The sequence below is a fragment of the Sander vitreus genome, chromosome 15 (assembly GCF_031162955.1).
Source record: "Sander vitreus isolate 19-12246 chromosome 15, sanVit1, whole genome shotgun sequence".
Lineage (NCBI taxonomy): Eukaryota > Metazoa > Chordata > Actinopteri > Perciformes > Percidae > Sander > Sander vitreus.
Genome location: NC_135869.1, coordinates 15,835,087 through 15,962,722, shown reverse-complemented (window position 1 = coordinate 15,962,722; position 127,636 = coordinate 15,835,087). Strand labels below are relative to the sequence as shown.

The 127,636-nt window shown below is 41.2% G+C and overlaps 7 protein-coding genes across 10 annotated transcripts; 3 read left to right on the top strand and 4 right to left on the bottom strand.

Annotated features, from left to right (window-relative positions):
* Positions 1-6,022: 6,022 nt before the first annotated feature.
* LOC144529784 (myosin heavy chain, fast skeletal muscle) lies at positions 6,023-17,640 on the bottom strand. Its single transcript, XM_078269077.1, has 39 exons — positions 17,422-17,640; positions 17,090-17,233; positions 16,843-16,999; positions 16,718-16,745; positions 16,525-16,630; positions 16,347-16,439; positions 16,201-16,264; positions 15,970-16,068; positions 15,790-15,893; positions 15,556-15,694; positions 15,063-15,181; positions 14,809-14,958; positions 14,565-14,735; positions 14,168-14,474; positions 13,988-14,061; positions 13,812-13,899; positions 13,572-13,689; positions 13,357-13,480; positions 13,121-13,257; positions 12,778-13,033; positions 12,395-12,637; positions 12,103-12,279; positions 11,856-12,001; positions 11,448-11,538; positions 10,964-11,353; positions 10,692-10,818; positions 10,226-10,344; positions 9,654-9,850; positions 9,364-9,547; positions 9,109-9,274; positions 8,886-9,010; positions 8,459-8,767; positions 8,177-8,380; positions 7,966-8,091; positions 7,681-7,851; positions 7,433-7,537; positions 6,446-6,541; positions 6,218-6,349; positions 6,023-6,043 (listed from the first exon to the last, which is right to left on the bottom strand). The coding sequence occupies exons 1-39, from the start codon at positions 17,638-17,640 to the stop codon at positions 6,023-6,025; spliced, it is 5,826 nt and encodes a 1,941-aa protein (XP_078125203.1).
* A 17,021-nt stretch (positions 17,641-34,661) lies between these two features.
* Positions 34,662-43,249, top strand: xab2 (XPA binding protein 2). Its single transcript, XM_078268945.1, has 19 exons — positions 34,662-34,821; positions 35,231-35,379; positions 35,711-35,834; positions 35,956-36,153; positions 36,495-36,629; positions 36,730-36,894; positions 37,112-37,256; positions 37,345-37,496; positions 37,651-37,770; positions 37,871-38,002; positions 39,385-39,516; positions 39,743-39,856; positions 39,978-40,140; positions 40,265-40,455; positions 40,639-40,761; positions 40,867-41,032; positions 41,701-41,827; positions 41,933-42,045; positions 42,184-43,249. The coding sequence occupies exons 1-19, from the start codon at positions 34,786-34,788 to the stop codon at positions 42,243-42,245; spliced, it is 2,547 nt and encodes an 848-aa protein (XP_078125071.1). The 5' UTR covers positions 34,662-34,785; the 3' UTR covers positions 42,246-43,249.
* Positions 43,250-44,792: 1,543 nt separating this feature from the next.
* Positions 44,793-67,253, top strand: camsap3 (calmodulin regulated spectrin-associated protein family, member 3). Of its 2 annotated transcripts, none has more exons than XM_078268944.1 (17): positions 44,793-45,304; positions 52,036-52,298; positions 59,509-59,649; positions 59,905-59,985; positions 61,152-61,290; positions 61,377-61,516; positions 61,618-61,702; positions 61,788-61,830; positions 61,915-61,970; positions 62,274-62,310; positions 62,382-64,515; positions 64,636-64,760; positions 65,042-65,334; positions 65,506-65,599; positions 66,102-66,220; positions 66,318-66,436; positions 66,561-67,253. In XM_078268944.1, exons 1-17 carry the CDS (start codon positions 45,172-45,174, stop codon positions 66,858-66,860), a joined length of 4,302 nt encoding a protein of 1,433 aa, XP_078125070.1. In that variant the 5' UTR covers positions 44,793-45,171; the 3' UTR covers positions 66,861-67,253. The 2 variants fall into 2 exon arrangements, with proteins under 2 accessions (XP_078125070.1, XP_078125069.1); XM_078268943.1 differs by having other exon boundaries at positions 62,238-62,310.
* A 1,659-nt stretch (positions 67,254-68,912) lies between these two features.
* On the bottom strand, positions 68,913-72,922 carry nr5a5 (nuclear receptor subfamily 5, group A, member 5). The gene is made up of 7 exons (XM_078268946.1): positions 72,823-72,922; positions 72,044-72,159; positions 71,670-71,811; positions 70,621-71,375; positions 70,329-70,448; positions 70,044-70,191; positions 68,913-69,857 (listed from the first exon to the last, which is right to left on the bottom strand). Exons 1-7 carry the CDS (start codon positions 72,920-72,922, stop codon positions 69,610-69,612), a joined length of 1,629 nt encoding a protein of 542 aa, XP_078125072.1. The 3' UTR covers positions 68,913-69,609.
* A 1,627-nt stretch (positions 72,923-74,549) lies between these two features.
* soul5 (heme-binding protein soul5) lies at positions 74,550-80,004 on the bottom strand. 3 transcript variants are annotated; one of them, XM_078268949.1, is made up of 9 exons: positions 79,989-80,004; positions 78,803-78,849; positions 76,679-76,787; positions 76,448-76,507; positions 76,064-76,145; positions 75,848-75,968; positions 75,270-75,409; positions 74,975-75,138; positions 74,550-74,885 (listed from the first exon to the last, which is right to left on the bottom strand). In XM_078268949.1, coding segments are annotated over exons 3-9 (660 nt in total). In that variant the 5' UTR covers positions 76,681-76,787; positions 78,803-78,849; positions 79,989-80,004; the 3' UTR covers positions 74,550-74,794. The 3 variants fall into 3 exon arrangements, with proteins under 3 accessions (XP_078125075.1, XP_078125074.1, XP_078125076.1); XM_078268948.1 differs by lacking the exon at positions 79,989-80,004 and adding an exon at positions 78,951-79,078; XM_078268950.1 differs by lacking the exons at positions 78,803-78,849; positions 79,989-80,004 and adding an exon at positions 78,915-79,078.
* A 7,555-nt stretch (positions 80,005-87,559) lies between these two features.
* LOC144530337 (retinol dehydrogenase 8) lies at positions 87,560-89,069 on the top strand. The gene is made up of 6 exons (XM_078269856.1): positions 87,560-87,656; positions 87,753-87,914; positions 88,016-88,195; positions 88,276-88,369; positions 88,523-88,706; positions 88,860-89,069. Exons 1-6 carry the CDS (start codon positions 87,560-87,562, stop codon positions 89,067-89,069), a joined length of 927 nt encoding a protein of 308 aa, XP_078125982.1.
* A 1,709-nt stretch (positions 89,070-90,778) lies between these two features.
* On the bottom strand, positions 90,779-120,248 carry notch3 (notch receptor 3). The gene is made up of 32 exons (XM_078270507.1): positions 119,968-120,248; positions 118,768-118,840; positions 107,570-107,712; positions 107,133-107,468; positions 106,344-106,466; positions 106,021-106,254; positions 105,557-105,712; positions 105,263-105,448; positions 104,093-104,206; positions 102,842-102,955; positions 101,643-101,876; positions 101,281-101,391; positions 100,982-101,174; positions 100,646-100,791; positions 100,109-100,342; positions 99,813-99,965; positions 99,463-99,691; positions 99,151-99,352; positions 98,876-99,032; positions 98,596-98,780; positions 98,348-98,480; positions 97,864-98,234; positions 97,212-97,735; positions 96,791-97,117; positions 96,551-96,699; positions 96,233-96,461; positions 95,991-96,081; positions 95,673-95,841; positions 95,227-95,531; positions 94,951-95,098; positions 94,738-94,835; positions 90,779-94,633 (listed from the first exon to the last, which is right to left on the bottom strand). The coding sequence occupies exons 1-32, from the start codon at positions 120,026-120,028 to the stop codon at positions 93,152-93,154; spliced, it is 7,410 nt and encodes a 2,469-aa protein (XP_078126633.1). The 5' UTR covers positions 120,029-120,248; the 3' UTR covers positions 90,779-93,151.
* Between the last annotated feature and the right edge of the window lie 7,388 nt (positions 120,249-127,636).

Genomic DNA, 127,636 nt, shown 5'->3' with positions numbered 1-127,636 from the left:
GATATTACATCTGTGTTTTACATTGGTCCCCAAAATGGGTTCCTGGACTTTTACTGTGATATGGAGTGAGAAAAGATTAGCTTTTAAGAATAATTGAATTTTATATTAGGATTTACATTGGGCAATAAAACAAAATGGTCTAGGACAAGGACCAAGGAGTACCACTATACTATATCTATATGTTTTAATAGTTCACACTATTTGCTTTTTCCTTTGGCTGATGTTCAACAGGAAACCCCAGAACAGGAGGAACAGATCCTCAACATAATGAGTTACTCACAGCGTGGACGAATGGACGATCAGTGTTGCTCCTTGAGTCCTGTTAAAACTGGACAAATCAAAACTACACCTGCAGGTTGGGACAGCAGACACAAAGATACCATCAGCAGTGTTTGTGTCCTTTTGTAGATTGATTGTTGATTGTTTCACCCCTGCTCCCCACAGGTTCAAACTATGGGGGACAACACCTTAATGAACTGAGAGTGTCATTGCCAGGGTTAAACTACCAGGTACTAGACTACAAGCTGTAAGGGCTTAGTGCATGCACCTGCATAGGTGGTGTTATGAATAATGAATGACATCTACCCCAAATGTGATTTGATTTCTTAGGAACCTAGGAGAAATAACCATCACAGCTCTGCACCTCAGATTTCTGTGACAGAGAGTACTCCAGATAGAAACAGGAAGCTTCTGTTGGTACCAGACAACCAATTAAAGGTCTGTTCTGTCCTACTGTTTCTTCTACTGACTCGTTTGACATTATTAGATGTTATTAATCCTCATTTGTTCAAATCTTAATCTCACTGTTTTTTTTCCAATAGGAAGAATTACCTGATGAACAACAGAAGTTCATGAATATGATCAGCCAAGGCCAGCCTGGACGCATAGACAACCAGAGCTGTTCCTTGGATTCAAGCAAGAGTGCTCCCTGCACACCCAAACACACAGACAGAAAGCCTGCTGCATGTACATCAAACATAGGTAAAAATAAAAAAACAGGTTGAGGCTGTGTTTATTAAAGTCTGTGTAAACATTTCCCAAAGTTGCAATTCTTGTAATTGCCTCTTACTTACCATGCCGTTTTAACAGATCCAGGTTTAGACAAGTTTATTTTCATTTTTAAAGTTCATTGTCTATACAGTTACTTAACTATTTCACCTGTTTTCACATTTTATCTTCCCAGATCGCGATTCTGAAATGTTGTTCAGCCTCTTGGCCAACACTCAGAGCCAACGGCTTGACGACCAGCGAGTGTCTCTTCCATCATTACCAGGATTACAAAAGGAGAATGCCACATCTACTGCAGTAGGGGATTCAAGCTACTTGTGTTACATGGTCTCTAAAGTCCAGGTTAGTACTTTCCTTTTGTCAAAGAACTAAATATTTTAAATTTTTTTGATGAAAGTACCAAAAATACCAAAATATGAAACTTGAATGCAGACAAAATATTACATGAATGAAATGTTTTTTGTAGGATGCTACAAAGCCATACATTTGCAGAAATGTTTTGGATGTACGGTGCTTCAAAGTCTGTTTTCATGGAAATGTCACGTCAAAGCATGCCATCATCTTAGGAACAGTTCACTTAGGACATTTTTTCACAGTTTTTGAATCCTGTAATATGTCATTTGTAAAATTCAAACCTGTTGACAGGGCTAAGAACCTTATAATTACATTCTTACATGAAGCCATCATTTGCTCAATACTGTGTGGAACTTTATGTATCACAGAAGTGTGCCTCCTGATCAAGAATGTTGAAAAATGCTGATCTAATGCACTTTCAGGAATCCAGAATGGATGACCAAAGGTGCTCACTACCTCAACTCCTAATCCCGGCAACCCAGTGTTCACTAAAAAAGAATACATCTGCATCTGCTTCAGGCCCTCCACGTTCAGCCTCATTCAGCCCTGGCTCAGACAAAGGTCGACCAAAGACTGAAGATAAAGCATCTCAAAAACAGGTATATGCCCAAATTACTGCACGTTTAAACCCAGGAGGTAGATAGATCTGTAATCTGCATGCAATATATATTCCAGATAATTTATTTACTGACCTAAATATGTACGGTACACTTTTTCCCATCTAGGCCTTGACTCCAGCTAAACAGGAAGATTTTTTGTACTTAATGAGTCATTCCCAGCGTGGGCGAATGGATGAACAGCGATGTGTCTTAAATGTTAGTCCCCAGTCCACACCCAAACACAAGCCCAGTCAGAGCACCTTGCCCAAAGGTTAGAATACAAACATAATTGCCTTGCTGTTTTTATTCTTGCATTTGATGTTTTTGCAATGATAATTTAATTGCTCTTTCATGTTGTGATAATTGTTTACATATTTAAACGTAAAATTAATATGGCCCTTTTTTCACCAACCCAGGTCCAGATTCTGAAAAGTTCTTTAGCCTGCTGGCCAACTCTCAGGGCCGACGACTTGATGACCAGCGAGTGTCTCTTCCTTTGTTGCCAGGGATACAGAATGGCGGTACCACATCAACATCAACAGCTGCAGAGATGGATGCAAGCTACTTGTGTTCCATGGTCTCCAAAGTCCAGGTTGGGCCTACTCTTGACAGTTTTTTTATTCCACAAAGTCTTCACACATTTATTTGCAGATGTAGGATATGTTTAACAGCACATCTAACTGCTTTTATCCAACATTACAACAATGAATCCTATTATCCTTCCACAGGGCTCAAGGATGGATGAACAGAGATGTTCTGCACCCCAAATCCTCCGAAATGTGGGTACCCCATTTACTCAACGCAAAGAGCATCCCAAATCAGATGCATCTGATAAACCTCCCCAAAGGTCTTCCTCCTATAACCGTGCCAAACCTGAACAACATCAGCAGGTGAGACGTCATGCTGCACAATAAACAGCTTATAGTTTTGCCAACACATCTACTCTCCTGTAATGTTATATTCCTTTAAGTAAGACATTAAAATGACATCAGTGATGGATAGGGAGGCTCATCCTCCACAGTCTTTTGAAGAAAAAATGTTGCTTATTTCATTTTATCCAGCCTCTATTGGCTAATGTGTTTTTATTTCTTTAAAACTGTATTAGGAGGCATCTCCAGCTGAAGAGGAGCAGTTCTTAAAAATGATAAGTCATGCACAAGGTGGACGTATGGAAGAGCAACGCTGCTCTTTACAACCCAGCAGAAGTACACCTGCCACACCCATGCACAATGGAATTGCTTTAAATAGTGTACCCACAGGTCAGAAAATTACACAACGGGCAAGGTCAAGTATGTGTTTACTCTCCCTGAGACATTACAGAAATTACTCTTGACTCTGTAACAGGTGCAGACGCTAATGAATTCTTCAAAATCATAGCCTCCAGTCAGGGACGACGGCTAGACGATCAGCGTGTTGCACTTCCTACCCTGCCAGGGATACGTGGGAATTCTGAAATAAAAGAAAATGGTAGAAATGCAATGGCTGGAATCCCAGTAAGTTACACAACATTTAAATGATTGATGGTACGAACATAAGGAATATTGCCAAATTGTTTATATATATATATATATATACATCATATATATTGCATTGCTAAATTTAGTTCCTTGTTATTTTTATGGCACACTCCCACAATGTGAATGGTATGCAGGACATGATGTATGTCTGTCAATGTGCATGCATATTATTGTGTCTACACTGCTGTAACTCATGAACTAGTCATGGCAAAAATAACATTCTTGGACCACAAGGTTCCCTTATAGAATAGCTGAGCAGAAAAGATTTTGGAGCACCTTATGGTTTCAAATTCAGATATGGTTCTCCATTCTAGATATGGAGCATATTTGTACCATTTGTATTGTACATAAAGAAGAAAATTATGTTGACATGGAAATATCTGCTTAATAAACATGTCATACACATGTTGCTCACCTGTTGATTAGGATTTTATAAAATCACAGCTGTTATAGCAGAATACTTGACTACTTTTCCTCTGCAAGGCTTCTCCACCACACATCAGTGTGGCTGAAAGTACACCAACAACATCAAGGAAGGACTGTTCCAGACCTGTCTCTCAATCCCAAATGGTTTATGCAGAGCCTGGCTCCCCCAGAGCCCTACCCAAATCTGCTTCATTTACCACTGCAACAGAATATCAGAAGAGTCTAAATTCCCCAGTACAGGTAAATTGTTCACCTCAAATATAACAGTGTTTTGATTTCATTAAGAGAGTGAATGCTGGGAGAAAAACATTGTAATTAGTATTTTTTTAATTTAAAAATGCAAAGGTCATATAAAGTGATGAATAGACTGCTGCATTTACCAGTTGTTTTGTATTGATTTACACTGAAAGAAATTGTCAACCAAACCTTTAAAAGTGAAAAGATCTTCTGAAAAGACTTGTATGAGTCCAGCTTTTAATTATTTAAATGATCTAACCCTGCCCCAGTTAGGGTTGCAGTTAGTGTGGAAGTGATGGTCCTTTCTCAGAGTCCCATGTGTGAGTTTCACTGATAAGGTGGACATCTTGCTGCTTTAAGTGATTAGTGTTCTAGAGCTGTTCTGCAGTTGGCCACTAATGAATGAACAAAACAACTAAACAAGAGTCACTCAACCACTTTGTATAGAACAGCATGTCATGCTATTTCTTCACAGGTTACAGTGAGGGTGTCCATGAGCTTCACACCAGAGCAGGTAAGCTGTGCCACAGCTTGGTAGAATGTGAGCTAATTGCCTATACTTGTCTTAATAAAAGATAGGTGCCTTCATTTATGCTTATTTGACTCTTATCTGTCAAAGGGACACAGGAATTTCAACCAACCATGTACATTCCCAGAAGTCTTCCTTACTCTAGGAGCCCCTGGAGATAGCCTTGTGATCCCTCTGAGCCCACGACCTGGCAGACCCCTGTCCTTCAACTTGAACCTTGTCCCAAAAGATGCCAAGTCCAGGCACAGCTCTCCAAGCCATGCAAGTCCCAGAAAAGCCCACTCAAGGCCATCATCTCCCAACCGACATGAACAGGGGAGCATGACCAGCCCCATCAGTCCAGATGAAGACTACTTCTCTCTGATTGAGAAGGTTCACGCATACCAGCTGCAGAAGGGAATGGCTCAAGGAGGACAAAAGTGGAAAGGGGATCCTGGAAAGGGGAGGGAAAAAGCTGAGCAAGGAAAGGGAAAGGGTGGTAGAAAGAAAGATAAGAAGGATGGTAATAAACAATAGTCAGGTATGCCACAAATTATCTATTGAGGAATGCAATAGAAATACAATGTGAGGTGTCTGTAATCGGCTTCGATGGAAAACAATTGATTGAACAATGTTTATAAAATTGTATCTGTATTTTTAATATACCCGCACTAATTATAAGCTCTTGCTGTAGTACAACTCAACTTTATTCTGTTTTTCTTTTCAGGACTGTAGGTTATGGTATTTAATTTATTTATTGTCATTGCCGGTTAATGTTCCATATACATATACACTGTCTATTTTGTTTCAAGCTTAGTTGTGTGGATGAGAACTAATTGCTTTGCTTTTTCAAATATAAATGCAGTGTGTTTAAGCTGGTTATCCAAAAAGAGAAATTGTAGAAAGGTTGGAATTAAACTCTGGCAAAAAATGTTTTGTCTGTGCCAATTCATGTTTGCTCTTGATAAGTTGAACCACATAATGATCCTAGAGAGAGCCTACTTGTAACATTTTACATTATTACAGAGCTATCAATTCACTACAACATCAGACAGTGTTTTCAATAAATCATTGGTGCGCCTCAACTACACATGATGAAAAAGAGATGTAACATTTGCTCTTAACTGAAATATGCAATATTTTGAGCAATAATTTGCTAGTTTGGTCTTCATATTGACACACAGGGTTCTAACACAGTCCTATGTATTTGTTATCTAAGCTAAGTAGGTTATCTAAGGTTGAATATGACAAACAAGAAGTAAAAAAAGAAAACAGAATACTTGAGACATGATTAACGTTTATTGACGATTTACAGAAGAAAAGTCTCAGTGGCTCATATTGTATGAACTCATGCCTCAGCCGGATCCTGTATCTCATTCAGCAGAGTCACTTCCCTGAAAGTAAGAGAGAGAATTAGTACTTGTAGTACTTGTATAGTAAGAATACTATAACATTCAGTATTGATGGAGAAAGCAATGCAACATTTTATAGAATGTAAAAACCATGGCTTGATGAAGTATATGCATATGGTCAATACATAACACTGTCAAAGAGATGGAAACCGTTACCTTTCCAGCATCACGGCTCTTGACTCTCAGCTTGTTGACCTGGGACTCAGCGATGTCAGCACGCTCCTGAGCTTCCTCCAGCTCATGCTGAACCTTTCTCAGCCTGGACATGTGAGTGTTGGCCTGCTCCTCCTGTGAAGGGTTTAGAGTTATATTAATTTAGTTGTTCATGGTGATATCATTATAACATCCACTGCATGATTAGTCACATTAACATAGCTGACTTACAGCCTCCTCAGCCTGTCTCTTGTAAGCCTTGACTTTGAGCTGCAGCTTGTCCACCAGATCCTGAAGTCTGGTCACATTCTTCTTGTCCTCCTCAGTCTGTACAGATAATCAATACTCACTTATGGAGTGTTTAAGCAGAATCAAGCAGTTGTGGAAGAAGTATTTAGATGTTTTACTTAAGTAAAAGTAGTAATACCACAGAGTAGAAGAAGAAGAAGCCCTGCATTCAAAATATTACTTAAGTAAAAGTACACAAATATGATCAGATAAATGTGCTTCAGGTAACAAAAGTAAAAGTACTCATTAAGCAGAATGTTCCTTGTCAATATTAATGCAATTTACCCAGTTATAATTGGGTTAGTATTTGTGTTTATTTCCCAGCGTAGCTCCACTCTACTTACAGTATACCTGACTATAGTGGTCTAATCAGGCAGGGTAAATGGAAACGTGCGGGTGCAGAGCCTATAATTTCCCCCAAAAATATAGTGGAGTAAAAAAGTATATATTAAAGTAAATAATATATAAGTAAAAATGTGCCTTGAAAATACTCCAGTAAAGTTCAATTACCTCAAACTGTACTTAGGTCAAAGCCAAACCATCAACTATCAGCCTATGGGAAAGCGCAACAGCACAATTATCAGACTTAATGACCTCAACGCCACAAGAACTAGAGGAGAGCGACTAGGCAAGGTGTGATTTCTGTTTGTTTGTTTCTTTTGTTTTCCTCAAGACCGCAGAGGGTGGGGGGTGGGAGAGGGTTTTTGTTCTTGTTCCATTTGTGTTCATCTGTTCTCTGCACCACCTGACATTGCCTGGCATGTATTGTGGAGTGTATTCTGTATGCATGTATGATGAATGGTGCTAAAAAATAATAAAAAATTGATCCCAAAAATAAAAACTTGTACTTAGGTAGTACTTAAGTAAAAGTACTTTGTTACTTTCCACCAAAGGACTAATTCTGGTAATTTTTAGTGAAATTAAATTTACCTGGTAGGTCAGCTCCTTCACTTTTCTCTCATATTTGCGGACACCTTTAATAGCGTCAGCTCCACGTCTCTGCTCACCCTCAACTTCAGCTTCCAGCTCACGCACCTGGAATGTGATGATATAAATAATAAATAAATTAAGTTTTGTACAAGGATTTGAGTGCAGAGGAAGAAAGGAAAAGTTTGATGCATTTAAAGCGTGATTCTCATTCTTCAATCGTTCTGTGAGCATTTATATACAGTACATACCCTGGACTCCAGTTTCTGGAGCTGCTTCTTGCCGCCCTTCATGGCAAGGTTCTCTGCCTCATCCAGACGGTGCTGCAGGTCTTTTACTGTGACCTCCAGGTTCTTCTTCATCCTCTCCAGGTGAGCACTGGTGTCCTGCTCCTTCTTCAGCTCCTCGGCCATCATGGCAGCCTGAAATAAAACAATGTTCTCTAATTCTTTCATAATCTATAATAAACTTAACATTATCAATGCATGGAAGTAGACCAAAAACATAACATAGGTGAGTTAGAGATGTAAACTCACATCAGTGATGGCCTTTTTGGCTTTCTCCTCAGCATTTCTTGATTCCTGAACTAAATCCTCCACTTCACCCTGAACCTGGACAAAGTCAGTCTCCAACTTCTTCTTGGTGTTCAGAAGACTGGTGTTCTGAATATTAAATAAAGAGCCACATTTAATTTCATATTTATAATGAATTTTTAAAGTAATAGTTTCTTGTGAATTGAGAACAAACCTGAGAATGAAGCAGTCCGACACGCTCACTAGCATCAACCAACTCTTGCTCAGCCACTTTGCGTCCTCTCTCTGTCTGCTCCAGAGCGGCTCTCAGCTCCTCAATCTCAGCCAGCATCAGGCCATTTCTACGCTCCACCATGGCAACCTGCTCCCTCATGTCTTCCTGTCCTCTGACAGCATCATCAAGGTGCAGTTGGGCATCCTGAAAAAAGAGTTAATATTAATTTCTCTTACTCTCAAACCTTTTTTTTCTTTCATTCAGTAATCAAATAAATCTCACCTTGAGCTGTCCCTGGACATTTCTCAGTTGTTTCTGGGCCTCAGCAGCCTGCCTGTTGGCATGGCTCAGCTGAATCTCCATCTCATTCAGGTCTCCCTCCATCTTCTTCTTGATTCTCAGGGCATCATTCCTGCTCCTGACCTCAGCATCCAGAGTGCTCTGCATGGAGTCTATCACCCTCTGGCTGTTCCTCTTGATCTGCTCCATCTCCTCATCCTTCTCTGACAGCTTTCTGTCAATCTCACTTTTGACCTGGTTGAGCTCAAGTTGAATACGGAGAATCTTGGACTCCTCATGCTCCAGTGTACCCTGCAAGACAATTCGTTTTCGTCGAAACATATTTGAAATTAGTTAAAAGAACTAATGGCATAGGACACCATTAAAGGAATTGTTGCAATAACAAACAAATTAAATATAAAAATGATACCTCTGCTTCCTCCAGGGCAGTCTGAATTTCAACCTTCTCACTTTCTATAGTCTTTTTTGCTTTTTCCAGCTCATGGATGCTTTTTCCAGTCTCACCAATCTGTTCAGTCAGATCTGAGATCTCCTCTACAGAGAAAATACAAAAAAGAGAAACATTCTTATACCCTCCACAACCTTAAAATATTATTATTATTTGCCTTTAAAGTAGATAGTAGTTGACATACGCTGCAGGTTCTTGTTCTCTCTTTTCATGGTCTCCAGCTGATCAAGAGCCTCCTCATAAGAGTTCTTCATTTTAAACAGTTCAGTGCTGAGAGAACGAGCCTCCTTTTGGGCTCCTTCCAGCTCTGCCTGGCTCTCCTCATATTTCTGTTTCCATTCTGCCAGGACCTAGAAGGGTTCATTAAATAATTACTTAATTATATTTGTATGTGTTTCTTGTGATTAAACTGGTTTTGATGACCAGTTTAACCATTTACCTTATCAAAGTTCCTCTGCTTCTTGTCAAGGTTGGCAGCCAGACCATTAGCTCTCTCCACATCAATCATGAGGTCCTCCACCTCCGACTGCAGCCTCTGCTTGGTCTTTTCCAGAGAGGCACACTTAGAGTTCACAGCCTCAATGGATTCCTCAGCATCCTGCAGGCGTTGGGCAAGCTTTTTCCTGAAGTGAAGTAGTGAATTTAATTCAGCAAAAATATCTGAATTGGTAAACTATTGAATTAAAATCATGTGCAGTATTTATGAAAAAGTAAAAAGGTTTCACTTACTTTGCCTCCTCCAGTTCTTCAGTGCGCTGAATAGCATCAGTCTCATATTTGCTTCTCCACTGAGCCACCTCACTGTTGGCCTTGGACATTCCACGCTGCAGCTCAGCCTTGGCCTCCTGCTCCTCCTCAAACTGCTCTCTGAGCAGATCACAGTCATGGCGGGCTGACTGAACAGCATGGGCCAGGGCGTTCTTGGCCTGTAAATTCATAATAAGAAGCACTGAAGTCTTAATTACCAGCCAAGACAGTAACGCTGGTATTGTTTTCACCTTGTGTGTGTTTGTGTGTGTGTGTGTGTGTGTGTGTGTGTGTGTGTGTGTGTTTGTGGTCTTGGCAAAATGTGTTCCTGGACACACTTACTGTAGCATTCTTTTTTTACTGTAACATACATTGAAATTCATGTTTTTTTAAACAGAGCTGTGCTGTCTGACATATTTAATTCGGTTTACAATAAGTAAATGCTCTGCATTCATTTGTCGTGCCTTAGCTATGACTGGAGATATCATACCTGATAGACAGCCCAAGCACACATTGCATTATAAAGTGGACAATGCAAATATAAGATATTTTACCTTCACTTCCTCCTCAATGTGTCTCTTAAGCTCTTCAATCTGCTGAGTGTAAGCCTGTTTGCCTCTGGTGAACTGGGAAATAAGAGCTTCCTTCTCCTCGACCTGGCGAGTGAACTCACCTGAACGAATAAGAGTAAGAAAACGTTTTGGATGGCTTCTTTCATACCTGAAATATTGCTGAAAGTGCTTTACATTAAAAAGAAAACAAACTATTTGAAATGATAGCACAACACATAGGTAAGAGAATAATGATTCATATGAAATTGTCAGTTTTCTCTAAATAGAATTACATACAATACATAGTATGTGACCTCAGTAACTATGCTGTAACCTATACAAATCACACAGTATCCATTTAAACACGTAACCCAATCCTCAATTTGGAACATCGGAATAAATCATATCTGAATTTAAAAGAGGCACTTATTAATATAGTATTACACATTTCACATCTTTGGATACACACCGTTCTCTGTTTGCAGTCTTGCCCTCTGTGCACCGAGGTCATTTAGCTGGCGAACGTTTTCATCATTTTTGCTCTTGATTTCACTTAATTGGTCTTCAAGACTTCGGCACATTTTCTCCAGATTGGTCTGTAATTGGCATGTAATTGACAAGACTCAAATGCTGTGAGCAAGGAACTTACTGGTCAGATATTCTCTATTTATTCTCCACTTTCATTATTTGAAAATGTGCTGAAATTCTATGTAATTGTGTTTTCCTGTAAACAGTGCATACCTTTGCTTTGGCAACAGACTCCATGTTGCTGGAAAGGTCATCAATCTCCATCTTGTACTCGCTCTTCTCCTTCTCCAGCTTCTGCTTGACACGTTGGAGGTTGTCGATCTGCTCTCCCAACTCTGCAACACTGTCGGCCTGCTTCTTGCGGAGAGCTGCTGCGGTAGCTTCATGCTGCAGGGTTGACTCTTCAAGATCACGACGCAGCTTCTGGAACTCAGCCTCACGCTTCTTGTTCATCTCAATCTGAGCGGCTGTTGCTCCTCCAGCTTCCTCAAGTCTCTCGCTGATCTCCTCCAGCTCCCTGGAGAGGTCCGCCCTCTGCTTCTCTACCTTCGCCCGAGCAGCCCTCTCAGCCTCAATCTCTTCCTCAAGCTCCTCAATACGAGCCTAGATTTGACGAAAGTAATATCAAGAAGGCTTTTTAACTTGAGAATGTTGTTTTTTATTAACTGACTTTTAAAATTCATATGCATTACATTACCTGGAGTTCCTTGATCTTCTTCTGAAGCTGAGCACCAAGAGACTGTTCATCTTCAATCTTGCTGAGGAGCTGGCTGGTCTCAAAGTCCTTCCTGGAAGAGCAGAACAAAAACATGTTTTGCTGTTATAGTTGACTCAGGATCATTATGTTGCATTGTGGCAATAGTAAAATATTTCGGTTACACTTTACTTGAAGGTATCTACATAAGAGTGACATGACACTCATGAACGTGTCATGAACATTATAAACAAGTCATAAACGTTCATGACATAACGCTTCTGTCATTAAGTGTCATTCGGTTGTTGTCATGACAAGTTATGGTTAGGGTTAGAGTTACGGTTAGGGTTCATGTGTCATGACAGTGTCATGTGCAAGTAAAGTGTCACCAAATATAATAATAACAAGTACTTCTTCAGTTTCTCATCAGATTGCTGCTTGTCATTCTCCAGATCCATTATGGATTCCTGGGCCAGTTTCAGATCTCCCTCAAGCTTCCTCTTGGCTCTCTCAAGGTCCATACGGAGCTTCTTCTCTTGCTCCAGTGATCCCTCAAGCTTTTGAAATAAAAAAAGTTTTGTATTTGCACAGTGGGACATCAATCCTAAGACCCAAACTGCTTTGTACTTTAATAACTCTGAAAGCAATGTTCTCTTACATCGTCCACTTGCTGTTCCAGCTTAGTCTTGGCCTTGGTCAGAGTGTTGACTTTGTCTTCCTCTGCCTGGAGATCATCAAGTGTTTGCTGGTGGGCCTCTTGGAGGGCTTTCTTCTCCTTGGTTAACTTGGCAATAGACTCATCTTGAGATGCCATCTCCTCTGTCAGGTTTTTCACCTAAAGAAAAAGGAAGGAAGGGTACATTTTGTATATAACTTAACATCTATACAAATTAGATTCTGTAGAAACACTTTAGCATTTTGAATCAGTCTATATTTCAAGTTGTGTGAACCTTGTTTTCTGTGGCATGTTTCTCCTTTTCCACTTTAGCCAAGGTGAGCTCCAAGTCATCAATGTCTTTCTTCAGCTCAGAGCATTCATCCTCCAGCTTCCTCTTCTTGGCGGTCAGCTCTGCATTCATTTCCTCTTCATCCTCCAGTCTTTCGGTTGTCTCTTTGAGTTTGGCCTCAAGTTGGATTTTGCTCTTAATGAGCCCCTCACACCTTTCCTCAGCATCAGACAGGTTCTCACTTTCCTATAGTTTAAACAATATATGTCAAACATATTTAAAAAATGATATAAAGTGGGTTGCTTTGGTACAGCAAAACATTTGATTGTTTGCCTGAAGAAGATCTGACAAATAGAACATGAAGTCTGCTTTTGCTTTCTACTCACAGATGCTACTTGCAGTTGCAGGTCATTCTTTTCCTGCAGCAGGGAAACCATCTTCTCCTCCAGTTCCTTCTTCTTGGCCAGGGCAGTAGCCAGGTCTGTTTTCATCTTTTCATAGTTATCTTTCATCTGAGCCAGCTCCTTCTCAGTCTCAGCACTCTTCAGAAGAGGCTTGATCTTGAAGTACAGATGCATCCATGGCCAGTTCTTCACATTCATGAATGATCGGATGTTGTACTGGATGGCGAAGATTGCATCTCTAATAAAAAACATTAACAATATTGCTTTTGTTTAACATCCCACTGGAATTTAAGAAGTAATTCAGTATGCTGTATGGCAATCTTACCTCCTCTCCATCATCTTAGCAAACTCTCTCCTCATAAGGAAACCTCTGCAAAGAGCCTGAGTCATTGTCACCAGTGAAGCCAGTTTGTCATCTCTCATCTCTTCCAGGGTACCCAGCAGACCAGCTTTGAAGAACACCTGTGTTGTCGAGTGAAGGCAATTAGTCATTAGCATACATGGATAAAACAGGACAACTGCACAAGTAGAAGTCTGTAAATATTGTCTATAAGAATTAACCTTTGTGTGTCCAAACTTGTACTGAGTGTGGTCCACATCAATGGAGCCCAGCAGCTTTTCTGAAGCTTTCTTGTTGTCAATGAACTGTCCCTCGGGGATGACACTAGCATTTAATACTTTGTATCTACAAGAGAAAATATATATATATATTTACCTCACTCCTCAGCCCCATGTTTCACATCATAATCACTTTAGTTATTTCCACTGACAATCACCTCTGCTTGAAGTCACCATAGAGGATTCTGCTGGGGAAGCCCTTTCTGCAGATTCTGATGCCTTCCAGCACACCGTTACACCTCAGCTGGTGGATAACCAAGTGGTTCTCCATAAGACCTGCACATTGTACAAAATAAGTCAGTGTAAAAAGCATTTAGGCTAGTCTTTGGTTTCAAAAAATACAAAACAACAACATCAACAATACCAACAACAGCAACAACAACACAAAAAGACCAAACCTGGTGTCTTTGATTCATTGGGAATCAGGCAGCGCACAAAATGAGGATGTGTGCTCCTCAAATTTGTCATCAGCTTGCCCAAGTTCTCCTGTGATGCGAAATATTATTATTTAAAACAAAAGTCAACTTCAAAACATGAACCAATCAGCTCAAATTGGATCAAACTGGAAACATACCCTGAAAAGAGCAGACACAGTCTGGAAGGAACCACCCTTCTTCTTTCCACCACCCTTTTTGCCACCACCAGATTCTGCATTTTAAAACATAGTGCCAGCAAATAATTAACTCTTTATTCATTGTGCCGTTTTATTTCCTATGGGAAACCATATGGAGGAGTTACAGTATTAGCTTCTTACCCTCGGTCGAAGCATGGGCTGCATACAGCATTGCCAGCAGTTTGTTTGCAGATTTTTGGTAGAGTTGAACAACTGAGTCATTCAGGGGGTCCTTGTTCTTGTCCAGCCAGCCAGTTATATTATAGTCCACTGTACCAGCATAGTGAATCAGGGAGAAGTGAGCCTCAGCCTTACCCTTTCCAGGCTTGGGCTTCTCAAAGGCCTTGGTCTTGCCAAGATGCTGATCATGCAGCTTGTTCTTAAATGAAGTGTCTGTAGCCTTGGGGAACATGCACTCCTCTTCAAGAATGGAGAAAATGCCCATTGGCTGAAAGGAAATGTCATATTAAAAATAATCAACAATTAACACCGCACTCAGAAAACAGGATTTTAGTTCTACCTGACAGATTTGTTTTACCTTCTCGATAAGCTCAATGCAGGCAGCCAAGTCCATACCAAAGTCAATGAACTCCCATTCAATGCCTTCTTTCTTGTACTCCTCTTGCTCCAGGACAAACATGTGGTGGTTGAAGAACTGCTGTAGTTTCTCATTGGTAAAGTTGATACATAGTTGCTCCAAGCTGTTGTACTGTAATTTTAGAAATATAATCAGTCCCAAGGAAAAACATTGATGACAAAATTCTGTTCTTTAAATTACTCACATCAAAGATCTCAAATCCAGCGATATCCAACACCCCAATGAAGAACTGTCTTGGCTGCTTTGTGTCTAGCATCTCATTGATACGGATGACCATCCACAAGAACATTTTCTCATAGACAGACTTGCACAGAGCACTGACAGCATTGTAGACCTAGAAATAAGGATTTTAGTGTGGTAACTTCTTAGAATAATGTTTTTATATCAAAATGCAAATATGTCCCAAAACTTTTAAACGTCACATTTTCTTTTTATTACCTGTGGTACAGTCTGACCTTTGGTCACCATCTCGTTTCCAACCTTGACTCTTGGGTAGCACAGGGCTTTTAGCATGTCAGCTGAATTCAGGCCCATGAGGTAGGCAATTTTATCAGCCTCTGATTTAGGAAAGAAAAATGCATTAATACACAGAAATGCACAGGATCTAATAAAGCAATGTTAACACCATAAAGTAAGATGATTGATTTTCCTCCTGCAATTTTGACACAGATGACACAACCTCTCTACCGCTCTATAGGTTATCTCATGTTGCTTTAAAAACCTACACATCAGAGTGCTCACTGCCGGTCCTTCTTTGTCTAATTGGCATTCAACCAATATAATCCGTATAAGTCTTAGCAGTGTAGTTGTGATGACATTCTTGCAGTATAAGTTTATGCAAAAAAGGTGAGGTGTTTGTATTTAAAGTGATGTGCTTTGATGTGACAAGATGTAATTTGATTATGTAATATCACAATATTAATACAATTACCCTCAGTGCCATCAGGTTCACCCTGCTCCTCACGCTGTTTCTGCTTAAATTTCATGTTACCATGATGCATCACAGCTCCAGTCAGCTTGTAGATGGCAACCTTCTCCTCAGCAGTGAAGCCCAAGATGTCAATAGCAGTCTGAAATTCATGCACAGCATATCCTTTTAGAAAATGTATATAAAGTTATTCTGACATTCGTCTGCTGTTATTCTACAAAAATACTATCAACTTACATCGGTTGCAATGAACTCCTCCACATCATTGATGCTTTTGACAGTGATTTCACCCTGACTGATCATATGGTAGTCATAAGGGTTGGTAGTAATTAGAAGGGCCTCTGGAAGAAATGAGAGGAAATGCATTAGTGAGCAAATTTTTTTGTTCTATTATTTGTGTATTGTGTTATAACATACCCAGGAGCTCAGGCTTGTGGCCAGTCATTAGCTGATAGAAGATGTGGTAGCTTCTCTCAGCAGACAACTGGAAAGTGACACGGGACTTCTCCAGCAGATCTGTGAGTATTTGTTAGATATAAAGAATTGATGATGAATGCAAAACAAAACAAAAATGCAACATAATACATTTTTTAACAATAGTAATTGTTGACAATGTTGTCCACTGCCTATAAAAGAAAAATAACTTACACGTTTCAATATCAGCTGAGGCCAGCTTGCCACTAGAGCCAAAGTGGATTCTGATGAATTTACCCTAAACATTTACCAGAAAATGTCAGCTTCACTCTAAGTAAGCATAAGAAAGTTATGTGAAGGTCCATAATATGAATACTTACAAAACGAGAGGAGTTGTCATTCCTCACAGTCTTGGCATTACCATAGGCCTCTAGTAGAGGGTTGGCTGCAATGATTTGATCTTCCAGCGAACCCTACATAGAGACATAATGAGGCTGTACAAGATTATTCAACAACAATCAACTGTGGCAAACATTTTTAGCTGACAACCAATTTTACCTGGATTTTTCCACTTTCTGGTTTCTTAGCTCCAGCCACTGCAATTGTTGCAAAGTACTGGATGACACGCTTGGTGTTGACAGTCTTTCCTGCACCAGATTCTCCACTGAGGAATTATGGATAATATTTATTTCTCAGCAAGATGGTCATAAAGTTCCAAAAGAATTATCTTGACAAGTTTTGTTACACTTACGTGATAAGGACAGACTGGTTCTCACGATCTGAAATATAAGCATATACATTCAAGTTAAACCTACAGTATAAGTGAGATTTTTCCTTGTTTCATCCCCTCAAATTCGGTGGTAACTTATATCTTACCAGTGAGCATGAACTGATAGGCATTATCAGAAATGGAGAAGATGTGGGGTGGAGCCTCAATCCTCTTCTTGCCTCTGTATGCATTAACAACCTGAGCATCGTACACAGGAAGCCACTTGTAGGGGTTCACGACGACACAGAACAAGCCAGAGTAGGTCTGTAGCACAATAGAGAGAAACATTATCACATGCACAGATGCACAAGACTTACAGATAAAAGCACACTACATTTTAAGATCAAAGCTTACGTAGATCATCCATGATGCAAAACGCTCTTTGAGGTTATACAGCACAGCAGGCTCATTGAGGTGGGTCATCATGGCCATGTCTTCAATTTTATCGTACTTGGGAGGGTTCATGGCATGGATGTCCTCTTCTTTTACAGTGAGAGTCTGAATAGGAAATACATTTAAAAAAAGATAGTCATACAGTCTCATATAGTTTATTAAAATGAATCTCATTATCCTTTGCTGAAAGTCTGTGAAGTAAAAAAGCTAATATTATTCAAATGTTTTCAAGAACTGTCATGTCAAACTCCACTGTCCTTCCGGTCGTTGTTTGATTGTACGATTAGACTTACCTTTGATTCCTTTCCTTCTAGTGCCAGTGTCTCAACTGTGGCTTTGCCACCCTCTTTTTTTATGAGTTTTCCTTTGGAATACATGTTATCAGGATCAGCCACAAAGAAGGCTGTTTTGGCATCAAATGGAGCAGTCTGAGCCTCAATCCGCTCCCTCTCTGGTTTTCGGAGGTAAACGGCCGCGGGGCCATAGGCCTCCATCTCTGCGTCTGTGCTCATGATGGCACCTTAAGCGCCTGGGGTTAAGAAAAGGTTATACATACTAAATTTCTCTAGTATTTGTTTTGTTTGGCCTATCAGGTAAGTTGTGTTTTGAAATTGTGGCTATCACTTGAAATAAACTAGAAATTACCTCCTTTGGTCCAAACGGAAGATGGAGTCAGGTCTGTTCTTTTTTTATCCTATTAATGAACAGTCAATCATGAGTACATACATCTTTAGAGAAATATATTAATCTCTAAAATATGCACATATTATTTTTTAAGTATTTACTGGCATCACATTTGTGCAGTAGCACACCCAGTGGAAATAAATACATGAAAATAAATGAATTTTTAATTATAATTATAATAATAAATTATGCTTCTAGGCACTGACTGACTAGAGACACATCAATTACTACTTACACAATACTAATAAATTAAAGCTGTTGTACTTACCTGAGTAGGAAGCCTACCAGTTATCGACAGAGTCCTCAACAGCCTCTTTTATAGAGGGAGGACTGTCTCCTCAGTAGGTGTGCCCTGCTTAGTTTGGTCATGCATTCTTCTCGTCTTGTGCTAATCCTGTGACATTGACATTGACATTGATTGAGAGTACCTTGTACTCATTTGTCACAGTACAGTAGGTATTTTTTCCCTCTGAATGGTCTGACCAACTGAATAGTCAAAAAGCATAGTAATAGCAAAACGATAAAAAAAAAATTGTTACATAAACAATGGCTATAGACTTTATGATATATGTATTTGTAATATTAGATTTTCTAACACATGACTTACAAGCTTTTGCATCACACATCTATTAATGCATATGCTTACAATACAGTTTATACATGCATTTTAATTATAAAAGTATAGGATTGATGTTTTTGAGGATTTTATATGTTTTGAATCCATATAGAAAAGTATATTATATTGAAACCAATGAATGTACTTAAAAGCAACACTGGTTTTAAAATCATGATACTTAAATTAGTTAAAATATGTATAAATATTGCAGAGGTTGAGAATATATATAATATTCTTTAAACAGTAAAGATGTTGACTTAATCTTTTGTGATTGTAATCATTATTACAGTTTGTTAATCAATGTAAAATAGAGAGTTGTGTTATTGCCTTTCATATTTACCGAACATTCTTTCTTCAGAAAAAGAGATGACCTTGAGAAATGACACCTCAATAGGTAGGTGGGCTACTGTACAGACGTGTTGCACACAAGCTATTGCAGTAGGGCCAGAGGTCTTCAGTCATTTTTCTTTTTGACAACTTGTGTGTTAACCAATGTAAAATAAAGAGTGTTCGCCATTTCTTCAGGTATTGACTTATGATTTATTATTTTAAGTTTTGGAGATCACCCAAATGCGACTAACATTTGAAGGACATTGACACATGTCAGATTTGGTAGTACAATAAAAACGGTGGCAACTATTCAATTAAACAGTGTCAGAGCCATTCCATTTAGTGTTACAGAAGTAAAAATATTTAAGTGTCGTTAGACGTATGGCTCTTATTGTTCCCAGTAATTTCACAGTATACGTGTATGTCATCTGCTAATATATATTGTAAGTGTTTGTACACTATATAATATATGCTTTTCATTAACAGACAGATATGTCACCTACTTTTTTCAATAATAAAATGTTATTTCCTTAATGATCTTCAATGCTAGTGATATTAATCTTATTGGAGTGTGCTATAGCAGGCACAGGCTGGGGTCTTGAAGAAGCATGTAAATGTCACTGGTATACAGTTGCAGGACAACAGCCCACTTCAGATGTCTGAAATAAAATTGAGGCTGAGCACCATTCCATAAAAGCTGCAGAGGGAATGTTTATCGCATTGGAATGGAGTTGATGAACAGTTGCCATCTAGGCAGAGAGAAGACCCAAAATAAGTCATATGCCAATAAACAAGATGTTGTAGATTCCAGACCTACATTAGTCCATTAATGAAAAGTGTATCCAGGATTAATGTAAAGTAAAAATTTGAAATAAGTGAGGGAAAATACATTTGTACTTTTACTTTTTCCTTGATGTGTGTATTTTAATATGTATTGTTGACTGAAGTTGTGTTATTGCCTTTCATATTTATCATATTCTTTCTTTCAAAAAAGAGATGACAAATGAAGAAATGAGAAATGAGAAATGACACCTCAATAGGTAGGTGGGCTACTGTACAGACGTGTTGCACACAAGCTATTCAAGTAGGGCCAGAGGTCTTCAGTAATTTAACTTGTTTGAGCCTTGGTGTGCTTGAATACATTATATGCTATTTTTGCACAACAAAAGGCGGGGATTTAGTTGTTTAGCTATGACTAAAAACTATTTCTCAGTCTGCATCATATAGAGATGAGCCATTACATTCATCTGGAAGCAAATTATTCATCTGCTAAGGCTGACAGTTTGTTACAGATGTTATGTATGGCTACATGTGTCACCTTTAATAAAGAGCATGTTGTGCACACAGGGCCACTTATACTGTCTCACTGTGAATGTGACATATTGTACATTACTTTATGGTTTACTTGCTGGGGATACTTTCAGCTTACCTCTATTTTATGACTGCACATTTTGTGTTGCAAATTACGTTATACACCACTCAAATTATATTCTTTTTAAAAATACATCTAAGATTCAAATGCAGCACGTGTGGAGTACATATTAGCAAGGTTGTTTTACTAATGAGAAAACGTTCAAACTTATTTAGCATTATTACTGCAAGTGTAAACTGTAAACTTAAATATGAGTCAGTTTCTATAGGCTATAATGCAAGGACCAAGCACCCTTTTTATAGAAGCTCCTTTGTATGTCCTTGAGTCTAGTAGATGAATACTGTATACTGTAGATGAGCCCTGGCACTCAGCCCACTCTTGACCTGAAATATGACATGCCAAACACATCTGACAAGGAGGAGCCTGAGAAGATTTAAAAGAGTTTTTAAAAAGTTACACTCCTCGATGACTGGGTAGTAACATTGAGAGACTAAAGGTTGTGTGGGTTAAGCTCTCTCTACTTTTCTTTGTTTGGTTTGTTTCAAGCTTTCAGAATAAAGGAAACAAAAACAAAACATTAAAAAAAAAAGAATAAAGGAAACAGACAGAAGAGGGAAGGATCTCTGTTGTGCTTACTTTATAAAGTTCATTTTTCAGGATACATGGAATTGACATCCTGACAGTCTAACATGAAATGCAATGATTTGTGAAGAGATAACAAATTAAAAGGAGAAAAAAGAAATTTGGAGGAGGTGCATCAACAGTAAAGCTTACTGTATGTGCTTCAGAATAATATATTATATATATTACTTTACATTCAAATAATCATGATTTTTTTTGTGTTGTGATTCTTTATTTTACGTATGTAAGCACAATGAATATTCCTGTAAACCATAAACAATTGTGTTCGCTAGTAGACACTTGGATCAGGAGAATGTCTGGCATAAATTGAAGCAGCTCTAACCAAAACTCCTTAACAACTTGTTATGAGTGAGACCTGAGACAATAATAAATAGTAGTTATTTTTGTGAAGTTAAGGCATATCATTGTAGCATGCCAAATCACTCATTTGTTCATCAAAGACAGTGTTGATAGGGCATACTGTTTTTGTCATTCTAAACAAAGGAAATTGTCTTTACACATGCCTTGGTGGCCACTCCCCTGCAGTTGTTAATAAGCACAACAAAGCCAATGTCAACTGCTAAAAATATCTTGGTACACAAATGGACAACCAGTCTGGACAACCAGTCTATAGTGTCCACATAAATAGCGTCTTCCCTACAGGTCTAACAACATGTGCTTCCCATGCATACAGGGTTTGGTGCCACAAAGGCAAGAGCACATTTGACTGCATAGACTGTATAATAATAATGGACAACAGGACAGAGGCTTATCATTGCATATCCATGGCACATGTGTACATTAAAATAGCTGTGCACTTGGGTGTTAGGGTTAGGGTTTTAATCTTGAACTTTGACCCTCTCACAATGTGTTTTCAATTCAATTTCAATTTTATTTATTTGTCAAATCATAACAGGATTTATCTCAGGACACTTTACAGAGTATAGAGTAGGTTTAGACCACACTCTATAATTAACAAAGACCCAACAATTCCCCCCCAAGAGCAAGCATTTGGTGGGACAGTGGCGAGGAAAACTTCCTTTAAACAATGCAGAAACCTCGGACAGACCCTGACTCTTGGTGGGCGGCTATCTGCTGCTGCCGGTTGGGACACAGAGACACTGATACAGATATACAGAATATGATTAATAATAATTACAGCAGTTGGTTGATGAACAGTGGCAGTTATAGTAACAATAAAGATAAAGAACTATGACTAGAAATAATAGTAGTAGCAGTGCAGGGCGTAGCAGGGTGTTGGGCAGGACCACAGCTGCGGTAGCAGCTGCCAAGACGTTTTAGATGCCACCCCAATCCAAGGAAATTTGTGAGGCAAGAAAACATAAGGACTCCAGGGAATAAGCTCCCCTGAGCTAAGTTAGTAACAAGCATTACTGGGACATGAATGCACAGATGGAAAGAGATAGGAGCTCAGTCTAAAACTATAGCAGTATAACTGGAGACGGTCCAAGGCAAACATGAGCCAGCTTACAAAGGTGTGGTATAGATGACTCTGACAACTATGAAGAGAAGCAGAGTTAAGTTTTAAGTTTTCTTTTAATCAAAGTTAATTGGGACATGTCTCATGTCTAGAAATGCCTTATTCAGGCTAGCTGGTAATTTAAGGGAATGTTTGCTGATTTGAGTGACCGAGGAAGAGATGGAGTGACCCTGCCCGGAGGAAGCCCGGGCCCCTGTCTGGAGCCAGGCCCAGATGGAGGGCTCGTCAGCGAGCGTCTGGTGGCCGGGTTTGCCACGGAGCCCGGCCGGGCACAGCCCGAAAAAGCTACGTGGGATCCATCTCTCCATCCCATGGGCCCACCACCTGTGGGAGGAACCGCTGGGGTTGGGTGCGCTGCCACACGGGTGGCAGTGAAGGTCAGTGGCCAGCAGACGCTGGCTCTGGGGACGTGGAATGTCATCTCTCTGTGGGGGAAGGAGCCGGAACTTGTGCGGGAGGTGGAGCGCTACCGGTTATATCTGGTGGGGCTTACCTCTACGCACAGTCTCGGTTCTGGAACCATACTCCTGGATAGGGGTTGGACTCTTTTCTTCTCCGGAGTTGCCCAGGGTGTGAGGCGCCAGGCGGGTATGGGGATACTCACAAGTCCCCGGCTGAGTGCCGCTACGTTGGAGTTTACCCCGGTGGAGTTTACCCCGGTGGACGAGAGGGTCGCCTCCCTACGCCTGCGGTTGTGGGGGGGAAAACTCTGACTGTTGTTTGTGCATATGCACCAAACAAGAGTTCGGAGTATTCAACCTTCTTGGAGACCTTGAGTGGAGTCCTGCATGGGGCTCCAGTGGGGGACTCCATAGTTCTGCTGGGGGACTTCAACGCGCACATGGGCAATGATGGAGACACATGGAGGGGCGTGATTGGGAGGAACAGCCTCCCTGATCTAAACCAGAGTGGTTGTTTGTTGTTGGACTTCTGTGCTAGTCATGGATTGTCTATAACGATCACCATGTTCGAACATAGGAATGCTCATAAGTGTACTTGGTACCAAAGCATCCTAGGCCAAAGGTCAATGATCGGCTGTATGTTTTGGACACTCGGGTGAAGAGAGGGGCGGAGCTGTCAACCGATCACCATCTGGTGGTGAGTTGGGTCAGGGGGTGGGGGAAGACTCTGGACAGACCTGGTAAGCCCAAACGGGTAGTGCGGGTAAATTGGGAACATCTGGAGGAGGCCCCTGTCCGACAGACTTTCAACTCACTCCTCTGGCGGAGCTTTTCGTGCATCCCTGTGGAGGCTGGGGGCATTGAACCCGAGTGGACAATGTTCAAAGTTTCCATTGCTGAAGCTGCAGCGAGGAGCTGTGGTCTTAGGGTCTTAGGTGCCTCAAGGGGCAGTAACCCACGAACACCGTGGTGGACACTGGTGGTCAGGGAAGCCGTCCGACTGAAGAAGGAGTCTTTCCGGGATATGTTATCCCAGAGGACTCCGGAGGCAGTTGCAAGGTACCGAAGGGCCCGAAGGGCTACAGCCTCTGCCGTGAAAGAGGCAAAGCAGGAGGTGTGGGAGAAGTTCGGAGAAGACATGGAGAAGGACTTTCGGTCGGCACCAAGGTGCTTCTGGAAACCGTTCGCCACCTCAGGAGGGGGAAGCGGGGAACCATCCAAGCTGTGTACAGTAAGGATGGGACGCTGTTGACCTCAACTGAGGAGGTAATAGGGCGGTGGAAGGAGCACTTTGAGGAACTCCTAAATCCGACTAATACGCCCTCTATGGTAGAGGCAGAGCTGGAGGATGATGGGGGGGGATTGTCGTCAATTTCCCTGGTGGAAGTTGCTGAGGTAGTTAAACAACTCCACAGTCGCAAAGCCCCAGGGATTGATGAGATCCGTCCAGAAATGCTTAAAGCTCTAGTTGTGGAGGGGTTGTCTTGGTTGACATGCCTCTTCAACATTGCGTCGAAGTCTGGGACGGTGCCTAAGGAGTGGCAGACTGGGGTGGTGGTTCCCCTTTTCAAAAAGGGGGACCAGAGGGTGTGTGCCAATTATATCACACTTCTCAGCCTCCCCAGTAAAGTCTACTCCAAGGTGCTGGAAAGGAGGGTTCGGTCAATAGTCGAACCTCAGGTTGAAGAGGAACAATGCGGATTCCGTCCTGGTCGTGGAACAACGGACCAGATCTTTACTCTCGCAAGGATCCTGGAGGGAGCCTGGGAGTATGCCCAACCGGTCTACATGTGTTTTTCGGATCTGGAGAAGGTGTATGACCGGGTCCCCCGGGAGATACTGTGGGAGGTGCTGCGGGAGTATGGGGTGAAGGGGTCCCTTCTCAGGGCCATCCAATCTCTGTACGACCAATGCGAGAGCTGTGTCCGGGTTCTCGGCAGTAAGTCGGACTCGTTTCAGGTGAAAGTTGGCCTCCGCCAGGGCTGCGCTTTGTCACCAATCCTGTTTGTAGTATTTATGGACAGGATATCGAGGCATAGTCGGGGTTGCAGTTCAGTGGGCTGGGGATCTCATCGCTGCTTTTTGCAGATGATGTGGTCCTGATGGCATCATCGGCCTGTGACCTTCAGCACTCACTGGATCGGTTCGCAGCCGAGTGTGAAGCGGCTGGGATGAGGATCAGCACCTCTAAATCGGAGGCTATGGTTCTCAGCAGGAAACCGATGGAGTGCCTTCTCCAGGTAAGGAATGAGTCCTTACCCCAAGTGAAGGAGTTCAAGTACCTTGGGGTCTTGTTTGCGAGTGAGGGGACAATGGAGCGGGAGATTGGTCGGAGAATCGGCGCAGCAGGTGCGGTATTACATTCAATTTATTCGTTGTGACGAAAAGAGAGCTGAGCCAGAAGGCAAAGCTCTCAATCTACCGGTCAGTTTTCGTTCCTACCCTCACCTATGGTCACGAAGGCTGGGTCATGACCGAAAGAACAAGATCCAGGGTACAAGTGCCGAAATGAGTTTCCTCAGGAGGGTGGCTGGCGTCTCCCTTAGAGATAGGGTGAGAAGCTCAGTCATCCACGAGGAGCTCGGAGTAGAGCCGCTGCTCCTTCGCGTCGAAAGGAGCCAGTTGAGGTGGTTCAGGCATCTGGTAAGGATGAGGCACATCCAGCTGGGAGGAGGTCTCGGGGAAGACCCAGGACTAGGTGGAGGGATTATATCTCCAACCTGGCCTGGGAACGCCTCGGGATCTCCCAGTCGGAGCTGGTTAATGTGGCTCGGGAAAGGGAAGTTTGGGGTCCCCTGCTGGAGCTGCTACCCCCGCGACCCGATACCGGATAAGCGGATGAAGATGGATGGATGGATGGTTTGCCGATTTTCTGTTCTGCCGCACGCAGATGAATGGCAGCAGTACCCAGAGGTCTGTGTTTAGCAGCAGGTAAAACTCAGTTGGATGACTCGCTTCAGAAGTGTTGAAAATCGGCATCGCAGCGCCATAGACCTTTTTCACGGCATACATGTTGACATGTCATAGTAGGAAAAGCACACGTGTATTCAAAACCATTAAAGGGGTGATAGAATGATTATATAGGGTATTTGACACTGTTCCTTAAGGTCTCCTAATAGGGTATGTAACATTGGTTGGGCTGAAAATTGCCCGAATGCTATTTTATTAGGCCCTTAACTACCCTGTGAATATGGCTCTATTTGGAACAAGAGCTTTTCTTCCAAATATGGTATGCTCATGAATATTTAGATGAGCTGCGTGCTGATTGGTTTGAGCGAACCATATAGAAACACATTGGAGACAAGACAGCAGGTCTCATATTTCAGACACTGCAAAGTTATACATTGTTTGTCGGGCTATTTTGTAATTAAATTCACTTCTGAGACTTTTTTAAGCGAGAAATCAACTATATAAAGCTCAAATATGGGCCGTTTTACGAAAATTGATGGCTAATTGCAAATTTGGTAAGACGTGTCGGACTTTAGCTAGGAGCTCCACACCGTCTGACGAGAAAGCGGCAACCTCCATACCCCGTGAAAGTCACCGTATCCCTGGGTACTGGACTACTGGAATACTTGGGGCTCCGTGGAGCTCCGTGGAGCAATTACACAATTTAGTAGCTATATTCACAGTTTGAATTTCGTCACGCCACTTATATTACATCTACCTCAAGGTCTTATGAAGCTAACAATGGTGTCCGATTTCAATTTAATGCATTTTTGTGAATTTCAGAGGAATTCTAAGAGGAGGTTAGCTAGCTCTCATTGATAGAGCTCCATCCAGCCGCAGGCTCTATCATTGAGACTCGCGGACAAGAGGCGTTTATTTCCCCGATCGTTTGTTTAAATAACTCAACACATTATAATTACATAAATTATAAGATTAACTGGAGATTAATCTGGTAAGGATGCCCCCTGGGCGCCTCCCTAGGGAGGTGTTCCAGGCACGTCCAGCTGGGAGGAGGCCTCGGGGGAGACCCAGGACTAGGTGGAGGGATTATATCTCTAACCTGGCCTGGGAACGCCTCGGGATCCCCCAGTCGGAGCTGGTTAATGTGGCCCGGGAAAGGGAAGTTTGGGGTCCCCTGCTGGAGCTGCTACCCCTGCGACCCGACCCCGGATAAGCGGATGAAGATGGATGGATGGATGGAACCTGTGGGAAGAGATTGCTGGCGTAACAAGCTTGCTGACCGCGCTCTCACTCACACACACCGTCCATTTAGCAGGAAGAGGGGAGCTGCAGGCCCTGGAGCTCTGTCAGGGCAGCGGCGTTTGGTAGTCCATTAACCCAAAAAACGGTGACTTTGCACGGGTATGGAGTACCGTGGGCTGCCAGCCGTGACGGAGCTCCATCTACCTCACAGCAGGCCGGGGTCTGTGAAGGAAGGCAGGCCGGGTGGCGAGGCAGCAACACAGGCAGCACCGGCCGCTGAACTCCGACACACAGTCGGACAAAATTTGCAATTAGCCATCAGTTTTTGTAAAACGGCCCATAAACGGCCTCTACATAGTTGATTTCTTGCATAAAAAAGTCTCAGAAGTGAATTTAGTGGTAAAATAGCAGATGAACAATGTATACAATTTCTGAGATCTGCGCGACCTATTCAGAAGACTAAGCTGACCTCAGATCAGTGGTGTAGCCTATGTAAATGTTTGGGCTTGACAAAGCTAGAGACTAGAGCCAAATGAGAAGGAGCTTTGCCTGTTTTCAGAGGCAGTTTCAAATTGTGAGATTTGCAGAGGAAAGAGGTGTCAATGGGATTTCGAGGTTCTATGTATGTCCTAGTTACCCACTAAACTGTCATTATTCAACTATGACAAGGTAAAATCGGTTTTGCATTCTATCACCCCTTTAATGATGGCTGCATTCCACTTAGGAGAGGCCCTGGTATTGTGCATGCTGACTCACTGAAATAGCTTACTGGGAGACTTGATGGAATTGAGCCATCATTAAGGTTATCAATTTCAGCTGTGCTTTTCCTTCAATGACAAGTCAAAATGTCTGCTGTGAAAAAGGTCCATTGCAACCATAAACAACACTGGCCTGGCCGTGTCATACTCCTAGCTCCAACCTCTCGTCAAAAATCGACACATCCGGTTGCAAAGAAAAACAGAAGGCTTCAAAACGGAAGACCACAAACCACTAGGTGACTTCACGGATGCTACATCCACTAATTGTATGTCTATGGTTGTAACCAAGGAATCTTATAGAGATTTATAAGTGTTCTTGATTGTAACATCATGTAACCAATTGTATACAGTATATAGTTGCATCTATGTCCTTTACATTGGGATTTTGCATTATAGGGGCCACCCTAGCTGTGCCAAATAAATAAATAGGAAACCCTCACTCTTCTGTAGACTGTATCATGTAAAGGAAACTTGTTCAATAACATTTTCACATTTTCTTATCTTTCATTAAAAACAAAATATGGTAAGAACCCTTGAAAAAATGTGATACACCCTCATACTAAACCTGGTTTCACCTATATTCCATTTTAAATTGTGCTACCTTGGTGCATTGAGTTTGGCTTTGGAAAAAAAACACTGTCAAGAAAATCTTGTTCTTATTAATTACATATCACAATAGGTTGTTGATAATTTATGAACTCTGTTAAAAGTTGTCTAACATATGTTGCCCCATACTCAGCAATCTCAGACTGAAATTAAATTAAATAAATAAAAATAAAATGATTTACGTTGTCAATTTTCAAATCACATTGCAACATGTTCACTGCTGCTTCATTTCATGTTTGTGTTTATGAATGGACCCTGTTGGCAATAAGTAGGACAGGTCATAAATTTGGAGTGCTTAGGATCCCTATTAAACCCTATTAATTTATACTGAATGTGGCCCCTCTGAACACAGCCAAGCCACAGGAGAGTACTTGAATACTTGCAATGGTTTAGAGCTTATAGGCTACTACTAAGCCAATTGTCATTCCATAACAGTTGATGTCTTTGTGACAAGTGTCATTGGCTCTATGATAATCTCAGGCAGCAACTTGCCAGTGGTTTATGTGAGCTTAATTTATAGACTGCTTTTGTCCGTGGCCATGTGAGAGCCCAACACACTGCACTAACACACGCAAATAGACAAAACAGAAGCAAATGAAGAAACATCCTTCCCAATTTGACGACACATGCACAGCCAGGCAACACCATCAACAATTTGACAACACATGCGCAGCATTTATGAAACATCTTCACCAACGTGACGACCGTGGATGTAGGTGAAGACCATATATGTCTATAGTGACTACACATGCACATAATTTAGAAAAATCTGAAACAACACAACAGAAACTGTTTCCAGGGGACACAAAAAGTGGTACACACGACTGGGACACACTGTTGCCATGGTTTTTGGCTGATTAAGTTATTGAAGTCAGCTATCAGTTAGCGGTGTTGGAAATATATTTTTACCTTGTGATCGCATAGTCTATTAGTGCAGATATCTGTTTGTAGCCAAGCGTTAATGTGTGTTAAGGTCAAATGCGTGAGCACAGTGCTTCAGGTTTGTTATTTGCTACTTCATCAACTTGTTACTTGTGATGTTAATGCTCAATAAAACATTTTTTGTTTTTAAATACTACACCGGTAATGTCCACAGTGAATTGAAAAAATGGAAACTGGTGGGTTATTAATGGTATATTAACACAATTTTAATATTTATATTTGATAATATATTTTTTATTTGCCAAGTTATTAGCCAAGTAGTGGCCGGGTTGGATCAGTGGGTAGAGCAGGCGTACATATACTTGGAGGTTTATGCCTCGACGCAGAGGTTCTGGGTTCGAATCTGACCTGTGACGATTTCCTGCATGTCTTCCCTCACATACTGTAGCTGTCCTATCAAATAAAGGCGGCAAAAAAAGAAGTTATTAGCCAAGTACATTTAAACATACATTATGAGGAATGTATCCTCCTTACTACAATAATTAAAACAGCCATAGTTCGGCGTCCGAGGACCAACTCCAGTTGTAATGCCATGCCAGTACATAAATCAAGGGCAATGGCAGGAGTTACCTAGCTCTCATCTAGAATGTAGGAGGAAACCCACACGAACACAGAGATAACATGCAAACTCCACACAGAAAGGCCCCCTTCAAACTAGTACTCAGCAGTGTCTACTTGCTGTGAGGCAGCAGTGCTAACCACTGAGCCACCGTGCCAATAATGACTTTCAAATTTGGAGAAGCCTTGAAATGTCACTGGTGTATAGTTACAGGACATGCAAATCTCAGATATCTGAAATACAATTCAGGCCATGGTCTTTCCATTAACACTGGACAAGTGTTGCGTATCTCATTGGAACTGACTTTAATAATACCTAAAGAATATCTATTCCATGAAGTGTATAGTCATGTTTGTGCACAATTTAGTCTTATAAATTAAAATCAAAGCACCTTATTAATAGTTTATATCGCATTAATGTTTTTGTGCCATGTCAGATGTATATTAGACCTTAGTTTTGGACGTCCCCACCACCTTTGGATGGTCTACAGTTACAGGGACATCTCATATCCCTGTAATAAAATTAAAATGAGGTAGTATTTGATCGGCCATTATTTAACTCCCTAAATAGACATGAAAACACTTGCCAACTCTTTTGGGATCAAGCCTAAAATAAGGTCCTTTACAAAGCAAAATGAACTAAAGAGATGACATCTAGAAGTGTGATACAAGTTTCCTTGCCAATCCTGATGGTTTATGGCCATTATGGCATTTTTGAGTCAAATTGGCAAAAAACATATAAACATGGAAACACTTAACCCTGGTTGGCTCTTAGGACACATATGGATTTGAGGGGATTATGTGATGACTTACTGTAAAGTGTCAAAGTGACCAATACAAGTGTTTTCCATTTCCACTTTATAGCTTCTTATCTCCTGATACTTATAACATCAGATCATGGATAATGGACATGGTCATGGAAAATAAATGTTTTTATACACATAAGAAAATGTGTGTGTTGTGCTATACTGGTGCAACAGTGTGTGTGTGTGTGTGTGTGTGTGTGTGTGTGTGTGTGTCTGTGTGTCTGTGTGTCTGTGTGTATGTGTGTGTGACTCAAGGTGATATGTCCAAGGTGAAGCCCAAAGATATTCAGTTGTAATATGAACAAAGAAAAACATATTTGAGAGGCTGAACATTTTCTGCAATTTTTGCATGAAAAATTACTTAAACAATTTTCAAAATAGTTTTTGTTTTTAAATTAGATTATTTTTTTGTCGATCCATTGTTCGATTAGTCAACTAATTGCTAGTTGCACTAGTTGCAGCTCTATATGTTGATCCTGTTTACTTTTTGCAATTATGCTATGAAAAGAAATCCACTTGGGTGGTGTTGATTTATGTTGCTGCTTATGTGACATGGATATGTTAACCCTGTCACCATATATTCCCTTTAGTAGAATAGTAAAGTTATGTCAAATCCAAGTAGCTAGCTAATGAAGGGGCATCAAAAGATTTAGTGGAGACCTCCTCTGCTCCAAGAGTCCAAGTTAAGGTTTAATTTCTTCCAGGAGAGCAAAGACTTGCATGACTTGGCAACCTACATCTATTTGTCACCTGTGACATCTTGAGTAGAGCATTGCATGAATGCTGGACAGGCCTTTTTCAAGCCCTAAGCAGAATTTGATCCGCTAATTATATTTCTGTTCTATTTCTGCGATGGGAATAATGGTGGACAAATGTAATACAAAATCATTATGTAATAATCTGTCAACAATTAAAGAAAAATGTTGACTATATAATTTATGAGTGTCTGAACTCAACCAATCTGCCAACAGATATGTAATTTTGGCATATACATTACATAATGATGAACAGGCTCAGGGAAGGTTTATTTCAGCTTGCTCAGTACATCCCAAACACAGTTATACTCATCACTTCATATTGTACTTACACATTCACAGTGGTACGGTCCTGCTGATGTAACAAGACATTACAGCACGGTTAATTGCTCTACTTAGTTTTGGACTCAATATTTTTCTGGTCAACCAAATAAATGGATTTATATATTTACACTTTCAACAGTGAAAGTGCACAACATCAAATCATTTTACTGACTTAATGTCAACACAATTGATACTGTGATCAGGGAAACAACAAAGACACCTATCCAGCATCACAGCTCTTGACTCTCAGCTTACTGACCTGGGACTCAGCGATGTCAGCACGCTCCTGAGCTTCCTCCAGCTCATGCTGAACCTTTGTCAGCCTGGACATGTGAGTGTTGGCCTGCTCCTCCTGTGAAGGGATTTGAGTTGTATTGACATAGTTACAAGGCAGTTAAGAGTGATGTTATTAAATTAACTGTAAATGATGTGTCACATTATGTTATTTGATTTGATATTCAGCTTGTCTCTTTGACTTGACTTTGAGCTGCAGCTTGTCCACCAGAGGTCCTGAAGTCTGACCACATTCTTCTTGTCCTCCTCAGTCTCCACATATATTCATAGAATTAAACAGAAGTTAAGGTAGTTTTTAAAATATAAATTACCTGGTATGTCATCTCAGTCCTTTAACAGCATCATCTCCACATCTTTGCTCGGCTTAACTTCAGCTTCTAGCTCATGCACCTGTAATGTGATGATAAATAATACATTATTTCATTGCATGTACAAACATTTAGATACAAAGTGATACAAGTAGAATTTATTCCACACAGTAAAACTGTGATGTGCCTTCAAAAATGTTCTATTGTGAGTTTTTACCTATAGTGCATACCCTGGACTCCAGTTCCTGGAGCTGCTTCTGGTGCTGCAGGTCTTTTACTGTGACCTCCAGGTTCATCCTCATCCTCTCCAGGTGAGCTCCTCGGCCATCATGGCAGCCTGAAATAATACATGGTCTCTGGCCTTGAACATTTCTCGCTGCAGCTCAGCCTTGGCCTCCTGCTCCTCCTCAAACTGCTCTCTGAGCAGATCACAGTCATGGCGGGCTGACTGAACAGCATGGGCCAGGGCGTTCTTGGCCTGTTGAACGTGGCAACAGACATTATTTATTGATCCTACATATCATACACTGTAAATACGAACTTGGGGTACCAGGGATAAAGATTTCTTGGTAACTTCTACAAGATGTTTGTTTCATTATAATTCTATTTATTATAACTTTTCTCTCAATCTAGTGAGTGAAGGCCTGCTTGCCAGAAGAAAAAAAAGTGTTTTGTTCTATCTTAATTCATTTCATTGTTTGTTATTGCTTATTGTTTTTAAAAGTCACAAATTGCCTCTGTGTTTGATATGTCCAAAGACCATTTTCCCAGCCTCTTGTTGATCATTCAAAGAATATTAAATAATATATTTACTATAACGCTTTTCTAATCTTTGAAATGCAGAACAATTGAATATCATTGGTGAATGTCACCAATATAAGTAAACTAATAGTTAGCATTGTGACTTAAAATCCTTCACACATCACATATATATTTTAAATAGTATGCCATGTAACATATCATGCAACATGTTTAAAAGAGAAGCATTATTTCTGCTCATAAAGCATAAGTGTGATTGTAATGTCCAAAGTATATCTCAAAATAGATGCTACGCAATACATATCTGGATTTTTCAGCCACTAATTTGCTCCACCAAAATAATTACTCGAATTTTGATTCTGATTTAATTTTATAATAGAGGTTATCTCTACTTGCCCTTGCAAATAAACATGACCATAGCCAGGAATGGGACTTAATTTTGGAGAAGCACCCAAGGGGTGCCGGTATACTGTATAGTTACAGGACATTGGCACACCTCTTATTCCTCTAGTTAAAATTGAATGTAAGGCTCTTTCCAGTTCAAGTGGTATTACACCTTGCCTTACAAGGACTACAAGAACATTTGCCAACCAGGCTGAGATAAGACCTATAATAAGTCCCACTCAGATGCCAAAGATCTTTATGCTCATGCTACATTTGATGTTGTTGCTGTTATGGAACCTCAGTGTCTATGGTTTTGAGACATGCTGGCATTGGCTTCAAAGTATAATGACCTAAATTATCCTGAAATCAACTATCTAAATGCATTTCAGAAGTATTAACACTACATTATACACTATTACAATAATCATTTATTTTTACATAAAAAAGAAAACATTTATACCCTTGCAACTTTAAAACTGACTGTATAGCCTTTTTTAACTTTTGGAAATTCATTATACATCTCTGCATCCCATTCACTCACACAGGTATAATTATCTGTGTCTATTCATAAGACATGTCAAGATTTGCTGCAGCACACTTTCACCGTTCACAGTTAGTTTTTTTTCGGTTACATCTAAAATTAAAATGATGACTCATTTATGCTAATGATGTAGACATTCATCTTTGCAGTAAAATATGGAAGGGTTGGGCACTGTGTTTAAATGTGGCTTTATTATAAAATATTGTAAAACCCATTTATTATGAAAAATAACTGGCCTCCACTCTTTTATGCATTTAAAGGGTTTCAAGAAAAGGGCTTGGTTGAAATTATTGTTTGTGTTAAGTGTTAATTGCATATGTTGTATTCATCATGCATTTGAGCCATATTTAACTTTCTGCTTAGTTTTGTAGGCTATTGTGCACATTTTAGCTGGATCAACATGTCTCAGGTCATTGACAGAGAAAAATGCTGCTCACACTCCTAGGTTATCACTCACTCATGTGCTGTATGATAACTGCCTATGTACCAAAATCATAGTTATCATGACATTGTAAACGTATAAATTAATGAATGTGCATTGCAATATATGCCTAACTCAGAGAGGGAGAAATATAATACATGAGGCAAGGCAGGAATTACAACCCCGACATGGTGATCAGTAGTCACGACCCCGACGCGACTGCGACAGGCAGGATTAGGAAATATGGTGTAATCATAGACAGTCTATGGGTGTAATTCGAGATATTGCTTTTTTCCCAGATAGAGTAATATCATAATTCTACACACTGCGTTACAGTAGGTGGCAGTATGCACTTTCAAGCTGGTTTGCGATCAGCTAATAAACACACAGAAGAAAAAGATGTGACGAAGCCGGAAGTAGCACTGCTACTACTACACGCTCTGAGTAGTTTGCAACGTTAGCTAACATTACAGTTAGCAAAACTTGTTTTCTTATTATCGGACGGCCATTCTCTTTAGGAAGAAATGCCTTCGCTAAATGGAAAACCTGATGTTCTGTTTGTAAGCTACACCGTTAAAAAATATGGTTATCTGTTAGTGTTTATTGACAACGAGTGGTAACGTTAGCTAGCTAGCTAACTAACTTTTACTGGAGCGCTAACGTTAGCTTTGGTGTGTAACATTGTTGAAGTTAGCTTTTTATAGCTCGTGAACTAGGAATCATTAGTTATCAGTTATTGGTCAGACATGTTTGGTGCTTAAATTGTTGTTAAAATATTGAAATTCTGAACTCAGTAGTTAACCTTAATTTATGAATGCTAGTATGAATGCATTCTTTACAATCTGCGGATGAATTGTTGACGTTGTAGTAACGTTACGCTGTCGCGCTAACGTTAATGTTTTAACTTTTTCAAAAGTTGACGTTATTAGAGTTGTATTTGAAGTGTTATGTGGTTTCTGGTTCTTTTAGGAGGACGATGATCTGCCTTATGAAGAGGAGATTATCAGGAACCCATACTCAGTCAAGTGCTGGATGCGTTACATCGAATTCAAACAGAACGGAGCCAAATCCACCCTCAACATGATATATGAGCGGGCTCTGAAAGAGCTGCCTGGCAGGTAACTAACGTTAACATTACAGGGGACCGTTAGAAAGAATGTTTTGGCATTGCACTGAAAAGCAGGTGGCTATGGATACCTGCAAATCCACATCAATAACTTAACGTTACCTGCATGAATATTTTGGCCTTGTGATTAAGATGGGGCATTTTTGTGACTAGTTGTGTGATGTTAAAAGTAATAAGGGCATTGGATTTAATTTAGGTGATTGTCAAGATGTCCAAAACAGGTTTAAGATTTGTACGATTACTATGGTATATTCCACATGAGGGTACTTATTGTGCCAATCAAACCTATTCTGATTATTATGGTCTAATCCTTTTTTTTACAGCTACAAGCTGTGGTACAATTATCTGAGAGAGAGACGGAAACAAGTCAAAGGGAAATGTATCACTGAACCGGGCTATGAAGAGATCAATAATTGCCATGAAAGGGCATTGGTGTTCATGCATAAGGTAACTGGTACTATCGAACTCTATACTGAACCAATGACCGTACAAAATAACATTACATTAATTGTGGTCTGTGTGTTGTCAGTTGTGCTTGAAACTAACCATCTGTCTTTCCCTAAACTAGATGCCTAGAATATGGCTTGATTACTGCCAGTTCCTTGTGTCTCAATGCAAGATCACAAGAAGTCGGCAAACATTTGACCGTGCTCTCAGAGCTCTTCCTGTTACTCAACACCCACGCATCTGGCCTCTGTATCTCCGCTTTGTGCGTAATCTGCCCCTGCCTGAGACTGCCATCCGGGTGTACCGAAGGTACCTTAAGGTGAGAGCATGGTACCTTGTAGTATGTCACAGTGTGATATGATAGATCTGAATGTATGAACATTTTCTGTAAATGGCTGAAGTTTCTTGGGCAAGTGAAAGGCTACTGGATTTTCTGATTTAGTCTTGAGTATGTTTCACCAGTCATCCAAAAGGCTTTAACCGCATACTATATTGTGCTCTAATGTTGATTAGGAAGCTAAACATATTTCCCTATAACATCTTATTCATACAACAGAATAAGATAAATATTTATAGGGGAAATTAATATTGAAAAGGAAAGCTGTCAATAGACAAATAAACATAATTACATATGTGATGTCTGCTCTTTGTACCATGTAGCTTTCTCCAGAGAATACAGAGGAATACATAGACTACTTACGGTCTGTTGGCCGCTTGGATGAAGCAGCTGTGCGACTAGCAGCTGTTGTTAATGACGAAAGCTTTGTGTCCAAAGAGGGCAAGTCTAACTATCAAGTAAGATTTTATTACGCTAAGCACTTCCGAATGTATTTGTTTTTCTTAAACTGACCAGAAAGATTAATACATTTTGTTTATACATTTATTTGTTGGACAGCTGTGGCATGAGCTATGCGACCTGATCTCCCAGAACCCTGATAAAGTGACCTCTCTAAATGTAGGAGCCATCATCCGAGGAGGCCTCACTAGATTCACAGACCAACTTGGAAAACTCTGGTGCTCTTTAGCTGACTATTATATCAGGAGTGGTCACTTTGAAAAGGTGTGTTTATTTTTTATTTTTATTTGTTTTATTATTTTTTTTGGAAGTGCTTCCATTTTTATACATAACATACAGGACCTATCGAATTGAAAGTTATTTATCCAAAATACTCTCCTGCTTCATATTTAGCTAGTTCATTTGTCTCAAATGAATTGGCATTAATTTGCTGTCTGTCTTGTGACTTGTCTATGACTACACATTTTCTTTACTTTCTCAGGCCCGTGATGTGTATGAGGAGGCCATCCTTACGGTGGTAACAGTAAGGGACTTCACACAAGTGTTTGATAGTTACGCCCAGTTTGAAGAGAGCATGATTGCAGCAAAAATGGAGACCACTGCTGAGATGGGAAAGGATGAAGATGGTGTGTGTGGATTCATTAATATTGGCAGCGTTCCTTGCTTTCACTTCTCTTGTCATGCATGCCTTACTCTCTGTCCCTCTCCTCCCAGAGGACATAGACATGGAGCTTAGACTGGCCCGTTTTGAGCAGCTGATAGCCCGGCGGCCCCTTCTTTTGAACAGTGTTCTACTGCGGCAGAACCCTCATAATGTCCATGAGTGGCACAAGCGGGTAAAACTGTATGAGGGCAATCCACGGCAGGTGAGGTTTAGGTTTTTTTTTTCCTACATTCTTTTTGGCAGGGATAGTGCACACACAATTCATAGTGGTTTAACATTTAACAAACACCATACAGGTATCATTGCCTTTATGTTGTGCATTACTCATGGATCTGTGCTCAACATATCTTCTGCAGATCATCAACACATACACTGAGGCAGTGCAGACTGTGGATCCGATGAAGGCCACAGGGAAGCCTCACTCTCTCTGGGTTTCCTTTGCTAAATTCTATGAGGAAAATGAGCAGCTGGATGATGTAAGTCAGAGGTCTTCCCACAGGGATTCTTGAACCCTCTGCAATTCAGAAATGCTTTTTCTATTCCTGATATGTCTTACATTTACTAACTGTCACCCAGGCCAGGACAATTTTTGAGAAGGCTACCAAAGTGAACTACAAGCAGGTAGATGACCTTTCTGTGGTGTGGTGTGAGTATGGAGAGATGGAGCTACGCCATGAGAACTATGAACAGGCACTGCGCATACTGAGGGTGAGACACTTGTATCTCAGCAGCAGTCATTATAACAGATGCAATCAGTAAAATAGTAGTCCAGCTCAACGGATGTACATTGCTGGGTAGGCCTGCACAATTCGGGGAAAAATATGAATCATGATTTTTTTAGCTTAGAATTGAAATCACGATTCTCTGCCACGATTTTTTTGTTCAAGTGTAATATTTATCGCACACATGAACCATGACAAAACAAAACAAATTGGCGGTACCAAACAGATTATTTTGGCCCCTATAGCACATTGCACATCACCACAAGCCTGTAAACATAGAGGCTTCAGTGAATAAATAAAATAAAGTACAGTAGGCTACCAGAAATAGTGACATATAACACATTGAACTAAATATGGCCCTGATACAGGCTTGATCTGAACTCCTTGAAAACGTCTTTACATAATTAAAACATGTTAATGTCAATTCCAAATGCTTTTAATAAATTAATTGAAGGAGAGAAAAAAAAGAAGAAAAAAAATCAGTCATTTAAAAGTTAAATCATGGACGGGTGAATCGAGATCGCGATTTTATAACGATTTATCGTGCAGGCCTATTGCTGGGATAAAGCCTGACAGACACACCTCATTTCCCTACCCTTCTGCTATCTCAGCTATCTGGGGTTAAACTCACCCAGGACGGTTGTGATTGGTGTATTACAAACAAGCCAGAGCATTTTTTCCCCTATCCCAGAACAGATAAGTGGTGTAGCCAGACCGTACTGCAGTGCTGGGGATAGGTCTGGCAATGCCACACTAGTAAAACAGTAGCCCCGTTTACACTCTAGGTTTAGTAACATCTAGTGGCAGGACTGAGAACCTACAACAACATCGGCAATTTTTGTCTTCCTTCAAATGTTTTTTTGAAAACCTTTTCTCTATTGAGATTTAGCTTGCGATTTTCAAACTTAACACCTGGTAACTGATGCAGTAGTCCATAGATAAGACCTGATGCTGCATATCATACTGTAATAGTGTTTAGTGTAGGAGTTTGACATTAAACTAAAAACACAAGCTTGACTAGTGACTAACTAAAACATCACATACTGTTAGTTGCTTTGTTTAATCTCTTCCCACCTTTAAGACAATACATAGATGTTCACTTGTTTTGTGGGAACGACACCTAGTGCATACTGGATAGTTTAGGGCCGTAGGAGATTAGAGAATTGACAACAAAAGAGATTTGGGGCAGCTCTGCCTGTTATGAGATTGTGAAACAGATACATGACTGGCATTGCTTTGCAAAACTTTCAAGGTCCTGCTTATGAATTATTGCAATTCTGACAAAAGTAAAATATTACTGATTGCAGCTTTTTTAAATGCGTAAATGTGTGCTGTGAATGTAGTTGTAAGACGTGTTTTTGAATATAGAAAGCTACAGCCATCCCATCCAAGAAAGCGGAGTACTTTGATGCATCCGAGCCAGTCCAAAACAGAGTTTACAAGTCCTTGAAGGTCTGGTCTATGCTGGCGGACTTGGAAGAGAGTCTCGGCACTTTCAAGGTATGTTTACTGCATCTCTGTGTGTTTCCAGGTGTATGTTCCTACATATGAGCCAAAAGAATATACATCACATGGCAGGTGAACTCTCAGATATTTAGTATATGTCTTACAATTCTGAACCACGGTGTGCTTTTGCGTGTCTTTGAAATCCGAGCTGTCATTCATCTCTGTGAGTGGTAGATGTTTAGTTTAATTCTTCCTCCTCTTTAAAAATATTTCTTCTCAGTCTACAAAAGCAGTGTATGATCGCATCATTGACCTCCGCATCGCCACACCACAGATCATCATCAATTATGCCATGTTCCTTGAAGAGCACAACTACTTTGAGGAAAGCTTCAAGGTGATAACATGCCACTAATTAACTAAACCGACATTCAACATCAATAATGTGTTCTTGTATGCTTGCCTTGGTCAATGTACCACCCATTTAAACAATTCTTCAATGTCAATACCTTTTTTAGGCATATGAGCGTGGTATTGCTCTCTTCAGGTGGCCAAATGTTTATGACATCTGGAACACTTACCTCACCAAGTTCATTGATCGTTATGGGGGCAAGAAGCTGGAGAGAGCTAGAGATTTATTTGAGCAAGCCCTAGATGGCTGCCCTGCCAAGTTTGCCAAGAGTAAGTAGCTTTGTTCGAATTGCATTGACAACTTGTATACACTATATTCCACATTGTTTCCACCTTTTTTTTTCTTTATAAAAATGTACTGATGCCGAATGTACCACTGTGCCTTGCTTTCCAGCCATTTACCTGTTGTATGCCAAATTGGAGGAGGGCTATGGATTGGCACGACACGCCATGGCTGTCTATGAAAGAGCAACGCAGGCAGTAGAAGCTGAGGAGAGACATCAAATGTTCAATATCTACATCAAGAGAGCTGCTGAAATTTATGGAGTCACGTATACCAGAGCAATTTACCAGAAAGCTATCGAGGTACATGGGGAAAGCATTGATGTACATGACAACGTGTCATATTGAAGCTTTTATTTTGTTGAATTAATTCGATTTTTTTTAGAATATACATCTTTCTATTATTTCTGACCCATCAGTATGACACGGTTTGCTGTTCTATTCATTATTGGAATAACAAAAATCAACTTTGTCCTATTTATCCAGGTCCTTCCTGATGAACATGCAAGGGACATGTGTCTGCGATTTGCTGACATGGAGAGTAAACTTGGTGAGATTGATCGGGCCAGAGCAATTTACTCCTACTGCTCCCAAATCTGTGACCCAAGGGTGAGCTAAACCTCCTCCTGCCATTACCTTGTTTTTTAATACATTTCCATCAGTGATGTGCACATCGTATTTCCTCTTGATATATTTATAAACTTGATTTTTCAGGTGACTGCAAACTTCTGGCAGACATGGAAAGAATTTGAGATCCGCCATGGAAATGAGGACACGATTAGAGAAATGCTGAGGATCAAACGTAGTGTCCAAGCCACATACAACACCCAGGTCAACTTTATGTCTGCTCAGATGATGAAGGCTACAACAAGCTCCACAGGTACTAGTAAAGGCCCAACACACCAACCCGACGGCCGACCGTCAGGAGGAAAGGCAGTCGGACTGATCAGTCTCCCCGAGTTGGTCAAAAAAAGTGCCTCGGAACACACCGACGCAACGCCGACTTGAGTGTACGTTCTGCGCGTGCGCGAGACATAACACGTCTCCATAACAGCAGGCGGCGCTAATCTGTATTGTGAGCGAGAAACGGACCATACAGTTGCTGAATCTGTCTTCATTTGAGATCGACAAAGGTCAGTTTGAAAGATTTTCGTCAGATTTTGAGAGGCTGTTCGTCACGCTAACATAAGTGCACTGATTCGCTAGTCCAGGGCTGGGCGCTCCACCAGTCAGATTGGTCATTGAGTCCGACTGCCCGCCCTCCGACCCAGCAAGTCAGGTCGGCCAAAATGAAGGCCGACGCACAATGCCACGGAACACACCGAACCGACTCGAGTCACTGACCTCGCCAGACTGTCCGACAGCCGATTATCGGGTTGGTGTGTGAGAGCCTTAAGGGAACTTGCACTAAATTGTGAGCCGTTAACTGTATGGGCTGCACGGAACATTGGGGGGGGATGTTTACTACTAATATAGTAGCACAAGAATGAATGAACTTATATATATTTGTTTGTGTTTGTCCAACTATTTTATTTGTGTTGTGTCCAGTGTCAGATCTTGCTCCAGGCCAAATGGAAATTGATGACATGAAGATGCTGGAGCAGAAAGCACAGCAGCTTGCTGCAGAGGCCGAGCAGGACAAACCCAAACTCAAAGAAAAGATTCTCTTTGTCAGGTTTGTCTTTTCCTGTGAAAAGTTATGCCTTTTTATAAAATTGGACTACGTGCTTCAACCTACATGGAGACACATCAATCTTATTCTCTGCATCTGCCTATGCAGGAGTGACACCTCTCGCAGTGAGTTGGCTGAGCTTTCCAAACAAGCCAATCCTGATGAGATTGACATTGATGATGAGGATGAGGATGAAGATGATGAAAACCAGGGACCAGAAGGTGAGTGACGGACACAAAAGGCCCAGTCTTAGAAATAAAATGGGGAAAAAAAATTCACGTTTGTTTGAACATTCATGCAGACATGTTTTTTTATGAACATGCATGTGTTAATTGTCTTCTTCTCTTGGCCTTTCACAGAGGTGCAGCTTGAACAGAAGAGTGTCCCCACAGCTGTCTTTGGAGGGCTTAAAGATGACTGAAAGATACCTCCCCTGCTGAAATTTGCATAGATGTGGTCTTCGGATTTCTCTTGTAGACATTGAATATGCTCTATTTTTTACATTTGTGTAATTCCTTAGTTATATCCACTTTATTTGAATAGAATGTGACTTAAGTGAGAAAAAGAATGGCAACATTTGTTGCCTGGTGTATTTTTGTAGTACAGTAAACAGAGATATGAACTTGTATTAAAATTGTCCATATGGTGTCAGTCTTTCTCAAGTATGTAGCTCACGATAATTGTACAATTTAGCAGTGTTCTGTTATGAAATAGTAATAAGTCTGATGTAGTTTGACTTTGTGTCCAAACGAAATTTTGTAAAGGAATTATCAGTGAAAACACGTTTGTACACTGATAATGCAGAGATCTTTCTCCGACAGGAAGCTCTGTCCTAGAACACGGGAAAAACAGTTTTTTTTTCAACAGGAGGCATTCATTTGAAAGTGGACCTAAGCACTCAAGCCTCACATTGTTGGTTGGAGGATAGGTGAGTGTCTTTCAAAACCCAATGACCCCTGAAAAGATTTCAAAACTTGTATACATAGGTCACTGTCCAAATATTGAAATCATGCTCTGGTTGTACATGTATTTGTACAAGTACACTCAAGGAACAGTTTGTACGTCTGAGTTAGATAGTAGGGGTGCTGTAAAACATTTTGTATATTTATAATGCAATAGCTCTGCAGCAAGTTCCTAATGCCCATTTTTTGTGATATAGGTGTACGTGTTCACTTGGCTCACTGATCGTGTTTGAGGCTGTAGGTAGTACTGCTGTAATATGTATTTTAGTCAGTGTTGTTGAGGGTCTACTTTTGACTCGATGCAGTCTGACTGTTTTTGGTATACAACAGTGTTTTCGAAAGTTCTGTTTGTGAATTGTGCACCGCCAATTCTAACAAGCTGGTCTCTTCGAATGTCTGAAACTTTCTTTACATTTTCTTGAAAATGCAGTTCTAATTAAAAAAATATTTACACCTGTTAAAATCAGTGCCTTTTATCTGACAGAGGACGCTTCGTCCTAGGAAACAGTTCATTTTATCCTGAGGAAATACGTGATTTAGATCTACTTCAGTATTAATGGAAAGGCCTCATGCTTTTAATTGTTGCATCCCATCAAAAGAGATAAATGAAATAACGAAGAAATAGTTTCTTTCATAATTAGATTAAAATAGCTGCGAGGTAATCCTCTTACAAAAAGTCACTGCAGTGGGGCACTTGGAGTGCTCTTTGAGCAACATCATGTGATGGGGCAGTCTTGAGAGTTGATGGTGCTGCAGTAAACAACACTTCAAAAACAATGGAAAGAAACATGTCTCAAGTCTCAAAAATTAAAAGCAAATTAAACTATTTTCCAAACTTGATTTCCATTTTTCCTTCCTGCATAGATTTGCATCGAATAGTAGGATGTTTACTCTGTTCTCTCATTTCAGCCTTTTTGTAGCCTATGTACTGCAGGATGCTTTTAATGTGCAGCAAGGTGGTTATAAGCAACTGAACATATCTGCAGGTTTTGGCTGCTGATCTAAACTAGACAGTAACTAAATTATTTAATCAGAATCTGATACAAATCTGATCTAATTAACCCCTGCCTTGATAATGTGGCCGTCATATGCCTAGGCTTTTCTGATGTTGTTGGGCTCTGCAGAAGAACAAATAAAGGACTAATAAACGTGTTTAATTTACATTGCATGCTTATATATGAACTAATCCTTTAATTTAGGACAAACTTAAAAGTCTTTGCTGAGCTGCCTCGGACTGTTATGTTATGGTTATGGTGTTGTAACAGGGCCGTACCTGAGACAGTCAAAATAAGGTAAAACCTACATTTTTGCTCAGTCCAGGACTATAGATACCGATTTTACCCCCTATCAATTATGCGAAACTAAAATGAGTTTTTTTTTTTTTTTTTTTTTATGTAAATGCAGACAGTACAGAAACTATGCAAGGTCAGCGTTAGTGGTGGAAAGTAATAAAGCCTACATTAGTCTAGCATGCTACTGTAGCCTACATACAATTTTGAGGTAGTTTACTTACATATGTTGCTTTATATACTTCTAGGCTACTCAACTATATTTCAGAGGGAAATGTACTTTTACAATACGTATCTGACTGCTATAGTTGGACTTTGATTTTACATTCAAATATAAGATGAACTTATATGAAAAAAAACGATGTTTAAAAGGACATACCCACACTAGTGTTTTGCAATCGAGTATTTTTACATCGTGGCATTGCTACTTTTACTTAGGCCTAGGTGAAGGATCTGAATAGGCTTCTTCCTCCACCACTGAAATAAAATTGTTGTCACGGTAATATTATTATTAGGTCACTTTTAGCTGTTTGACATTTCTAGTCATAGATCCCCTTCAGGCGTTCACCTGTGTGTGCCAGCAGATGAACCTGTAAAGTCACATCACACCTCCACCTGCTGCCTGTGTTCACACAGGGAGATCCCGCCCTCATTGCCCAAGACCAATTTCTATTGGACGGCGGGATGAGTGAGTGATGCCAGTGTGGAGCACCTGGTAGTCGACGGGGCTCTAAGTGGAGTTGCGTACAGGGAACTGACTAAACAGCAATGCGGACGAAGAGGGACAAAAACAAGGGGAATAGTCCCGTTTTTTTGTAACAACCCGGCGGATCGGGGCTTTGCTTGGTCGTAAGGCATGATTTAACAGGGATTAACGTTACGCCTCCAAGACCGCACAGAAAAGGACATTAACAGGCTTGGAAGCAGCTCCGGGGCGGATATTTTCCCGACAAAAACCCTTAACCACAGTCGTATTCCCAGCCGCGGTCGTGTGGAATAGTCAGCTAAAAGAATGATTGCGTGAATATTTTTTTTTATATTGTCTTGTAGCGTTTTTTTTTGGCCAGCACCGCTTTCCGTTTTGTACAGACTCGCTATGGTCGACTCTCCTACCATGAGGAAGACTTTTGTGGTCCCAGACATAAAGCCGTTGGATTTGTATGACTCTACTAAAGCAAAAATATGCGCAAGTGTCGGATGGCTATTGGCTAAATCCTACGGCAGTGCAGGTAGGTTTTAGTTTAGGCTGCGGGCCTGGTGAGTTATTACTATTTAGAGAGGTCGTATAAAGACCACCATCCCATTGTTGACACTTCTGTTCAGCAGTGTAGCGAAAAGCACATGCATGTAAGTGAACGAAAGTCTGTGTATAGCTCAGCGATTTTCAGCACAAAGAGCAGCATATAAAAGGGGGACCATGCACGGTACGCATTTTTGTGACTCTGACACATGTCATTTGTTCTCACTCAATGTGTGGTCACATTTTATAGGTAGCCTGTGTGTGTGTGTGTGTGTGTGTGTGTGTGTGTCAGATTAACGGGCCTCCCTCCTCCCTAGGCCTTATCACGCTAACCCGTTTTGTCGCATTTCTAGCCGATAGGCTGTAGTCGCAAATTGCAGGCTACTGGGTATGTTTTTAATCCGGTTACATGCATATAGCACATGGGGCGTAGATCAATTTCAGTACCATTCTTCACACTTGGTGATGACAGCCCTAGTAGCCAATATGAACACCAGTTTTCTTTTCTGCAATTCATAACCAGGATCAAATAACTGCGTGATGTTCACTTAGTCAAAAAAGACTGACATGTCATAGCAATTTTTCGGGGGGGGGGGTCTTTCAGTCTCCTCAGTCAACACACCTCAAGAGGCGCTAGCGAAAAACCATCCAGCCACTATTGATGCAAAACACACCCACCTAAGAAAATAATTTCGTTGCATACGTATAAGACATCGTTTTAGACAAGGCCATTATACAGTCTATGGACAAGGTTTAGAACAGCGTCAGCTTTTGACCCTGAGGTGATAACAAGTCTCTTAAATTGTTTTAGAACCATATTTAGTAAAGATTAGATCTCACAAAGAAGACACCAACATAGTCCTGTTTGAAAAAGGCATGGCATGCCCTTTTTCATTACATTTTAACTTTATTTTACTGGAAGAACACACACACACACACACACACACACACACACACACACACACACACACACACACACACACACGTTATCTTGAGTACATTTATTAAAATAGCAAAAGACAATATTTAAAAACAACATTCTTATTCCTGGGATGTGCATGTAAATAAATACTCAGTTGAAGGTTAATGGTCACAGACTCAGTTTTGGCAAGAAGGAGTTGTGATGTGAACTCTATTTTACTTTAACAACAGGACTTGCGTGTTACACAATCTCAGGCTGGCCTTGGGTCTAGGACTGTGGCTGCTGCAGCCTCTCTGTGTGCTCTGTTTAGCAGCACCTCAACCACGCCCTCTGGTCAAAGTCACTCTCCATGCTAAGATACAGGAATATGAGGCCAAGATTTTGTTGATGTGTAGTTTAAGCAACTCTCAACTTACTGAGAGTTTTCTGCAAAGTCAAGATGACATCATCAAGTCCCTTTCCTAAAACTCAACAACAAAAAAGAACGGTCCTCAGCTCTTTCAGTTCAGTTAGCCTTATAATAATAATAATAATAATAATAATAGGCTACATTTTTAATCTCTGAATCTTTGCAATACAAAATGGACTTTCACAAGGACCGCACACTGTATACATCTCAGGTCTTTATTTAGATAGAGGAATGTTTTTTAATGGGAGCTTGTAAGGGCCTGATGGCATAAAAAACTAAATAAAAAAGATCTCTAGTCTAATATAGGTTATCCTAAAATGAATCCATGTGCAATCATGATAATCCGAAAGCTGCTTATAGGCTTGGCCTGAAATACCTATGTTAGCATGAAAAAAGCCTTTCCATGCTAGAAGCAAGGGAAACAAGTGCAAATACAGTTTTAAACAAAGTCCCTACAAGATTGTGACCTTTGACTTTACCACACCCAAACCCATACTGCAAACTGAACCATCTCCAATAAACATAACAATTTACATCCATGCCAGAGCTTAACAGTTTCTCTAAATGCTAAAGAAAAGAGCTGCTGCAATTATTTTCTGGCCTCCTTAACCACGGAAACGGAACCATCCTTTTGAGAGGAAAGGAGATCATGCCATCCCCACAATTCCTTGCTCTAGCAATAGACGGCACACAATGTGGGTGTTCCTTATAGACTGTTTGATCTGCCCAGTTACATAATGTTTGGACTCATAATAACATTGTTAAGAACCAGCATCAGATCTCAGTACATGCTCTAATTGACTGTAACTAGTTAGTGCTGGTTCATATATGTCCTATATGTCAAAAAGTACTTACTATACTATTTTATTCTTTTTTGCACATATAGGTCTATTCATATTTTCAACATTTACTTTATTAGGCTATATGTATTTTAAGACTTGCGTGGTAAATATTTGGCTGCTCGGTACCGAGGCAGTGTCTTATGATCTTTTGTAATGCCTTGAGATATATATATATAAATATAATGTCCTCCATCAAGGTTGAATAAAAAGTGGTCAGGCAAGGATGACATTTATGATCTGCCCTTGTAGTTGTTGTGACAGATGACTTGACAGATGACATAAGAGTGACTCAAATTAGTCTGTAGCTTTTACATTGGAATGAGACCAGAAACCTATGATTCACCAGTTTGTAGGCTTGAACATTTCTCATATAAACTGAAATGTACTTAGGGATGATGTATGCAAATTCTATTTTTCAGTTTTGCTTCTTATAGTACATGCTACTTATATAATTTGTGCGTGTTTGTAATTCATCTGTAAACGACTTCCTTACCACTTATAAAACAGCTTATTACCCAGCTTAAACATTCCCTATTTTGTTCATCAGTCTAGTTGGTATCCTCTCCTTTTTTTTTTTTTCTTGCAGTGAAACCAAACAACCTTGTACCTGTATGTTTCAAAATGTGTGTTTCTTTAACATATTAGCTCCACCTAGCTACAAAGCTGCTTGTATCACACGGAAAACCTATCGAAATGATTACTCATCCTCTCCCAATCTTTGTAACTATGGTGAGTCAACAAGGGACAAGGACCTGAGGAGGATGTTGCCTTGCTATTAGTGTTTGCTCAAGATGTAGAAAGTCCAATTGGTTTACTATGAAACTCTTCCAGACATGGGTAAACACCTTGATACAGTTACTGAATTGCAGTGTGTTTCAAGATAACGTGCTACTTTATTTTGAAGTGATTTACCACATCACACAGGGAATTACAGAACGGTATACAAAGATCTGGTTGGGAGTTGGTGTCAGGACTAGAGATGGTCCGATACCATTTTTTGCTTCCCGATACCGATTCCGATACCTGAACTTGCGTATCGGCCGATACCGAGTACCGATCCGATACCAGTGTGTCATATATTTTATTATGTTTTAACAAGTGTATACTACTATCCCTGTATGGATGTGATATTATTTCTATCTTTGTTGTCAGTCTGGCTCAGGTGAAACATGAACGCCACAGAACTTTCTTTTATTATGCAGTTTGACAGTCAGTTATAACGGAAAAAGAACATACATAAACTACTTTAACGTAGATTTTCTTTAGGGCTTTATTACATGGTATCGGATCGGTGCATAAAGTCCAGTACTTCCCGATACCGATACCAACGTTTTAGGCAGTATCGGAGCCGATACCGATACTGGTGTCCTGACATCTCTAGTCAGGACACTTCTGTAAGGCGGATACTTGCCAAGACACAAATGTATCTTGTGTACTTTGTCACTCTGTCATCCAATGTTGTCCTTTTAGTCTCTTAAGCACCCATAATGCAATCACGCTCTTGGTCTATAGGATGTCCTTCTGTGTACACTGGCCCTTTTTAATACAATTTAAAGCTACTGTTACTAATGTCATACTAGATCACTGTCTGTAATGATGTGTTACAGGACACACAGCTGTTAGGGATAGCATATTCGTAAGTGGACCTGTGAATGTATAGGGAGATGGGAGACGCATCCTGTGTACAGTAGTGCTTGAAGTGTGCTTTTTCCCTTCTGAGCACATACTGTCAGACGTTTTGTTCATTAATCAAATGCGTACGCATTGTTCGTTTGCATGCATGTATATTTTTCCGTTTCTCAGTTAAATTTGCTGAAATTAGGCACAGAATAATAAAGTCTTATAATGACAATCTCTCACAGTCTTGTCTGAGACGTCTAAGCTGTAATGTTTATGTTGGCATTACCATTTCACTCGGAACTACTGGTCACATGTAGAATATGGGTGTTCACATAGTCCCTCTCACCACTTCTAGTTTTTGGGGCAACAAAACAATACCTGCTTTGTTGTATTAAAAGTGGATAATCATCTGTGTTTGATCTTTTCCACCACATGATGAGGATGTTTATAGCTCACAGCCACCAGCCTTATCAAAACGCATGTAATGCTGAGTTATTCTTTTTGTAAAATGTTCTCCAGAAGTGGCATAGTAAGAAAATAATTGTTACCAAAAAGTACGCACTTATGCCTAAACATGACGTAGGTGTGGAAAAGGTTGTTCTTGAACTTCCGGACCGTATGCTTAACTTGCACACTTCTGCATATCTTAGCTATTATTACTTATTTCATGTGTCAGGGTTCCTGAAGGGTTAGGGTAAGCAGCCTGACAGTTTAGATTGTCAAATCCAGCAGGTTTTTCAAACTGCTGTGCCATGTTGTTGTTGTTGTTGTTAGAAGGATCTACTCAATGTTCACTGTTACTGTGACAACCTTCTTGAAAGCCAAATCTGATTGTTCCACTTAAATGTAAAGTGAGAAGTGCGTGGTGGGGTCATTTCAAACCTTTTTTCCCCAAAGGAGCCAGCTTGGTTTAAACTGGCTGATTTCAACGGACCTTTGTTTGGATATGTTTATGTTGCTCTGTGTCTGTTGATTACTGTCAGACACGTGTGGTAATGTCTGTAATGTGACTAGCACGCTAGCTCAATCAGTCAATAAGGTAGAAGACACATGGCTCCTGTAGCCAATCGAGCAATGCAGGTCAGGACAGATAGGAGCTAACACAGCTGAACTGACTACAGCCATGATGTCAAGCTGCGTCAATGCCATAACACTTTTAAATACAGTTTTACATGACTACATATAGTGTGTACCAGTTCTATATAACAAAACTGAAATGAAGCACTGAAATGGTGCTGCTGTGTTCTTTCTCGGTTTGTTTTTGTGTGTCGATAATAACAACAATGTGGCACTGCTGTAGAGAAATTCTCGTTTTTCTTTCCTCCTACTCAGGAAGGTAAGAGGCCAGGGTCAGCTACAGCACAGAACAACTGCAGGTGGTAGGGATTAAGTCTCTTGGTCCAAATCTCCTCACTATGCTTGCTTGAACCTCTCTACTTCACGAGGCATCTCCCTGCTCACCCACCATGAACATGTGGTGATGTGGTAAACATTTTTACTCAGAATAGTAGATAAGGACTGACCCCATGACCTGTGAAAGGGACATAGGGGCTGTTGCTCCAGTTTATGCAAACACACAAGCTTGTGTTTTTAATCCAAATATTTCCCTGGAGGTCTATTGTTGTCAACATTATGGAGGTCACATTTCTTTTTGCTTGGGCTAAGTTACGCTTAAAGCTGCCAACTGGTCTTTTTTTTAAACATTAGGTGTGTGATCTTTGTATGGCTACCTCAATACATACATGTATGGATATGGCAACCTCAAGTTTGTTTCTGTGACAGATGTGACACACAAAGTCATCATTCATAGCCAGACAGGGAAATCATGCTCATATCGATCTCTCTCATCTCACTGAGTTGTGGCATTTGCATCCTGCTTTGCCTTCTGGGGAAGTTTAAATTGTGGGAATATTTTTTTTTTCTCTCCATTTTACATGTATTATGTGAATAGGCTAAAGGTGTACATTATGGTGGGCATGTCACAGTGATTACGGCAGTAAAGTAAGCATTGTAGTTCTGGCACACAGGAGCATATTTACAACAGAATGGACCATGGGGCATGACGGAGTGCGAGTGAGAGACAGAGAACAGGGCATTGTCTAACCTCTGAAGCTGGGCGTTTTGTTTAGTTGTCTGATGTCAATGGATCCATTAGATGACTTTATAATGATACAGCAACATAGTGACACCTCCCTTGTAATAACCCCTTTGTTTCTCTGTTAGACACAATCGTAGACACTCACACGTTACTCCTTTCTCTTTTCAGACAGACTGCGGGTATTTCAGCTTGTCAACTTTTTTCCCCGAAGGCCCTTTAACACTTATTCCAGTATGTTTGCACAGAGACACACAATGCAGAGAAACAAGTTTCACAGAGGGTGTGCCTAGCATATGCTTTTAGGATAATGTTTACTCTGATGTTATTTACAGAAAGACCAGTCTGAACAGATTCTTAAACAATCTTCAGCTAGTCACTAATAGTATGCTACGAATTGCCTTACTACATTTTCTCTGACTTGAGACAGAATTTGAGTTTTCTCATTTGCTTTTGATAGTTTTTAGGTTGTAGGTTAGGTTTGGATCAAGTTGCTTATTATTGCTACTGAGATTTAAATCATCTTTGAAGATCTGAAAGAGCAATTTTCACTTAAGCTTTGTACAAAAATTAAGCAAGGGGTTTAGAAAAAGGGAAGTAATGAGTGGCAGAGCATCTTGTAATCTGCAGATGCCAACCTCTGAGCTCATCATGCCCCACTGACCTTGATGCTTGCTCTGCTCTACTCATTTACATTAATCTGCCTACAAACCTGGCAGAAAGCATCCTAATTCATACATCTCCCTCAACACAGTGTTTGTTAAATGTTTGCAACCAGTTCTCTAGCCACAATTGACACATCTAATTGTCTGTATGTTTTGTCTCTTGGTAGAGAATGTCCCTGCAGAGCTGCGTGACCCCTTCTACTGCGACCAGTATGAGCAGGAGCACCTTAAACCGCCAGTCACGCGCCTCCTGCAGTCCTCGGAGCTCTACTGCCGGACCTACAGCCTATTATTGGGGGGCACCGGAGCCGAGGCACAGCCCAAAGACAACGTCACCCTGCTGCAGCTCCTCACTCAGAGAGGCATAGTCTCCAAAGACCAGGACACACCAGTTACTGATGCAGACCTCCGACATAAACCCATCAAAATGGTAACATTATGGTTCGGTTATGGGAACAGTAAACACATAGGTGATGACGCCGCACCAGTCTTGCATGCAGTGTTGTTGGTATTGGCCTAAATGGATTGAACTGTTGTTTGGGTAGAACTGCTGTACGTTTGTCTCTCACCCTAAGGAGTAAATGTCTCCCTTCCATTGAACAAGATGCTCTGCTATCCAGGAGTAGAAAAGCAGAAGAGGTTGAGTGGGCTTGGTTGTTGATGTAGGGGCTTGTTTATGCTTTGATTCTAGGGATTAAAGGACATCAAAAAGACCCCCACACATTCAATCCTGCCCCCATCCCCACCATGCTGCCCCCAGCTGATCCCAGAGGATGAGTGGATCCAGCTGCTAGGACAAGGGCAGGCATGGTGACACAAGGGATGACTACTTTAATTCCAGGGTGTGAGAAGGAGAGAGAGAGTCTAGATTCAATAGATGGTCCAGATCAGAACAATGGTTAAACAGTTCTGGTGTAATTTAAGATTCTGTGTTGAGAGAATACTCTGGGCTGGCCTAGTAAGTTAAATCAAGAGAAACTGGTTTGTCCTCTTAGCCCTTGACAATTCTCGCTCTCTCGCTCTCTCGCTCTCTCTCTCTCTCTCTCTCACATTATAATAGAAAACGCACATAACTCAAGTTTATTTTCAAATTAGGAATTATAGCAGCCTGAAAAGAAGAGAAATGTTTTTAGGTTTGATGGAACATTTACTGCTTTTTAGCTTGAGCTGATACAACAATTACTCACTGTAACTCAATTTTGAAATATTCCTACAAAACTTCCGTCTAAACAGATTATCTTTCTCAAAAAGTGGAATACAACTGCATTTCCCTGGCCAGATTGGTTCATACATATATAAGATGTTTTTTGAAAGCTAATTAGGGAGTCACCAAGGATCTCTATGGATAGTGTTGTTGTTAGGTGAAAGCGTTTTGCTCCACTGTTGCTGTCTGCTGGCCACTGCAGCCAGCACTGCCGGTGCTGTTTTGATGATTGGCTTAATTGTATGCTTGAAAAGGTGTGCATGCATCTATGCTGTTTTCTATACTAATTAGCACAGACATTGTGTGACCATTAGCAGTATAGCCCAGTGATATGAGAATGTGGATGTTGGTTAATGTAATATTGTGGTATAGCTATATCTGATATGACACAATTAAAGGAGAATTCCGGTCGATTTCAACATGTAGCTCTGTTCCCTTGGAAGGAATCACTACACATGGGTAGGCACTTGTAATGACATTTCAAGCATGTTTAGAGGCTTAAAACATGTTTAAAACTTGCCCTGTTTAAGCCTGTTAGGTGCTAACGCTAGCAGGGGGATAACACGGTGTAGGCAGCACCGATTGTTTTCTTTTTTTTGCTACTGACAGCACTCCAAATTTCCAAACAACAGAGCTACGTGTTGAAATTGACCGGAATTCTCCTTTTAATGTAAATGTAAGTTGTACTTTGGAAACTGACAGAGTAGTTGTTTTGTACAGCTACAAATGAAAGACACACAGGAAGAAAGCTGGTAAGGACAGAAGGGAGAACCTAGTGTTTTGCCTTACCCTGTAACTACCTCCATTTCCACAAGTCTATTTACAAATTCTAACAATGTAAGTCTCTGTATCTATTACAGTCTTTTTAAGTGCTGCTATGGTGTATTGGTTTAGTTTTTTTTGCCAAAATGTAGAGCCTAAATCATGTTACATGGACCCTCCTTTTGCATTGAATGTAAGGTCATATAGTCCTCCTACTAGGAGTGCAAGACTGCAGACAGGACTACATACCAAGGACTTCTGATTACCACCTGCACTCAGCTGTGCCATTTTAGACCATCAACAAAAAGGAATTTAAAGGCAAAAATATATTTAAGAAAAAGCATGAAAGATTTAAAATTGTAGTAATAAAGACTACATCATTGTCACTTCAGCACCAGCAATAATGGACTGATGGCACAGTAGGTCTCTTTCATGCATGATGTTGCTGTTATTTGTGTGTGGATTTGTCTGCTTGTGTGCATCTCAGTTCTGGGTGATGTGTCCAGGTCAGACCATGGACCACCTCAGCTGTAAATCTCAACCATTAAACTCTTATTTTGGCTGTTGCTGTTAATGCTGCATTTGTGGTTTGCTGCTTTGGTATATGAGCATTCCAGTCGCTGCTGGGCTCTGAGCTTGTCTGTTGCTGACTGGCACTAGAGCTACAGTGTGGCAAGCAAAGAAGTGGGTCATGCTGCAGCAGCATTAGAAGGATGGAGCATCAATGTGGGTCTTGGCCAGTATACGGCTTTGGAGCAACAGCAATCTGCTGCCGCACTGCTGTATATTAAAGCTTCGCACATCCATGTTAAACAAGAGGATAACATATAGTGCATGTACATAAAAGTATGTTGAGTCATGCTTGTCACTGACATTACTGCCAGTTAATTTGCAAAGCCATACACTGTTGATGAAGACTTTTTTTTTACACACACACACACACACACACACACACACACACACACACACACACTTACTTACACTTTTGTTGTTCATTGCTGATAATTCTGAAATTTGGCTCATGTATGAATTCAGGGATCTAGGTTTACTCTAACCCATAAAGATGCCTGTAGTGGCTTGGGTTGCTACACCAGCATCACTGCAGAGCGCCAATGACCTGCTCTCTTTAAAACTACACACTTGGCGCTATGATCAAAGTAGGGCAAAACCAGACACATTAGGGCTTACTTAACACATGTAATATTGTACTACAGTTATTATTCTCTTGATCAAACTGTACGCTTCTGCTACAGGATGATGCCTTTGTTTCTAGACCTTGAAATTCCTTCGTTAATAGTTTGGAAAGTAAGTCCCATTTTCCTCTGAATTGTAGGTAATATGAGAAGGCCAGGTCTAAAATGAAATATTTTGACAAAAGTCGTAAAGTTGTATTTTTCTTTTATCTTGTTTTTTGTATGCTGTTAATACTACATAACATTTTAATTTAGCTGTAAACATGTCTGAAAGTCTAACTTGTAACGTGAAATATGCAATCTTTAAATGTGATATTATTTTCAATTGTGGATTAAGTATATGTTATCTTGTGGTGACTTGTTAACCCTGCACACTGGACATATCTGTGTACATGCTACTGACAATAATTTTAGGAATTGTATGTGTTACAACATTGGCATCTTGTGATAGTGTCCGCAAACCCCCCCCTCCCCCCCAAAACTTTAAACCATTAAGAAGATTTTGGTACATTGATCTGGTTAATTAAACACACAGAAGTATTGATGCATATTGAAACGGAATGTCAATGACTCTGCCCCTGCAACCTGAGCTAGCACCAGTGCCTTTACAGGCCAGGGTTGTCATGAGAGGAAAGCTTTGTAGATGGCGCATCCTTGGGGCTCCATCCCCTACTTTGTGTGTGTGTGTGCGTGCGCGTGCCCTACTGGTAACTGTCCTTCTGGTGGGGGCCCAGCCCAGATTAAAGATAATCTGCCATGCAGACTGAACGTAATCATCCACGATTGGTTGACACACCAGAGATGACAATTTACGCACCATGCACCTAACAGAGACAGTGAATATAATCATAATTTTCCATTTCAAACATACTGATATAGATTACACTAGAGATGGGGTTAAACGTGTTCCCACAGTGACAAAGTAAGTCATGTAGCCATAATGCAGCTAACCCTCTTCCCGGTCCTTTGTTGGTTTTGGATAGGCACTGACACTTTGTCTTAAATCATACTGCTGTGTTCGCAGCTTTTTGGTCAAGTGAGCATCAGTCAGGAGCTTAGTTGAAAATAGAAGTGGCAGACTATCAGAAATGCTAACCATCATTTTACACCATTTGTTCTGCTTTGGGCCTTCACTGATGAGAAGCTAATGTGGAGTAGTAGTTTAACTTATCTATCGTATGTTAAACAAGTTTGATGTACAGCTATTATAGACTGTTTTTCCTTGCTTAAGCATACGTTGTCTATACATATCGTTGTGCTTTGAGAGAACCTCCTGTCTAAAATCCCCTGCTGGGGCCCAGACCTGCCTGATCTACTTGTTTGTCTCCCCCTCAGTCGCCACCAGGCAGGGAAGGGGGATGGTGTTAAGTCATATTTCAGACATAATCAGATTTTGCTCTCATCATAATCTCACTTAATGATTAACAAGATGCCTTTGCCTTCTTTGTTTGATGCAGATTTGTCAAATAGAGCCATAAAGATTTCTTGTTGATGGGGTCAATTGATGGGGTATTCCTTTTTCCTCTCTCTGTTACATCGGTTTGAGGGGTGCTAACGGTTTGCCCGGCTGGATGTTTCTGAGCAGAGAGCCAGTGCTAAGCCAGGGGCACGGAGCAATGCTGCGGTCAGGCTTGTGTTGAGATGCATTGTGGGTCAGCTGGTTGGTTGTTATGGTGATCTGGCAGGCTCTATGCTGGGTGCTCCTCTCTCCCCTCTCATTAAGGAGACTTGTGATTTAGCTTAGCGAGCTCTCCTGGGTCTGCAACATCAAATCCACTAGCAACCCCCCTTCTTCCCCTTTTATTCTGCGCTTTTTGTCATCAATCACCCTCTACTCCCTCCTCTGAATAACTATTGTACAGCATGACAACAGGGTTGGTCACCTTTACTAGTTCTGTCATTCTTTCTGGATTCTCGTTCATTTCCTTTTTTCTCTCTCTTGTAATCCTATCTCCTTTCAGACTGTGACAATAGCTCCAACCTATGATTAAACTTGGCTGTGGCTAAATGCAAAAATATGTGACTACCTTAAATCACTTTGAGTGTTTGAAACACAGCTACGGGCACAATTTAGCAGCAGTCTGTTTCTTTTGTTCTGAGGCCTCAGAGACCTGAGAACAGAGGGTTGAAATCTATATCACAATCCTAATTGTGAGTTGAGTTGGGGTTAGAAGTATTTTTTTCAATATTGATATGCACTCATAAATTTACCCTTGTAAAATGAATGCAATCCAATACAAAAGCTCAGCCATAAATAATACATTTACAGTAATAATGTTTAGTTTAGATTGACACTGTCATAGAGGTATTATGTAATTGTTCAATATGTGTTTTTATTGTTAGTTTGTAATTTGAAACATTGAAAATCAATAGAAAATCCTAGTCCTAAAAATGATCTAATTAATGTTTGGATGAACTGTCTTTTGTCGTTTTAGACAAAACTCTTCACACATGCAAAACAGTAACTTAATTTGCTCAGGATTGTTATTTTATTTTGGACTACAGAATTTTGTAAAAACTGTAATACAATATATTCATAAAATCATAGTATGAAATCTAATTGAATTTGTGCCCAGCCTTACTGTGTTTCATTATCCCTGTTAAGTAATAGGGCTCTGAATCAGTCAGATTGTGGCTAGCTGTGTAAAGCCCTAGTCTCTATAGCAGGCCATTTCCACTGAACAGACAAGTCATGTCAGACACAAAAGCAGTAGCCCTAGTCACGGCAACAGTGTTGGGTGGGCAGGCCAGCCAGGGCCACACAGCTCCCAGTGACTGACTGTAGCACATCCAGAGAGCTTGGCCCAATGCTATCTGACAAGCCTTTGCTGGCATAGCCCGCCCTGCCTGCCACAGCACCGGGTCTGCCCAGGTCAGCACTTTACATCAGGGTTGAGTAGGCAGACATGCAGACAGGGCTCATACACGCAGCTGTACCGCCACCAGTCCCCATCTAGGGCAACGTAAGAGGTTAGATGAAGAATGTCTGGCCTCTAAAGTGGAATTTGTAAGTAGTTAAAGGGAACAGGCACTGATTTGCACAGATTAGGCTCAAAACTGAAGGTTGAAGGTTGAAGCAGTGGCCCCATTACAGGAATGTGTTGTTTGTGACCTGCCTATCCTCTCTGTTGGCCTAAATTGATTATTATAATAACAAAGGGTGTGTTGCCGTAAGCCAATAGTGCTGTTGGTTGGCATCTGAAAGTGATACAGATAGAGGAGACAAAAATAGAGGGATCATACATTAAATATATTTACTCTATACAATATGTTTTATATTGTATAACCTCACAGGCTAATCATTTTCCCCTCCAGTCTTTCTAGCCCTACAGACTTTGTTAATGAGCTATAGTCCTATGGAGGCTTTATAAAACTAGCAAGAACTTTATTTACAAGCTACTGGGATTATCTTAATTGCAAAGAAAAAAAAGGTATAAAAACCTAGACAAATGACAGGAGTGCTCGATCATGAATAAACCCAAGAATTCATTTATTTGCCAGTTGTCTTTATAAATGCACTTAAAATTGTATCTGTATAATTGGCTACAATATGGAGTTCAGACATATAAAGTACTGTTGGTTATTGCCCCGTGGCAAAACCGAGCACAACTTCTAATGAGCTAACAGGTTTATAGAGTTAAGGCGCTCTCTCTGAGCTGATGATGTTGGCGGTGTATTTTAATGGGCTCTAGCCATTAGAAAGTGCTCTGTAATGGTCTCTCATCAAGTATAACGAAATACACTTAATGTTTGTTGGATAAAAATGCTTGGTAATGTCCACTATGCTGAATAACAGTGCTATTGTCTAATTGTTGTATTTGTGTAAATTAATGTGTTAATTTAGATTAGATGTTATATCCATTATGCTGTCTGACAAAATCTCATTCATACACCAAAACTGCAGAAAAGACATGGAACACCTGCTTCTTACAGAGAATGCTGTCCATTGTTGTGCTTCCTGGTGATCTAGTTACACCTCGTTTTATCCTGTAGTCTGTTGCACATGAGTCATACAGTAATATTTCCCTGCGCAAAAGGGAAGGGAAGCACACAGAGGAGAAGGCAAATAAAGGTAAAGCAGCTGAGGAATGACAGTCCAGGGACACACATGTTATCATATCACAGGTCCATTGCTTATTTAACGACTTAATGATTGTACAAACATAGGTCCAAAGTTCACTCACATCTACTAATGTGTGCGTTTGCTTGCTGAAAACTCTCGTCAGTGTTTCTGCTGACTCACAGCTGCCTTCTGGTGACCTCTAGAGGATGCTGCTGGTAAAACAAAATGGTAGCGTTGCAGCAGTTAGAGGTGATCTCTGCTCTGCAGTAAACAGTGCATTGCTAGAGCAGTAAAAATGTCAGTGTCCAGCATTATTGTGTTAGCTGTATTTGATTGATGCTGTCTGGGCTCTCTGGCCTTCGATGTGAATGGTCCCACATCTTACAGTTCCTCTCCTTTTCCCATGTGATTGGTGCAGAGTGCTCACCTGGCAGTGATAGATGCCCTGATGGCTGTGGGAGCCATGGAGACGGTGACTGCGGTGAAGACATGTGGTTCTGCTGAGCTACTGGGTGGAGCCTCCAGCTCGGAAGATGCTCTGCTTCATTGGGTTAATGGAGTAAGGAGCAAGCCACAGAGAAATTATACTTGTTATAAACACACATCTTTATTGTATCCTGTCAGAAAATCACTTATTGTTCAGATTTTTATCTTCCTAAGACCTCTGTTGTGGATGATTCAGGCCATGTTTAGCTACAGAAATAAGGATGCTGTAATTCTTTGTAATACTGTCTTAAAAAGTTAAACTCACAATATATATGTAGATCCGTGATCTATGCGTGTTAACCATTTTGTCTTCTTTGCATGCTCTCAGTTAAACCGGAAGTTAAGAGAATGTACTGAAGAAGCCCACAATGAGCAGCCCATTACAGAGCCCCAACCTGTTCAACCCTCTGTGAGTATTGCATTACACATCCACACATCACTATATCCAAACACATGATAATCTGTCGAGGATTATGCACTCAGTTCTCTCTCTCTCTCTCTCTCTCTCTCTCTCTCTCTGTGTGTCTGTATTAAGTTCATATTTCTGGTTCTGCTGTACTTGCCTACTCATACTCTACAAGCACAACCTGTGTTGGTTAACAAAATAAAACTAAGGGTAGCGTCATTGCTTTGTCAGCAAGGTTGTCTTGTCATTTCAAGAAAGTACTGTCATCACAACCCTTTCTCTAGTTTGTCTAGTTCTTCCACTGTAGGCTTAATACCTCTCCTTGTGCTCCTGTTCTCCATTCCCTTTTTATTCTCTATTTCCTGTACCTCATCCTTTCTGACAGTGTCCTACTCGCTGGTACTGGAAACTTGTTCCTGTAAGTTCCCTCCTTTCCTCTGCTCCTTCCCCCTGTCCCCCCCATCCCTCCAGTGTCTTCATCAAATGTATCAGCAAATATCTGATGGTCAGGTGTGTTTTCTCTCTCTCCATATGCTGATGTGAGAATGCTAGTGTGCATCACATCCTAATCTTCATTAAAGTGCACGTCGCAGCATAAACGTCAATAGGGCGGGGCAATGCTTGTTGACAGTCGAGTGGTGCATGAATCACAAGCAAGCAAGCCTTGAAACTGCCATGTACAACCGGTTCCTCTGGTCCTCTGTGCAACAGAGGTGTGTGTTTGTGTGTGAATGGCTATGGGGGTTAACAGAGACAGGCTTCTAGTCAGCTAGTCCCTGCAGACAGTGGGCTGTTTGTATATATACATACTGTAGTTGTACCTGAAACTTTTTTCCTCTCTCTTGCCTCCTGAGACTTGTCCCACTTTCTTCCGACAAAATCTTCCTTCTTTCTGCTCCGATTAAGTCATTTGCATCTTCCATTTGTTCAGCATGAGCATTATTTGTTCTCGTTTCTTACATTCATACAGCAAATCCTTTTTAAAGCATTTTCTGTAATGTGTCCCGGTGCGTATTGACTTTCGAGTGTCTCACCCAACTTCGAAAAAAACAGACTTTGATGATGGTCTAACATGAACTAATGTGTCAAATAAATAAAATAATAAATAAACATTAACAAAGTACTATTAAGGTCACACTGCAGTATTTGATTGTCTTGTTTGTTTTTAGCTCCGCTACAGGAAGGATAAAATACAGTCCAAATATAAGCCCATCTTTCCAGTGGTGAATGAAATCAAAGACCTGTCCAGTGGTTGTGCTGTTGCTGCAGTCATACATTACTATTGTCCTGGCCTGCTAAGACTTGAAGGTAATAACAGATTTGTAACCACAAACAGCTTTTTAGTACTTCACATGTTTCTGTCAGTATAACTCTTTTTTTCCTGTCTCTGTAAGATGTTTGTATGAAGGAGTCCATGTCTGTAGCAGACAGCCTATACAATCTGCAATTCATCCATGAATTCTGTGACAGCTGTCTGAAGAGCTGCTGTCATTTGTCACTGGAGGACATGCTATACACCCCACAGGAGCTTCAGGTACTTACATTCACACTCCTGATCAGTAATCGACTGAGACAAAAATATTGAGAACTGTGTTGTCTTTTGAATGCCTGATTTATTCTGTCTGTTCTGTTTAGCTCAACTTGCTGAGCTTCCTAGCAGAACTGCTTAACTGGTTTGAAGTACGGAGGCCAGAATTTGTTCAGCCAATAGACACGTTGGGTAAGTGTCGCCAATTTTGTGTTACTGTGTAATCCTAGTAGTATCTGTTATAAAGTCTTATTGGGGTTTTCTTTTTCTGTTTTAGATGGATCCACACCATTAACACCAAGTAGCTTGAGTGGCAACAGGTACAGATGCTCTCTGAATATAATGGTGCCTTTGTAGTCTGGAATATTTTTAGTTTGAACTGAAAGATTTTCTCTGCCTTACAGTACCTCCCCTTCTATCTTCAAGAAGCCTTTCCTCCCCATCTCCTCTCCTGCGTCAGGTAAGATGAAGACAGTGTACTGTTATCATTGCACAGCTACAGTGTTTTGTATATGTTTCTATCCTTTTACAATGTGGTTCACCTGTTTCCCTCAATCCTTGTTCGTTTTTTAGTTGTGCTTTGTGTTTTTGTGTTTTCTTATTTCTATGGCTATGGAGAGGTTTTGTACATATGTTTTAATTTTTTGTATTGGTTTATGGCTTGATTTGTGCATCTCTATGTGGTGTGCATGCCTTTACGTGTCTGTGTGTCCCCCATTATACTCAGGATCTTTGACTCAGTCTACCTCAATGTCTCATATAGAAGGAGTTGGAAAGACATGGAGCAAGAAACCTCTCAGGTAGGACTTGTATATAAGTACCATTTAAACCTTTTTAAGAATACTTACTCTAGCTTTGTTTTTCTTCTTAGCCGCCCTTTGTCAGCAGTATCCTTCAGCATTCCTTTTGGCCTGGACAGTGATGTGGACATTGTGATGGGCAACCCTGTGATAACCCGCTCTGTGAGCTCAGACCAACTTAACCCAACAGGCCAAAACATGACCCGGGTGCCCTACACCCCTCCTGAAGACCTCAGCCATTTTCTAAGCAAACCCCCTGGCCCCAATGGTCCACAGAGAGCTTCTTGGGCCACCCAGACTCCCAGTATCCCAAGGTTGGCAGAGGAGAACGGCCTTGTGGCAAGTGAAACAGGAGAGCTGCCTACCATTGAAGAGGCTCTACAAATTATCCACAACGAAAGCAAGATGGAGCCTCGTTTACACCCTGATGGTGCTCCTGATGGCTTCTACCTCCACTCTCCTGATGACCCTGCTAGTTCTCGACATAACAACAACTTAGCACCCATCAGCTTCTCTGCCCCTACACGCTCAGGAATGATGTACCGGCCCACGGGAGAGTCCAGGGAGCCCACTCGCACTAGAAACCCCTCTGAATGTTCACGAGATGATGACTCGGTCTTGAGAGACGGCAGTGTGGACTCAGATGCATCAGAAGACCTGCCGAAGGCCCAGTCCACTCCAACCACACCGGCTACCGGTGCACACTCTGCCAGAAGCAATGGCAAAGAGGTGTCTGATAGTGGTGTAAAGATGACCAGTTTTGCAGAACGCAAAAAGAAGCAGATCATGGAATCTCCCAAAGCCAGTGACCCCTCTTCATCTTCTTCTCAGATGACCATGGGGGCACAAAAGTCTGAAGAAAGCCCCAGCAAGAGCCCACAACTCAATAATGAGATGTCTGAGTTGGGAACACGGCTTGAAGAAAAGCGCAAGGCTATCGAAGCGCAAAAGAAACGCATTGAGGCCATTTTTGCAAAGCACCGGCAAAGACTGGGGAAGAGTGCCTTTCTGCAGTTAAAGAAGGAGCAGCATGAGGACGAAGGTGAGGGGGGAGGAGGGGATGGCCAGGTCAGCACCTCATCCACAGAAGAAGACCTCTCTCGCTTGACACTGGAAGAAAGGCTAGCTCGAATGGAAGAGGAAGAACAGCAGGAACAAGATGAACAGCGCCCCTCAGTGGCGGATGTCAGTAATGTCAAAGTAGGACTTCAGCTCAACAAACAGGCCAGTCATTCCAAAGAAAGGGCAGGTACACCAGGAGAGAAGGGCTCTGGGACTCCTGGTGAGAAAATGGTAGCTCCACTAGGGGACTATAACAATGCTGTATCCAAGCTGACTGCAGCTCTTAGCTCTCTGCAAAGTGACATGCAGCGGCTGACCGAGCAGCAGAACCACCTAATCATGAAGAAACCTGTAGGTGCCAACAACAAATCCTGGGTAATTCCAGCCAGCCCTAAAACCCCCACCCCAGCCGCTGCACGCATGTCGCGTGAATCCACCCGAGATTTAAATTCAACCTCCTCCTCTCCGTCTCCATCCCGCAAAATCACACACCACACCACTCCTCCTAAGTCGCCTAAAGTCCATCGTAGAGCCCAATCTGTGCCCCCTAAAAGCCCAAAACAACACCAACACAGTCGTCCCTTGGACATTAAGGTCCCAACCCTGTCAAGGATTATCGCCGCACCTAAAAACGTGGACCGCATCCCCCACCTTCGTCGTGTAAATCCCTGGCAATCCCAAGACCAGACTTTGTCTTCATTCTCCATTGGTGACTCTGACCGCCTAGATGAGCTGCGCTCATCTGGACCAACTCCTGTCCCCACGACGACAGTGAATCCTATACCAACTCCTGCCTTGACTCCCCGTCCTGCTGCAGATGACGCATTGTCAGAAGTAGGCTACAGTGACGATCATAGTATATTTAGCATGGACCTGGAGGCCGGGCCCTCACATGGAACTTTGGCTCACAAGGAAGGGCTTGCACATGGGGGTTGCAGCTCTGGTGCCCCATCAGAGTGTTCCTTCGAGAGTGATGTCCCTGCAGGGATGTTAAATGGCAAACGCAGTAGCCTGATAGAGATCTCGCTGTCTGCTCTGCGTGGAGATGGGGAGGAGGATGACCAAATACCTGACGCTTTCTCTGACTCGATGAGTGACCGGACAGAGCAAGAGGGGAAAGGAGGGGTTGGTTTCTTTTTCAAGGTAGGTGACTGATTGTTATTACTGTATGCGCTTTTCTAAAAATGTTTAGGTTTAGGCTGTTTTTGTAAGGTCAGTGCATTCATACCTTTTTTCTTTTTTTCTTTTTGTCTTTATTATTAGGATGAGAAGGAGCGACCGGAGGACGAAATGGCCCAGCGAAGAGCAGCATTGCTGGAGAAACAGCAGAAGAGAGCAGAAGAGATGAAAAGACGCAAACTTGAGCAGGAAAAAGAAAAAGAAGCCAAGTGAGACTTTTATTTATTTATTTTTTTATTTATTTTTTTCAAATACCTGTATTCGTAACCAAATGAAGACTGTAGCATTTATTATCTTAAATTAAGATTGCAGTTTTTGCAGCATATATAATGATGATGATGATTAACTGATTTGTTGTCCTGTGTTTGATGAATTGAACAAATTGTTGCCATCACTTGTATGATACATCAGGATCATGTTTTTATCATTGATTTTGCAATGTTAATGTCACACATTGAACGTTTTACACATTATATTCCTGTACTTTTAGCAAGCCTCAGTGGATGAACATTGAGGGTTGGGGGAATAAGAGTGAGGACAGACCCCAGACTCCAGGCACCCCTCCAGCATCATGCACCCCACCAGTCGAAGGGACTCCCCAGCGCAGAGGAGACTTCACTCGGCAGGAGTATGAGAGGAGACATCAGCTCAAGATCATGGAAGACTTGGACAAGGTGCTGAGGCATAAACCCACCACGGTTCGCGGTGTCAAGAAGCAGAGACCCAAGACTGTGTTCAGAGATGACTCCGTCCTCTCTCATAGCCCTGCCAAGGGTTTCATGGGTAAATAGTTCTGAAGTTTACCCACAATTTAGTATGCCCTCTTCCTACACACACACACACACACACACACACACACACACACACACACACACACACACACACACACACACACACACACACAAACAAACACGTATTTGATTTTTCATTATCATTTCTGTTTCCTACTTCTAGGCTCCAGGCTGAACAAGGTGTACTCCCAGTCAACCATGAACCTTTCCTCCGTAGCTAATGACTCTGGAAGCCTGAGTGTCAGGAAGTCCCCCAGGTAACCTGCACAGTGACAATGGCTTGTATTTTCTTAATAAATGCTTGGAAATTGGGAGGCACATAATTCAGCCTAAAACAGTGTTCTGATTATTTTACAACAAGATTATTTTAAATCCCAAAGAAAAAAGTCTTTTACATATACCTTTCCTAAAATATTGATAGCATTATATAAGATAAACTTTAATTATTTCTAGTAAAATGAAAAGAATTACCTCTTTTATTTTTATTTTTCCAAGATCGTTTGTTCATTAAGTATACATTATTATTGATCATCTTTCAAAATGTGTCTGTAAAGTTTTTCTACAAGCACCCGTTGTGTCCCATAAAATATTGTCAGAATATTGATATTAAAGGTATTCTATATGTGTGTTTATGTATTATTGTATACCAGCTACAGGTTTTGTTTGCTGTTATCAGGGGCAAAGGTACATGTAACATGTACACATAGCATCAAGGTATATAACTCACTTTCTTCACAAAACTCTTTGTACTCCCTCTAGCCGTTCACACTCTCCCTCTCGGCTAATGTCACCAAGACGTACGAGTGCTCACAATGGAGAGAAGGATTGGGAGAATGACTCCACTATTTCCTCCCCTGCCTCAATCCCAGAATACACAGGTCAGTGATCTATTCCACACTAAACTAGATTATGAAAAATGAATCCAGTAGGCAGTGTTTTGTTGGCTTAATGACATTTAGAAATGCTGTCTTGCAGGACCAAAGCTGTACAAGGAGCCTAGCTTTAAGTCTAACAAGTTCATCATCCATAATGCTATCACCCGCTGCTGCCTGGCTGGCAAGGTCAATGAACCACAGAAAAACAAGATTGTAGAGGTAAGCCATCCTTCTGTGTCAGAGTCCAACAAAGAGGTCCACCCTAACTAGGCTATACGTGACTGTGATCTCTGTTGTCAGCTGCACTCACCTTGTGTTACTTTTTCTGTCTCTCCCTCTTCAGGAAATGGAGACGAGCACGGCCAACCACTTCCTCATCCTCTTCAGAGATACCAGCTGTCAATTCAGAGCAGTTTACACCATGAACCCTGAAACTGAGGAGATGGTACGGCTCACTGGCATTGGCCCCCGGATCATCGCACCTGAGATGGTTGAGTCCATTTACAAGTACAGCTCTGACCGCAAGCAGTTCACTGTCATCCCGTCCAAAACTATGTCAATGAGTGTTGACGCCTTCACCATCCCTGGTCACTTTTGGCAAAAGCGCCCTGGAACTCCCAAGAAGCTTGGCACCCCCAAATAATGTCATATGGGTGAAGATGGGTAAATATGTTACCTTTCAGGGAACCAACTCCCAACTTGACTCCTATTGTCCTCTATTTTGGCCAGTGAGGCACTTGAGAGGCATTACCCAGTTAAACTAGCGGTGGTTTTTGGCCAGTTATCAACCTGGACTCTGAGAACAATGCAGTCAGCTTATACATGCCAAGAGAAAGGGCCAATCACTCACTCATTCAGCCATGTAGTTACAGTTCTCTTGAGGGCTTCTGATTAGCTCTGCCTAGTCTACCTAGATTGTAAAATATAATGTGACTGATTCTGTTGGGATGAAGAATTATCTTTCCCTTGCACCCTGCCTCCTCATGCCTTGCCTTACCCTGCCCCTGGAGTCGTTTTTGCAACTCTTAGGTAAAAAGAGGGGACAACCACACTGCCTTTGCCCACACAGCAGTATTTTGGGCCAGAGTAGTTCCCGCCCCACTCAATTATGCTTGCTTTTCCTTTTGCTGCCGTTTCTTCTTCTTCCAGAGCTCACACTCTCTCCAGTCTACTGAGACGAGCGGCTCAGCCCTCAATTCTGATAGGAGATTTTGGCTGAAAATGATTAGCAGGTAACACTGCTCTCATATGAATGTAGGGCACACACTAACCACTCATTCCATTCAAGGGTGTTTTCACTGGTTGGTCAGGACCAGAAAATAGTAGGTGGTTCCTCTGGGCTGCACTGGTGGTGGCTACTGTGGTTGTCAATGGACTTGAACACCTAAAAACTGCCTGTGCCCCCAAAGTTTGCGCTTTCCACTCCATTCCAACTCCTTCAGCCGTAGACATCTGGATGTTTTTTTTATACTATTTTGACATGTTTTTTTGCTGGACAAATCGCTTCAGCCTTTGAGAGCTGAACAAAGAATGAAATCCACGTGACTTTTTCCTCTTAACTTGCTTTCTCATTTTCAATGTGATGAATTGAGATGTTATCTGAGCTTATCTTGAAAAACAATACTGGAAACATGAAGGAGGGCTTTACCATTTCTTGGATACAGCTCTGTGTGAAAATGATAAAATGATAATCAATGCTGATTTAATATATGCTGATTACTTTGATTTTTTTGACAATGATTTGTAAAAAGTAAGTTGACCTTTTGTAAGCTGCGAATAAGCTAGCCTGCTGCTTAAGCATTAGTGAGATGTATGTTTGAGATAAGAATGAGTGTATAAGAATGAAAAGAATTGTCAAACTGTAAACTTTTGTCTAGGGATTAATAAATCCTTTAGGTCACTAGGAGTCTGTTTCCTATTATGATTCCCTGTCTGAGGTCTCTGGATGAAGGATCATTCTGGACTGTAACAGCCCTCATCTTCCCCACGTCTCAAGAGACTCCTTTATGTACAACTGGGGGAATGTAAGATGCTAAAATAAAACACTTTTTTTTGCCAGTGTGTCCATGCTGTCAGGAAAAACACTTAACCCTGCAGTTGCTTGTGATCAGGTTAATATCACCACAAAACCTGTGGGAAATTGGCCTTCGCCCCCTCTTTTGCAGTCTTTAGCACTACAGCAGCTGCCATCGTGCAGCTGTCTTCTTTCAAACCACTGGCTGCCTCCAATAAATGTGTTGTGTGAATGAGATTCCAATACAAATGTGAAAAAAATGTCAGGAGCAACATTTAGGAAAAAAGATGATTGATTAAAAGTGTGAGTGATGGGAGTGCTTATGGAAATAGTGGATGTTTATTTATGTGTTTGTAAAGAGTAGTATGTGGTAGTTAAACACTATATTTTCATTCTGTGCAATTTTCCCCTAGAAATCCACACATCACCCGGAGGTGTATTTATTTGGTTTGCATTAGATGTTGCATTTGATGTTTAGTTTCTACTTAAGTCTTTTTTGGTTAAGGTGGTAAGTCTCTCATTCATTTCATAGTTGTCATAACATTTATGTTTTCTTTCTCTTCTGTTATCAACCTGTGCCAGCACATTATGTATGATCATTTCATAAATTGACTATCCTTGGCAACTGGACCAGACAAATAAAAATTCTTTTAAAATCATTATCTATGTTGTCATTCCCACGTATACAGTTTAATTTGCATTGTTGGTTATTATAATTTTGAATGGGTGCAGTTTATATCAGTTTGTACTAGAGATGGTCCGATACCATTTTTTTTGCTTCCCGATTCTGATACCCTGAACTTGCATATCGGCCGATACCGAGTACCGATCCGATACTAGTGTGTCATATATTTTATTATGTTTTAAGAACTGTATACTACTATCCCTGTATGGATGTGATGATATTTCTATCTTTGTTGTCGGTCTGGCTCAGGTTAAACTCTTTGTGAAACATGAATGCCACAGAACGTTCTTTTATTATGCAGTTTGACAGTCAGTTATAATGGAAAAAGAACATAAATAAACTACTTTAACGTAAATTTTCTTTAGGGCTTTATTACGTGGTATCGGATTGGTGCATAAACTCCAGTACTTCCCGATACCGATACCAGCGTTTTAGGCAGTATCGGAACATCTCTAGTTTGTACTACAACCTATGAGTCAAAGCAAAATCTTGCTGCAGAATACTGAAAAAGTGACACTTATGTTTAACATGCTTGAGTAAATTCAGTATGCCTTTGTACTATTTCCAACAATTATTAAAAGTAAAAAGCATAATTGGGTCTTAACGGCCAAAAAGGAGGTACAAAAATTCACAGAAGAAAACTCGGGCGTTGCCACTCTTGTCACCAGGGCTTGAAGATACAGCAGCATTTTCTCAGCTGTGCTTGGTGTGCAGCATCTCAGTGAGTAGAGAGTTGCAGGGCAAATCTCCCAGAAGATGGCGCTGGTACAAATACTCCTCAACCTGCAAGCTAATGCTGCGTACTTCAGGAAGCCGGAGCAGCAGCTGGCCAAACTTGTCTGAGTGTCTTGGATGACTCTGTTGGGTGTGCTCCATCAGGGCCCTGTTCACCCTCTCTTGTGTCTGCTCCACCTGCCTGCGGCTCTGCACTGACTTCACATCTAGAGAACAGAAGAAAGATAACGCACACGATAAATACATGCACACACCATCAACAGCAGATGCATGCAAGACTTTAACATAAAAATGACAACTTAAAGGTCACAAAGTTGATCAAAAAGCTACATCTGATTTGTCTCTTCTATAAAGGGTCTAATCTCACTAGACTTTCAAAAGAAAAAACTCACCAGGGTTGAAAAGCACCAAGTATTTGAGACAGACAAACTCATGTCTGTCCAACTGGAATGCCTTCAGTTTGGACACCAGATCCTGGGTCCTCGATACCAGGCTACTCAGCGTCACACCTGCCTGAGAGATGATGATCGACACCTCAATCTGCATCAGAATGAGAGAAAGGTGGTGATCACAATTCAACTTTCTGTGCAATCCAAAACGACACGTAATGTTCTACCCAACGACATTTTGATGATCATAATAATTCTGCATTCTGTGCTGTTAACGTTAAACCCTACCTGTTGTCCAGTAACCAGATATATGCAGCCCTCTTTACTGTAGGTCACCTGTCTACAGAGGTGATCCAGGACCAGCAGCTCACTCCAACAGCTCTGCAGCAGCACCATCTGGTCCTCCACCTGTGGGAAGCATAAACAATTCATTGTATGTAGTTGCAAATTAAAGGCTACGATCTTTCATCTAGTAAGCACCCAACATATAGCAAAGAGTAAATGCCATAGGTCTGCTCAAACAGGTAATTTCTACTACTGCGAAAGGGTTATGTAACTCCATAATTATATGATTTATCACCTTGAGCTCCTTGAAAAGTGGACTGTTCCTAGCCCACTCCACAAGCCCAAACAGAGTCTGGTCAGCCATTTTGCACATGATGCTGAATGTATTTAGGCGGTCATGTTTGCCTCGATTGGCCTGTTCTCTCTGCAGACTGGCGAGGACCTTGGCACACAGCTGGCTCTCATCCTGATCCCCCTCCAGAAGTTGGCTTAGGAAGTTGGGTGTAAGAGTGGCTGATGAGGGGGTGTCTAGGATTTGGGTGGGAGCCTCGGAAAGAGGGGTAGTTGAGCTTGGTGTTGAGCAGGGGGATGATGCTGGTGTGCTTTTAGGTATGAATGAATTGTTCGGAGTTTGGTGCACGTAGTTTGTGGAAGGCGGGCTGTAGCTTAGAGGCATTACTCCTTTCTCCTGGAGGTATCCAGGGAAGGTGCGATGGTACAGTCCAGGGTAGGGCAGCGATAGAGGGGTGAGGACCCTGTCTGCGTTCATAGTGCAGTCCAGAGACATGGGCGCAGCCAACTGCCCCATGCCAGAGAAATACATGTGGGACTGATGAAAAGCATCAGAAGACAATGGAGCACTTGTGTGACTGCTCATTAGGTGAGGGTCATTTGGAGCTGTGGGCCGGTGTATTTGAGTTGTTTCCATCTTAATCCTGTAGGGAGCAGCATTTGCCTGGTGATACACCTTTTGCTGTTTTCTCTGCCTGTCCCGCCGGTACAGAGGTCCGAATTTATTCCTTCCACCTCTCATGCGATCTGCCCTTACCGCTGTGTACAGAACATGAAACAAATGATCAAGGTTTCACGACAAGATTTCAGACATTGCCAGAGATGATTTAGTTTATACAATTGTTAATATGGACACTATGTTTATTTAGGGCTCAGATACAAAGTCATCTATTATAATCTGGGTCATTACAGCACTGGTTTATGACTTAGATAAGTTATATGGGAGAAAAGAACATACATGTCCCAATGGAGCAGAATACAAGTACAAGGGCATGAGGGTGCATGTGTGTATGTTTCTGTGTGTGGGGTGGGGGCTATTTACTGTAGGCCTACCTTCTCTCTTCATGCCCACTGCCAAACACTTTTGGAAGCGGCAGGAAGGACAACGTTTCCTCTGCAAAAGGTTCATGGGGCAGCTCTGTTCTGCTGCACATGTGTAGCGCTTGTTATTCTGCACTGAGCGTTTAAAGAAGCCCTGCAGACAGAGAGAGAGAGAGAGAGAGAGAGAGAGAGAAAGAAAGAGAGACTGTAATCCTGTTGCTTCATTCTCTGCACATCACAAGACAATCCTAAGTGACAATATAAAAGTATGCATCATGAATCATAGTAGTTGAATATGGCTATTTTGTCTGTACTACAAGACCAAAGTATGGTGCTGTTAGAGGATACATGCTTTTCCATGGACTGTCCAAACCCCTGTCCCTTACCTTGCAGCTTTCACAAGTGAGCAGTCCATAGTGGTATCCTGACACTTTGTCTTCACAGATGGGACAGCTCTCCTCTGACTCTGGTCTGCTGTCTGGCTCTGTCTTAAATTCCTGAGCTGGAGAATGACACTGAATTAACACTGAATGTAAAATGTACCGTATGATACAAACATTGAATACTGAAGGCAGCCAATGTGGCACAAGGTAAGAATAATAATAAAGTGCTGGTTGTTCATTTGGAATTGTTAAGCTCCTGAAAACACATACATGCTCCAGAGAGCAAATCCTGCTCCAATCTTCTTTCCTGTTCCTGTTTTCTCTTCTCTTTTTCTTCTTTATTTTTGGTAAAATACAGTGATGCCAAAGGTGCGTGGACTTCCAGCCGAAATGCTCTCAGATTTGAGTTATAATATTGCTGCTGACATAAGTGTGTCATCTAATGAGGTTTAATAGCAGTGCAGGACGACCCCTCTGTTACCAACACTACCTTATCACTCAGCTTGATTTGCTTGGCTGTGATCACAGATATGACCCTTACACAAGTCCTAGAGATCACTGGCTATGACACAACTGTGAACCACGTTTAAGCCTTTACTACTGTAAATGTGGATTTTCACATGGACGTGATCAATATAATTTCTGGACCACTTCATGATATACATTTTCAGACACAGTTATATACCAACTTTAAAACAAGACATTTAAACATTTTTACGTTTTTCTGAGACCTGCCTAGGAGGGCACTATAAATCTCAATCTCAACAATCACAATAACTCACATATTAATGATCCTTCCAAAGTTAACAGATCCTCTGGGTAGTTGCCAGGGTGGTGGACAAGTGGCTGTGGCTGCTGTGGGTGATAATCAGTTAGGTCCATTCTGGCTGATGGGATATGAGCTTCAGAGTCAGTCCAGCCTGATCTTCATCGTTGCAGAGATCAGGAGACCAGACCGACAGCGCAGGAGGGCCACAGAAAGGCCGTTTGGCAGGCTTAACAGCCCAGGTGGACTGATGGTTGTTTGAGGCCCATAAGTGGACTTCGATCTGTAGTCTGTGTCATAAAACCTCTCCTGACTGGCACTCCTACCCAGTCAGTAAGTCAGCCAGCCAGCCAAACAGCCCCTCCACAGTCAGATATCCACCTGCTGGAATGTTACTGTAGTGGAATCACTCCAGTATCATTGAGCCATCCTAGAGCTTAGCTGATAAGATAAGAGTCCACTGAGGAGTGTTATTAATCACAATCAAAACTACAGCCATTTAGATTTCATGTTAATTCCTGCATTATTATTGTATTGCAATTTGTGCAGTGGTAGTAAGTACACAGGAGGTTTACTTCGTAAAAGTACCAGTAAAACAATGTAAAAATACATTATGCGTAAAAGTGCTTAATTAAAAATCTTACTTGAGTAATAGTACATAAGTATATTCAGCTAAATGTAATTAAAGTATTAAAAGTGAAAGAACCTGTGCAGCAAAAAACTGGCCCCTTTAATATGTTATAGTACTGCATATGACATTGTTAATACTCTTGCATCAATGTGTAGCATTTTATTGTTGTAGCTGGTCGAGGTAGAGCTAGTTTTAACTACTTTGTATACAGAACACGTACAAATATACAGTATATACAGTCTAGTGGTTCCCAGCTCAGGGGTCCGGCCACTCCAAAGGTTCACAGGATAAATCTGAGGCAACAAGACCAAATTAGGTTCAGCTACAAATGTGTAGTCTTTTATTTTATTTTACTTTTCTCTAATATTTGCTTTTTTGGGGTGAAACAGTTTATGATTTTACTTCTTTGGGCCTTGAACAGTAAAAAAAAATGAAACCAGATGAAAAACTGCAGTCAATTACAGTTCTTAAGTAAATGCACTTAGGTACTTTCCACCACTGAATTTAAGTTAAACTAATACATTTAATATTGTATTCAAGGAAAGAACAATAACATCTGAAAACGTAGCTTTACTCAGTATAATAAAATTAGCCAATTGGGGAAATCAGAGAATGTGTCAGTGACTATATTTTTCCACATCCCTAGCTAGTGCTTCAGTGCTTGTGCTGATAAGGTGCCATTCAACAGCCAAAATGGTACAGTGACATTAAAGCAATAGGGCAGGTCAAAGGTGGATGTTTATGACTCCTGCACATTAGCTTGTAAATGGAATATGACATTTATCAATAAAATAGCCCCTATGCTATTTTCACCAGACTGGCTTCCAAAACCTGACACTGTCTCCCTTCTCTCAGAGGGTAAATCTTCAACATATTCAACAATCCTTATCATATGTCACTGAGAGCTTGAAGTGCAAGGCAGTGTGTGTAATCCTGGCAGTAATGGTTTTCTTGAATTTAGTAGTGTCATCTGGTGGTATTGTAGAATAACACCAAACTGGAGTGAGACTGGGTTGTCTTTTGCAGGCTTCATCTAAACCAGCTGCTTTTGACACATTTTAGGATTGGTCCAACGACAAGGCCTTTTATTGGTTAAGAACCACCAATAGAAATTGCTGCAAAAGGGTACGTTTATTGAATAGAAACAGAAAACAACCTAACAAGCAAGTGTAAAACCATCTTCACAAGTGCTACATGGTGTACACAATTAATTCAAATGTATCAGCATTTTTAAATTCTGTGCTCTCGCTGGCAGGTTATTTATTTGACACACTATGACCTGAAGCAATGTCCAGAGACATCATCTCTTCATATACAATGTCTGCTGTAAGCTGTCATTGCACCGGGCTCATAATATTCAAGACTCCAATTCCTCGCTGCTGGGACACACCGGGTCATCCCCAACGACAAACCACACCTCATTGTGCCTGTTAAATATGGTCATTGGACTGCAAGAAACAAAAGCACACACATTAATTTATTATACAATATAAAATGTGTTTTGTGATTCTTCGTGAGAAGACGATGATTTGTTTACCTGTTATATCCAACAGCATAGTGGAAGCCTTTGTTGTACTCTGCACCGACTAAGTCAAGGGCGGAGGACAGACTGCTTGCTTTGTTTTTGTCAGACATGCTCGTCATCCATCCTCCATAGGTCTGTACATACACCTTCATATCTGCCATCCGGTGGATGTACACCTGCAATTCAGCAAAGTATTATCTGCCAGAGCTGAAGGTAGACGTCACAGAAGTAAAAAAAAACATGATCTTGGAATTAACCAAAAGAAGGTTTGATGTGTTTTCTGCCATGTTTTGTCAAATAACCTTACCTTATTATCATTAGGTTTGGGGGGATTTGTCTGATCTTCAGATGGCAGCAAGAAACTCAATGTGTAGGTACCCATTTGCCAAAATGACTTGTCCTCGGAAATTTTCACAAGAACAGGAGCTGTCATTTTAATTTTCTTTCCTGAATGTAAACATTATGAAAATACAAAGAGTTTTTATAGTTCTTTTTCTTTTTCCTTTTAAGAAATGTCACAAATAGGAAATGCACAACAAGCATAACAATGTTCTGGCTTGAATATCCAATGCAACTGCCAAACCATTTCTGCTCTCTGATCCCAACTAAATACAGTAATTACATGTGTATTGTCGGGTTTTAATTTTAGCTGTACCAGATATTTAAACAGAGGCTGAAAAAACTGGTTTTAAAATACTATGTTCTTTGCAAACTGACAAACTGAATCAGTTACAAAAAGTTTGAAACATTATACTCATGCAATGTAATGTTGCGCACATATGGTGTGCTGTTGATGGGTTGTGTGGCTCTCTTAAAAAAGACATTTTGATCTAAATTAAATCACGTTTCAATAAAAGTTAAATAATACATAAATAAATAACGCACCATTCTCGTTGGCACCAGTGATGTAGTTAAACAGTCGTCTGAATGCTCTCATTGCTGCAATCTCCATTAATAAGGATGTCTCGTCAGTTGAAACCCATTTCACGGAGTCATAGTGACGGACCTGAGGGACATGATTAAACACGAAGGAGTGGGCTTTTTGAAGGTTTCTTGCACTTCAAATGTGAAAAGGTTCCTCTCTTGCTCAGACACACTTACCTCATATTTGTCAGTCTCACAAATCCGATCAAACAGCAGGCACTGTTCTGTCTCAGTACAGAACTGCAACTGAGATGAGTTTCTGTGTAATTATAAAGGAAACTATTAAAAAAGGCACAAATAAAGACATATGTATGAGGTATACAACATTATAGCAATAATCATCTTTGCCAGGATCTGGGTACAAATTATTAATATCTTCAAATTCCTCAAGAATCCCATTCATGAGCTGATACAGTAATTTTTTATTTTGACTTGGAGGTAACCGTGTTTCCAGTTTTCTTTCGACCAACATTTGGTCGATAGAAAAGGTTTTTTGGTTCAACTCAATTTGGTCAAACGCAGCAATCTATTAAAAATGGGGATTCAATTCAGGTTTCTTACCCAACTCTGGCCTCAGCTGTAAGCACCAACAGAAAGCCAACAAGCGCTGAAAGATAAATCCTGAAACACACATATAGAGTAGAGTGTGACGTTGTGACTTAACAAGCCATTTTTGTTCATCCAGTAAAAAAAGAACAGTTTTCACACAGCACTTAAGCTTAGTTCATGCACTAAGACATTTCTATTCAATAATTTACATCTAAGACAATCTGGACAGTAAAAAGTACTTACATCGTGGCAGAGTGTTGGGTTCCGTGCTTTCAAAAACCAGATCTTTGCAGTCTGGTCCAAAGCAACAATTTATTCCAACTCTGCTTATAAAAGGAAAACTGGCCACTCCCTGAACCCACAACACAAACCAGACAATGGAGTATCACAGAAACAAGAAACTGGGAAGAATTGTGAAACAAACAGACAGACACGTTTGACTGTATGTGTTATTGACATATTTTGTAACCTTAAATACACAAACAAATAAGCAACTTTCAATGCTCAGTTTTGGTTGAGACAGACAGAGAAGTGTAATCTGGCAGGTTGCAGTATGATGTAGGTTCTCTGTTCATGCCTAAAAGTCCAATATCTCAAGTCACATATGATACATTTAAAACAGATAAGTCTTGTTATTGACAAATTTCCTTTATAAAGAATAGGTAAAATGCATGAATAAACTTCGACCATTGAGGTCATAGTTAGTGGTGGTGTTGTACTGACAGCATTCGATTGAGAGATGTTTCTGATATTCTTCCGTCCTGATGTATTGTAAATGTGTGAAAAAAAATTTGTTGACAGTGTCAACAAAAACTGAACTATTACTGAACTATTACTATACTTTGTAAAGGTAAAATGTTGATGCATTGGATTGCATTAGATTGTACAGGTGTACTAAATAAAGTGGCCACCGAAAGTACAGTACCAGAAAGAATTGTCAGTCAAGGAGCAAAATACTTCCCATGTTCCCATGCGTTATTATTTTTTCCACCACATTGTACAGTATGTCCTGTTGACCACCCTGGCTCTCGTATACACAGACAAAAACAGGCTCAGAGAGAAATGATGGACTAGCTATGTAAGATTCATGTCACAAGAGAAGTTCTATTGTACCTTTTGTTAGCACAGTTCACATGATACCTGTTTTGTACCTGCAGTATACCAAATCCCTGGAGTTTGTTCCCATTCAAAAAATGCATTCAACCATACACATAAGGTTCACACCCATATGAACAATAGATGAAAAAGAGTTGGTGCACAAAAAACTTTTTACAATTATAGTAAACTTGGTTACACAAATATGTAATTTGATTTTGTTAAAGGGTGTGAGAGTATACATTTGATTTTAAATGATCACCATAACTGTAAGAAGATATGTTAAAAACAAACTAAAAAATATCAATCATGCTAAAAAAAGAAAAATGTTTTTTGGAACATTTTCTTATTAATTAATGAATGTTTTGTTATATTCCATACCCTTAGTCCAGACAAACTCGTAACTTCAGAAGATGCCTTATATGTTTGTGCTTTGCTTCTTAAAAAACAATTCTGACACTGATGTTTGTTGTTAAGTGGTGTGTATGAACATGTATGGAGACTATAATAAATCAGATGAAATTCTTGTGTTAAAAATCATAGACTTGAAATAAAGGTAGACTCACATGAATAGCTCAAGGTCTAATATTTGACCTCCTGTCCACTGTATTAATAACTTAATAACGCATTCATTCATACATTCAAATTAAGTTAATTTGTTTAAGATAACTTGCTTTGATTAACATCACGTTTTTACACAGTTAATAATGGTATGAGCAAATTATATTTAAAACAGACTTAAACTTCCTAATTTTAATACAGTTTTACTGCATTGCAAATAACGGCAGCCAACTTGAGTCGAACCTTCTGATATCAGCCTTCTAATGTTACACAGTTATTGTGTTTGAAAGTCTACCATATCAGCACATACTGCTGCACCTAGCATATAACATTACCATTAACCACTGCCTGATGTAAATAATAATGAAAATACCTGGTGGTAATGAACAAGAACATCTTTTAAGCTCCATAATGACTAAATTATCACGTTTTTGTAAATAAACACTGAGGGGTAACCTGAGTACATAGAGTTAAAGGATTTTCCTCTCTTTTTTTCCTCAGGTCTTAGTCTCTAGTCCTTTATGTGAATAATATCACAGTATTGTTGTTACAGGTCTTTCCTTAGTTTATGGGAACAACGTTTAGCCAACATTAACTACAGAGGGTTAGATGTGCTTGCAATTTGTGTCGATGATCTTAGTTGGCTATGATATCAATTCTGTCAACCATAATAATTATTTCAAATGTGTTTATGTGAATGGTGCGACAAACCTGGATAGCAGCTGTGGTTCTTGGTGAAGTTATGCAAAACTCTGGTTCTGGAATGCATCAGCAAAATGCAACGTGAACAAAAGCATGTGTGTGTTGAAATTGTGTAACCTACTTTATGGAGGGGGGCAGACGGGCAGTTTCCCTTTACCTCTGACGTTTGAGCTTAGATAGGCTAAACATGTAGCTGTATTAAAGCCCCACCAATGCAAACTGCACACATTTATCTTAATGCTAGTTCAAACAGCTGATATAGCCTCTTTTTTTTTACCGGAAATATCAGCATGGTATTGTGTCCGTCTTGAAGCTAGCTGGACCTAATAGTGTAGCCTACTCCAGTGGTCACAGCGAGGAACTGCAACATTAAATACAATTTTCCATCAAATAAATCTGTTAACAGTGTTGGGAGTAACACGTTACAAAAGTACCGCAATTACAGTAATGTACACCTTTTTGCTGTAACGCAGTAATAGAACACATTACTAATAACATTTTGGTAATATTATACCGGTTACAATCTCAGTTAACGCAAGTTACAATGCATTTAACCTGAAATTAAGAGGTGTTTTTTTTTTTTTTTAAGAATTCCTGAACACCGCAAAACATTTTGGCACAGAAAAAAAGTCCGCAAGTAAAAGAGTAACGTTTCCTGTTACTGGAATTCGATGGTTGAGATGACTGCATAATCTGATTCTACATTTGTGAGATGGTAATTCCATGGGCGTAAATCTGATCTAACAGTAGGGGGGGGCGACAATAAACATAAAATTTCTGAAGAGCAATTTTTGAAGGGGACACAAATAATTCAGCCACAATTATACTCGTAGAGGACATGTGTACACAGATGAAAGCCTTAATACTATCATTAGTGTAGCATGGAGACTGTACCATTATCCTTCTTTTCAGCGTTTCTCTTGATTCAATGAAAAAGCGGACTAAATTGACCAAAACATTCTTCTTTAAAACCATTTATTTATTTCTAAGTTGTTTACAATCAAGCCACAAAAATACCTTAAAATATAATGACTTATTTTGAAAACATTTCCCCATATAAAAGAAATACAATGCTTTTGTACACGTGTTAAATTAGCTGATCATAATGTAAATTAGTGAGCCACTAGTAAAGCTCATCTGCTCACACTGACAGCCACACACCTCCAAAAATATGAACTAAGCTCAACACACTTACCTGAGACTCTACACCTGACTGTCCCTGGTCTCCCTGTTCCTCAGTTCTTTCTGTCTCCTTTGCCTGTGACATAGTGACGTTAGTATTTCCATAAGCACCCATTCTTATAAAGATGTTACCAAATTGTCTTGATATGAGGACTTATTGTACTTACTTGGCGTTTTTGGTGTACTGAAAAATTTCAAATTTCTCTGTCATTTTATCTGGGCAACAACAACACAAATCTTTAAGGTCAGATGTCTAAATGAGTTAGGTTCATAGGTTCACCACGCGGTCATATTATAATTATAAAATGATCTTGCGTCCTCCACATAAATATTAGGTTTCGTCTGGGACAGAGGATATATATTTAACTGATCAGCCACTTAACTTCATATTCAGCAAAACACAACTCTAGATCTTCAATATTAACCCTAATATCAGTTCACACACATAACGTTAGGCTTATCGCTGTGGTAACGTTAGTTGTAGTGGGTGCATTTCTATCCAACAAGCTATTAAATAAGCTAGGTAACGTTACATTATATTAAACTAACATAGCGAACTTTTTGTCATGACTAATTCGTTAATTACTCAGCATCATTTCTATTTGAGAAAAGAACAACTTCATCCGATGTTTAATGTGAATAAAACAGCCTTGAACCGCCTACTTACTAATACATTCCTGTCACTACCGATGTGACTGAGTGCAGATCCTAATTTACAGTAGGCAGTGGACCAAACCACTGTGAAGCAAGGGAGGGGGGACTCAAAATGTTTCTAAACTTTAACCATTTTTTGGGGTTTGTATTGTTTTACTACTTACACAGATATTTTAAGTATACATCTTTATGTTATTTACAATACACAGCATTGTTTTAATGATATTTCTACGGGGGGGACAACCATTAGATGGTCCTGACCCCCCCGACCCCCCTGGGATTTACGCCCTTAGGTAATTCGTAGGCCTAGATGGAATTTTATGCTGCGTTTGCCTGTCACTGTTCCCGTGGTCAGAGCCAGTACGGACAACATCTCCCAACAGGTACATCAGCGCCCCTGTTTGGGAATTATTGTCTGGCTTGCTACACGTAAATATTGAGAACCAGTGGCAGCAAAAACTGTCCTAGTGTCAGACACTGTCCTGTGACACCCACTGTCCTGTGACACCCACTGTCCTGTGACACCCAGACACTGTCCTGTGACTCGTCATGGGAGCCACAGGACAGTGTACAGGACAGTGTCTGACTGTCCCGGGACACCCCTCAGGACACTACTAACAGGACAGGACAGGACAGTTTTTGCTGCCACTACTGCTGGAGATATTAGCATTACATTTATCAGTGGTGGAATGTATTATAATATATATATTCTATACCGTACTTTAAATTCAATTCAGTTACATTTTATTTAAAGTATCAAATCATAACAAGAGTTATCTCGAGACATTTTACAGATAGAGTAGGTCTAGACCACACTCTATAATTTATAAAGTCCCAACAATTCTAGTAATTCCAGTAATTCCCCCAAGAGCAATAGTGTGACAGTGACGAAGAAAAACTCCCTTTTAGGAAGAAACCTCAGCAGACCCAGGCTCTTGGTAGATGGTGTCTGACGGTGCCGGTTGGGGATATGATGAACAGTGGCAATAATAGTCACATTAAAGATAGCGTAACAGTGACTAAAAATGGTAAGTCGTAGTAGTTTATGTCATAGCAGGGCACTGCAGGGCGTTACAGTATGTAGCGTGGCACAACAGAGCATAGCTGGACATAGCAGGACGCAGCAGGGTTCAGCAGGACGCAGCAGGACACGGCAGGTCACCGCAGAGTGTAGCAGGGTGTAGTGAAGCAGGACCACGACGACAGCTGTAACCAAGATCTTGGTGCCATCCTAATCCAAGGAAATGTGTTGGGATAAACTTTATCAAAGAGGAGGGTTTTCAGTTTATTCTTAAATGTGGTGACAGTGATTCAAATATCAAAATGTTCAGCTCTTTAAGGACATTTGTGCTTGTATTCCGCTTTTCTCCACCATTTAAAGTTTTAAAATATCAAGCTTTTTTCTTTGTACATTGGAAGTCAATGGAGCAATCTTTGTCTTCTTCAGGCTATTTCCTATTCTAAATGCTACTACTCCCACATACTTTCACCTACAGACGTAATTCAAACTTGAAACTATTTACACAACCTTCAGCTTTTAGAAAATGATTCAGCTGTTTGATATCTGTTACAGTTTTTGTGCTTCTTTTACACTCGACCACAATTCAACATACTAGACCATGACTTTTTAATGGCTTTTTTCAACATATTATACTATGACCTTTTTATCACTTTTTTTGACATACTATACTATGGCTAATTGTACTTATGACTTTTTTTATATACAGACTATGACTTTTTTATCACTTTTTTCGACATACTATACTATGACTTTTTAATTACTTTTTCGACATACTATACTACGACTTTTTAATTACTTTTTCGACATACTATGCTATGCCTTTTTAATTACTTTTTCGACATACTATACTATGACTTTTTTATGACTTTTTCGCCTTTCATACTATGATTTTTTTTATCACTTTTTTGACATACTGACTTTATCACTTTTTTCGACGTACAGACTATGACTTTTTTGACATACTATACTGTGACTTTTCATGACTTATTTCGACATACTATACTTTTACTTTTTTATGACTTTTTCCACGTACTATACTATGAGTTTTTATCACTTTATACAACATACTATACTATGACTTTTTTATGTTTTTCAACACACTGTATCATGACTTTTTTTCTTTTTTTTGTCAGACTATACTGTCACTTTTTTATCACTTTTTTTGTCATATTATACTATGACTTTTTTATCACTTTTTTCGACATATTATACTTTGACTTTTTTCGACATACTATACTATGACTTTTTTATCACTTTTTTCGACATATTATACTTTGACTTTTTTCGACATACTATACTATGACTTTTTTATCACTTTTTTCGACATATTATACTTTGACTTTTTTCGACATACTATACTATGACTTTTTTCGACATATTATACTTTGACTTTTTTCGACATACTATACTATGACTTTTTTTATCAATTTTTTTCGACATATTATACTTTGACTTTTTTCGACATACTATACTATGACTTTTTTACAAAAAAACACTTTGTGTCAGGTCAGATAGCTTAGGGTGATGCGGTTATAAGCGGAAGACGGAAGGTTATACTATACTATGACTTATTATCACTTTTTTCAACAAGCTATCCTATGACTTTTTATCACTTTCAACATACTGTGCTATGACTTTTTCATCACTTTTTTCGACATACTATACTATCACTTTTTTCAACATACTGTACTATAACTTTTTTCAACATACTATAATATTACTTTTTATCACTTTTTTTGACATACTATACTATAACTTTTTCGACATACTATACTATGACTTTTTTATTACATTTTTTTATATGCTATACTATGATTTTTTTAATCCCTTTTTTCAACATGCTATACTATGACTTTTTTTTATCACTTTTCAACATGCTATACTATGACTTTTTTTTATCACTTCATGACACTATGACTATTTTTGACATGCTATACTACGACTTTTATATCACTTTTTTGACAAACAATGATATAACTTTTTTATTACTTTTTTCGACATACTATACTATGACTTTTTTCGACATACTGTACTATGACTTTTTTCAACATACTATCCTATGACTTTTTCATCACTTTTTTCGACATACTATACCATGACTTCTAATCACTTTTTTTTGACAAACTGTCATTTTGATATGCTATACTATGACTATTTTCGACATACTATACTATGACTTTTTTCGATATACAGACTATGACATTTGTATGACATTTTTCGACATGCTATACTATCACTTTTTTATCACTTTGTTCGACATACTATACTATGACTTTTTTTCGACATACTATACTATGATTTTTTCATGACATTTTTTGACATACTATACTACGACTTTTTAATCACTTTTTTCTGACATACTATACCATAACTTCTTATCACTTTGGCATGTTAGGCATTTGATAGGACAGCTTAGACATGAAAGGGGAGAGAAAGGCACAATGACATGCAGCAAAGGGCCACATGTCGGAATTGAACCAGTGGCCTCTGCTGCAAGGAAGGAGCATCTGTATATGGGGTGCACGCTCTACCAGGTGAGCAACTTTTTTGTCAGTTTTCAACATACTATACTATTACTTTTTTTAAACACACTATACTATGACTTTTTTCAACATTCCATACTATGACTTTTTAATGTTTTTTTTCCGACATACTATAATATGACTACTAATATGTTTTCACCCTATTTTATTCAGTGGCATGAGGATCAGAGGTTAGCCCTGCTCCAATTAGTCTTTTTCATGACTTTTTTCAACGAACTATACTATCAATCTTTTTATCCCTTTTTTGATAAACTATACTATGACTTTTTATCTTTTTTGAGATACCATAGTATGAGTTTTCGAAATGCCATACAATGTAATTTCTTCCAAAAAACCTTAAAATATTCCACTTTTGTTCAATACATTATGGTATTATTAACCATTTCCATTTTTTAGTAACATTTCAATGAAATTCGTACTTATTAAAACCATTCCCACTTTTCCAACTATTCTCATTACTTCACCTTCTTTTTAAGCAAATATGTCAGCAATCCAGTTTAGCTTTAGCAATTTACCTTTCAGCATTCACAAGCATTTCCTGCAGAAAATGCATTTTATAGTTGTATTTACTAATGATTATCCCCTCATTTTGTGATCATCACAAAAAAACATCAACAGTTATATCGTTGGTAATACTTCTATTGATAAATACATGTTTTCTGGTTTGTGTCTTGAAGCTAGTGGGACAGTGGACCTGTCTCGCATTACTAGTGGCCACAGTAAGGAATTGCAACACTACATTAGTATTCAGTGATATCAAACAATATAAACCCCTACACCATGTAGTCTGATGCATTTAAAAAATATAGGCTATATATAATTTGTGAATAGCTCCCTTTTATTTGGCGGTCGGCTGAATATTGGAAACAGAAAGGTTTATTGTTTATAGGTTGGTAATGTGTCTGCTTGACGCTAGATGGGGTTGACAGTTGACTATTAGAATTCATTCTATATTTAGAGCGTTTACTGCCATCTTATGATCACCGTGAGGAACTGCAACAACACATTAAAACATCAAGCAAGAGTCCCGCTTTGCCAGACCCTCCTCCAAGGTGCGCTGAAGGTACTACCGAAACATACTTTCGGTAAATACTTTCAAAATTAAGTATAAAAAAATATAAAAAATAAAAAAACTTTAGTAAGGTACAGATATTTACACGTATTTTTATGATTCTTAACGAATATCTGTGATAAGAGTATTCATACGATGAATCCTAATGTTAATACATATAATAGGCTTTTAATCAAACCCCCGTCAACGCAAATGATGAATAGATCGATGGATGAATTATCATTTTTTTTTGTTATACTTATTATACTTACTATTCCTATTATATTTATTGCAATACTCTGGACCGTATGCCTATTGTGAATTTATTAAAATAACATTTCTTAGTAAAAGAAACTTTAAAAGAAAGATTTTTTGTTAATAATAATGAAAATAATAATAATAATAATAATAATAATAATAATAATAATAATAATCTGTTTTCCTTCTCTAATCATTAACCAATTCTGAGGCATCTACGGACATGTGGGAGTGCATAATATTATACATCCATGGTGCATACTTGCTGTAGTTTAAAGTTTGACCCAAAACATAACAATATAGCCATAATATGGCACACAGCGTGCCGTGATGTGTGACGTGCTACAGTTGTCACAGGAGTCGTTGTCACTTGAAGAACTACAACTCCCACACACTGACTCGGCCTCTGTGACCCATTTAGGTAATCGCTGGGCTTATGTAGCCGTCTGTCCCGCTGTGACTTGGTCGTATCCCCCTCTATGAAAGCTGCAGTAACGTTAGTTTACAGACCCGCTGGTGTAGTACATCTTTATTTCCTAAATTTGCTGGTGTGGAGGACGCGCTGGTCGATCTACAGGTTGGTAGACTACAACACCACCTAATCAGAACCACAGGCCTCTGAGTCTGGACTCTGATGAGGTTAACTCGCCCTGTAGGGGCTTAACAGGTCTGCAATTCTCACATTCTAGAGTGACCTTATCGTATATTTTATCCCTGTGGTGTCACTGTAATTTGGATGATAAAGCCTACAGTGATGGAAAGTAACTATTACTTAAGTGCTTTGCTTAACCACAATGTTAAGGGCAAATATATGAATGCAGGTATCATCATTGTGTGGTATAAAATGCAGTGTATTCTACTATACTGTATTTCAGAGAAAAATATTGCAATTACGAATAACAACTTAACTCCACCATTGAGGAAACAAGTAATGGCCATAAATAAATAAAAATACATTATGAATGCAGGACTTTCTATTCAATTAAAATAAATTCAGCATTAATGCCTAGACCAGCAAGCATCCATGTAAATATGTTAAATCCTCCTTAAAGTATCAACATTCATTACATCACACAGTGATTGGGCTGGGACTGGATTTTCAAAATTCATGTTGTGCATCTCATGACTCTTCACATACATATACTCACTCACTCACTCACTCACTCATTCAGTTTTTTATGCTACCTCTTTTAGTTTGCTTTTAATGTTCTCTCTTGTTATACTGTATTGTGTTATTCTGAATATGTGTCGGACCACATGAAAAATATGGGGATCCTAATAAACTAAACTAAAACTAAACTCACTGTGTCTACTGATGAACACTTAGCTGCTGTAGGCGGTCAAAAATTCCAGGATACATAAATCAGATTAGAGCCAATAATCTTTGAAGAAATACCACACTGGCCTCAGTTGTGCCTCACAGAGACAAGGATGGCTTCTCACATCCAGTGACTTCTTTTGTTAAGTTTGGAAGAATTGTTTAAAGCAAAAACTCAACCTAGAACCCTGTCACTGGTCAGTATTCCTATTTATGTGTGGTAAATCAACAGCATCAAGTTTAAACATTTGGATTTGATAACAGCTCACAGAGGAACAAAGGCTTCTTAGAAGACTTAATATTTCGCGCCAGCATTCAGTGATCATACAGGGAAATATAGACCATAAAGAGATAAAAGAGAGATGCTAATCACTCCACTTACAGTAATGCCATTATATCATAATCCAATGCAGCTGCAAGATTTGTTGCATTTTGAACATACAATGCTTGTGCTTTTTTGTAATCACTCTCTCACATCAATTTCCATGCACATTCTGTAGGGATTTGTAAATGGCATTCAAGGCAAAAAAAAGAGAGAAAAAAATTAGATAGATGTACGCACATTAGGAAAACAAGGGAATTACAACACTTAATCACAAAATACCATCTATATTGAACAGAATGGTGATGGCAATGACGTAATATTAGAAGGATTTTCCTTTATTTACATTTGTTACATCATTTTTTTGACTGAGCAGCCAGGATCCTCCTGAGGTTTGAGGTCAGAGGTCAAAGAGCCATGGGAACCAGGAGAGTGCTGGTGACTGGGTGCTCCTCTGGTATCGGCTTGGCTGTGGCTGCACGGCTGGCTAAGGATGAACTCAGACGGTTTAAAGGTCAGCCATTCACTCTCCTCAACCAAAAAAAGAGTAGATGATAGAAATAACTGCAGCTACTTACAGCCAGTGTATTGATTGTTTTATCTGAGGCAGTGGTTGCCACAATGAGGGATCTTAGGAAACGGGGGCCCTTGGAGAAAGCAGCAGGTGACTCCTTAAACAAAACCCTGGAAATCAAACAGTTAGATGCCTGTTGTGAAGCCTCCATCAGAGAGTGTGTCAACAGCCTGCCGGACAGACGGGTGGATGTTCTTGGTCTGTCTCCTCTCATTCACATTCTCATAGACATTTTTTTTAAAGTGAATTTAAGATCTCTCTATAAGCATATAATGACATAGGATACTCCGCTGTTACAGTGAACAATGCTGGTGTTGGCATGATTGGACCATTGGAGTGCCAAAGTATCGACGCCATGAAGAATCTCTTTGACACAAACTTCTTTGGCCTGGCTAGGCTGGTGAAAGAGTTGCTGCCCGACATGAAGCGGAGGCAGAGCGGCCATATTGTGGTGATGAGCAGCGTCATGGGAATACAGGGTGCGTTTGTTTGTGTCAGTGACATTGCAGAAGAAGAGAGGTAAGAGGTTGCTAACAGGTGTTCTTATGTTTCTACACAGGGCTTCTGTTCAATGATGTCTACTCTGCCTCCAAATTTGCTGTGGAAGGATTTTGTGAAAGTCTGGCAGTGCAAGCAATGAAGTTTAGCATCAAGTGATTACATGTCCTGAAAAATATATCAGCTTTAACAACTCAATGCAGCCTCCCCACAACTAAAACTTAATGTATCAGTAAGCACACAATAGCACGACTTGTTGACTGTAATGTGACAGTGATCCTATATCTTTTTGATATCTCTGTCACAAGGACGACTCTAGTGGAACCTGGCCCTGTGGTGACAGAGTTTGAAAGGAAAGTGTATGAGGACGCTGAGAAGATGGATCTTTCAGGGACGGATGAGGAGACTGCCAAAATATTCCGTGAAGTTTATCTACCATACTCTAAAAAGATCTTCGCCTCATTAGGCCAGACACCAGAGGAAGTGGCTGAGGCAAGTGATGACAATTATGTTTCCATTTGACTACAGTAAAAGGTCACTAAGAATAATAACGATGGTTAATAATAAAAAAATAAAGAATAATAACAATGGTTTTGCCAGTGGAAATGCATAATGAGGAAGCCGCCTTTTGTTTGTATTTTTCAGCAAACCGTTAAAGTGATCACAGCCAAGGAGCCTCCTCTGCGCCACCAGACCAACCGCCTATACATGCCCATGACTGCACTGAAGCATGCAGATCCGACTGGTCGACTGCCTCTGGACACCTTCTATAAGATGATATTTAAACACGACAGCGTGTTCAATGCTACTCTCGGGGTGCTGCGCATGCTGCAGAGGAGCGCAGGGAAGAAATAAAGATTGCACAGACTATAAATGTTATTCCTAAGGGAACAGTGATTGACTATGGTAGCTAAAACTTGTTGTCAGAGGTTTTTAGTAAAATATCCAACTGTAATGTGACAGAAGTTTCCTTCTGAGAAGCAATGAACATGGCACAAGCCATAGAATGTTGTAGGGTGGATTGCTCTAATGTGGGACACCTAAGCTCCAGTGGGTGTGGCTCTTCCCCAAACTACTGAATGTCAGTGAAAACTATGGGAAAGCAAAGCTGTAATGTTATGTGATCAAAATCACATGACATTTGAACTGTCCAGTCATAAATTAGGGTGGGGCAATCATCAAACAGGAAGTACCTGTTGTGAAAGCTACTAGAACGTCAGTGACATAAACACAAATTGGTGTTGAGTATAAATTAATTATTATCAAAATAATCATGGTACTTTTTATCTTAATGTGTTTATGAAATGTTTGTTCATTAAAACATAGTATAGCATGGTGTATATTTAAACTATATATTTGATTTTAATAGATTTTTCTATTGTCCCACTTTAGGACAAGTAGTGTCCTAAAGTGGGACAGTATGATTAGCCTAATGTGGGACAGTTGTAAAACTATAACCCAGTCAAGAATGTGTGGTTTATGCAACAGTAATGGTTATTTACATGTCCTTAGTGATCTTTTGCAGTATTAAAATACTTTATTACTACAGATATTTAAGGTCAAGGGACATTTTTACGGCGGTTTGAAGGTTAACATATACGTTAGTGTCCCACATTAGGAAGCTGCACCTTTTCTCAGACAGTTTGGCACTAAGAGCACTGATATCTGTATCATTTCTTTTATGAATGTGTTATCTGCATTTTCTCTTTTGATTTGATTAGGACAGCCCCTGAGGGTTTCAAAATGGTATTGAGCGTGGATTTAAGGTGTTGCCTTCACATCGTAATATACTACAGAAGTCCGAAAAGCAAAAAATGTCCCACATTAGGGCAATCCACCCTATACTAGTACTGTAACTAAAATAATGTTAATTCTTCATGTACTGTAAATATGGACAATCTTTTTTTCTTCTATTAGTTTGTACAGGTTAACACTGCAAATAATATCACCACATGTGAATTATAAGCATTTTACCATTTTCACTTTTCATTCAGTTTGTTAATTTTAAGGAAAACTAGAGCAAGGGGAAAAAAATGGTGGAGACATAGAAGGAAAGAGAGAATGACGTGCAGCAAAGGGCCGCAGGTCGGAGTCGAACCCTAACCCGCTGCGAGGAGGAGTAAACCTCTATTATATGGGCGCCTGCTCTACCAACTGAGTTATCCGGGCGCCCAACACACAGGACTTTCAAGCAAGGGAGCGGAGTGCGATTCCCGGGGAAAACAAAAGATTTTCACCGAGGAAATGCGTGTTCCTTGGGAGTGTTACAAACCACGACCTTTTTCCTAAACTCAACTAGTTGTTTCGGTGCCTAAACTTAACTTTCGTCGCCGCATAACGCATACATTTTAGGGGCATAACCTTTCGTACGATTTCATACGAACCCGTTCATGAGAATGCGTTTGAACCAGAAAACTTAACATTTCAGACGTTAAAACTGTTGAATTATTAATCTCAGGTAACTGCATTTCAGTTTTCTTTTAATGGTTATGATTATGAGGATCTGAATTAATGAATATCCTCCTTTAAAATATGAAACAATCACTGAAAACCAGGACACAAAATGTAGTTCCCTACAGATTTTATTATAAGTAACTTTACAACTTTTGACTGTAGAAAGTAAAACCGTGGAAAGGTTTTATATACAATGGTTTTGAACTACTTTTAAACAAGTATAGAAATTAATAATGATAGAAAATATCTATGACTGTTCTAATAACACAAGACAAATAAAATATCAGTCACAGCATCAGCTTCAAATAATGCTAAATGAAGTACATTTTATTTTTGTCCTTTTTAGTACATAATAATCATTTCTGAAACATAAGACTTCTCAAGCAAAGATCTACCCAGAACAAACATATTTACAAACAAAAGTTGGGAGGTTGAAATGTACAAAACACTTAGTGCGACCTGGAAGAGAAATTGAAAGACCAGTTATATATAAAAATCAAAAATCAAACAAAAAACAGTTTTCGTAAGTAAAATGTGAACTGGACTGTGAACAATAACGCGTTTCCTAGGTCTGACAAAACAGTAGCCGAGTCTATAGTGAACAGGATAAAACAATAATTGAAAGATAAACTATGACACAACTAGGGGCAGTGTTAGGTCACCACAAAAGTAGTAGCTAGGAGTGGTGGCCTACTAATTTCTGTTCATGATGTCACACAATGAAAATGCAGTGGTTTAAAATGTTGAATTTATGCTGAAATGTCCACAGTACACTAGGGGAGGATGACCTCTACCCTAAACACTCAGGTCATGTGGGGGTAAAGAGTTGGTCAGACATTACACAAAGTGTTAGCTGGATGACTGGGAGTCATCTCAGAATTTTGTAAAAGGTTTAAGGGTGCAGCACTACATAGTAGTGTTCTTTCCTTCAGTCTCTTCTAACAATCATTTTAAGATGCATCTCCACTGTCCCTGGACTGGGAGCTACTGTAGATGCAGGGGAACTGTCCCACTGCATGCCATAAAACATCTCCCTGAGGAGTGACAGGGCATAAGCAGTCACAGCCCAGCAGCCACACCCTCACACTGACCACTACTCCACCACAGACACTACCAGAGGTGAGGTGAGTGTGTCAATGAGACCTCAACCACCACAGATAGTCCAGAATGTTTCCATTTAGTCCAGTAAAGGACATGATGTGGACTTGACAAATTAAACGTCCACCTGTCCTGTTCATCTGGTTCTACTCTGTGTTGGATGCTGCTGAAAGGCACATCATCCAGACTCAACAAGACAGGCAAAATGGAGGAATGTTTGCAGGGAAGAGTGATATAAAATAGCAGCTGATAAGCATAGCTTAGTACATCCGAAGTGATGTTAAAAGAAAGGTATCCATGGTTTTCACAAATATACAGAGTATAAAACAAATGGAACAAAAAAAAAAAAAACTAAAAAGGGCAGTGAGAGGCTGATTTTAAGGCAAAACAACACAGGTATCAGGGCTGGCAGTAGAACTGGAGGTAAGAGTCCTGTTGAGTCATGAGAAACTACAGTTGAAATAAAAGCATTACACCTAAACCTTTACTCTGCTGATTTATTTTGAAAGTTCAGAAAGGGAAATGACCATGGATTAAATGCCACCCATATATTATAAATATCCATTGCAGTTAAATGTTGTATTTGACCCACACTTTCCCTTCGAGGCTGGTCACTTGAAGTGCTTCAGAGACACTCATCTACATTCTTATTCATAACACTCATGTGGAAAGTAATCAATTACCACAATTCAATCAAATCAGAACATATTACTACTGCTGAGCCACTCTTAATATATATCTGCTAGAACCAGTTTCTCATCTTTACCAGCTGTCATTGGCCTAAATAAATATCAGTCAAGAGAGGTGAAAAATCCTCTGTCTGTTAACTGGTCTGAATGATGAATTATATTCCTTTACCATCACTTGCCATACTGGCTAAATAGAAATGTAGGCGGTCTGTATAAAATAGGAGGGGGTGGCACATTATGTGAGTAGCTATAGGACAGAAAGAGGGTAAAACACCTAAAAGAGCAATTCAGAGAGATAAAAACAATAAATAAAAATAAATGAATTCCCTTCAACATTTTACTTTTTTCTCATATCTACTTTTTAAATGTTTGTTAGTTTCCAGGCGAGCATCCCTAAGTCTTTGAAATGAAAGACTTGGTTTTCTTCATATATTTTTTTTTTTATAATAAAAAACAAGTCCATCTGTGACAGAATTACTTCATTAAATTGTCTGCTGTTTTTTCAGACAACACACATTTCCCTTTACTTTTTTCTCTGCAAAAATCACTAGCAGACGGTCCTCGTGATAATCATAGTCAATCCAAATCCAATGAAAATCTTGGAAACAGGCTGACACATATAAACAGACAAGCCCAAGAGCCAGTCCACAAAATCTTCTACCCCAGGTCCCTTTTCAAGCAGGGGCCATGAGATCTTCACGCAAACACCTGCATTTTGCCATTGGCCTCTGGGATTTGAGTAATTTGGGTCTGGGCAGGGCCAGCAACTGCTGGGCTGGGTGTGGAATCTGACCAATCAGAGACGCAGTGAGGGGAGGGGCTGGACCAGGGCTCTGGAGACTCTGGGGAGGGGGTCAGGTAGGGGTGCTCACTGGGCAAATGGAGGTAATGCTTGGGCGTGGCATCTAGTGCGGATGAGTAGCTGTGCTGAGAGGGAGGAGTTGGGTAATCCTCTGTTCCTGCAGTGCTGCCACTAGGCTGGGGGGGCAGAGCCTGAATGGGCTGGGCTGCTGGCGTGACTGCCTGTGGGGGCTGAGCAGGAGGCTGGGGCTGAGAAGGTTGCTGAGGCATCTGCTGCTGCTGGAAGAAGGATGGTGGGGGCTGGGAGGTCTGGGGTGTTGGTGGGGTGGAGGTACTCATGCGGGCCATGCTCTGCTGGTTGGTGATGGTGTGGTTGATGAGCTGCTGCTGCTGCTGCTGCTCAGCAATGGAGGGCAGCTTGACTGGGCTGATAGTGGGCGTGGAGGTAACAGGTGTGGGCTGCAGCATGGCATTACGGTAGAGCTGCTGTTGGTGCATCAGCATGTTTTGCTGCTGCATGGCTGGGCTCTGGGGGTGCATGCCTGCCTGGCTACTCTGCACAAGATTCACCACCTGCTGACCACACTGGGAGGAGGCCATCCGGCTGTGCCAGTCAAAGGGCACACTGACAGGACTGACCAAGCCCATGTTGAGCCCCATCTGGCCTGAACTCAGCACATATCCATGGTTAACATCTGAAGCCATGGAAACGCGTCCCTGCAAGGACATTCCTCCAGCTCCCAGGTCATTTAGTTGGGCAAGAGACACAGCAAAGGGGCCACCTCCCTCCAACATGCTACTATGTACCATTGGGGTGTTTGGGACAGACATTGAGGAGTGAAATAGCCCTGGTGACTGCATGGCCACAGGGGAAGTGGGGTTGGTGATGTAGCCAGCATTGCTAGCTCCCCCATGGGGTGAGTCTAGTGAGTCGACTGGGGACAGGGTAACTGAGCTCTCCAGTAAGGCACTCTGCATGTCCAAGGTCAGCTTCTTATTACGGGCCTTGACCGACTCCTTCAGACTGTTAGCATGTTGGCTTCCCAGGCTAGAACCCTTGGCCCCAGGCCGACGGTTCTTCTTGCCCTGTGGGGTGTTCTTCAGACTAGGCAGGAAGGCGCTGGGAGGGCACATGAGAGGAGACAGAGTGTGCCCCCCAGTGAGGTGGTGTCCAGGCCCTCCATGACCCTGGGGACTCCTTACTGTGTTGTACTCATCAAGAAGTTGCACAATGTCGTGGTGCATACGCTCCTGAGCAATGTCCCTTGGCAACCTGTCCATATGGTCTGTGATCTCTCTGTTTGCAAAATGAGCCAGCAGCACTTTCACAGCCTCACAGCTGCCCTCACGGGCTGCAAGGAACAGAGGGGTCTCCTCCTGAAAAGAAAAACAGAGCAGATCAGAGGCTGTGTTAGATACAAACATATCTCAATTCAAGCCACGCTGAAGTGTGCTTAAAACAGTATAAGTTGATGTCACACCTTGAGATCTTGCATATCTTTGTTTGCACCATTCTTCAGCAGGGCAATAGTGGCATCAACATTATTAACAGCAGCAGCCCAGTGCAAGGAAGATTTACCTAAAAGAGATAACAAATGATGAGGTTACACATCTATGGTTTCAGTGAATATTATCACAAAACAGGGACATTTGCATCAGGACACCCACTTGAGTGAAATATTACACATACATACCCAATTCATCAACTGCATTGACATCAGCATGACAAGTGATGAGTTCCTCTACCATGCCCTCTACTGCCAGCCGTGCTGCCAGGATCAGCGCGGTGGAGCCATCATACATACGGGAGTCAAGATCTGTAGCCCGATTTCGGATCAGAATCTAGGAGGATGGAAAAGATTGGGTTCAACATTATGATTTCTGCATTTCTACACATATGTTAAAAAAAAGTTATAGGCATTTGTACAACTAATGTGGCCAATAAACAGTACATGTTGACGTTTGTTTACCTGGAAGACACCCTGTGCATCTGCAGCCACTGCAGCATGTAGCGGTGTACGTCCTGTGTTATCCTGAGCGTTGGCATCTGCCCCGGCATCCAGCAGCCTCTTAGCAGCATCAGCACGGGCGTAGCGAGCAGCCAGGTGGAGCGCTGTCTCACCAGTGCGGTCTGTTTGGGCAGCAAGGGATGCTCCCTGGTAGATTAGGTCAGAGATAATGTTGGCTGAACACTCCTCATTCTCCTCCTCCTCTGCTACCTCAGGCTCTAAGCCACCTCCACAGAATGATGCCAGCATCAGAGGTGTAAAACCATCTGGTAGGAGATAAAAAAAACAGACATTGGTGAGTTTATGGATATTCAAGGGCTCAATATAACAGATCATACCAAGAAAGTATAAAAAAAATATATATATCACAGTTCCAATCTTAGAACTTAGATTATCTCACTACCAACCTGGGCCTCGGACATTAACATCCATGCAGTCGCTTTCAAACTCTCCTTGAGGTGGTGTGAGGGCCATAGTGGGAGGCACGCGAATGTCTGCGGCTGCAAGATGATGCTGTGTCCACTGCCTGCTGTCCACTGCATCTTCACTGTCTGAGAGCATACTCGGCTCCTCAACCTGAACTCACAAAAGAAGAAAAATGTCATTACTTACTGCAGGATTAAATACAGGATGGAATGCTGTTGTAAAATGTACACACTCTTGTGCTTGTGTATATTTAAACTGATTAGGATAGTTTATAAATGGAAATATGCTGTGTAACTGACCTTGAGCCTTTTGGCCTCTGGGCAGTCCGACTCCATCCACTGGTCACTGTGATCTCCAAGGAGAGATTCCTCCACAGTTTTTGGCATGTGTCTGTTTACAGATGAATATTTTAAACAATGTAAGCACAATAAAACAGATACAATTTTAAAACTAATTCCTAAAGCAATTCCAAATTGTATTGCTAAAGCACTTCAGTCCCAACAACATCGTTGGTGTTAACATTTGCACACAAATAACTTACTTCATTCCCAGAGCATCCTGGCCCACGGGTTCCCTGCGGTTCTTGTTGCTGCTGGGTTCCTTCTTGAGGAAGAAGCCCTCAGGGAACCAAAGGGTACTGTGTTCTCTCTTTCTACGAGCAATCAACATTCCTATCACAAGGATGACCAAAAGGAAAAGAGAAGCTATCCCCACCAGCACCAGTATGCCCCATTGAGGTATGGGGTCATTTTCAGGAGGCAACCTTTCACCTGTGGTGAGAAGACAAAGTAGTAATCACACATTTGTGCCTCATTACTTTTACAAGTTCATTTTATGTTATTTAAGTATCTATACTCACCACGGACTTCCTTGAGGGGGTAAGGAAAGCGGAGCATTTCTACAGCTGACAGGGCTCCCAGGTAGTCTGCAGCACTGTCAGCTGTAGGGAAACAGTCCTCAGAGCCCTGAGAGCACAGACGGTTGTCTATTTCCAGGTACACTATGGAACTACAGGAATAGCAGAGAGGCAGGTGTTTAGTGTAATGTAGAATGTACAGGAAAAACTTCAGCTTTAATGTTTACTGTATGCCTGACTGACCCGATGACCTCCTGTTGAGGCTGCAGTTCCCGCTTGAGGCGTGCCTCTCGGCGGGTGTAGGGACGGATCATTGCTTCTCCATTGGGGTCCAGCCGGAAGCGCAGTGCAGTGTGTAGGATAGCACTTAATTTCTGCAGAAAAGCTGTGCTAGTGCGGAGAAGCTCCTCAGGAGGCAGTAGGACTACCAAAACCAAGACACCATCAGCAAGGGCTTCTGGAACCGTCTCTGCACAGTCCAAGCCATCCCAGCCGCACTCCTCTGTGTTGCAGCCCTGGTCACACTTTCCATCAGCATAGTGGTCTATACAGTAGGCTTCATATATTGGACTGGAGACGACACAAACAGAAGGATCAGCTCATGTTTTCTCAGATCAGTACAGAAACAAATGAGGGAATCCTGTTAACAGTAAAGTAAACTCACTTGCAAACTTTCTCCTTGCTTTTGCAGTCAAAGTTGTCATACAGACAGTCAACGTTATTGCAGGACTCATCACACTGGCTGTTGTTGAAGACACGCCAGCAGTCTGCACAACGAGCCCAGGGGTTCACTGCTAGAGAACAGTCGCCACCATCCCAGCGACATAGGAATGTGTTGCATTCCTTGTTGCAAACACCATCATTGGCTTTTTCATGACAGTCTGCTAGAGGGCATGAGAGTGTTGGGACCTCAAGGGATCTGCTGCTCTGCTCGCACCGTTTACCTGTCCAGCCACTGGGACACTGGCAGTGGAAGAACGGGAAGCTGGTCTCTTCGGTGCACAATCCTCCATTCCGGCAGGGCTGGGAGGCGCAGCCTTCGTTACTGCGATGCTGACATTGGGGCCCGCCATAACCTGGCTGGCAGGTGCAACGCGCCCCCCTCGTGGTAAGTGTACAGCTACCTTCATTGTAGCAGGACAGCTCCCGACAGGACATGCTTCTTTCACAATTGGGCCCAGCATAACCCTAAAGATAGAGATAATTTATGCACTTAGATTGTGAACTTTCCTTACACAAATAAGAAAAGCTATAATGCACAAACCACAAAATCAAAAGATTTAGTGTTTAAATCCTTAAAGTTAATGTACACTTACAAGCTGACACGTGCAGGTGTATCCCAGTGCAGACCCGCTGAATACAGAACAGACTCCTCCGCTCTGACAAGGCTGAGACTCACACACACTGAACCTGCTCTGACACCTCCGGCCAGTGAAGCCAGGCATGCAGACACATTGGTAGTCATTGGGCAACTGGATGCAGTCAAGACTGTTGGATGGGCTGCAGGGGTTAGAGAGACACTCATTTATGTCTCCCTCACATCTCTCTCCTGTGAATCCAGGGGGACAATTGCAGCGGTATCCACCCACTCTGTCCACACAGGTGCCATTGTTCAGGCACTTAGGAGGAGCACTGCGCAGCCTCAGAGGAAGAGCACAGTCATCTTCATTGATCTCACAGAGAACACCTTAAAAAAAGAGGATTATTTAATACTACTATACATTTATTATATTTTAGTCACCTATAGTGTAATCTCTTTAGTAATACACATAGGTTTATGTTGAATATGTGCTTGCATACCCAGTGTGCCAGGGGGACAGGAGCAGATGTAATGTCCCACCAGATCAATGCAAGTGCCTCCGTTCTGGCAAGGATGAGACTGGCACTCATTGATCTCTATCTCGCAGTTCTGTCCAGTAAAGCCTGGCATACACTGCAATGACATGCAGATGACAATTTCATTATCTCTACAATTGTGAAGAAGCACTGTGTGAATACTGACTTTGCTGAAATCTGACGGAGAAGCACATATCGATCAATGAACTCACATCACACTGGTACCCTCCCACATATCCCCTGCAGGTGGCACCATTGCGGCAGGGTTTGTCTTCACAGTGGTCCACTTGGCTTTCGCAATAGCTTCCAGTGTAGTCAGCAGGGCATTTACAATAGTGGGCATTCCCACTGTTGACACAGTGACCACCGTGGTGGCATAGCTCATCTGTCTGGAGCCCTGATGAGAAAGATTTGGAAGAAAATGTAACTTTAATTATCAGTTACAACACAAACAGAGACAGAGAGGTTAAATGTCATATAACACCCACACACCTCTATGGCGAGCAGCTATCTCACAAGAAACCCTGGAGATGTCACAGTAACGTCCAGACCAGCCATTAGTACAGTCACAGATAAAGGAAGCATCCTTTTGGCGACAGCGTCCTCCATTTTGGCAGGGAGATGAGCGTCTGCACCAGTCGACTGGTGTCTGGGGAGGCAAGAGGCAAAGAAACGTGTATCAGCATTTATTAGTCTAAAAACATAAAGTCATGAAGACACAAGGCCTTAACAAAACCTTTCATAAGTGTCTGTGAGTGTGTGTGTACCTGGCAGCGGGTGCCAGTGTAGCCCTTGGGGCAGGAGCAACGGAAGGACTCGAGGGCATCTTGACAGATGCCTCCATTAAGGCAGGGCTGGGAGTCACACTCATTGACCTCGTATTGGCAATGGGAGCCAGTGAAGCCTGAACGGCAGGTACAGGAATAGCCGTTGATTTTATCTGTGCATGTTCCTCCATTAAAGCAAGAGCTGTGGACATGAATGTGTGTTATTGCCCCATTCATTAGTTATATACATGTGTATATGAGCAGGTTGATAAAGTACACAGTGAGATATCTCCATGACTCAAACACACTCACCTTTCAGTGCAATCAGGGATGTTGGTTTCGCAGTGGATGCCAGTAAAACCAGGCCTACAGGTGCAGGTGTAGGAGTTAACATAGTCTGTGCATGTGGCTCCATTTTTGCAGGGGGAACTTTGGCATTCATTGATCTCTAAAGCACAGCGGGGCCCAGTAAAGCCTGCCAGGCAGCTACAGTGGAAGGAGTTCACACCATCTGTACAGGAACCTCCACTTAGGCATGGATCTGATGGCACAAAAGAAGAGGATGACTTCGATCAAGAACAGTATACAGGAACCTGTTATTGTGTTTGACAGCAACAGACAGTTATAGTAATTCAGCACGCTACATTTATGTGGCCACTCACTAGGAGAACAGTCATTGACGTCTGTTTCACATGTCAGCCCAGTAAATCCAGCTCTGCAGGAGCACACAAAGCCTCCAAGTGTGTTAGTGCAGGTCCCACGGTTCTTGCAGGGGTTTGAGACGCATTCATTCACATCTACGTTACACAACTGACCTGAAGAATGTAAAACAAGGGTACAATAAGGTTTAACTCAAGATCATAAGTGTTTATGCATTAAGTCTTTCTGTAAGCTTCCAGACAGATTATCTCACAATAAACAAGCAGGCAGTGGATTGATAAATACACAAATAGCTTACCTTGCCACCCTGACTGGCAGTTACATTGATAGCCCAAGTAGTCTGGGGTGTGTGTGCAGATGGCATGATTGGCACAGGGGTTAGGGGAACAAGGGGTGAGGACATCAGCACAAGTGGGTCCACTGTAAGGAAGCTCACACAGACAGGTGAAACTTGCCACACCGTCCACACAGGTGCCCTTGTTCAGACAGGGACTGGATGCACATTCGTTGATGTTCACCTGGCAGAGGTTACCTGTCGGAGGGGCAGCAAAGACATTTACACATTACAGAACAGAACTTGGTGAGCCTGAGACTTGGCCTAACACTGGCGAATGTATCTACACATTTTTAATACACCACTAGGGGGAGGTAGACGATGGTCATTCAGGAAGGGGAAAATGATGAAGGACATGGTAGGAATCTTTTAGACTAAAATATGTCTATAATGTCTATTAAATACACAGTTAAGACTTTCATGACTGCATGTGTGTATTCCTCACTTTGAACTGTACTTTTTGATGTTGATGTATGTTGGGCTACTCTGCCACCCTCTTACCTCTGAAGCCTTGGCGACACTTGCAGGTGAAGCCATTGAGCTGGTCAATGCACGTGCCAGCATTCTGGCAGGGACTCGGCAAACAGTCATTTCTGTCCAGGTCACAGTTCTTCCCCACCCATCCAGGCTCACAGTCACAACGGTAACTGGAAATACAGGAATATAGTCATTAATCCAAAAGATGACAAGTTCTAGAGGTGAAATAACAATGCACTGATGTACAAGTTGAAACCTGTGGGATTAGCAACAAGCTTGCAAGATGGTCATGCCAAGTTGCTCCTTGATATCATATGTGACGCCACTTTAAACTGTGACAAAGTCTGTAAGAGTTCATACCCGTTGATGTCATCCCTGCATGAGCCATGGACACATGGGCTGCTGCCACACTCGTCCACCTGGGAGTAACAGTAAGGGGGCTTAAAGCCCTCAGGACACTGGCAGTGAAATCCATTCTCTTCATCCACACATGTCCCCCCATTTCTACAGGGGCTAGATGCACACTCGTCTATCTCCACATTACACTTGGAACCTGGCAGGAGAGATGTCAGACACAATCAGAAGTGTGTTTGGCAACATTTCCAATGATGATTGATTTCTCATCTCAAATGTGTGCTGCCATTTTCAGAGGGCCTTACCAGTGAAGCCAGGTTTGCAAACACAGTCATAGCGGTTAATGCCATCTTTGCAGATGCCATAGTCACATGGGTTACTGGCACAATCATCAATGTTTATTTCACAGTTTGTGCCTGTGTTGACAAAAGAGTTTTTACATTAGGCTTGCAGAAATATTCAAAAACATCTTAATAATGACAGGGAATATGCTTCAGTACAGACTAAAACTATTACTAAAATTACTAAATTTAAATTATATGATATTATGATATATCTATTCCATTTTTGTTATTACCCTCAACAGCAACATCATTTAAAAAAATAAAATAATTCAAAGGTTTGAATTAACAGACCGACTATGTGATTTTGGAGTTACTTGTCTTACCTGAGGTTCCATGTTGGCACTGGCAGATGTACTTGTTGACCAGGTCCACACACTTGCCCCCATTCTGACAAGGGTTGCTGTGGCACTCATTGAGCTGGTTCTCACAGCGATAGCCTGTGTAGCCAGCATCACAGTTACAGGTGTAACTGGCAATGCCATCTACACAAGTACCATGGTGGCATGGGTCGGGCTGACAGTTGTTGATATTACTCTCACAGAGTATCCCTTCATAACCTAAACAGGACAAAAAGCATAAATGGAGATTCATGTTAAGGCATTTATGAAGTCATTTGATGCAGAAAGCTGTTTTTATTCTAGTCTACTGTTTTCAGTTTTTCCTTGAATAGCCATTTCCTTTTCATTTTTCTAGTCAATTAGTTATTTCGTTCAATTTCCTTGGTCTGTTTCCCGCTTTTTCTTTATAAAAGCTTCTACAGTTTTGGGTTCTGATTACTGTGGTTTCCATGTCGACAGTGTTTGTGTGTTGGACAAGAAAAGTGTTGGTTTGTATGGTATGTGTGTAGTGCAGTGCTGAGTTGGGCAAAGCAGTAAAGAAGGGCCCTACACAGGCCTCCCAGTACTGCTTTTGTTCTCAGTGGTGGAGGGAACAATAGACTGCACCACGTCAAACAGGGCCACTTCACTCAACAGAAGGGGCCCACAAACACAGGGAATACCAAGCAGCTGCCCACTGAAACAATAAGAAGGCTCTTTCGTAGGCTTAGGTCCAAACAAACGTTAACAAATGTTAAATATCAATGTATACACACAGTATGATCACAGCCTTTGTGACATACTTCAAATGTAGCTCACTGTACCTGGGCTTGTTTTCAAACATGTACTTGACTAAATGTGAAGGAATGAAAGTTAAAATGCAGCATAAGGTGGTATGTGGGGGTTTAACAGATGAACAGATGTCGGGGTGATGACCAAGGCTCCTTTCTTGGCAACTGCTGGTCCTCAGTGACCCCATGATCCTGAGAGCCGACGAGGGAAAGACGGGATTAGGGGCCTCAAGTCAGTCTGCTTGGCCAGCAGACATCCAGAGAAATCGCTGACCCCCCCCAAAACATTGAACACTTAACAAAGACCAAACACAGCCCAACAAGTGTTTAAGGCTCATCTGCTCTTCTGCTGGAAGGAAACCTTGAACTGTGTACAACTATTCACTGACAACTATTAGGTACAGAAGCCCTTACCTTCAGCACAGCGGCACTCGAACCCATTTGGCCGGTCGTAGCATTTCGCTCCATTCTGGCAGGGTGTGCTGGCGCACTCATCTATGTCGATCTGACACATGGTGCCAGTAAACCCTGGGACATGCAAACACAGAGGTGAAGGGTCAGAAAGAAGGTCCAGTGAAAGGGTCCGTGCTCAGGTCAGAGGGCAGTTCTGTCTCTTCTTAGAAGGGCAGAGGTCTTTGGCTAGGTTAGTGACGTTGGTCTAGCTAAGGTTTGGTTTGAGAGTGTCTCGACTGGTTAAGGACATGTCATCTGTGCACTTGGACCAATGCCAAGATGACCACTACAAAATGCAATGGAAAGCCTGTGACCTTGATAATGTTTTTGAGGAGGGACTTACAATGTAGTGCATACAATGTGGATGTGAAAATAAATGAATATTGCTATTAGGTGGTATGAAATATCTGGGCAGCAAAATGTATGCACTTCAGGTTATTGTACATTTCTGAGTGTCTGCACAATGCCGACTCTACACTGGAATGTCTGGACTCAATATATAAATAATTATATGGAATGTCTGGAGAAATGGCTAATTTTAACAACAACAATAATAACAATACAAAAAATAATATTTTATCTAAAGCCTAGTGGCTTGAAAAGCTTGAGAAACTGAGAAGGCTTGAAATCAGTGGGCACAGTGCCCAGACAGGGGTGAATTGGTGCATTGGTAGCACACTGCTCAGTTGATTAACAGTGTCACGATGGTCTGTGTATTGGTGCTTGGGCTGCTAAAGGGGGGGTTAGAGGAGACGATGGGATTGTTTTCTCTTTTAGGGAACCCCCCTCTCCCCTTTCTGCATCAGCTCCACCAGCTCAATAGCTAGATGGGGGGTGGAGAGGGGACGTCTGTCCCAGATGTAAATTGAGGACCTGGAAAAGAATCTCATTAGCAGGACTGCTGTTCCCTACCACCACCAGGGCAAGATGAGGGAGACTGCTGTCCCTTCCACATTCCAATGAGGAGGGAATGGGGGTCACAATAGTGTCTTTGTTCAAGGCAGGAGGAGAGGATAGGCAGCCTTGTGGGCCTGCCTTTTTATATGAGTGGTGGCCCTAAACACCAGCAGGCAGAAGTAGCAAGGCCGACCCTCCCTCCTCTGGTTCTGGGGACATTTAAACTTTGGCTTTCTGTTTTTACTGTTGCTGTCACTGAATTGGAGTTGTTAACTGGGATAGAAATCAACACAGGGAACAGAAATAAGGTCTTACCTGGCTGGCAGGTGCATGTAAAGCCATTGACCATGTCCCGACAGATGCCATCATTCACACATGGGTTGCTCTCACAGTCATCTACGTCAACCTCACAGTAAGTCCCCATGTAGCCTGAAAGACAGAAGTTCAATCTGAATACATTTATGTTTTTGCAGCTCAAGCAGATTCACTATGTTCAGTTTTTATGTACAAGTATGTCAGTTCAAGCCAGCATGGTGTGCATGTATTTGTGTGTACTCTTTGCGATGGAGAAATGATCTGTGGGAAACTTTTCTGTCATGGGAGGCCTCAGAGTTTTTGACGCTGGTCTCTGCTGAACCACAGGATGTAATAAAAGATCCCTAGAGCATCCCCAGTGTTCCCACTCTACTGACCTGAAATCACCACACCCTACTGTCAACAGAGCATTACCCCTCTCTGGGTCAGTGTCCCATTCACCAGATGCATGTTATACATTCTGCGTTAGCAAACTATGGAGGGCTCCTTCATTGAGGTGAAACAGAGTGCTGGGGGAGAGGCTAGCGTGGAATCAGAAATAATCAGCAGCTCCACATGAGCTTTGCCAGGCTGGCTGATGATGAGGAGGGTGAAGAGGAAGGGCCTGTCTCTGGAAATGGAGGGGGAGGGGGAGAGGCTCTGGGAAAAGGCCTCTTTCCCTCTCTGTGTGTATGAGGGGTGCAAAGTGGAGCACAGAGGGGCCCTATTGTTCCGCACCATTCCCACCACTCTACCACTCATTAGTATTCACAGCACACTCCTCCCCCTAACTGCTCGCCCTCTCTCACATACAGTCCTATAGACCCGACTCCCAGCTCTAATTTGTATAGTTCCCAAAACCCCAGGATGCATGTAGGACTGTGCGTGAGAGTTTCACTGTGTTTTTGTCACTTAGTGTCCAAACCATCACTTAGTCCAAACTAATACCCTGTCTGGCTGTATAGTGCACTGAGAGTAGAGCAGTGCCTCCATACCCCCAACATCAATAGGAATGCATTACATAACACTCTACACTGGCAGTCAGTATGGCAGAACTGTAGATGATGCTATGTCAAGTTTAAATAATAAGTTGTTCCAGTCTGCTATTGGTTTGGACTGTCCCAAGTGAATGACAATGGGCTGAATTGAGGTGTTTTATTTGCAATACTAAAACATGACAGCCCTGAATACCTGGCATGCAGATGCAGGTGAACTCTCCAATGCGGTCCAGGCAAGTGGCGTCATTCTGGCAGGGCATGGACAGGCATTCGTTTATGTCAATTTCACATCTTGGTCCGGCATATCCCCGACCACACTGACACTGAAAGGAGCCCTCTGTGTTCACACATTTTCCAAAATGCTCACATGGGTTGGCACCTGCGGGGAGAAGGCTAAGGTTCAGTATATGAAACACATTTAGTAAAAAGACAAAGCGGAGAGCCTATGACCACAGTAGAGAATTGTTAAAAAAAAATTCTGACTTACCAATCGAACACTCATCCATGTCCTGGTTGCAGGCACCTCCTACAAAGCCAGCAGGACAGGTGCAAATGGCACGGCCGTTAAGGGGGTTGGTGTCGCACACTGCCCCCTCATTGCAGGGGTTACTCACACATGCATCATCAAGGTGGCACAGCAAACCTGTGGAGACGGCACAGAAGAAAACACATGGAATCAACAATTTAGGAGCCAGCCATGAAGCTCCATTCACAAATGTACTGCAACTCTAGACATTACCCGAAAAAGCTGTGTGTGAAAACACAAATGTCCGAATCAGTTGGACCAAAACACTAAAACTTTACCCTTCCACCCCTGGCCTAAACCAAATGAAGTATTGTAAGTGAGAGCATGCCCGACAAGGACAATCTTGTCAACCCCTGTTTTGTCCAGAGTTCACATGAGAAAACAGCTTACAAGGGGAACAAAGGCCATTTCACAAACCCACTTACCGGTCTTTCCAACTGGGCACTCGCAGAAGAAGGATGCTACACGGTCATGGCAGGTGGCACCATTGAAGCAAACAGCTATGGCACAGTCATCGATGTTCTCACTGCAGTCATCTCCAGTCCAACCATTAACGCAGACACAGGTATGACCACCGATGGTGTTGAAGCAAGTACCCCCATTGTGGCAGGCGTTTGGTTGCATGAGACACTCGTTGACATCCTCAGCACAGTATTGCCCTAGTGTGGTTAGATGACATATTGGCTTATACTCAACACGATATATATATTTAAAGGTAATTTCAAATATGATGTAAACAGAGCTGTACCTGTCCATTCTGGTGGGCACTGGCAGTTGTAGGTGTTGACTCCGTCCACACATATTCCTCCATTCATACACTTGTGACCTGGACAGTCATCCACATTATTCTCACAGTTGTGTCCCTCAAACCCTGAGACAGATGGAAAGAGAAAAGAGTTATGACACACTGACACAGTAACATACACCAATTAAAAGTTTATTAAACATTCAGTGTTTCCTGTTCCACACACCAAGCATCTCTACTCATGACCTTGAGTGATATTTCCCACACTAGAGTAGGTGTGGGGCAATGTGGGCAGCCAAAAGGTTCAGAGGGTGTCTAATTGTTTACAACTTCTGATGATGGTTCCCACATGATGCCAGCAACAGCCGCATGACTCTTGCCTGCTTCAGAGGTCTGCACTCCCCACAGTGTTTGCTTGTTTTATAATATCTCAGTTTCAATGACTTCCTCTCTGGCAAGAGACATTTCCTGTCAGCTCCCCAGTGGGAAACCAGAGGTCCCATAAAGTAAATTCCTTCTGTTGTGAAAAGAGCAGAGTGGAGTAGAGTGACGGTGGGCTGCCTCTTCAACTCTCCCACCATCTCCATCGGTAGCTATTAATAGCAGACAGGAAGCTGACCTGGGAGAAGAGTAAATCCCAGCAACAGCACTAACAGCTACGTCATCAGGCTGGGATAATATGTATGCCTGTAGCACTGTGCTGAGGGCCTGGGAAAACAACAGGGTCTGCACACCAACTAATTTTGCGTATGTGGTTGTGTGTACCATTATGCTAATAAAGAGCTATTCTACCTGGTAGGCAAGCACACTCATAGGAATGGTCGCTGGTCTGTCGACAGGTGCCCCCATTAAGGCACTGAGATGGGGCACAGGGAAGGGTGGACACCTCACATGTTCGCCCACTGTATCCAGGTTGGCACTGGCAGCGGAAGGACCCATGGGTGTTAATGCAGAGGCCACCATTGAGGCACGCGCCAGGCTTGCGGCACTCGTCAATGTCATTGCGGCAGTTCTTTCCCTGGAAGCCAGGTGGGCAGGAACAGTTGTAGTGGTTATTCCAATTGGCACAACGGGCTCCATTGGCACAGGGACTTGTGGCACAGGCATCAATGAGAGAGCAGTCTTGGCCTGGAGATTACATAGTGAATTGTATTCAGTTAAAATAAGAACTTTCAATCTCCCTTCTCACATTTAATCTTTCTAATGAAGACAAATACTTATAGATGTACCTCTGAACCCTCTCTGGCACACACAGGTATATTGTGGGATCCCATTGACCACCTGACTCTTGCAAGCTGCTCCGTTCAGACATGGCGATCGATGACAGGGATCCAGGTGCTGACAGAGGGGACCAATGAATCCCGGACGACATCTGTACAAACAAATTCACACATACCGGTACATTAGGATGTCTTTGGCCTACAAGTCGAAACAGGTGACAAGATCACAAGCCAAGTTATTTACAGTAAAGACAGAGCGGTGACACAAACTCCAGTGTAGCCCAATTCTAATCATGTTCTGGGTTTGGCAATTGGGGCCCCAATGACACCTTGGCAAGGCCTGCTGCCTGACTTATACAATGGCTTGAATAATGCTTTTGGGCCCTAGAATGATTTTTGTAATAACACAGCTTACCCCAATAGTATTAATCGTGTAATACATTGTTCATGGAGTGAGAAACACATGCACTCACAAATGAGGAAGGCCATCTCTCTGTGTCTTATAGGCCTCACAAGGCACATTCTGTTTTTTCCAGCTGGAAAGCTTCAGTTTCTCCATATCAGCTAACATTCTTCCACTGTTACAGTTTTTCCGCACCTCAGCTCTTGTTTCTATTCTCATATATGAAAAAGAACACACCCAGAAACAGCAGTCTGGAAATTTAACAATTGCCAACAAATACTGACATGAGAAAAAGGAGGACTACAACCAGCACACATGAACTAAATGCAGCTGTGGTATTTGAATGAAACAACACATCCTCCTTCCACTGACTGTATGTTGATAGAACAGAGAATTATTCTGATGAAACATTAGCATTGTTTCACACGAGGCGTTTCAGACACGTTTTTTAGGTCATCCATCTCACGTGCGTCTGACTGTACAGATAGGCTTCTATTTTAATCAATACAGCTGCCTACACAGGCCACGTAAACTGCTCAATTTCACTAGTGTGTAACGTGACTTGAAGCGCATGTTTATGCTTCAAATCTATTTTCTTGTGTTCTAACTGCGTATCTACAGGGATTGTGTATTTGTCTGAACTTGACCTGTGTAGACGAAGGTGGAGGACTGAAGCTGCTTTTGCTGCTCTAATGCACTGCTTTCGCAACGCAGGCTGTGTAGATGTTGTGTAGCTTGACCTAAACCTGCTCCACTAACAAGTTGAGATAAACATATAAACAGGTCTTCCTATAGCTCTCTGCAGAGGTATTATGGGAGTTTAGACAAGGTTTGGACTTACTAGACAGTCCAGTATGAGCTTGTAACTCTACACCCATAGTGGAGCCCCTGGGGACAAGCCCCCTCTTCAAACAGGCTGTTTGATGCTGATGACAGAGCAGTGACGGCTGGGTGTTAGCCAGCCCTTGGGCTCTGTCTTCTCTTTCATTGGAGAAGAACCCCTGGGCAGGATAAACAATGGGTTTTCATCTATTCTCTTTACAGGATCATCACCGCTACACTGGTGTTAGTTCATCCTTTACATTTTGTATTTACCTTTCCCCCGACTAAACTATAACGAAGACTAAAACGAGTTTGTGGTTTTTGCCCCTGACTAGGAGACAGAAGTTGCACCAGGTAAAAAAGGATGAACTGATCCGGATCTAGATCTTTACTGAAATGACTGACTGCTGCTCTGGTTCAGAAAAACTGGAGACCACTACTTTGGTTCCCCCCCAGTTTTACAAAGACAATAGTGAATTGAAGGAGCTACAGAGATAGCATGAAGGAGCCAGGCACACAGGCGTGCATATACACAGAAATAGTGCAGAAGAAAGTAAAATGTCCCCAAAGTAATAGTTTGTTGGTCTATAAAAATTAATCTAATATCTAAGACTAAACAACAACTATAAATGCTGTAGGGAATAAAGATTTTCCCATGACGAAGGTCAGCAGTAAGACACTGAACTTAGTGCGGAAGTTAGTAGTGAAGCAGCACTGCAGCACCAATGTTTAGAGAGTTATTTAGACAGTTATTACAGCTACTCTTCCATCTCCTTAAGCCCCCATCAACGGCAGCTTGGCTTTCTCCCTAACAACCCCCTCCTCTCTCGCGCTGTGAGGTCAAACGTCATAGGTCCCCCGTCTAATTGTGATGATAATGTCACTCAGGCTGCAGGGAGTGAGGTGGGGCTGCTCTGCAGGAGATAATGTATGTAGAAGGTAGAATTGGTGGAGAGAGCGAAGAAGAGGAGGAAAGACTGGTCTGGTTCAGCAAGAATGTCATGTCATATTTCCTGTAATCCCTCGTCCCTTGCTATGAAAACACTGCACTCACTCCGAATGCACGATCTCTGTTGCCCTAGCAACCTCACAGACGAACAAACAAGCCTGACACCCAACCAAATACCCCTGGCCACCCCCCACCCTTGGTCCCCATGGCTATTTGTCATGGCCTGGCTGGGTTTATTTAGAGGCAAATTAACTATGTCTGGAATCTAGGGTGTCACTAAAAAAATTAAACACAAATGAGGCACAAAGAAGGCTTTGAAAGGGCAGAGGAAGAAAGTTGGTTATACAGCTGAAAAAAAACCAACAGACTGAACGACTGAAAGACAAATTCTTCTGGAGCCACACTCTACTGTGGGCATTTGACTGTTCATGAAAGTCAAAGAGCTACAGTCTTAACAGGCTGTTTTCCAAAGACTATCATGACTCTCTATGGATGACAAATAACTTCTAACTCATTCCAGGAAGTATTGTGTGTCCAAGTACATGTTGATGTCGCACCACAGAGACTAAAACACCAGGTATTTGGAATAAAGTGTGTTCAGTTATGATAATGAAGTGCATTGGTGTTTATTTGTGTGTGCCTTAGTGCAAATGTGTGCATGTGTGTGTGTGTGTGTGTGTGTGTGTGTGTGTGTGTGTTTGGGGGGTGTGTAAGAATGTCGATAGTAGTTATGCCTGATAAATTATTTGTATTCTCCTACAAATGCACACTTAGCGAGCAGCCAAAACACACATTCTTTTGTCTAGACCTGACTCATTGCCAACATGCTACTCCCATAACACACAAATCAGAGTGCTATCACGGCAGAGACTGTGAGAGATATGCAACTTTGTCCTGGTGCACCTGAGAGTCTCCTTATCAGGCTCTTTACAACCTTGTGGATTCCACTGACTCTGGGAACAGGAGGGCAGGAACTCTGCCTTCGTCTGGGCCCAGCCTTATTTGTGGCGGATGTGGAAGGCAGGTGCAGGCTGCTGTTGTGCAATGAGCCCCTGAGTCATATTTAGTGAGTGAGTGTCGATCTGACCTTTGAGGAAGAGAGTGCAGCAGATGAGGAGGAGGTCTTTGAGTGCAGCGGAGGGATGGCCAGAATGGGTAATCTCCCCGTGTCAACACATGAGGACTTTTGCCAGCTGCAGCCCCGGCACCATGCATCTGTCCACATCTGTCAGTGCACCTCTGAGTGTCTGGCATCTACCTCTCCTGCCAGACATTAAGCCAGAACAACTGTACTGCTTTGCTCATGGGAAAAGCCCAGTAACCAACACACACACACACACACACACACACACACACACACACACACACATTGACCACTTCACAACACTCAAGAGATGTGGTCATCTTTCACAAACACATGCATTAACAGTTCCTCTTAACATTTTAAAGAACTTTAAAGATTGTTACCAGAAGGCACCACTGCAACAAAGCAAACGCATGCAACAACACTACACACCCAAACACAAAGAAAAGAAACTTACGACCAGCCTCAGCCGCTGGGCAAGGGAAGTATCGTGAACCCATAAAAGAGAAGATCCACAGAGAAAGTAATAGAAGAAAGAAGAAAAAGATGACAATTGTTAAGCATTGAATGAACAAGAGTTTAAAGTGCAAATGATTCGCAAAACTTTTTTGTAATTTGAAATATGACATTGCAGCAGTGCACTGCGATTTCTCAGTTGTTCTGCATCAAGTATGAGGATCATATAAAACTGTTTGATTTATGCAAGTGGGTTCTGTCATTTATACTGGTGTAACACAATGCCAGTTTTCCTGCTTTCTGGGTCACTGAAGCAGGGTAACCTGAGCTCATCCTCTGCTATACAATAGCAGCTACTCTGCCAGAGGTCACAGGGTGGCTCACCTGTGAACAAAGAGGCTGTAATCTCTGACACGGTTCATACACACAGTCATGCTCCACGAAGCAACAATATAACAGAGTCTTCCTATCTTAGAGGACATTTCCTAAAACAAATGGAGAGGAAAAGCAACAACAATAGAACCACCATGTTTTGACTTGGGCCAAGAGTTCAACTTCTATATTGCATGAGAAGAGCTAATCGAAGTTTTGCAAAATCTTGCAAGCCTAAGGTTGCTAGAACTAATTATTAGAATCTTTGGGAAAACTCTTACAGTGTCTCTTTCTCTCAACACAGACCTCTTTCCCTCACCCACTCCTTTCTACAAGCAAGCAGGAACCAGCTCTACTGCTTTATGCGAGTCCATACTGACACCACACTGCCAACAGGAGCCCATCCACATCCCCCCTCCTTCCAACAGCCTCTTCTGCTCTGCTCTCCCCAGCTTGGCTCTCCCTTTCCCAGCAAAGAGCCAGATTGGGGGTTGGGGAGTGTTTTGTGGCCCAAATAAAAGAGCTAAAGTAGTCAGAACTCCTTTGTATGAAAGTGTTGGGGGGGGCAGTGACCCAAACAGCTAGTCTTTCAGGCCTGGGCTTACACGGACCAACAGGCCTGGGCTGTAGCCTGGCAACAGTAACCCATGGTGAGAGAGAGCCGGAGTGAGAAAAAGGGGGAGACAGGGTTTCGTAAGGACAGTTGAGGCACTTCAGAGAACTGATCCCCTACAAATGCAGGTAGCACTAAGCACGGTGCGGGACCAATTCAGTCTGGTAATGAAGTGCGATCATGTCTAAAAGGATGCGCGTTTCACCGTTTAAAGTGCAAAGTTTGTTTCAACAATTGTGCTTAGACACACAATGGAGGTATTGAAATCTCCCGGAGGAGGTTTCCAGAGCACCCCCAGAGCATGAATATTAAACATGTGAATATAAGGACATTTAACTTTCTCTTGAGGGAAAGCAGTAATGAATCTGACTAAAAAGCTATGACGGCTATCAGTGCGTCCTTCTCACCTCACCTTCACTTCACCCTCAGATTTACAGGTTTAAGAATATAAATCCAGAATGCCAAGAAAATGTCTGGCATTTCCTTGGCAGTGGAAAGTGCACAGATCTTCTGCAGAAAAAGACAATAAAAAATGTACTCTTGTTGCTCTGTAATGCTGCTATGAAAAGGGCGTGTAGTTTTTTTTTAACTTTTAGTGCATACACTATCGGAACAAATTTGCCTCAAGTGTCCACAGATTTTTGGAAGAATACTCCCTGACATTTTTCAAATAGCAACGCGTTTGCCCATAACCACATTGCATGAATCCCAGGGTCAATGTCTTTCAAAGCATTCTCCACTGAACTCAACCACAAAAACCCCACCCAACCACCTAAACTGAACCAGATTCCGTTAAACTTTGAAACAAAAATTTATAAGACCCCATCCTCAACCTAACATGAAAGATCACCTACAATGCCTTGTCCAATGTTTTGTCTAACGTCAGCCAGTAAAAACATGATGTGACAAAAGACATCTTAGACCTTCCAATTGCCTGTATTGCTATAAAATTCACAGCAAACATTTGCTGCACAATTAAAGTGGAATGAAAGGGTTTAATAATGTTGACTAAAACTGTTGCACAAATTGACCAGCACTCACATGCCAGTGATATAGTCCATAAAGACTGAGATTTGTTGACAGTGCACTGGCAAAGGTTCTTAATGATAAGCTAACAAGAACGCTAGTAAACAGCCACAGAATGTCTGTCATCTCAACTGCTGACACCCGAAGAAGTACTAGAGATGTTAAAGAAGAGTGTGGGCCAGTCATACCTAATGAAACATTTTATAAAACTATGAAAAATTACAATAATGTAGCATGTTTGTTCTATTTCCACGTGACACAGTATTTTACTCCTTAAAGCTGTGCTAAATCTTAAATTAGAAAAAGGTAAACATTAACATCAAGTTGTCTTTGGAAAATGTGCTTAGTGGAAAAGTTAATGCCTGTTCCTGAGTCATTTACTGACGGACCCATCCCTTCCTCTTCTAAAAAGGGAGGGAGACTAGGGAAATTTTGCATGCAAACCTCAGTTATTCCAATTAGGCCTGCCTGCATGTCTCTTTAGAAGTCATGTTCTACCTTCTAAGAAGAAACAACCAGGGGATGAGACTTCAGAAGCAGGCTTATCCCTACATAAGCATGTGGTTCAGACATACATTGACTCCAAAAAGTAAAATAATACACAAATCGTAACTGGATGATGGTATGCCAACTCACAATAATGGCAAATCTGACATTAATGAGCACACAGGCATGAGAGAAAGACGAGAAAGTTGAGGAGCTTGGAGAACTGGGTACACTAAGTAAAGCTGCTTAAGCCTTTCTGATAAGACAGGATGTGCGTAGCAGGGAGGTCAGAAGGCACCACTTCCTGTGACGGGGCCTGGGAACCACAGCTCCCAGTCTCGACCCAGAGAGAAAAAAGGACAACAAACGCAAATTTTCCTCCCTATGATCATGTAACCTCTTGGTCAGATAGTACTCATCTCCTTATAGAAATGACAACTGATCTCCTATTAAATTATTTCAAACTGCTGGGTCTGTAATGCATTAGTTTTCCTGGATAACGACATGACAATGGCTCCATCTGCCTGTCAGGACAGTATGAGTGATATGGGCTATATGTTGCAAAAACAAAATTGCAAAGTAACTAATTGCAAATCAAACAAGTCATTCCAAACATCCCATTTTCAATGAGACTAGGCTGACAGTATTGTTAAAGGCATTCCTGAAGGGGCTACCAGGATGAATGGATGGGAGGTATGGACAATAACCTGAAAGCACCAGAGAGACAGGAGGAATCTTACTCAGCATTCCTTACTAATCCACCATAAAGCTACCAAAGAAAACACTAGCCCTGAGGTGCTCTGAACTAAGCCATCAATATGATCTCTCTTTGCTACGGTCCGCCACAAAATGTGTTCCTTGGCGTGTGCATATTTCTACTTCTTAGTGAATTGTGTTCCTCAAAGCCTCCCTCCAGCCTCCTTTTTGTCAGTAAATTAACTTGTAGGTACTGTATTTCACAGTTGGAAAGGTTGTACCCTCCCCTGAGAAAATTGAGTTTGTCCTTATTTAAAAAAGGAGAAATAATGTTTCACATGTGCACATCTTGCTATTTTCCAAAAGTGAAATAAAGTAAGCAGATACAAAATTTTACTGAAGAAACAGCACTCCACACTTGATGGGCAGTCTGCTCCCTATCAAAGTCAAAGATGTACTCTTTCATCATGTTCTAAGAGGCTGGGAGTTGCAAGGTCATAACGAAACACTCACAATTTACATGCTAACTCTGCTACTGAGGCCAAGTGCAAAACATTAATAACATAAAGAGGACCACTGTAGCCATCCATTGGCCTCACAGCGGAGAAGCCCCACATTTATGTCCATTCAGTTTAGAGGATCTGAGAGGGAAGAGTTTGTTGTAATCTGCAATCTGCCACTGTGTTGAGAGACAGAGGCAGAGGATGAGCCGCCAGAGCTGGGACGACACGCAGAGAGGGAAAGAGGGGACCTGGTTGCCGCTGCACTGTGAGAGAGGCAACATGTGCTAGCTATAGGGACTGTGAGCTACCAGCTTCATTCCTCCACGAGCTTGTCTCTCACAGTATGGGGGCGGCTGACTGCTCAATGAAAGCACCTGGCCCTATGCTTCCCCTTTGTCAAGATCTGACTTCACTGGATTACCATCACAACATCCACCAGCTGTCCTCGACGCAGCCCACCCCCTCCCCCTACTCCCTCCCTCCTACCCAGCCTCCCTCTACCCATTCCCTACCCCCAGTCTGATCCCTCCAGCTGGATCCTCTCTGAATGACACCCTCTCAATCTGCCTAATTATCTCTCCTCCGGCCACGCTGCTGTGGCCCTCTCAAAGCAGCCCATTCTGCTCACAGGGCGGAGCTGAGGGGCCAATGGCTCTTTAACTGGACTTCCTGACTGCTCACCTAGTAGGTTGCACTCTCTGTGACACGATCAACCCGTCACTGTCAAGTTCAAAACTCTGGGCCACAGTAAGATCAGTAATATTCATTGTTATAATCATTATTCATCAAAGAGAACATTGTGTCAGAAAATGTACATTATAAGATAGGTTAATATTTTGAAGCTACGCCATTTTGAGTAGTGCTATTTAGAAAGTGCTTCTGGGCAATTTAACCTCTGGAATAGCCATGCAGAACTACAAAATCTCACCTACATGTTGTGCTTATATGTTGCCCTCAAACAAAGCCAACTGGTTGAAGAGGGAAAGATAGTCAGTAGATTTGGGGTTGGACCAACACCCAACAGTAAGCCTACTTAAATTATGCCACAGTATATAAACATTTTTTTCCAATTCATTTCACCCATTAGCTTTATGTTTTGGGTTTCAAGTGCTTTGTGTTTTATTCTATGCAACCTTTACATTCTGGTTTGGTAAAAGCCACACTTCCGCCAGTGCACATGTCAATACAAACATGTTTGGAGACTCAGAAACAGGCATGTTTCAGTGCAGATGCCACATGGTTAAGAAGTGCTTCCATGTCAATGGGAATCATCTTCATCATCAGCTTGATTATGCATTTCTCACATAAACCCATGTATGTCATGGAGTCTGAGCTTAACACAAGTTGACTCATATCAGAGTGCTGGTCATAGGTAATTACTGGATTTCCCTATCCACATAAGACCCTGATTTACAACTGTAGTTGCACCTTAGTCACTGCAGTGTTTGTACACTGGAGTTTCAAACAGGCAGATGATTTTGTGTAACTTTTTGTTTTTAATTTGATCACTTTAATAGCGAATGCAACCACTCATTCAACATCATGTCCGTATGTCCAACATCGGAGTATGTTCACTTGAACGGTTTACTACTGTAATACTCTGTCAGCAATTCTGGCCTGTAACCTTTAATGCCTCATTTCCACTGCATGGTTTCGGCATGATGTTCTGTGTCGCTCTAGTGATGGTTCTCTCTGACCAAACAGTAGTCTGTAGTGTTTTAACTCCACCTTCTAGTATCAGCTACACAGCTTGCTTGGGACCTCAACCAAGGTCCAACAAAAAATATAAAATAGTACCAGAGTACTATCCACAACTTTTGCTAATGGAAAACCAATAAAGAACAAGTCGAGTTGAGTAGAGCTGTGCTGCACCATGCAGTGGAAATGTGGCATAAGTCACATGAGGAAGAAGCCAGCACACTCAGAGATGCACTTAAAGAAAATGGAGAACTTTTCTTACATGGTAAAGTTATAGTGTGGTGTATCATAGTTGTGCTTGCTAACAACAACAATACAGAGGATACATTGGTATCTGGGACAGTAACAATGGTAAGTGTCATACACTGAGTATTACTGTCACTTGAGAAGCTACTTGCCATAAGAAAAATAAAAAATAAAACTAAGTGGCTAAACAACAATCAGAAACAGATGAACATTTTCTACACAGAACAATGTGTGTGGTTCTGTGGAACAGTGGTGATTTCAACCAAGGTTATTTTCTACTGGTTCTCCAAATTCCTTTCAAATGCCAAAACATGTATGTGCATTTCTGCGTTTCTGTCTTTCTACTCCGTATTGGCTTCACTTTGCTGTGGCCTTTCTTCTATCCCTCTCTACGCCCTGTTCTGATGGTGCCAGGTTACAGGCAGGTATCTGGTAGAAGAAAGGATCTTTTCTGCTGTTTTGGATCTCCTTTTTCTGTAGGATCCCAGGGGAAGGGGTGGGGCTGCTCCACCACTCACCTCTGTCTAGGACTGGTTGGACCACTCATGTGTCCATGCTCCGCTCCACTGCTTTGCACTGCTATGGGACCCTTTCTACACTGTGTGGTATGACATTTAATGTCCCCTTCCATTAGAAATCCTTTACCTTTGCATTTTTTTGTGCTCATTTGTCTTTGCACTGAACCAGGATAGTGATTACACATGCCCAACTCCTAAACCCTAACATATGTACACATACATGTACACAGTACAAAGGACTAAAAGAGCACAAAGGATGAATGAATGGTGTCTTCCAAAAGAAAGCACATTCCCTGTGATTAGATTAATGTACACAATTGGCAAAACATTGAGAGATTATGTTAATTTTCACTAGTGGCAGTAATATGATGTTGGATATGCTGAAACAAATATCTGGCTGCATACAATTATACATTGACTCACTTAATGATCTTGGCTCCAGCTAATGATTGAAAAAATGTGGGTGGTAGTTAGTTGTTCCACATGCAGTCGGGTTACACATTGTCTAGTGTGTAATGGCGACTACTGGCAGAATAATCCCTTTATAGAACCATGTAGTAACCTTTATGTTTAAAAATGTATTTAGGCCTATATGAGAAAATGTCTGCCTGATTGTTTGCTTGTGAAAAGTGTATTCCTGGTATTGGCTCAGATTTGACCCCTGCAGTAATGTAAACTGCTAGTCCAATAAAAAATGTTTTGGAGGGAAGCAGCTGGCAACCAAGGAGTTTTTTGTTCTATTAATGACAGTATCTCCTCCATCTGAAACACTCAGACATGTTTCCCAAGCCAAAGGTTCTTAAAAAGGACAAAGGCAAGACACTGTAGCCTATTTAACTTGACTATTGTAATAGGTTCCCCCCCCCCCCCCCCAAAAAAAAGAACCCCTCACCAATCTAAAAAATAGAAGACAATTCATCAAAAATGTTTTAAAGCCTTGAAATTAAATCGCAAATCACACAATGAAAATAACAAAAACATGTAACACAGAAGGAAACGTGATTTATGTCTGACAAAGTTCTTTAACAGGTGCAAAAGATGAGTGTAGCAGCCAAACATGTTGAGGCTTGATGGTGCTCATCTGTGTAGACATAATCAATAGGTCATATCTTTCACCAATTTTATGTGAATGTTGTTAACTAACAGCCAACAGGATATAACGAGAGCATATTCACTACATTGTTTAAGACTGGAAATCAAATCTTTCCCCTGAACCTTAAAAGAACCAACTGACAAATAACAGCCTGTGTAAATCAATTTACACACAAGGCCTACACTGAGTTTATGAAGCATGAGGCAGGAGAAAACTCAGATCTTTACATATGTTCGACTTACATGCATCGAGAAGATGAATCTAAGCATGTCCCTCCATTTTCACAAGGTCTGTATTTATCCACGCAACGGAACCCTGTGGAAATTGGAGAAATTTGTTAGAGAACCACACAACTGACAAATGACTTCATGTCATCCACTTTAACCTAAGGGGAACATGTATTCCTGTTGTAATAAATCTCAGCAAAACTATAAATAAAAAAAAATAAAAAAAAGTACCATTGGAATAGTATGATCTCTATACACTCTGTAGGAGTTAGTCAAATTGATGTAACCTCTTTAAAACTGACAACAGTGCAACTTGTGGCATCTTGCAGACACACCCGTATGTTTGTTGTTTACTTTGTCAAAAGCAGATAAACATTTGTGTTTCCTTTATAGAGATGCATGCTGATATGAGATTGTTTCTGCTTGGAAGCAGGTTTGTCTTAGAGATTTTCTTTTATCATATCTGACCGTCTTTGCTCAACCGTTTCGAGGGAAGACTTTCAGTTGTTTAAAAGGTCTTTGTTCAGAAAAGGGGGGGGGGACTTCGGCTCATCACCCCCTGATTTGGCTTTAACCAATTTTCACCCTCTCCACCCACATTCAATAAATACATTTTTTGAGACTTAACATGTTAAGCATCATTGCACAAGCCCACGCTCCTCAGCCAAACTTTTAAAGTGCTGCTGAAGTTACAGGAGCCACTTCTACACTTCGGGTTTTGTGAACTCGGTGGAGAAGCAGCCCTCATTCAGTGCCATCAGACTTCTCCAACAGAAGAAACCAACCATTGCAGGAAGATCAACTGTATTTTTTATTTTTTTTTAAATGCACTTTCCCCATGCAGAAGTGTAAGATTTATTCACAAAAACAATTATGTGTAGGCCTATGATATTGACAAAATGCGGTAACGTTAAATGTCTTCGGTATCTGTTAGCGGTTATCTGTTCGGTTGTGCGTTTCAATTAGGCTTTTCCAAATGGTTTTGGAAAACTTTGCAAACTATCTGCAACTCAAACTACTAAATAAAATACAAATAAAAACAAAAATACAAAACTAGTTTTGCAAATAAACATGTCAGTGTTTATTGGAAGCCTAAATAGTCAAAGGTAGCTCCAATTTTATTTGGAACCACACGGTAAATGGGATGTTCGGACATGTCCAACCTACCTCTGGATATAGATACGGATATGCTAATTGTTAATTAATTTGACTTACCTTCGCAAATATGCATAAACAATAAAAATGACAAAATAATCCATGGAATATCCCCTTCCATTTCGGTGGAAAGTTTCCAACGTTTCAAGTTGGGCTTTTAGTAGAAATACATCCTTTATAAAGTTCACATAAAAATAAAGGCTCCAAAATCGATGGGGAATTGTTCATAAAGTCAGCCGGAAAGCGTAGCGTTAGGTCCCAATCACGTATTATCCTTCGCAGCTCGGCCACGGCTGCTGTGATTCTCGGTTAACCTCCTGAAACTTTTGAAAAACTTCCCGATCTGTCCCAGCGTCTGGTATTACTCCGCCTCCTCCTCCTCTCTCTCTCTCTCTCTCTCTCTCTCTCTCTCTCTCTCTCTCTCTCTCGCTCTCTCACTCGCTCTCTCTCTCTCTCGCTCTTTCTCGAGATAGTCTCTCTCTCTCTCAATTTACATTTTTCAATTTCAATTTCAGTTTGCTCTATTGGCTTGACAAAAAATACATAAGTGTTGCCAAAGCATAAGAACAAACATACACACGAGATAGTCCCTGCGCAGAGTATCCAACATTGGGCCTTACAGGGACTTTTACCACCAACACCACTACCCCACCATAGACAAACATAGATGTACAACACAAACAGAATAATTAAATAATTTCACTGCCTAAAAATAGAGACAGGAAAATGTATTTATCAGAGTTCAAACTACAATTGAGGCAATCATGCAGGACTACCAACACAAATAGGCACTTTTCTGAGACATGAATTGAAAAGCTGCTTTTATCATAACACAAGTAGCAAATTTAACAGCAAACACATAGACAATCTCTCTCTCTCTCTCTCTCTCTCTCTCTCTCTCTCTCTCTCTCTCTCTCTCTCTCTCTCTCTCTCTCTCTCTCTCTCTCTCTCTCTCTCTCTCTCTCTCTCTCTCTCTCTTGTTCCAGAATCTACACTAAATCAACAATTGTTTTCTTTTTGTAATTTTAGTGCCATATTACACACTTGGGAAAAAACATAGACATTTTTTTTAAGATATAGCCTAGCTATTAATCTGATAGATTTAGCATAATTGACAACAATCTTAGGGAACTCAGGAACTGCACCTCCTCAGCCTATGGCAGTGGACTCATTTTCTGCAGCCGGCGAATAGTGCCTTGGTTGTTCTGCAGCACAGAGCGGAGCCGGTCGCTTACAGAGACAATAGCCTTGATTTGAATAATAAAAGGAGTCCGGCATTATGACACAGTTTCTCTCTGCAGGGGAGGGCAGCACACTAATATTCAAGCACACTGCCTCTACACCACCATCTCCCCCTTTCCATCACACTATTCCTGGTCCTGGCCTTGAATAAATTACAGACATGGGTAGGGCCATGAATGTAGCAGGCTGGTTTTGGAGTGAAGTTCGTTAGTGCATGTGACATCATCTATAGGGGTCAGTGAAAAGAGCTTGTTAGGCCTCACAGACACCTGCTTCATTTGGCACCCACCATGTGATGAAAGTTGGGCACTGCAAAGTCTTCAATAGCTGGATTCAGCTTTTTGTGCACAATGGTATGATTACATAGTCCTGTATTCTTCATTAGTAGTTGAATACAACTGCAACTGATTGCAAATCCTCTTTAAAATCTCACCCAATTATGCCACCTTAACACAGGCTTGTATGTAGCCAAGATGATTTGTGCGCATGTGTTTCTTGTTTCTTCATGTGTGTCTTCAGCTGCAAGTGAAAACTAGATAGAGACGAGGAGGAAGGTGTAATAGGGTTTATGTATATTACACATAGGTGTATAAGCTGTGTTTTTGTGTTTTCATATGGTTGTGAAATATCTCTTATCCAGAGCAGGGGATGTGGTAGATGCACTTGCAGTTCACTCTGGCAGATGTTGGCAGTATTTAGACTGACTTCGAGTTGGAGAAGGTCCCAGGGAGAGATTCTCAGGGACAGACAGTTGTATTTACAGTATGTTGCTATCTAGGCACTCAATGTCTACAAATGCCTCACGTGCCTCATTTCTCTGAAAAACTGAAGGCCTTGATTTCATGTGAAACAACAGCTGTCTTCTTCATGTCTGACAATGTTTTCACAACCAAAATATCACAAGTTATCAGTCAACACATGATTGAAACAGATTTGCTCAGAGAAGAGCGCAATGAATAGCCTAACATAATCAGGATTGTAGATGTGTGTATCGTCCTGTTAAAGCAGAGGTTCTAAATTTTCTTTTCAGCCAAAGACCCCTTACAAGATAGAGAATATATTGGGAACCTCATCATGTATGTCCCTTGGAATAATTTGACACCTATTATAGATTTAAAAATTAAAATATTATTCTTTGAACTATGGAGCATTTGTAAAAAAAAATACATATATATTTGTTTACATCATGATAATTTAAAGAGACATAATCTGAAAACGTTTTACAGATGGCAGAGTGCAGAGTGCCATGGACCCCAATTTGAGATTCACTGCGTTGAAGAGCACAACATAGTTATTTGTTACTTAAAAAAGTTTTACAGTATAAAGAAACAGGTACCAAAATAAGTTTATTTTATTCTTTTCATAATGTCAGGTATTTTATCAATGCTGCATTCTCCTATTAATTGATTCTGTGTAATCAGACTTGCTGCAGCTAACTTTGAAAGAGTGCTGTAAAAGGTCCACAAGACTTCCAATTTTCTTCACTCGCTAAAATTCTTTCTTTGAGAGGATTACAATCTGCACCGCTTGACTCCAGAAAATAAAGAGCCACTGAGAAAATTCCAGTTAGTCTTCTTTTCCTCTGATCTCATTACTGGTAGTGGTTGCTCCTGCCCTTCCCTCTGGAAACACAACCTTTCCTTGATTGTTTCAGAAATGAAAGAGAACAGTGAACTAAGTCTTGTGTGAATAACAGCAGTAGAACAGCCTCTGGTTTCTTTGTGAGACATTTCTCGCACAGTAGTCTGTAAATTGTAATTTTAATGAATTCAGTTACATCCTTGTCTTGTTATCTCTTCTGTCTCTCACCCTTTCTTTCTCTCTCTCTCTCTCGCTCTCTCTCTCTCGCTCTCTCTCTCTCTCTCTTTACACACACACACACACACACACACACACACACACACACACACACACACACACACACACACACACACACATGCACAAACAAGAAATTAGGAAGTGTTTTGTTTGTACTGTAGAAAGAGTGTGAGAGTGAAAGCCCTGGCGACAAAGTTCTCGCACTGGACTCAGGGGGAATCTCCAATCACAAACATAGAGGAGACAGGACAGGATTTATGACACTGTTCTCTGTTGGAAAGAGAGCAGCACTCCTCTTTGAACAGTTGTTAGCATTTCTCATAGTTAATAGATGTGAATCTGAAGAAATAGTAGGTAGGCATTTAATCAGGACATCTTACACATTTTATGTAGAACCTGCCATTCTAGCACCACCTTTCTGCTTTTGTATACGCAGCTGTACAAACTAGGCTGTAATTCCTCCAACTGAGCATTTGATACCTTGGGACAACAAGCACTATTGTGACGCACATTGTTAACAGAAAGGCTTTTATCCAGAACTGCATGTGAATGATACTGTACGTTTGCAGTGTCAAGAGTGAAAGCTGACCAGAGCCTGTTAAGTGGAGACCACCCATGGGTGAGAGGCAAAATAGTATAGTCATGCTATCACTGTCCTTCTTAATCCAGTCTCACTTTGCACTCACACAGCAGTGTGTTCGAACACTGTACAGGTCAGTTAGACCTACATAACGTAATTTAGTTTGCATTGTAATGAGAGATAAAGCTCATGGTAGCTGTGGAGCTGGAGTTTAAAAACAATCTTGTCACATTTTTCTTGCAGTGACGTCTCATTCATTATAACAGTACAGTATCAAGTGGAGTTACAAGTAAGATCCTACATACATAGTGTGGTCAGCCAGTGCCCTCCTTTCATGCTCGGTGGCCTTTCAGAGCTAGCACGCTCCATGTGATAGGGGTGCTAACAGGCAGTGTTTGTGGACACAGTGGACGTGATGACTTTACCACCCAGGCCAGACTGATTTATGTGGGAAAAGCCCTAAGAGAACCCACAGAGAGTGTGGCGAGGATTAGAAGCCCCTCTACAAAACCGGTCATGGCCAATCAGCAGCTGAGACCCCCTACAGACAGACGTCAGGGCCAATTGCAGCCCAGCATTCAGGTTGATGATGTGGATTGTTTCCTTTATCGCTGCCGTATAATACTTTTAAAAAAAAAAAAAAATAATTGTATATATTATAATATATGTTTCATTGTAATAAAATTATAATTGTATGATCTCTTTATCATTCAGGGTTTGTGGGTAAGCGCTTCAGCTTCAAGTGTAATGGGCTTCTGAGGTTTGAAGAGATAATGGGCACACTTCTAATGTTGTCTGTGTGTGAAAAAGGCTCAAGCAGCCCCCATGAACACATGCACACAACAGACACGCACACATCTGTATCCCACAGTGATAAGATAACTTCTCTTTGTTTCTGCTCTGTTGTGGGATGTTGGGATCTTCAATTAGGAAAAAAACACCTCTGCTTTTCCCAGGATCCTACACTTTTTGTTGTCCAACCCCCCTACTCGTGTCAGTGTTCCAAGAAAATACACATCAAACAAATAGCAAAGACATTCCTGTGGTGTCTGTGCTCATGCAGGTATTGTCTTCTACATTTGAAAGACTAAATGAATGTAGCGAAGAAGTATTTGAAATTATGCCTTTTGATGTTATTGTGAAAAATGTGTATTTATGTAATTACATTCCTATCTCGTAATTTGGTTTGTTCTAATTGTCATGGTGTTGTCAAGTGAAAAGGTTTTGAATAAAACATTATGATTCCGTACTCCCTGATGAATTAAATGGTCATCATGCACACAAAAAACAGAGGTTTCTGCTGTAGTTGTGTGTGTATTCATACTTTCTGTATCCTCTTTCACTGTGATTATTTTCTTCTTTTACTTCCACCCACTCTCTGTGACACATTGCACGTGCACACACACACACACACACACACACACACACACACACACACACACACACACACACACACACACACACACACACACACACACACGCACACAGGCAGTTACTTAGAGACTGGGGCTTTTTGCCTAAAGTAAATACATTTGAATGATGGATCTTTCTTTGGATTGTGGGAAAAAGTGTTTGACTTTCACACAAGCTCTCTAAACGGCCATTAAATCCTGTATGTGTACACACGACCTGTCTCTGCAGAGGACGGGTACAGAGACAAGGAAGGAAATAGAATTCTTACCTATGGGAATGTTTTGTTTTCTGAACCCCGTCTCACGGTCCCGTGTATCTTGCTGAATTGTTGTCCCAGAAGACAGTTTGACAAGACACAGGTTTCACTGAATTTAATTTCCTTCTCTCTGTGATCAGGATCCTCTGTCACTAATCAAGATGGAAGAATTTGTGTCTCTTCCATTTGAGATATAATTTGACAGAGGGGTGGGCAGTGGACTGAGACTCAGCGGAAGGTCTGGAGTCATTTGCGTCCACAGAGCAGCCAGAATAGAGGGCAGAGAGTGCAAAGGCATCTCTGCGCGGGAATGTATTTTAGACCAAGCTGGAGACTGGCCAGCTGAAGGAATTCAGAAAGCCATGACTCTGTTTCCGTGTGAAATAGCTACTTAAGACCACTGTGAACAGCTGCCGGAGAGTGCCCCCCTCCCCCTCTTCCACCTCTTCTCTTCCTCCACGGAGCTGTAAATCTTAAAGGAGGACGGAGGTGCTGGCAACTTGCTGAAAGGGATCCAGAGAGGATCCTGGGGTTTAGTGCAAAAGGTCAGGTCTGTGTTAGCAGGCCCTGGTGCTCAGACTTTGGGCTGATACCCAGATATGACCTGACACACACGCTTGAGGCCAGGGTGCTGTCCACCCCAGAAGCACCATGGATCTCCACTCTGTTGTCAGGGTTAATTGAATTGGTGTAAGGAAGAGGACACTGAAGGCCTGCTGCAACAAGAGGGCTTATCTTAACGAAAGGCAGAGGGTCATTTAAGTCATTTGACAAAACCGTGTTCAAATCCATGTAATCTGACAAATAAGATACAAACAAATAACAAATACATTTGTCTGCAGATGTATTGCAGTGACAGCCTAAAAAAGTGGAAGAGTGGCATATGCGCCACTAAAAATGTCAAATAAAAGACATATTGAGAAAAATGACTGAATTATAACTGCGACTGATCCCGCATTTGCCTCTGAAAACCAGAGGAGAAAGACGTGGAGGGGTCCTGAGCTCTCTGTTCATCCTCTGTCCCTCCTGAGTCAATTGTTGGGGAAGCATGGTGTCAACCCTGCGCCATCAATCACCCGCTTTCAGAGGAGGGCAGACAAGGCGGGGACCCGCCCCCCAGGACAGGGGGGTGGAAGTTCTCATGCCCTCCCCGCCTCCTGAAGCCCCGCGCCCCCACAGACAGAACTCCGACAGCTGGTCTGGCCATTAGGGGTAGGATGAGACCTGAGGGCCCCTGCACACCAGCAACAGCTGCCAGCCCACTGCCCCCAACCGCCCCACCACAGCTCTATAAAATCTGTATTAGAAGAGCAATTTATTGTCATTCCTTCACATTGCTTCACAGAGACGGCCACATTACACATCATAATCAATTCTTTTCCCTTGAGCACAGTATACACTGGCGTGGTGTGTAAAAAGTCATGTTTATAATTTTCTGCGGTACATGGTTGTGCAAATGTTATTAATTTAGGGAAGCATCATCCATTTTTGCCTGGGCACTTGACTAGCAATTATGTCATTTTGCTCTGAATGGGTTTTACTTGTTTTGATGCCATATTTTAGCACTCTTCCCTGAGCTGAAGATGCTAGGGAAATCTGATAGGATGAAAACAAGGCTTAATGACCTGCTGATTGATATAAGTTACAATATTCTTTAATAGCACACATTTTTCCATCTGGAAATATAAAATTCCTTCCTATCCAGAAGGACAAATTGAGGGAATAATGGCAAAGATTATTAGACCATTGTTTGTATGCTTCATTACATATTCAATGTTTATTCTTAACTGTTTTTATTTATCCATTCATTGTCTATATCAGTTTATCCTTTGCTGGGTTGCTGATGTTGGGTGAGAGGCAGTGATAATACCACAACCTTGTGTGTTGGCAGTGTTCATATTGTGTACTGCTTTTGAAAAATGTTAAACTTAGTAAAATGCATTTTAACTCTACAGAGGTCAAGTGTTAGTTTATATCCATTGCAGATAATGACGCCCTCACTTAAACCAAACCAAGCTTCAAATTTGAGTCACATACTTGTCTAACTGGTCCATTTTTAAGATGTGATTTGTCATGCAAGCTCAAGTCCAATTATTTTGGTCCAACAATGAAATCAACGCAAGGTATTATTTACCTGGCTGTGACTGTATTTGCAATACAAATAGGTCTGTGTCTATGTGATTTCAGAATGAGCTTTCATTTGAAGATTGCTGTTTACAAATGCACGCTGATTGAGATAAATGTAGGAGTGTACTCAGTCTTCTGAGTGAATGTGTGTGTTCCGCTGAGTGAGAGAAAGAGAAGAGACTAGCGCATTAGGAGGAGATTATGACACACTCCCTTAGGGTACTTGTTACTCATGCACAACTGGCGGCTGAGTGGTTCCCACACTTAAACATTGAGGTGAGAGAGGCTGCATC

Excerpts from the sequence above, each read along its gene's own strand:
- LOC144530337 (XM_078269856.1), top strand. The coding sequence starts at position 87,560 with ATGGGAACCAGGAGAGTGCTGGTGACTGGGTGCTCCTCTGGTATCGGC. Across the intron at positions 87,915-88,015 it reads CAGACGGGTGGATGTTCTTG|TGAACAATGCTGGTGTTGGC; the intron begins GTCTGTCTCCTC and ends CCGCTGTTACAG. Across the intron at positions 88,370-88,522 it reads GCAATGAAGTTTAGCATCAA|GACGACTCTAGTGGAACCTG; the intron begins GTGATTACATGT and ends CTCTGTCACAAG.
- soul5 (XM_078268949.1), bottom strand. Across the intron at positions 75,139-75,269 it reads CCAAACCTAATGATAATAAG|GTGTACATCCACCGGATGGC; the intron begins GTAAGGTTATTT and ends GCTGAATTGCAG. Across the intron at positions 74,886-74,974 it reads TATGCTGTTGGATATAACAG|TCCAATGACCATATTTAACA; the intron begins GTAAACAAATCA and ends TGTTTCTTGCAG.
- xab2 (XM_078268945.1), top strand. The coding sequence starts at position 34,786 with ATGCCTTCGCTAAATGGAAAACCTGATGTTCTGTTT. Across the intron at positions 35,380-35,710 it reads CTGAAAGAGCTGCCTGGCAG|CTACAAGCTGTGGTACAATT; the intron begins GTAACTAACGTT and ends TTTTTTTTACAG. Across the intron at positions 42,046-42,183 it reads TGAAAACCAGGGACCAGAAG|AGGTGCAGCTTGAACAGAAG; the intron begins GTGAGTGACGGA and ends GGCCTTTCACAG.
- camsap3 (XM_078268943.1), top strand. The coding sequence starts at position 45,172 with ATGGTCGACTCTCCTACCATGAGGAAGACTTTTGTGGTCCCAGACATA. Across the intron at positions 61,291-61,376 it reads TGGCCTGCTAAGACTTGAAG|ATGTTTGTATGAAGGAGTCC; the intron begins GTAATAACAGAT and ends TGTCTCTGTAAG. Across the intron at positions 66,437-66,560 it reads AGAAAAACAAGATTGTAGAG|GAAATGGAGACGAGCACGGC; the intron begins GTAAGCCATCCT and ends CTCCCTCTTCAG.
- nr5a5 (XM_078268946.1), bottom strand. The coding sequence starts at position 72,922 with ATGGACCTAACTGATTATCACCCACAGCAGCCACAGCCACTTGTCCAC. Across the intron at positions 71,812-72,043 it reads TCACTTGTGAAAGCTGCAAG|GGCTTCTTTAAACGCTCAGT; the intron begins GTAAGGGACAGG and ends CTCTGTCTGCAG. Across the intron at positions 70,449-70,620 it reads CACTTTTCAAGGAGCTCAAG|GTGGAGGACCAGATGGTGCT; the intron begins GTGATAAATCAT and ends TGCTTCCCACAG.
- LOC144529784 (XM_078269077.1), bottom strand. The coding sequence starts at position 17,640 with ATGAGCACAGACGCAGAGATGGAGGCCTATGGCCCCGCGGCCGTTTAC. Across the intron at positions 16,440-16,524 it reads CAGAAAGTGGAAAAATCCAG|GGTTCGCTGGAAGATCAAAT; the intron begins GTAAAATTGGTT and ends GTCTCTATGTAG. Across the intron at positions 12,280-12,394 it reads AACATGCCACAGAAAACAAG|GTGAAAAACCTGACAGAGGA; the intron begins GTTCACACAACT and ends CTTTTTCTTTAG.
- notch3 (XM_078270507.1), bottom strand. The coding sequence starts at position 120,028 with ATGGAAGGGGATATTCCATGGATTATTTTGTCATTTTTATTGTTTATG. Across the intron at positions 106,467-107,132 it reads TGAGTGTGCTTGCCTACCAG|GGTTTGAGGGACACAACTGT; the intron begins GTAGAATAGCTC and ends CATCTGTCTCAG. Across the intron at positions 94,634-94,737 it reads AAGATATGCAAGATCTCAAG|GAGGAGACCCCTCTGTTCCT; the intron begins GTGTGACATCAA and ends TTTTCTTTTCAG.